Below are 144,179 nucleotides of genomic sequence, written 5' to 3'. Positions count from 1 at the left end.
CATTAATAGCAGCCAAATGGAGTTCTTGCTGAGTTTGGGTGAATGAATAAATAAAACTAATTTTAATTAGCATATTCCTTGTATACAAATATATTCTATTAATATACTTTTGAAAGCTTGTTGTTTGAAGGTTAAACATTCATTCATACATCCAACAGGCAGCGTGGAGTATCATCACAGAGAATCTACGATGTGCTACTGTGTGCTCTCTGCTAGAAGCTGAAGATAAGGAGTCAACAAGATTCAGACAATATCCTGGAAGAATCTGCCGACTAAGAAAAGATATATACACAAATAAATAATGACACAATATGCCAGGATTTATTAGGAATATATAGACAACGTACTGAGTGACTACAGTTATGGAACAATTGACTCTCTCAGAGGAGGTAAAGGAAGGATTCACTGGGAAGGTAATCTTTGAGCTGGGTTTTGAAGGATGAATAAGAGTCTACCAGGAAGAGAAAAAGAGGAAATCAAGGGTGGCCACAAGACAAGGGCCAGAGTAATTCAGGGGTCCAGTGATAATGCTCCGAGGTGGCTAATCGTCATTCGTAGGAGCTATGGCTCAAGTGTCACAAATTGTGACTTGTTGAATAGAAGCTTTTAATTTGATAATATAATGCAGAAAGCATTTTAAGTACAGGAACATTTTTAATACAGAAAAGTGCAAAAGGTAATAGATGCTCATATACTTGCCACCAGAATGAACAAATGTTATTCTCATGTCATTAGCTACGAATTTTTTTTTTTTTTTTAATAAAACTTTGTGGCCAAGCGCAGTGGCTCATGCCTGTAATCCCAGCACTTTGGGAGGCTGAGGTGGGAGGATTGCTTGAGGCCAGCAGGTTGAGGCTGCACGAGCCAAGATCGTGCCATTGCACTCCAGCCTAGGTGACAGAACAAGACCTTATCTTTAAACAAAAACTAAAACAAAAGCTTTGCATCATTAAAACACTGACATGCACCTCTGGTGTTCTGTCACCTTCTCTAGAGCCCCTCCCTGACTGCACTCTCCAGAGCAGACCCCTCTCTTTTCCCCTCTGGCGGGGCCTCTGTTTTTTCCTTATGGCATCTCCCACTGTGTGAGGTCACCTTGTGGTTTGCTGATGTGTCCTGTACTGTCCGGTCATCTCCATAGAAGAGATGCCTGTAAGGTCTTAGTCACTGTGGGGCTCCTCCATGCTGCTGCATATTTGGTGCTGATTTAATATGTGTAGAAGAAAGGAAGGAGGCCAGGCGCAGTGTCTCATGCCTGTAATCCCAGTACTTTGGGAGGCCGAGGCAGGTGGATCACCTGAGGTCAGGAGTTCAAGACCAGCCTGGCCAATGTGGTGAAACCCCGTCTCTACTAAAAATACAAAAATTAGCCAGGTGTGGTGGTGGGCGCCTGCAATCCCAGCTACTTGGGAGGCTGAGGCCAGAGAATCGCTTGAACCCAGGAGGTGGAGGTTGCAGTGAGCTGAGATAGCGCCATTGCATTTCAGCCTGGGCAATAAGAGCAAAACTCTGTCTCAGGAAAAAAAAAAAAAAAAAAGGAAGGAAAGTAGGGAGGGAAAAAGGGAAGAAGGGAGAGCTTGTAGGTTAGTGTGAACTCTTCTAGGAGGCAGAAATAGAATCTTCAAACGAAGGAACTGTAGCAAAGAAGGGACAATAATTCCACTGAATTCCACAAATACGTGTTGAGCCTCTCCAAGGTGCAGGGCTCTGTGGGAGGCACAGGGCAGACTCATGCCCTCCAGGATCTTACCCTCCAGGAGTAACTGAGGCTCCTAAGAGCTCAACCACTAGCCAGCCCTGGGACAGGGGTGATTCGGAGAGTGTCTGGCAGATTTGGGGAGTCTGGGTCAGTCTCCTGGGGCCAGAGACCATGGTGTCAAAGCCTTTGTCAGTCACTATGGATCCAGAGGTGGGTAGGCTGGTGGCAGGTCTGGCCTGGGCCTGGAACTTCACATTGTAACCAAGGAGACCAACCAAGGTGAAAATGTTACAGGCAAATAGAAGAAATTGACATTCAGGGAAGGTGACAAGTTACACATTAAACCACAGAGCAGGAAAGGGCAGAACCTCCGCCATAGCATAGCCCACAAGCGCTGCCTTTGTGCTCAGCATGGTGAAGGAAGTCTCTTCACCTCAGATGTTAGCGGTTCCCTTCCTTGTATTTCTGGGAGGAGGCTTTGGGCTGGGAGTGTGACGATTTGGTATTAATAGGTGATTCAGGAAGAAGAGTGAGCCCTGGCCCGTTCTCCTGATAACTCCCCTTCCTTGACCACCTCACAGATACCATTCATTGAATAAGTGTTTATTGAGCATCTGCTGTGAGCCAGGCATTGAGCTAAGGACCAGGGATTCAGAGATGAATAAACCACTCTCACTGTTCTTAAGAAGGCAAATACATAAAAGGCAAAATATGTACAGTACAGTAAGTGCTAAGGCAGAGGTAGGTCCAAATTCCTTGGGCGATGCGGGATTTGACTGGAGTTGTTGGAGGAGAATGTATGAGGGGGTGAGGTATTTGAGCTGGGTTTTGAGGGCTGTAGAGGAGATTGCCAGGCATAGAGATGGGTAAGAGCATTTTCCAGGTAGATATTTTAAAAGCATAAAAGGCCCTGGGGATGGGCAGAGAAGGAGTGGGAGGGGGAGGAAGTGGCAGGAACTAGTCATTGGGCCTCAGATGCTCCACCTTGCCTGGACCTTGCCTGGCAGGTTACTTCTCATTCAGAGCTCAACTTTGTGGTCCCCTCAGAGCAGCCTTACTTAACAGCCCACCTGTTTATGTGTCTTTAATTTACCTCAACACACCTCAGCATGTAAGCATGATGTTCTGTGTGTGCCATTCAGGTTAAGCTGTAACCCCGTGGCTGCTGGGACTCCCATCAGGAATGCATAGTGCAGGGCCAAGGTTGGTAATTAGTGGGGAGGCCCGTGGTCGGGGCATCTCCTATTTGTGTCTAGATCCATGAACAACACATGGTTAAGCAGCATGGTGAAAGTTAGAGACTGATTTTGATTGGTAAATTAAAGGTTTGTGAACTATCATTGAGGGGAGTTCTCATGTGAGCTTTTCTTTCTTTAAATTTTTTTGAGACAGGGTCTCACTCTGTCACCCAGACTGGAGTGCAGTGGCATCGTCACAGCTCACTGCAGCCTCAACTTCCCGGGCTCAGGCGATTCTCCCACCTCAGCCTCCCAGGTAGTTGGGACTATAGGCTCGAGCCACCACGCCTGGCTAATTTTTTATATATTTATGTAGAGACTGGGTTTTGCCATGTTGGCCAGGGTGGTGCGACAGCCTAACCATGTCCCCCCAAACACCAGTGTCTCTTCTTTTTTCTGCATGTTTTCTCTGCTGCTACTGGAACTTGCTCTGCCCAAAGCAGGTACCACCAGGAGGGTTAATGTCCCCGGAGGAATCCTCAGCCAATGGGCATGTGAGTCATTAGTAGAATGCCCCAGGCTCCCGGTCCTTTGGTGAAAAGACTGAAGTTTGCTGTACCCTCAGGCCCAGCTGCCCTTAGCGGTAACATGCTCCTTAGCACACCTTTTGCTGTCTTTTCTCTCTCCCCTGTTTTACTTTTCCTACTTCCTTACTGTGCTTCCTGAAATCATTTCCCAAATAGAACATCTGTACCGAAGGGTTTGTCTTAGGGTCTGCTTATGGGGAAACGAAACTAAGACAATACCTGGGCTAGCTAAAATGTTTTGAAACTACTCTCCCTTGCATGCTCAGAGTGTAAGAATCCAGTGGGATCTGTGGGCTTTACTCACTGGGGTGAGGCTCGAAGCCAGAACCCCACACGGTTCAATAACCAGCCAGCAGCGAATTCTGGAAAATTCTGGTGGCCAGTGGGCTATGCGATACTAAGAATTCCACCTCTGGAATCTTGGTGTTTGCCTGAATGGACCCTCCAAGCAAAGTACACTTGGAGTACCTAAAAGGACAGAAAGGTGGGACTTCCCTGAGCCTCTAAAACAGGTTGTGTGACTGTTTTCTGCTTGCCTGCCAGTAGAAGGTTAGTTCATAAATTTCTCTACAAGGACACAGTTTGGTCTGTGACTTGCTCCTTTTATAACATGATTGTAGGAGGTTGTAGGGAAGTAGCTAATCCTCATTCTTTTCAAACTCCTCGAACACCTCGGCTGTGAGATTTCAGGCCTGGGACTCTGATGGATAATAACACCCTCAACCAAGGCAAAGATGGGGTTTCCCTCCCTGCAGTGAACTCAAGCGCCAGCCTGACCTTCAGGGCTGAGTCATACCCACAGACCTTTGTCTCCCCTCAAGCCACCTTGTATTATAGTTCCTAGGAAACAGCCTGGACCAAATGCAAGGGCAGGAGAGAAACACCTTCTGTTTCTGAAGGTGCCCCCTTCTTTTGGCACGTTTTTCCCCCTTTGGCTGAGTTTTTGTTAGAGGAGCCAACTCTGTAACTGTGAAGTACAGGAAAAATATAAAATCATAAGATGGACAGGTCAGAAACCTTAGCCTCTTCTTGGAAATGTGTGGTCTAAAGCTGCCTTTGGCTCACACCATGTGGCTACTGTTGAACTGTTTATGTGCCCGACTGAGACAACCCCCATGTGTGCACTGGATCCCCCGGTACCCCTTGCCCAACCAAAGTCATTCTCAAGTAATTCTCCCCTTCTCTCTGCATCACTGATTTCTCCCTTCTTATACCATCTCAATCATCATAGCAAACGTGCTGTTATTCCCTCAGTATTTTTTTATTGTTTATTTGTTTTTGTTTTGCAAGGGGTGGTGGGAGGGGACAGGGTCTCACTCTGTTGCCCAGGCTGGAGTGCAGTGGTGTTATCATGGCTCAGTGCAGCCTTGAACACCTGGGGTCAAGCAATCCTCCCACCCACATAACTTGCTCGCTGACCTCCCGAGTAACTGGAATTACAGGTGTGCACTACCACACTTGGCTAATTTTTAGATTTTTTTGTAGAGATGGCATCTCACTATGCTGCCCAACTAGTCTCAAACTCCTGGCCTCAAGTCATCCTCCAACCTCAACCTCCCAAAACGTTGAGATTGCAGGCATGAGCCACTATGCCTGGCCTATTTCTCCAGTTTTATAAAGTTCTGACCTCTCTTTCCAATGCAGTTTCCACCCCCTCTTCTTTGTCTACTCTATTGCAAAACTTCTTGGAAGAGTTGACCATACTCACTGCCTCCAATTTCTCTTCTGACAATCTCCTGTACATAACAGGCCTTCCTTCCGACCATGACACCAAACAGCTGTTATCAGAACACCCATGGCCTCCACATCACTAAATCCAGTGGTCAGTTGCCCATCCTAACCTAATCGGGCCTCTCTGCAACACATTTGCCATAGCTGATCACTCCCTACTGGATACCACGCTCTTCTCATTCTCCTGCTCCAGCTCAGGAGGCTCCTTCCTAATCTCCTTTGCTGGTTTCTCCTCATCTCCTGAATCTCTAAGAGCTGGAGAAGCCTGGAGATTAGTCCTGAGCCTTACCTCTTCTCTACCTACATGTATTCCTCTGGCCATCTCCTCAGGGGTTGTAGCTTTAAATCCTTGCTATTGGCTGAGGCTCCTAAATTTACATTCCCAGCCCAGTTCTCTTCCTCAAATTTCATATTTTTATATCCAGTCATCTGATTCCATTTGAATGTCTAATAAACATTTCAAATTATGTCCAAGTTTGAGCTTCTGCTATCCCCATTCGTGCCTCTTAGAAACCTGCTGTTCTCATCTTAGTCAACGGTTTTTCAGTCTTCCAGTTGCTCAGGCCAAAACCCTTGGAGTATCTTTAACTCTCCTCATTCTCATCCCATATCCAATCCTAGCACTTCCTCTTTTACACCCTGGTACAAACTCTTTCCTACCTAGATTACTGCCTTCTAACGAGGCCCCTTGCTTCCGCCATTGTCCTCCCTCTTTCTAGTCACCATATAGAGACCAGAACGAACCTGCTAAATTGGAAGTTGGTCATGTCACTGCTGTGCTTCAAACCCTCCAAGGGCTTCCCAGCTCATGTAGACTAAAAGCTAATGTCCTTTCAGGAAGCTCCAAGGTCCTCCATATATTGTCCCCATTTCCTCTCTGACTTATCATTTTTTTTTTTTTTTTTTTTTTTGAGACAGGAAGATAGAGTCTCACTCCGTCACCCAGGCTGGAGTGCAGTGGCACGATCACTGCTCATTGCAACCTCTGCCTCCTAGGTCCAAGTGATTCTTGTGCCTCAGCCTCCCGAGTAGCTGTGATTACAGGTATGCAACACCACACATGGCTAATTTTTTTTTTTTTTTTGTAATTTTAGTAGAGATGGGATTTTGTCATGTTGGTCAGGCTGCTCTCAAACTCCTGACCTCAAGTGATCCTGATCTCAAGCCTCAGCCTCCCAAACTGCTGGGGTTACAGGTGTGAGCCATCATGTCTGGCACTCTCTGACCGATCTTCTACCATGCTGTCATCATGCACCTGCTGCAGCCACACTAGCCTCATTGTTCTTCCTTCAACACACCGGCTGTGCCCCTGCCTCATGGCTTTTGCATTTACTGTTCCCTATGCCTAGAATGTTCTTCCCCGGATACCCACGTAACTTGTTCACTCACCTCCATCAGGCCTTCATGCATATGAGACCTTCCCAGTGAGACCTTACCTGCAGATCCTATGCAGAATTATAACTCATTCCCCTAAACATTTCTATTTCTCTTTCTTATTTTCCCTAACACTTTTCATTTTGTAACACACTATATATTTTACTTAATTATTTTGCTAATTGTCTGTCTCTCCCACTGCAATATAAACACCACATTTTTGCTTTCTATTTATTACTATATCCCTGGCCCCTAAACAATGTCTGAAGCATAGTAGAAATTCAATAAATATTGCTTGGAAAATGTATGAATTCTAATCCTGGCTCAGAACCTAAATGACAGTTCTAGAGATTCTAAAAAAGAATATTGGGCCAGGTGTGCTGGCTCATGCATGTAATCACAGCACTTTGGGAGGCTGAGGCAGGAGGATTGCTTGAGCCCAGGAATTTGAGACCAGCCTGGGCAGCAAGGCAAGACCCTGTCTCTACAAAAAAAAAAAAAAAAAAAAAAAAAGTCAAAAAAAGTCAAACATTAGCTGGGCGTAAGGTGGCCCCATTCCTGTAGTCCCACTTACCTGGGAGGCTGAGGCAGGAGAATCACTTGAGCCCAAGAAGCTGAGGTTGCAGTGAGCCATGATCACATTACTGCATTCCAGCCTGGGCAACAGAGTGAGACCCGGTCTCAAAAATATATATATATCGGTTATATTATGCTTCTCATTATAATAGAGTAGCTTGTATTCGACCAATGTTTCCACCAAGAATAAACAGAAAAGCTGGATAAAACACAAAACTGTTGGAGGGTATCAAAGAGCTTTCAAAACAGTGGAATACTGAGCTTGAAAACATCTCAAGCTCCCTGTTAGAAACTTTGGAAGACTACACGCTGAGAGGAAGGGACATCAAGGGTAGGACAATCCTTAAAAAGTCTAAACCTACTTTGAATCATCTTAATCCTTGATCGCACTGAGGTGGTCTGCCCTGCTCTATCTGCCTTCCAGAGGAAAGAGTGAACCCTTTCTGGAGGGAGATAACATTTGATCACTCCCTCTATGACTGTCGTTATGCAAATCTGGCGTTCCATAAGCTCTTCTGGCATACAAAAGAGGACAAAGTCAATAGAAACAGAGCTGCTGATGACAGAGATATTTGCATTAATAGGCATGAACTTTTAAATAAATATAATGAAAATCTTCCAGAAAATAATTGAAAAGGTGGGGAAGTTCATCTCAGAATTGGAATTTATTAATTCTACCATTGAATAATACAATAATGAATTAAGAGCTCAATACCTGGATTTAACAGCATAATAGACAAAAATGAAGAAAAGATTATTTTACTGGTAGATAGATCAGTTGGAAAAAATCAGACTAAAACACAAAGAAAAAAACATGCAAAATACAAAAAGAGAGCAAAGTTTTAGGAGAAATGGTGAAAAGTTCTCAAATATGTGTCTCTAGAGTCCTAGAAGTGGAGAAGATACATGCTTCGTGGAAGCAATAAAGAAATAAAGACCTGGGATTTTCAAAATTGATGAATGACATCAAACCAAATATTCAAGAAGCACTGCAAACCCTGAGAAGGATAAATACAGAAGAAATCATATCCAAGCACATCCTAGTAAAACGTCTGAAAATTGAAGACAAAGGAATCTTAAAAGAAGCCATAGTAAAAATAATAAAAAAAAAAATGCATCTCCCTAAAAAGAGCAACAAGAAGTCTGACAGCTGACTTCAGAACGTAAATGATGGAAACCAGAAGGCAAGAAATGGCATCTTTAAAGTGCTTAAAGAAAAGAAAGCCAACCTGGAATACTCAGTGAAAACATACTTCAAAAGTAAAAGTAACGTAACGACATTTTCAGAGAAACAAAAATAAATATTCCATTGTGGCTGGACCCACATTAAAAGGAATACTAAAGATAGCTCTTCTCAGGGATCAAAAATGATCCCATATGTGAACATAAAAATACAGGAAATCATTATGAAAAATGAAAAGGACATATGTATGGATAAGTCTAAAAGAATATTGAATAGAATATAATCTTCAATATTATATTGAATAGGACATACTCTTCAATTATATTGAATATATATTCAATATATTGAAGGGGAAGGGAAGGAAATAATGGATATTAGAGTAGAAATCATTTAAATAGAAAATAAATGTATATAAGAGGAAAACAACAAGCTGAAAATACGTTCTCAGAAAAGACTAATACACGGGAATGAAAAGAGAAACACAGTTGCAGAGCCTGCAAACTTAAAAAGAAGATAGGAGACCATCATAACTTTGTGTGGGTATAGTTAAAAAATATTACTGAACAAATTTCTTTAAAAATCTTGGACATATGAAAAAACAGAAAATCTGAATCGTTCTCTTTATATATTAAAATATTTAAATCTATAGTTTACATCTCAGACGGTTTCATTGGTGAATGCTTCCAAACATTTAGGGGAAAAAATGGCACCAATTGTACTCAAACTTCCGGAGAATAGAAGAGAGAATATTTCCCAACTTATTATTTGTGGGGAGTATAATCTGGCCAGTGTAATCAGATATAAAATATGATAAGGAAATTACAGAAAAGGAAAAAATATAGGTCCATATCCCTCACAAATATAAATGCTAGCCAATCAAACCTAGAGTTATATAAAAATGAAATACTAGCCAATCAAACCCAGAGTTGTTATATAAAAAGAAAAATATGTCACAACTACTTAGGGTTATTATAGGAAACCAAGGTTTTTTTTAATCATTCAAAAATCAATATAATTCACTATATTTGCAGAAAAGACAGGAACGTGATTATTTTAACAGATGCAGAAAAAATGTTGATAAAATTTGTTACCCATGATTTTAAAACAACTCTTAGCAAACTAAGAATAAATTAGAACTTCATTATTTTAAAAAAGGCTATTTATGAAAAACTCACAATAAACCTCACTTTCACAATAGTTGTAAATTATTAAAAGTCTTCTTTTCCCCCATTTCCCCTTTCCTTATGAAATTGAGAATGAGACACAAATGTTCACAAATATCACTTCTGTTGAACATTGTGCTGAGATGCTAGCCAGAGAAGTTAGGCAAAGAAAAGAAATTAAAAGTTTAAGAATTAGAAATGAGGAAATAAAATAGTCACTATTTGCAGGCAGCATAATTATCTATGTGGAAAATTTGTAAAAAAATAAATAAATGATTAGAATTAATAAGTGAACTTAGTAAAAGCCCTAGATATAAGTTAAAACACAAAAACCAATTATACCCCTACATACCAGAACCAAACAATTAGAAAATATAATTTTAAAAAAGATACAATTTACAATAGCATTTTAGGAACCTCACACCTAAAAATATATATATAACAAAAGATGCACAAAAATTCTTACATAAAAATTATGAAAAATTACCGAGAGAAAATGAATCCCAAATAAGTGAGAGGATATACAATGTTCATGAATTATAAGACTCAATATTGTAAAGAGGTAAATTGTTCATGAATTGATCTATATATTTAATGTAATCCCAATCAGATCCCCAGCAGTTTTTTAGAGAAATTAACAATCTGATTCTAAAATTTGTATGGAAATCTAAAGGCTCAATATAAAACAGGTAATCTTGAAGCAGAAAAACAAAACTCGAGAACTTTACAGCAGATGGTAAGAATGTATAAAGTTCTAATTCAAACAGTATGTTGTTGGTGCAAAGACAGAGAACTAGACCAATGGAGCAGAATAGAGAAACAGAACCACACACATAGGGTTATTTGACTTATCATAATTGTGTCCCTGCAGTGAAGTGGGAAACAGTTGCCTTTTCAATATATGGAAATGGGTCAATTGGATATTCATTCACAGAACTCATTTCCAGATTGAAAAACTAAATGTGAAAGGTAAAAAGCAAAGCTCTTTCAAGTAAACATAGAGAAATATTTCAATTATCTTTGGGTAAGCAAAGATGTCTTAAATGGGTCATGGAAGCACTCACGTAAAGAAAAATATTGATAAATTGGCATTAAAAATAGTGCTTCTGTTCATCAAAAGACACCCATAAGAGAGTAAAAAAGCAATCACAGATTGGAAGAATATATTGGCAAAACTCATCTCTGACAGAGACTTATATCCAGAGTAGATGAAGAATTCATACAAATCAGTAAGGAAAAAATATAACCAACCAAATTTTAAAACAAGAAAAAGACTTAAATAGGCATTTCACACACCAAAAAAAATTCAGATGGCCAATAAGCACAGAAAAAGATGCTCAATGTGAGTTGTCATCAGCGAAATACAAATTGACCACAATGAGATACTATTCCACATCTACCAGAATGCTAAAATTAAAATTCATCAAGCTATGTACATGTGCTTTGTACATTTTCTGTATGCAGATTTCCAAAAAATTAACTTCAAAAATAGCTACGTATTACTTTTGATTTTTTGTTATTTTTGTCAACTGTATTAAGGTATAATTTACATATAGTAAAATGCATCCATTCTAAGAGTACGGCTTGATGGATCCAGACCAGGGATCAGCCCGTGAGACAAATCCAGCTATACCCATTTGTTTGCATATTGTTTATGGCTGCTTTCATGCTACAGTGACAAAATTAAGTAGTTGCAACAGAGATCATGTGGTCCTCTAAAATATTAACACCTAGCTTATCACACAATCAAGATATGGAATGCTCCCTTCACCCCCAAAAAGCTCCTTCCTGCCCCTTTGCCCAGATCTCCTCCTGGCCCCAGACAACCACTTTGTGATATTCTAGTTTTGCCTTTCCTGGAATTTTATATAACTATAATCATAGAGTATATACTTTTCTGGTCCAACTTAATTCGTTTAGTGTCATGCCTTTGAGATTCATTTATGCTGTTGTGTGTCTGTAGTTCAGTCCTTTTTATTGTGGAGTGTTATTCCAAGATATTGTCATATCATAATAACAATTACCACTAGTTGGTGGACATTTGGGATTGTTTCTGGTTTTCAGCTATCACAAGTAAAGTTGCTATAAACACTTTTGTACAAATCTTTGCACGGACATATGTGCTGATTTATCTGGAGTAAATAAAAGTGGAATTGTCGGTTGTATAGTAAATGTATGTTTAACTTTATAAGAAACTAGTTAACAATTTTCCAAAGTGGTTGACCATTTTGCATTCCCACCAGTGATGTATGCGAGTTTTAATTGTTCTAAATCCTCATCAGTACTTGGCATTAGCAATCTTTTCCATTTTAGCTGTTCTAATGTGTATGTGGTAGGATCTTGTGGTTTTAACCTGCATTTTCGTAACAATTAATGATAGGCTTTATTGTGTGCCTATCAGCCATTTGTATATCCTTTTTGTCTGTTCATATATTTTGTCCATTTTTAAATCAAGTTGTTTTTCTTATTGAACTGTAAGACTTCTTTATGTATTCTTCGTAAAAGTCAGGATGTGTGTGTATGTGTGTGTGAGAGTGTGTGTGTGAGAGTGTGTGTGTGAATGTGTGTGTAGTGTGTTGAGTGTGTGAGAGTGTGTGTGAGTGTGTGAATGTGTGTGTAGTGTGTTGAGTGTGTGAGAGTGTGTGTGAGTGTGTGAATGTGTGTAGTGTGTTGAGTGTGTGAATGTGTGTGTGAGTGTGTATGTGAGTGTGTGAGTGCGTGTGTGAGTGTGTGTGTGCGCGCATGTGTGTGTAGAGAGAGTACATTTTCTTGCAAGACATGGCTTGAGTTTTCATTTTCTTAATAGCATCTGTATTTGTTTCCTATTGATGCTGTGACAAATCGCCACAAATTTACGGACTAAAAGCAACACAAATTTACTATTTCATAGTTCTGGAGGTCAGAAGTCAATTTCATGGAGCTAAAATTAGGTGTTGGCAGGACAATGTTCCTTCTGGAGACTCAAGGGGAAAATTCATTTCCTTGCCTTTTCTAGCTTCTAGAGGCTTTCTGCATTTTTTTGGCTGGTGACCCTGCATCATTCCAACCTCTGCTTCTGTCATCACATCTACTCTGACCTTCTCCCACCCCCCTTAAAAGGACCCTTGTAATTACACTGGGCCCACTTGGGTAATCCAGGAAAATCTCCCTATCTCAAGATCCTTAATTTGATCACATCTGAAGAGTGTGTTACCATGTAAGGTTATATACGCACAGGTCCCAGGATTAGGATATGGACATCTGTGGGAGGCCATTGTTCAGCCTGCTACAGTGTCCTTCAATGAACAAAAGTTTAAGGGTTTTTTTATTAGTCAGAGTTCTCCAGAGAAACAGATTCATCAGGAGATATGTAGAGATACGAAAAGATATTTATTATAATGAATTGGCTCACATGATGATGGAGACTGACAAGTCACAAGATCTGCAGGGTGAGTCGGCAAGCTGGAGAACCAGGAGAGCTGACAGTATAGTTCCAGCCAAGTCCAAAGGCCTGAGAATCAGGAAGACTGATGGTATAGTTCCAATGCAGGCTCAAGACCCAGGAAGAGCCAATGTTTTAGTTCAAGTCCAAAGGCAGGAAAAAGTTGATGGCCCAGCTCAAATGCCATCAGGCAGGAGGAATCCTCTCTTACTCAAAGGAGTGTCAGCCTTTTTGCTCTAGTCAGTCCTTCAGCTGATTAGATGAGACCCACCCACATTAGGGAGAGCACTTGGCTTTTTCCAGCCTACCAAGTTAAATATTAATTCCATCCAAAAACACCCACACAGAAACACCCAGAACGATGTTTCACCAAATGTATGGGCACCTGTGACCCAGTCAAGTTGACACATGGTATTACTTGTCCCAAGGTCTATGATCCATTTTGAGTTGAATTCTGTGTGTGGTGTGAAGTAAGAAGAATTAAGCCTTTTTGGTTTTTTTGGGTCTTTGGGGTTTCTTCCAAATGGATAGCCAACTGTTTCAGCATCATTTGTTGAAAAGACTATCCTTTCCTCATGGTAAACCTCAGTAGTTTTGTAGAAAAGCAACTGACCATACATGTCTATGGATCTACATTTGAACTCTCCATTCTATTCCATTCATTAATATGCCTATCCCTATGCCAATACTTTATTGCTGTAGCTTTATAGTATCTCCTGAAGTCTGGTAGTATAAATCTTCCAACTCTGTATTTTTTCAAAATTGTTTTGGCTATTAGGAGGTCTTTGCATTTCAATATAAATTTTAGAATATGTTTGTCAATTTCAGTTTTTAAAAAACCTACTGATATTTTCATTGGGATTGCATTAAATCTATGGATCAATTGGGGGAAAATCGGTATCTTTGATTTTAGTGCTTTTCCAATTTTTTTTTGTTGTGATAAAATGTATGTAAAGTTCACCATCTTAATCCTTTTTAAACTACACATCAGTGGTATTAAGTACATTCACAATATTGTACAAACATCACCACCATCCATCTTCATAATTCTTTTTATTTTATAAAACTGAAACTCTGTACCCATTAAACAAAAACGCCCCATTTTCCTCTCCCTGCATTCCCTGGAGCATCATTCTGTTTTCTGCTCAATAAGTTTGACTACTTTAAGTACTTCATATAAATAGAATCATACAATATTTGTCTTTTTGTGACTTATTTCACCAAAAATAACATCCTTGAGATTTATCCATATCGTTATGTATGTTAGAATTTCATTTTAAAAGGCTGAATAATATTCCATTGTGCGTGTGTGTATATATATATATACACACACCATATTTTGCATATCCATTCATCTATCAATGGACAATGGGCAATGGGTAAGTTGCTTCCTCATTTTGGCTATTGTGAAGAATGAACATGGGTATACAAAGATCTCTTTGAGACTCTGCTTTCAATTATTTTGGGTACATACCCAGAAGTAGAGTTGCTGGATCATATGGTAATTATATTTTTAATGTTTTGAGGAATTGCCATACTATTTTCCAGAGTGACTATATCATTTACATCCCCATTGACAATGGTAGTAGCCATCCTAATACCGACAGGTATGAGTGGTATCTCATTGTCGTTTTGATTTGCATTTCCCTAATGATTAGTGTTGTTGAACACCTTTTCATGTGTTTGTTGGCCATTTATATCTCCTTTGGAGAAATGCCTATTCAAGTCTTTTGCCCATTTTTTAATTGAATGCCTTGTTTTGTTATTGTTGAGTTTTCTGAGTTATCTCTATATTCTGGATATTAATCCCTTATCAGATTAGATATATGACTTGCAAGTATTTCCAACTTGGATTCTTTTTTTTTTCTTTTTAGAGATGGGATCTCGCTATGTTGCCCAGGTTGGTCTCGAACTCCTGGCCTCAAGCAATCCACCCACCTCGGCCTCCCAAACTGCTTGGATTACAGGCATGAGCCACCATGCCCAGCCTAATTTGGGCTCTTTTTTTAAAGTAAGATTCTAGCTGTTAATAAACTGAGGAACCTCATTGTCCATGATATTCATAATAAATGATGATAAAAAGAAAAATGGCTGCAATTTATTGAACCCTGGGCTTGTACAGATACTCTAAATATATTATTTTACTTAATGATCCCAGTAACACTATGAGATATCACACCATTCTCAAAATTTATAGGTGAAGACTCTGATACTCTGCGAGGTTAAGTAACTTGCCTGAGGTTACCATATTAGCAAGTGATGGAGCTGGGATTTGAACCTAGGCTTTCCTGACTCCAAAATCCATACCTTTTCATCAAAAATACTCTGGCTACTTTACATTATGTTCCTCTATCCCTGCCTCCTCCTGCCCTGACCTCAACTTCCACCTACTTGACTCCCTAATGAACATTTACTAAGCACCTATTGTGTGTACCTTGTGCTGGGTTAGGTGATTTATGCATCTCATCTCTTCCCTCAGAGAGCTAGACGTTCATATATGTCTACGTACCCTCACATGTACACACAGGTCTGCCTCCCCTGCAAAAGTCCCCATGATGAGCATGAGGTTCAGCCCACTGTCAACTCTGCCGCGAAGGCAGGGCAAGCTGCAGGGAGCTCCTAAGCATGCCCACCCCACTCTCCTGGCCAGCCCTAGGCCTCTGAGACTTCAGGGACTTCTCACTCAGCTCACCTGTCTGGCTGATCATTGTAGAAGAGGTTGCGGATTTCCATCTTTGGATGAATGGTTTGATCCTTTTCTCTCACTCTCAATAAATAAGCAAACTTGCACAAAGCAATTGAGATGAATGGCAGAGGACCCATCTCTAACTGTGGGAAACCAGCACTGCTATTTTTAGGTAACCCACTTGCTCTGCGATCTCACCCCTCTGTGGATAGATTTCTTCTGCTCACACAGGATCGGCTCTGAGGAAGCAGGTTTTCCGGGACGCTCTTTCACTCCCAGCCACTCTGGTGTATCTCACCATCCCATCCCTTGGCATCCCCATCCCTAAGACCTCAGGCTTGGGTCTGGCTTTCAAAGGTCTGAGCAGCAGTACCTTAATTCTGACCTCTATCTGTAGTAGTAGCGACACCTTCCGTGTAAAGTCTCTGCTCATTTAACGATCGGAGGGAACTTTGATACACAAGGGTAAAAGAGCATCTTGGTCAAACTGTCCTCTTTCGCCCATACTTAGCGTGGAATAGTTAGACACCCTAGTCCTTCAGTGGGGTGTCTAGTGTCAGCATTAGAAATTAGGGAAACATTTAGGGGCAGGCTGGATGCAAGCCATGAAACGTCTTTCAGACATTCACTCCCTCATTCAGCAAACATGCATGGGACACTCACCACTAGGTTCCTGGTACAATATGCAGTATAGGGGACAGGAAGGAGCAGAGGACACAGTCCTTGGCCCCAAGAACACACAGGCTGGTGCATAGGCTACAAATAGCTACTGTAACAACAGGATGAGCACTGCAAGAGGGGACATGAGGAAAGCAAAAATAAATGTCACTGAAGAACAGGACTCACCAAGAGAGAGGTTCATCCCAGAGAGCCATGGGCACCATTGGTTCAACTCCGATACAAGGAAAGGGTGGAAGGAAGGGGATGGATTCCCCAGGAGAGGACATGGCTGAAGGCCACTTCACACCCAGCTGATTCACCTGCCTGGTCTCCAGTGAAGACAGAATGTAAGGAAAAAGGCCAGCTCCACCTGGGCACAATGGAGATGACCTGGTCAGGGTGTCAGTGGAATAGGCTGTACAACTCTCCTTTGAGGGGTGTCTACAAATACGATGGATACTCATCAGTTTGACATGGTTCAAATTCAGTTCTGGCTAAAGACAGGGAACAAGATGATGCCCTCTCAAGGTCACTACCAGATCTCAAAATCTCAGACCTCAGGGAAAATGATGGTGCCCCTCGTGCCATACAGTTAGACTCCTGCATGTGACTTAGTAAAGAATATGCCTTGAGAACTTCAGGGTAGAACTAGGAAACAGGCAAAGTAATAAGAAAGAAGAGAATGCGTATGGTCGAATGTGCATTATCCATGGAGTAGTGGTGAACGGTAGCGAGGCTGGAGTCAAGCAGACCTTGGTTCAAAACTCAGTTCCACCACTTCTTACCTGCTGTGTGACCATGGGTAAGTTCCGAAACCTCTCTGAGCCCCAAGTTATTTATCTATAAAAAAGCCTCCATGGCCTTCCCCACAGTTGTGAGAATAAATGATGCAAATGTGTGTGAATCACCTAACCTCCTGTCCCATGCTTGTTGAGCGAATGGATCAATGAAGTGCTTAGGAAGAGCCTGGCAGAAAGTAAACACTCAATAAACACCCACCATCATCATTAGCATCATCCAGATGCCTACCCCATCTGCACCCGTCCCACCACTGCTCATGTTTTCCTATCATTTGTAGAAAACAATAAAATACAAGCACAAATACAGGTCTCGGCCCTGGGCTGTCTGCCAACCAGCACATTGTTTCTCTTCTGTTGTCTTCCCGTTTGGATCCAGTTCTTCTTCCCCAATCCCAGCCAACAATTTTCTAAAATGAAAAGAGAGGATCCTGGTCTATTCCTCTATCTCTGCCTCTGTTCTTTTCCCCTCCTCCCCCTTTTATTTTGGCCCAGGAACATGTCCCCAGCATGTCAACAGCAGTGGGAAGTAACCTAATTAGTAGTTATTTGATAGACTGCCCACCCTCCTGTCCCACTGGCAATCCAGCAGCCTTGTTCTGCAGACAGGAAAATATTTCCTTGCTAATTAATCTGAGCACAGGGATTTGAGTTTGGACCAAGGCAGGGAAATCCATCTCCAGGAGTCTTGCTCAATTGCATCTGTTTCTCCTGCAATCATTTCCTTCCTTCTGACTCCCCCCTGCTCCCACCCACCCCTCTCCAATCTCATCTTCTACCTTTATTAAGGCTGGTTACCCTGATGACTTTCTGCATGCCCCCTACGGCTGCTCTTATGAAGAGGTTGCTCTCCCAGGACGCACTTCGAGTTGGCTCCTCCAGCACCAGGCACTGCCTGAGGCTAGGCAAGTTCACACTCCTCAGCTTGTAGCACGTGAGGCACCAATGGCCTGGTCTGTTCCACTCCCAGGCCCCATCAGAATAGCACACACCTCACCGCAGTGCCCCCTGCCCCGGCACGTCACACTCCCAAACAAATACAGACATCTCACTGTCGCTTTTAAATAAAGTTCAGCTGCTGTCCCTGGGCCCTGCCCTGGTCCTCTGTAGAATCATCTATTTGCATCCAGGGAAGCTCCTAAGAAAGGGGCAAGTGTACACACAATTCCGCGTGCTCCTCCTCCCTGGCAGCTTCTCCCGGGGTGCTGCTTATGTCTCCAGGACACACACTGGACACTGGCAGTTGGAATGGGGTCTTGGGTGCTGATGGGAGACTGAGAAGGAAAAGAGGCTTATCCACAATGAAGGAATGATGGCCTCATTTCTGTCGGATGAGCTTAGGATCAATGGAAAGAAAGCTGTCTTTGCCTGATATTAACTTTTTAGACAAATGTGAAGATTTCGGTGAGACAGAGAGAGAGAGATTGGTTGTAGTTGGTAGATATTCTATTGTTATTGTTTGTCCAGCATACCCTTTGTCTGATAACTTCTCTCCAGTTTTGCTCTGGTGAGCGGTCCAACACCCATTACTTGCAACCTTGGAGGTACCACTAATCACATGACTCATCCTGGGCCAATCTCTCCTTAGGTGGTGAGTGTAAAGTTGGATACCCAAAGGCTGAAAACAGCCAAGCATCCACACATCTTCAGCTGCCTTGACTCCTTTATGAGGCTTGAGGCTTGGCCCTTTCTGTGAGCTCTGCCACCCTTCCAATACATTCCAGTTTTGCTTAAGTCAGCTCAGTCAGTTTCTGTTGCTTGCAACCAGACAACAATGGAGCTGGTGATACAATGCCTTGGACAGTCTAACCCTTGCCTTACCAGCTTCTCCTTTCTATCTCCTAAGTCCAGGTCTGGGAAATTGTGTTCAGTCAAGGGTCAGGTAATTTTTAAATGAAATTGCAGTATAAGGGGCTGAAAGTGAATGTTCTTCCCTTTGAAGTCCCTGGGTCTCTTCCTTCTCAGACTATTTCTCAGAAATGTTCTCCACCTCACTTGGGAAACACCTCCAACACAGTAAGAGTTCTTTCTCTCTGGCTGTATCCTTCCTGTGCCCAGGCAATGCCCCCAGTCTGAGCCAATCATTACAGAGCAAAAGATCAGGCCCTGACCAGATGGTCAGTGATACTCAAATCCACCCAACTTCCTTGAATGCGGTGGTGCATGTCTGTAGTCCCAGCTACTCCGCAGGCTAAGGCAGGAGGATCACTTGAGCCCAGGAATTTGAGACCAACCTAGGCAACATAGTGAGACCCTACCTCTAGAAAAAAAATTTTTTAATTAGCTGGGCATGGTGGTGTGCACCTGTAGATCCAGCTACTTAGGAGGCTAAAGCCCAGGAACTGGAGGCTATGGTGAGCTATGATTATACCACTGAACTCCAACCTGGGCAACAGAGTAAGACCCTGTCTCAAAAAAAAAAAAAAAAAAAAAATTCACCCAACTTTTAAAGGACAGCTGGGAGGTAAAAGAGACTGGGCCCTGTGGTAGATGTGGATCCTTTCAGATCTAGCTACCCTTCAGTAGCTAAATCTGCATAAGCCACAGGGAGGCCAGCTATTTCATCTACTGGCCTTTTAAAGGAGGCACAGAGCTCCCCCAAAGATATTAATTGTAGGAGGCAGATAACGCAGTCTACACCCAGCTTGAGAGTGGTAATATTTTCTCAAGTATCAAGGCATCTTACCCTTCTACCCAGATGGTGCTTTCTATGATTTGAACATAACATTTGTCTTCTTTGTTGCCCCACGTGGGTCCTGCCCTTATAACAAATGCACTACATTGGCCTGAATGTTGATTTCCCTCATTATTCAAGGATGGGCCCTGAACTCCACTGAATTCTAAGGGTTCCACAGTCTTTCTCTGAGAGAGTTGGCCAATTCTTGAGAAACTAAAGAAAGTTATTTATTAAAAAGGAGGAATAATGTCCTAATGACAAATTTATGATGTCCCCATTTCCTGGAGAGCCATAGCAGAATTCCACTGTTTAAAGAGCACATGAATAAATCCAGATTGGTCCCATTTGTTTCCAATGTTAGTGATAGCACGAAGATTATGACCCTGTTGGAGATGAAGTCCTTCCAGCCCCTGAGGCAGGGCCACGTTAGGTACCACGTGGGGCTGCCTTGACCTGGAAGCATTTCTTGAGAACACTATTGGGGATTACTGTTATCTATTCTGGGCCCAAGACTCCCCTGATGACACCACATTTCCTACTAAAGAAGAGCTCTCTCTCCACCTACCAGCCACCTACAGAATAAAGCTCCTCTAGACCCAAAGAACATACTCATGTTTCTCTTGGACAGGGCTAAGTTAATCTCAAAGGAGAAGTGACATTTTCCAAATGGTATTTACTAATCTCTATTGACCAAGGCCTGTAATCCCAGCACTTTGGGAGGCCAAGGTGGGTGGATCACTTGGATCCCTGGAGGTTAGGAGTTTGAGACCAGCCTGGCCAACATGGTGAAACCTCATCTCTACTTAAATGAATAAATAAATAATCCAGGTATGGTGGTGGGCACTTATAATCCCAGTTACTCGGGAGGCTGAGGCAGAAGAACTGCTTGAACCTGGGAGGCGGAGGTTGCAGTGAGCCAAGATTGCACCACTGCACTCCAGCCTGGGCAACAGAGGGAGACTCCACCTCAAAAAAAACAAACAAACAAATAACAACAACAAAAACTCTCTTGACCAAGACACTACTTTCTTTAATCTCAGCTTGAATCTGTCTGAAAAAGCCATGCAAGCTCACTTGTCCCTCTCAAATATGACCTGGGAACCTGAGTGGTTCAATCCCAAAGGACCCCCATCCACCATACAGCAACATGACCAAGAGCACCAGCACTGGAGTCCAACTGCCTAGGTCTAAATCCTGGCAGGGCTATTACCTGTTGCACTGATTATCTATTGCTGCATAAGAAATTATCCCAAACCCAGCGGCTTAAGACAAGACTCCTTGTTGGAGTGTGCACAGTCTGTGTATTGAGGGTAGCGATAGCACCTACTTTACAAGGATGTGTGTGGATTAAATGAGATCGTGCGAGTAGGATGCTTTGTGCAGTTCCCTCTACATAGGAGGGTCTCAATATACGTAGATGCTGCAGATGAGATCAACCCAAACCCTGGGGCCCTGTGGCTCCGGGAATCTGGGACTAGCTGAGCTAGGACCTCTGGCTTAGCATCTCTCACAAGGCTACAGTCAAGGTATGGCCCAGGGTTGCAGTCATCTCAGACTTCCAAACTCACTCACACGGTTGGTGGCAGGATTCAGTTCCTCATGGGCTGTTGATGGCAGGCTGCCTTCAGTTTCTTGAGGCCTCTCCGGAGGACAACTGATATGGCAGGTCCCTTCATCGGAGCAAACAACCTAAAGGAGCTAGGGAGAGAGAGTATGAGCGAGACAAATGTCGCGGGCTTTTGCCCTAATCTCAGAAGTGACATGCCGCACTTTGATCTATTCTATCCATTAGAAGCAAGTCACTGAGCACAGCCCACACACAGGAAGCAGGAACTGTATGTGGATGTGAATACCAGAGGCAAGAATCTTAAGGGCAGCTTAGAGGCTGACAACCACACCAATTGTGTGACTTTGGCAAGTTATCTCACCTCCCAGTGCCTCAGTTTCCCCAGCTGTAAAATGGGAATGTTAATACTTAATAGCAATTAGCCTCCAGAGATAGTGTGTGGGTTAAATACACGAATTCAGGTAAAGAACTTGGAACATGCCAGGGAAGAGGATGTGTTCAATACATCCTCAATTACGAGTCTTTACAGGAGGGGAGAATTAACAAAGATGATTTTGAGATCCTGGCACGCACCCACTAAACTAAGTCCCAGACTGGTTTGCTACTGCAGAAAATATTCCAGTACCACAAAGAGAGAGGGGGAAGGGGAACTGGAAGCGGGAGGAGAGGCAGGCAGACAGGTCATGAGGATGTGTGATGCAAAAGGTGGGGAAAGGAATCTGGCAGGCCAGGGCTGTTCCAGGAGTCCAGGCCTTTGTCTCCTAAAGGGCCCAGGGTTTAGGCTGATCTCATCTGTAGCATCTATGTATATTGAGTCCCTCCTATGTAGAGGGAGCTGCACAAAGTACCCTACTCATACGATCTCATTTAATCCACACACATCCTTGTAAAGTAGGTACTATTGCCACCCTCAATACAGACTGTGCACACTCCAACAAGGAGAATTATAAATTGCAATTTACTGACAAAAAAAAAAGGAAGCTCAGAGAGGTTAAGAAACTTGCCGCCTGGGGTCACACAGCTTTGGAGTGGCAGAACGGGGAGTCAATTGAGGTCTGTCTGACTCAGAGCCCAACCTTGAATCCACCGGGCTAACAGGCAGGGACGAGGCAGAGAACAGAAAACAGAGCATGTACTCCTAGAATCTCCATTCATTCTCACTCTGACCCTCACCCTCCAGCCTCCCTGGTGTGAGAAACAGGCTCTCAGGCTTCTCCAGAGCGGCCCACGCTGTTGCTCAGCCTCCCCTCCCCATCATTACAACCCACATGTGAGCCTTAATGGGGTCCAGCCTCCAACCTGTCTGACTCACCCTCTCCAGCTTTTCGCATCATTATGTCTGCGATAGACTACATGTTTGTCCCCCCAGAATTCTTGTGTTGGACCCCTAAGCACCAGAAGGATGATATTTGGAGATGGTGTCTTTGGAAGGTCACTAAGTCATGAGGGTGGAGCCTTCCCGATGGGATTAGTGCCCTTAGAAGAAGAGATACAAGATCTCTCTGTCTGTCTCTCTCTCTCTGTGCATGTGTGTGGGTGTGTGTCCCTTCTCTCTCTCTTTCTGTCTGTCTCACTCCCTCTCTATCTCCCTCTCTCTGTCTGTCTCTTTCTCTTACCCTCTCTCTGTCTCTTTCCCTCTCCTTATCTCTCTCTCCCTCTCTGCCTTTCTCTTTCTCTCTCTGTCCACTTCTTCTCTCTGTCTCTCTCTCTCTGTCTCCCTCCCTCTCTGTGTCTCTCTGTCTCTCTCTCTTCCTCTCTCTCTCTGTCCCTCTCTCTCTCTCCACTCCCCCCCTCTGCCTCTCTCTGTGTGTCTCTCTCTGTCTCTCTGTGTGTGTCTCTCTATCTCTCTTTCTCTGACTGTGTCTGTCTCTCTGTCTCTATTTCTCTCTGTCTGTCTCTCTCCCTCTCTCTTTCTCTCTCTCTGTCTCACTCCCTCTCTCTCTCCCTCTCTCTCTGTGTCTCTCTGACTCTCTCTCTTCCTCTCTCTCTGCCTCTCTCTTTCTGTCCCCCCCTCTCTCTCTACCCCCCTCTCCCTCTGCCTTTCTCTCTCTGTGTCTCTCTCTGTGTGTCTCTCTGTCTCTCTCTCTCTGTCTCTCAGGTGAGGACATGAGAGAGCAGCCATGTGCAAGCCAGGAGGAGGAGGCCCTCCCCAGAACCCAACCATGCTAGCACTCTGATCTCCGACTCCCAGCCTCCAGCACTGTACAGAAATGTATTTAAGCCCCCTAGTCTACAGTATTTGTTATGGCAGCCTGAGCTTAACAGAAATAGAGCAACCTCAACACCATCATTGGAATCCCATCCTGCTCCTTTAGATTTCTTACAGTTGTCACAGTCTGACACCAAGTGCTTTCCAAAGTCACCTTTCTTCTCCACCTTTGTATTAAACCCTTTTCTTCAGATCATATTCATCTATCTTGAGCCCAGAAGCTGGCCTCGCTGACCCCTAATTCTTATGACACCACTAAGATTCTCCTTTCCACAAACCACTATTTCTAGATCCATATCATGGACTCCCAGGCCACCCTAAAGAGATGCCCACTGTCCTGAGTGACCAGTGGTCCCCTCCAGGAGGAAAAGATTTTTCTCTGCCCATCACCAGGATGGAAGAGAAAGCCAGAGGCCCAGAGGAGAGACAAGAGAAAGATGGAGACCGAGGTGTAGACTCAAGGGGAGAGAGCGTGCTCTAGGGGGGCTATAAATTCCCTTCTAATTCCAAATAATTCCGATTACACGGATGAGTAGTTTTCAATCAGGAAGATAATCTCAGAGATAGATGGCAGGATAATTGTTCGTAGCGCCGACGTAAATATTGTGTCGTTTCTATTAATCTCCGTGAATCGGCTGTCAGAGGTGTCACTCATTCATCACAACAAATTAAAAATAAAATTTTAAGAGAGAAAGTCACGCCTGGGGGTGGGGTGGGAGAGGCTGGGCTCCCTTCGGGAACTGTGAATAAGAGGGGGAGGTGTCGCCTGGAAGCTGTTGCCAGAAATAAATCTGGCTTCCCAATTTAATATATTTATTTATGAAAGCAAATGGAAACGAGGGCTGTAGATCTCTATTAACTTCCCTGTGAGCGTGTGCACACATGTGAGCATGTGCGTGCACATGCCTTAACGCAGAATGCCGTACTGAAGCCAAGGCGTGGGCTGCCATCCTGCTAACATTGCCCTGGGATGAAGCATCCTCAGCCCCATCTGGACCATGGAGCATGGACCTCCCAGGGGCAGGTCACCTGTATTCTGCACACCCCAGCCTCTCCCAGCCAGCAAGGGGTGATGGTGGGCAGATCTAGGCATTGACACCCCCCTTCATATTAGAGATCTGAGATCATTTTAAAGATCAGAGATGGGCTCGCTTCAGCAGCACATATACTAAAGATCAGAGAGAAGCACTAACTGGACTCACACTGGTGTTTCTGAAACTGCTGGTGATTTTCTGTAATGCCGTGGCCTTGCAGGGTGACTCAGGCACCGAGGAGCATAATCCAGAGTAAAGATGCTTTAGAGCGACATCTGAGAGACAAGAGTAGGAGCTCATTTCTTTGTCTCTCTCTTATTTCAATTCCTTGAGGGCTGAGGTCCCTCCAGGAGAAGGCACAATTTCCCAGGATCCTCCCCCACTCAGTCCCCCCTCCATGCCTAACCACCCATGGTGGCAGATGCAATAGACAACACTGGGGTTTTACCACTGGTTTGGAGACGCTAGCATGCACCCATTAAACTAAGTCCCTCCTTTGCTGCTGCAGAAAACATTTCAGTGCCTCTGTTCTAGGTATATTAGATCAGCTCTAGTCTTTGTATATGTAGTTATTTATGACAATCGTCACCCACACATGCTTCCAAAATGGATTTCTCAAGGAAATTGCAATTTCTCAATACAATTTGTATTGAGAAAATTTGTATTGCCTACAGTGGCAGTGTGTTTAAGGTCCATGAGCATTAGTCCCTGGTCCCCAACACTGAGCCTATTGTCTGGCACCATACTCAATCCACTCATATTTGTTGAATGAGTGAGTGAGTGAGTGAGTGAGTGAGTGGGTGGATCAATGGATGGGAATCAGGGCGAAACTAAAATGAGGTAGCATAGGAAAGTCAGGAATACATTGAGTGCCCAGAAATACATAACTGAATTCCCATATAACTGCTAGAGGTGGGCAGAGAATTTGGAGTTATGTTTCCCAGAAACAAAGCAAAGAAGGAAATTCCCTTCCTTACAAGATTCACAATGTTCCTAAGCTCAACTGTTCCACAGAAGCCCAACTGAGGTCAGAAATTTCTCCCGAGGTCTCATCAAGTGGGCACCATAGATAAGGCAAGTCCCAAGTTCTTGTAGGTCTTTTGGTTTCACCGGTTTCCTCAGGGAGGAGTCTTCATTCTCCAACTTGACTTACGTAAATCTAACTGCTAGAGTTCCAGGAGCCAAGTGGGGAAAGGAATAAAGGAACTGATTTTCAGTGTAGAAACTCACTTAATGCTCCTATTTTCAACATGGAATCCCTTCCTTCAGCCGTGTCTAGAATCAAGAGTCCAGAGCCTTTCTGGCTCAGTTTCCCCAGAAAATAAACCTCTTTCCTTTCTCTGTGGTAGAGGAGGGGAAATCAGTAGCCCACATTGTGGAGAGGGAGGAATGAGGGTATAGGGCTTCTAACAGCTACTTTTCTGAATTTAAACCTGTCCTTTTAATTTTAGTCCTGTCTAGCTTGTTTCTCTTCTCTTCTCTTCGCTTCGCTTATTCTCTTTTCTTCTCTTCTTTGAGACAAGGTCTCGCTGGAGTACAGTGGCACTATCTCAGCTCACTGCAACCTATGCTTTCCAGACACAAGCGATCCTTCTCCCTCAACTCCCTGAGTAGCTGGGACTACAGGCATAGTGCCTCCATATCCAGCTAATTTTTGTATTTTTGTAGAGATGGGGTTTTGTCATGTTGCCCAGGCTGGTCTCAAACTCCTGGGCTCAAATGATCTGCCCACCTCAGTCTCCCAAAGTATTGGGATTACAGGCGTGAGCCACTGTGCCTATCCTCTCATTTTCAAGGGACCTGGTGCCTCTAATATCTCAGCCTTGCTGGGGTCCCAGAACCTCCTGTAACCTGCTTTGGGGTTCCTCTATCACTCCCTCACACCCCTACCTCCACCCCACTCCAGATTTCAGTTTTAGCTTTCCTTGGTTGACCAGGTCAGGAACACTTGTTTATTTGGTTTCCAACTTCCAATATTTAATTGCTATCATTTCCTTTTCACTTCTAATACTTAATTGCTATCATCTTCTTTTCATTTTCTTTATCCTTATGGGCCTGTGTCTTTTGAAAATCCATTTATCATACTTTAGCTGCTGTGGGGAAGGGATGACAATAAATGCGTGTATTTCAGTTTGCCACAGTTGATCCTGCGTCTCAACAGGCTTCAGATAATAAACATGCTTGTGTATTTCCTGCAACCAATGTGGCAGAGCCAACACTGTGAGTCTGCCATCCTGTTCTCTCTTCTTAGGCACTCAGGAGAACACAATTCTCAGACTCCCTTATAGACAGGTTGGGATCATGTCGCTGAATTCCCATGAATGGGGTGTACCAAGGAATTTTGTTCATTTGCCCTCAAATCCCTGTCATCCTCAGGAATGAAGGAAAAACACTCCGAGACAGCTGTGTGCCAGCAGGGAGCAGACTGGGTCTCTGGGTCTCTTGCGGAGGAGACCCCCCACCGACTCACATTGCACTGTGAGGTGAACACGAAGTCAACCTGTGTTCAACCCTTTTGTTTAACTTAAACCTCTGTGTTTAAGCCAACTGTGTTTAACCCCTGAGATTGAAGGTTTATTTGTTGTCGCATCATGGCCTGGAATATTCTAACCAATACAACTACTTTGTATAGCATATCTCCATAAAAGCCAAGGATATTTTCCCAAAATAGTTGTCTAGGGGAGCAAAGTTGTATAGTGAGAGTACAGGGCTTTCGGTGGTTCCGGCTTGGCCTCGGGTCACGCTGGAATATCCAGGGGAACTATCCGGGTGTAAACGCTCTGTACAGTCCTCCATGGGAATTACTTTTTGAAATAAAAATTCTTATGAGTTGGCCAGTTATATCTTTGGGGTTATATTCCCTAGCAAGAATTTGTAATACTGATATTGTGTTTTCATTAAGTGTGGAAACATGGCTTTGAAAACGAGCCAGAGGAGAAACGGAATTAACATTCTCTTAGGAAAATGAAGCTGCTGGGCCGTACTCCGCATGAACAGAAGGACCGCTGTGGGACCTCTAGAAAACAGAGGTGTTCCTCCAACAACAGTTCCAGAATTCCTCAAAGGCGAGCACAGGAAGGTGGAGGTTCCAAGGTGGACGGTTAGAGTGGACATCTGGGATTTATCTGCCAGATGGTTATTCTCTCTTCCTCTGGTAAGAAGCTCTAGTTTTCCTTGAGAGATCTCCTCTTTTCTATCAATGTTGGTAAAGTGGGGCTGACCCCCCAAGTCTGTCCCCCAACATCCTCCCCACATCCCCCCTCCCCCGCCTGCCGGGACATGTGACCAGGTCTGGCCAGTCAGCTTGCTGTGTTCTCTAGGCCACAAGGAGCAGTGCAGGAGGAGTGTGAGGTCTCAGGAACTTAAAGAGAATGAACCCTGCGGATTTTGTTGAAACTATTTGTAAAGACCGCCAACTGCTACCATTTACGTTTTACCTGGGGTTGTTAGGCTGAATGGACGCGGACCTGGGCCTGCTGAAAACCCTGTTGTCTCCAGGAGGGGAGCAGTTTCCTGGGAATGAAGCTCCACCAGAGGAACGCAGAGCCCGGAGGTAAACCGGGCCCTTTCAGCCCCCGCTGGCTCATAGTAAATCCCAACTACGTTTCAGGATTGGGGAATAAAAATGAAGAGCTGGAATAAGAAGAAAGAAAGTAGGGGCACTGGGCACCACGTGGACCATAAGTTTTCCCTCATTTTCTCTTCAGCATAATTCAACTCCTCTTGGCTATAAATATCTGTAGAAGCCCCACGTCTCCATTCTGCCTCTGGCTGGCGGGAAGTTTTGTTTGTTTTAACCAGAATCCTTGGCATTCAGAGAGAACATTCAGGAACGTATTGTGGAGGCAGACCATTAAAAACATGAACCTGGGCCAGACGTGGTGGCTCACACCTGTAATCTCAGCACTTTGGGAGGCCAAGGCGGGAGGATGGCTTGAGTCAGGAGTTTGAGACCAACCTGAGCAACGTAGTGAGACCTCCATCTCTATTTAAAAATACAAAAATTAGCCCGCCATGGTGGTGCGTGCCTATGGTCCCAGCTACTCGGGAGGCTGAGGCACCAGAATTGCTTGAATCCAGGAGGTGGAGGTTGCAGTGAGCCAAGATTGTGCCACTGCACTCCCACCTGCGCAACAGGGCAAGACTGTCTCAAAAAAACAAACAACAGAATAAAACCATGCAACTGGTACAAGGAGTGAAGTTAATGTCTCAAAAACCCTCAAGCCCTGTAATTTTCCTGCTGGCTAAGATGCTCCATATCTCTTGGTATCTCTCTCTCCCTCTCTTTTTCTTCCTTCCTTCCTTCCTTTCTTTCCTTCTTTCTTTCTTTCCTGACTGAGTCTTGCTTTTGTAGAGTGCAATGGCACGATCTCGGCTCACTGCAACCTCAGCCTCCCAGGTTCAAGTGATTCTTCTGCCTCAGCCTCTCGAGTAACTGGGATTACAGTTACTCACCACCACACCCAGCTAATTTTTGTATTTTTAGTAGAGACGAGGTTTCACCATGTTAGCCAGGCCGATTTCAAACTCCTGACCTTAGGTGATCCACCCGCCTCAGCCTCCCAAAGTGCTGGGATTACAGGCTTGCGCCACCGCGCCCAGCCCTCTCCTCTCTTTCTAAATCAAGACACGTCTACTACCACAAAAACAAAAACAAACAAAAAGACAGGAGTAGCAGTAACGACTGCCAGCTGCTACCATTTACATTTCTTGAGTGCTGACTGTGAATCAGGCCCCTAATTCTCACAGTGAGCCTGTGAAGTAGGTGTCATCCTCCCCATTTTATAGATGAAGAAACAGACTCGATAGTTAAGTGACTTCCCAAAGCCTGCCAGCCAGCGGGTGGTATAATTGAGATTTTTAAAATAGCTTTATTGAGGTATAATTTACACATCATAAAATGTAGCCATTGTAAATGTATTCCAGTGATTTTTAGTGAGTTTACAAAGCTGTGCAACCCTTGCCACCATCCAGTTCTAGAACATTCCCATCCTCTTAAAAAGATCATCTTCTGTCCAATTGTAGTCTCTCCTTGTCCTCCTTCTCTAGCCCCAGGCAGCCACTAATCTACTTTCTGTATTGATATGGTTTGGATCTGTGTCCTGTCGAAATTTCATGTTGAATTGTAATCCCCAGCGTTGGAAGTGGGGTCTGATGGGAGGTGATTGGATCATGGGGGTGAATTTCCCTTGGGTGCTGTTCTCTTGATAGCGAGTGAGTTGTTATGAGATCTGGTCATTTAAAACTTTGTGGCACCTGCCCCTTCTCTGTCTCTTCCTCCTGCTTTGCCTTTGCCTTCAACCATGACTGAAAGTTTCCTGAGGCCTCCCCAGAAGTCACTACACTTCCTATACAGCCTGCAGAGCCGTGAACCAATTAAATCTCTTTTCTTTATAAATTACACAGTCTCGGATATTTCTTTATAGCGATTTAAGAATGGACTAATAAATGTATCTACAGATTTGCCTTTTTGGATATCTCATATAAATGGAAGCCTGCAACATGTATCTGCATGGTTTGCATCTGACTCCTTTCACTTAGTTCATAAAGTTTTGAAGTTCATCCACGTTGTAGCAGGTATCCGTACTTCGTGCCTGTTTATGGGTACATAGTAGTCCATTGTATGGACATACCACATTGTATTTATGCATTCATCAGCTGATGGACATTTGGGTTATTTCCACTTTTTGGCTATTATGAATAATGCTGCCATGAACATTTGCATACATTTGTGTGGACAGAAGTTTTCATTTCTCTTTGGTATACACCTAGCAGTTAATTGCTGGGTCATAGTTAGGATTTCAGCCTTGGTCTGACCCCAGAGCCTCAACTCACTACCTTTTGTTCACTCCCTTCCTCATCCCTTAAAGTCAGTCTCCAGCAGTTCAAACCCTTAGCTAGGACATTCTCTTCCACTCCTCACTCTACCCCTACCTAGGGAAATATTATGGTTTCCACCAAGTAAGACACTGAGAAGTTGAACGCCAATGATGGGTCCATGGAAGAAAACTACCCTCTTTAAAGGCACAGGCAGGGAGAAGAGGGACTGCAGCAGAGGCACCTGGGGTCCCAGCTGCTTTCAGCAGCAGCTTCAGGCTCCTAGGATGTCCCAGCACAGATGCCACTTGTCCTCTGGCCCCCACCCTGGTCAACAAGCAGAGTGATGACAGGTTCCTTTCACCACCTAGCTTCCTCTGTGCCTTCCAAATGAAAGTGACACTTTGAGGCTGGCAGAAAACGTTGGGGTAGTTGGAGGGGATAGAATGGGGAAGATGACAGACATCTGCAGTCAAGGGCTGTCAAAACAGAACTGACAGCAGCCATGCCTCCTCAGGTCAGGTTCAGGGCCAACACTGCTGCTTTCCCCACACAGCGACCAACTCTCAATGGAGTCTTTGATGAGCAGCCCACATTTGGCATCATAGTGTCTGGCCTGCAGGGAGGACCTGGGGGATGTAAGCTCTGGGAGAGACCAGCATGGGTGCTGGGGCAGGGGCAGAGAGGGTGCTGCAGAAGAGAACTGTCTGTCTTTCCACCAGACTGTAAGCTTCTTGAGGGCAGGGACTGTGTCTGCCTACCATACTACAGGAGCAGCACAGTGTCTGGCACACAGCATAGCAGCTGCTTAGTAAATACTGGTGGAGCAAAAGAATGGGTGAAGAAATGAACGATTATTGGAGCAGCTTCATCAGAGGCAAGTTGCAGAAGTTCAGTGGTGGAGGTGGCTATTAACCAAATAATTATGGCCATCTTCTAGATAGTTGGAGATATTCTAGCCTCTGGGTAGGATGTTTCTTCAGGGCACATGTAAAATGGGAAGAGTGAGAAGGAAGGATCTTCTCTGCTCACAGCCCCTAACGTGAAAATACGAGTGCAGTCTGGGGCACCACCGAAATGCAGGCCTCTCTGCTGCTCCTGCTGCCACTGTTTGGCCTGGGTGGCTAGAGCACCTACCAGCCCTCACCTTTCCTCCATCCTCCCTCCTCTGCCTGTCCTTAGCCAGCAGCAGCCGGACCACCTGTACAGGAGCAGCCAGCATGTGGTGGAGGAGGCTTCATGCCACCTCTTGCCATCAGGGAAGATCTGCCTTGAGAACCTACTCGTTGAGGGCCCTGGGAGATGCTAATGACCATAAAGAGTCATCTAGATGCAGAGGTGATGAGAGTCTCTTGTCCTCTGTCTGCCACTGCATTTTAGCATAACCTTCCCTTCCTCCAAATCCAGATCTAAAAGGTGTGGCAGTGTTTCAAGGCTTCCTTTAGAACTTCTAGCCATAAACCCCACATCTGAATCAGACCACAATGCAATTACAGGGCCTCTCTGAACCTCAGTTTCTTCATATGTGTGTAATGGAAACAACAATACCTACTACGCCCAGTTGTTGTGAAGGTTAAATGGGTTGACATAAGTGTTATGCCAGGCGTAATGCCCAACCACATGAGCACCTGCCTCTCCATGCCACGCAAGGCTGACCCTTCTCCAGGATCTGATACAATGATACTCACTCACCCAGCACTCATACTTCCACCCCACCATAGCCTCACCCCGACATAAAACCCACAGCCCATTCTCCTTGGCATTTATGGCTCTCCCAAAACTCAGTCACTATGCATCCATTGCCTGGTGTTTTTGCTTTATTTCTGGAACGCCATCCCTTTCCCACATTTAGTATCAGGTGCCAGTGCGGCTGTCAACACCAGTGCTTGCAACTCCTCCATGCTGATGCTGTAAATCCAAACTTCATCTCTTCCCAGGAGCATCTTCCAGTGTTGGCTGCCACATGGTCATTACTATTTCTGCAGTTTCTCAGGAGCGTTGCATGATGCTACGCTAACAGTCGTTAATGAGAGGAATATGTCTTAGTGAAGCCGGCAGGCAGCTCTCCCAGAACTCAAATGGTATCCCTTTGGGTGATTCTGCATTTTTTTTTTAAATAACAGTGAATGGCTATTTTTCCAAATATCAAAGTGGAAGAGGCTGAAGCATTGTGCCCTGCTCTGAGAGTCTTTGTCCCTCTATCACCTTGAGAGAAGACTTGGCTTAATAGGCTCCTGCATTTTTGAGGCTAGGTTTACAAAGTGATGAGGTCTCCTGTCAATAAGTCAGACATCTTTTATTCCTCAAAACTGACTTAAGTAGTGGGACTGTCACTTTGTTGACTCTCCAACATATTCCTGTTACCATCCCAATATGGGAAATCCCACTGATGCCTTCTTGGGGGTAGAGAGTGTCTGCCCACCATCATGGGGAATCCCCCATGGGGTGACATCTTAGGGAAAGGGAGTACTTGGTCATCATTAAGGAAATTAAAGAGTCCATTTTTGACCCTTTCTGCTCATTCCAAAAGTAGGCAGGAATATGACTCCAAATCGGCCCATCAGACACCACTGGATGCCACTGAGGCTTATCATATAAGACAGCAAAGTCATGCTCAGATGAGGCTCTATCTCTCTGCTGCTCCTCTTTCTGATATAAGTTAGAATGAAGGCACATAAAACACAACTTCTCTACTTCTCTATGACCAACAATTCCGCTCCTAGGTATTTCCCAAGATAAATGGAAAACACATGTCTATGAAGGACTCTGATACAAATGTTCATAGCAGCCTCAAACCAGAAACTACCCAAATGTTCACCAACTAAAACTGGATAAGGAAATGGTGGTATATCCATACAATGGAATTCCATTCAACAATAAAAAGAACAAACTACTGGACACATGCAACAAATTGGATGACTCCCATAAACATTAGGTGAGTAATAGAAGCCAGACCCAAAACGTAAATAGTGTACGATTCCATTTACGTAAAATCTAAGACCAGACAAAGCTAACCTAGGATGGTAGAAGTCAGAACACAGTAAGCATTGTCTCAGTGCAGTGGAGGCAGGGGAATGATTAGAAACGGGAACAAAAAGAACTTTCTGGAGCTATGAAAGTGTCCTGTGTCTTGTTGGGTGGCAATTTCATAGGTGTATACATTGCTACAATCCATTGCACTGAACCTAAGATCTGTGCATTTGACTGTACATAATTACACCTGAACTTTTTCTTTAATGTCGGTTAAAAAGAAAAACTGAATAAAGGCTGGAAGCTGCTCTTCTCTGGGGTTTAGAATGCCACCCATCTCTCCATGTCCCTCCTACCCCCGATCCCCGCCAAGGTGTGGCAGCCCTACAGGTGACACCTGGCACTCCTCAGACCTGCTCTCTGCCCCCAGCAAATCCAGTTATCCTCAGCTTCCAGCTTTGTCACCCATCCCCACCTGGGGATAGAATTGATAGAGTTATCTCTGCAGGCTTCTAGCTGAGAAGAAAGGGACTAAAGAAACCACAGGAACTCCCGGGCTTTGGTTACAGTTGTTCCATTTCAACTGTCTATCTGTCAGGACCACGCACCACAGAGGCAGCCCCAAAGGGTGAAAAAACTAACTCAGGTCTTCTGGTCCAGCGCATCCCTCCAGGAAAGAGAAAGACCTATTTGTTTTGGCCTAAACTGAAGAAGGCAGCTGAAATTCCAACTGCCTGTAGAGAAGCACTCGATGAAGCCCTTGGAATGTAAGTGCGGTTGCTGGGGTTGGGGGGAGGAGAGCTCTTTTCTAAGAGGCCTTGTAGTGTAGGATAAGAGAAAAAACACAAGCATTGAGGCAGAGACCTTCAGATCCCAGCTGTGCTACTTAACCAGGTGTGTGACCAGGACCAAGGGACAGCCTCTCTGTGGCTTCCTCATCTACCAGTTCAGGGGGTGGGCGGGATGTTGGGGAGAGGGCATACAAAGTAAGTGCCAAAAGTCCCTACATTCAACCCCCTAACCTGAGCAAGCCACATGGTATGATAAAGATTCTTGCAAACTGTGTGCTGTTTGCACAAAGTGACAGACATATGTAAAGTGACGTGGAAGTGCCTATGCATTACCTTTGTGTAAAAGTGAATAGGTAAAGTCCTCACCTTTCTTTGTATCTCAGGCTTAATGTCAGTTCCTTGAAGAGGCCTCCCCAGACCCTTAAATGTCCCCTCCCATATTCTCTCTCAAGTAGTTATCCCAAGTGATTTTTTTTTTTTTTTTTGAGACAGGGTCTCGCTCTGTTGCCCAGGCTGGAGTGCAGTGAGGCAATTGCAGCTCACTGCAGCTTGACTTCTAGGGTACAGGTGATCCTCAGCCTCCCAAGTAGCTGGGACTACAGGTGCATGCCACCAGGCCAGGCTAATTTTGGGAGGTTTTTTTTGTAGAGACAAGGTCTCACTATGTTGCCCAGGCTGGTTTTGAACTACTGGGTTCAAGTGATCCTCTTGCCTCAGCTTCCTAAAGTGTTGGGATTATAGGCGTGAGCTCCCAGCCCAAGTGATTTTTTTTTTTTTTTTTTTTTTTTTTTTGGCGACAGAGTCTCACTCTGTCACCAGGGTGGAGTGCAGTGGCGCAATCTTGGCTCACTACAACCTCTACCTCCCGGGTTCAAGCGATTCTCCTGCCTCAGCCTCCCGAGTAGCTGGGACTACAGGCGTCCGCCACCACGCCCAGATAATTTTTGTATTTTTAGTAGAGATGGGGTTTCACCATGTTGGCCAGGCGGGTCTCGATCTCCTGACCTCATGATCTGCCCACCTCACCCTCCCAAAGTGCTGGAATTACAGGCATGAGCCTCTGGGCCTGACCTCAGGTGATTACTATATATCCACTTGGGGTCATTTATTTTGTGTCTCTCTCACTCACTAGGCTACTAACTAACTACAAAGGCAGGGACTGCTCTCTTAACCCACTATTTTCATTAAACACCTAATGCCATGCATGGCACAGAGTGGCTATGCAACAATTATTTGTGAGTGAACAAATTCATATCCATAGTAAAAATGGTTTGAAGCTTATTATGTGATGCTTCCCCACATCCCTAAATCTGGAACGTGAGAAAACCTGGTAGGTAGAACTCTCTTGCTAAAGGTATGAAATGTTTCTGCATAAAGACATGTGTTCATAGAGATTATCATTACAGTGAAACCCACAGAACTTTATTCCCAGTTGGGATCCAGCAGTAAGCTAGCATCTGACAAAAGCATTATTTTTATTCAAATAACCTGTATCTATAAGTGGCACCTGCCCATAACAGAGCCTATGCTTTTTTTCTTTTAAAAACTCAATAAATCATTCCTGATATTTTAATGGAGATGAAATTAAATTAATACTATCAGCTTCTTTTTAATGCAGTTCACATTTTCAAAGTTTATTTTAAACTAGGTTGAGGTCTGTAAACTCCAGTGCTTTGAAATGATCTGGGGTTTCAGGGTTAATTTCCATATTAATTTAAGCTATAAACATGGTTAGGAAGTAAATCTACTGCCAAAAAATATATATAAATGCATTCTGAAATCAAAGGTGCATTTGGGGTTATCAATGGATGTAGGTTTCTATGCCAAAGAAGCCCTCAATTAATATAAGGGGATGTAAAACTACTCCATTTTTACTAGTTAAATTTTTATGGAGGTCAGCTTTTGAAGTTTCATGCCACCCTATTAATCAGCAATTTCCCTTTCTTAAAATCATTCCTATGACTCACTTCTTCTGAGAAGCCTTTTCTAAGCCCGCTTCAAGGAAAGCAAACTCAGAAGTAACCCTTGACCTACCGGCCCCAGAAACTCGCCCTCAGAATACCATCTCTCGGAATCGAGCATATGGAACATCCCCAAACAAAAAGTGAGCTCACCTCTGTTCACCAGTGTCTTTGCTCTGAGCTGGGCAGCCCTTGTCCAGCCAGGCTCTTCAGCCTTGAGTCAATCAATAATGCCTGACATTTTTAATTTTTGAGCATATACAGTGTGTAGGGCACTGTCCTGACACCTTTTGGTAGATTATCTCAGTTCTATGAGGTCAATCTCTGTTTAGCTCCATCTTACACATAAAGAAAACGAAGACCAGAGAGGTTAAATAACTACCCAAGGCCACACAGCAGCTAAGTGGACAGCTAGGCAGACCACCTCCAGGCTGTTCTCTTAGTCACTCCATTCTACTACAATGAGCTGAGCAATCTCTGAATTTAATGTTTTTAGTGTTTAGAAGTCTGGAAAGATATCTGCAAAGAAGAGGAACAAAGAGAAGATTGGAAGGAGCCAAGTGGACCTGCCTTCACTCATACAGTGAAACTCCAGTCTTGGAAGGGAGAAATGGGAGATAGCAAGAGAGTCCCCCAGGAGAGCCACATACACCCAGGCTATGCAGTGGGAAGTGAACTGCACCTGCTACATCTACTGAACTGCCATCTCTACATCCATCTCCATTTCTTCCTCCCGTGCCCTTTGCTGCCTCCTCCCAGAATCCCTGTTGACACAGCCTCTGCCCTCAAGCCTGAGCCTTACCTGCCTCCCTAGCCTCAGCCCCCGAAGCTTAACATACCCTGCAGCATGTCCTAGGCACAATCAACTATAATCAGCCTCTAGCCCTATAACAGATGGAGCTCTTGTGATTTCCTGCAGCTGTGCCAGTTGTTGAGGATGCCAGCAGCTGAATCCCTTCATGGAAGACGCTGAGAGAGACAGTATAGTGGCGGAAAGGATGTGAGTTTTGCAGTCAGATCAGTACTCAAATTGAGATCTCAACTTACTAGCTACTTGACTTGACATGCCCTCCTTGAGACACCATTTCTTTATTGCCCGCTTCAAGGAAATAATAAAATGAAAATAATAAAACCTACCTCTTGGGGCTAAGTGTGGATCAGCATGATGCACTTGGAAAGTAGCTGGAATGAATATTTCTTGTTTTCCTTGTCCTGTATCCTGTCCTCTTTCTACGACAATGCCTTGGCTTTTCCGTGGGGGACCACTGCCCCCCTCTTGGTCAATGTGGTCTGATTAGGTAACTCTACTTTTCCTCTGAGGTGGAAGGATGGCTTAGCCAAATCAGGCCCAGTAGAATCTCAGTGATTGGTTCAGTGATGAGCACTTGACCAAGTCTGTGCCAATGAGAATTGGCCTTAGAACTTTTCCTGGTACCATTGGGATAGAAGCCTCCTGTTCCCTGGAGCAGCCCTGTGGCTGAAATATGAGCCAAGAGCTGTGGCAGCTATCTTGCCACAACAATGGAAGGGGAGCTTTCTTAGAATGATTTCAACATTGAAGAAAATGGGGCTGAGGGAGGGAGAGAGCAAGGCCCTAGACAACTTGGGTTACCTGGAATCAGCTGTAACAATTTGATCAACTCCCACTTTTCAGATGCCAGAGGTGATACATTTTCTCATTGGCTTTTCTCACTGTGAGATGGCTACTGTTATGGGCTAAAATGTGTGCCCCTCTTCCTCAACAAATTCACGTGTTAAAGCCCTAATGTCCAGTACGCGGAACGTGACTGTATTTGGAGATAGGTCCTTTAAGGAGGGGATGAGGTTGTTGACATAGGCTATTAGGGTGTGCCCTAATCCAATCTGACTGGTGTCCTTATAAGGAGAGGAAATTAGATACACACACAGCAGACAGTTGCACAACTATACAATGCGAGGACGCAGTGAGAAGGCAGCCATACGCAAGCTAAGGAGGCCTCAGAAGAAACCAAACCCACCAATGCCTTGATCTTGGACTTTTAGCCTCCAGTACTGTGACAAAATAAATTTCTGTTGCTTAAACCACCCAGTCTGTGGTAATTTGCTATGGCAGCTAGTAACTAACACAGCTACCAAAGGACACTTGACTAATACGCTTTCTTTTCCTGCAATCTATGGGAGAACCATAAATGGCCACTTTTCAATGTTGGATAGGAATACACCAAGGGTTTCGGAGGTGGGAGAGAATAGAGTGCTGAAGTAGTCAGACAGGGTTTCGTGGCAGGTGAGTGGGGGTAAAACCCAGGCTGGGCTTTAACGAATCAGTAGAGAAGATAAAGGCATCTAAGTAGAAGGAATGACCCAGGTGGGAAATAGGATAACTAAGCCAACTGACCCAGCCAGAGAGTGGCTGAGAGAGAAAAGGAATACTGGATAAATGTTGAAGGGCCAAATTATGGAAAGTCTTCTCAAGTCCACACTGGGGAGTTTGAAATGTATATTGTAAAGGACAAGAATTCATTGTTGGTCTTGGGGCAAGGGAGTCACAACTTGAAGGTGGTGTTTAAGGAAGCTTAGCTGCCTCCAGAGATGGGGAGAGAGCAAAGTCAGGGAAACCATCTCTGAAACATTGGATTCCTATCAGGTTCCCACTGGGAGATGGGGAGGAGATGACCCACCAGTCTACTTGAGACAAGGTCCTCCTTCCGAGCAAAGGAGCAGTCTCAGTGGGTGTTGGGGAGGCTGATGGGAGGCTTTGAGGTTAGATTTGGTGACAGCTTTAGTTTATTAATGTTCTCTGCCCCTCCCCCAAGGAACACAGCTGGATCACAGCTGGATGCCATCATCATTGTGAAGGGGATCCAGCTGACCCACTCCACCACTGTTGTCCCACCTCTAACATCCATCTCTGTCACAGCTTCCCAGCTCCACTAACCCCCATGGCCTTTTGCCTTATGCAGACATTCAGATCTTACGATCCCAGCAAAACACTGGTAGGTCCAAAGCACCCTCCAAGCCCAGCCTCCATCCTGGGAGAGGAGTAAAGTCACCTTCTTTCTACCCTCTCAGAGCCTTCCACGATGGCAAATCCACAGAAACCAGTACTAGAGGCCCTTTCATCCAATAAGTATTTGCATATATTATGTGCCAAGCACTGTGGTAGGCATGGAGGATACAATTAAGAAATTAAAGTAAGACTCAAGTGGATTTCCACAGCAATTAAGATATTATGGAATTGTCACAAGGACAAGCAAATAGACCAATGGAACAACAGAGTCCAGAAACAGACCCACACATATATGGCCTATTAATTTACAACAAAAGTGACATTGTAGAGCAGTGGGGTAAGGATGGTCTTCTGAATAAATGGTGCAGGGTCAACTCAATATCAATAAGAAAGGTAAAAAGAAAATAAGATGATCCCTACTTATGCCATATACAAAAATCAATTCCTAGTGGACTATAGATCTATAAAGAAAAACAGAACAATAAAGCTTCTAGAAGATAAGGCAAAAGCACTGCCCGTAAAGGAAGAGATAGATAAATTTAACTTCATTAAAATTAAGAATTTCAGTCCATCAAAAGACACTATCAAGAGAATCAAAAGCAAGCAACATAATAAGAGAAGATTGTTTGACAAACACATAACCACCATAGGATTTGTGTTCGGAATACATAACTCCCAAAGATTAGTTGTTTTTTTTTTTTTTTAAGGCAAACACACACATAAAAATGGGCAAGAGATTTGAATTGGCACTTCAAAAACGAGATTCCAAAGAGCCAGTAGACATATGAAAATGTTGACCTCATTACTAATTGGGGAGATGCAAATCAAGGTCAGAATGAATTACCTTAAAAATCTGTCAATCCCCAGTGTCAGTGAGCTGTGAAGAAACAGTTACTGTCAGACGCTTCTTGTGGGAAGGTAAATTATAAAACATAGAAATAATCTTTGACCCAGAAAGACCACTCCTAGGTTTCTCTCCAAGAGAAAGAACTATGTGTACAGGAAGACCAAGAGACATGGAAAACAATGTTGATAGTAGTATTCTTCATAATAAACAAAAGCGAAAGATTACCCGAATGTCCGTCAACAATAGATTGCATAAATACATTTGGTATGCTCCCACGATGGAGAGCTATACTGGATTAGGCCATTCTTGCATTACTATAAAGAAACACCTGAGACTGGGTAATTTATAAAGAAAAGAGGTTTAATTGGCTCATGGTTCCACAGGCTGTACAGAAAGCATGATACTGGCCATCTGCTTGGCTTCTGGGGGAGGCCTCAGGAACCTTACAGTCATGGCGGAAGGTGAAGGGGGAGCATGCATGTCACATGGCAAAAGCAGGAGCAAGAGAGTGAGTGGGAAGGTGCTACAAACTTTTAAACGACCAGATCTTACAAGAACTTACACACTATCATGAGATCAGTGCCAAAGAGGTGGTGCCAAACCATTCATGAGAAACACCCTCATGATCCAACCACCTCCCACCAGGCTCCACCTCCAATATTGTGGATTACATTTCAATATGAGATTTGAATCATTCATTGCTCAGTTAAACTCCTTTAAATTTAATCCAGCCCAGATGAAGTTTTTCTTTTAATAATGTATATGTGCTATACTTTATAATATTGTTAAAATATTATACACAAATCCAAACTATATCATATACCAAAATGAAAATACACAAATTACAGCTACATGTCACACATGGATAAATCTCACAAATCTAAGCAATAGATAGAACTAACTGTAGGGCTAGAGTTCATGGGAGCTGTTCCTGGAAGGGAAGAAGAGGGATAAGAATTGACAGGGGATCTGGGAGAATTTTCTGGAATGCTGGCAATGTCTGGGTAATGAATACACAGGTGTTTTGTTGTATAATAATCCACTGCACTTTATACTGTATGTGCAGTTTTATGTTGTTAAAGTAAACTAAAAATGGCCTGAGAAGGACTCCGTACTTTGAGTCCTTGTGGATGAACTGCAACCTAACTTAATAGGTAGACAGGATTGAAAACCTAATTTAGGAGTATGCACCTGTAACAACAGCTGAGTCTTGGCCAATCCCAGCAGCCATACTTCAACCACTCATACACTGCTGAGTGTTCAAACTGTCCAAATAAGGCAAATGCCAACCTGTAACCAATCCAGCTGTTTCTGTACCTCACATCTGATTGCTATACGTCACTTCCCTTATTTTGATCTATAAATTTGTTCTGACCAGGAGGCATCCCTGGAGTCTCTCTGAATCTGCTGTGATTCTGGGGGCTACCCGAATCACAAATCATTCACTGCTCAATTAAACTCCTTTAAATTTAGTCCAGCCCAGATGAAGTTTTTCTTTTAATAATGTATATGTGCTATACTTTATAATATTTTTTAAATCAACAAAAATTATGGTGTATGCCATCGACCAGTTAAGAGCTTTTTGGGGAAAAAAGAGAAAAGAAAACAGGCACTCATGACACAATGAAATCAATGCCATGATGAGCCTGTCCCAGCTCTGCCCCAATCTAGTCATGTGGTAGCAAGTGACTTAAACTGTCTCAGCCTTCTTTTCTTCTTGCATAAAATGGGAATGATAACCATACCTGCCTCATGGGGTTGTGAGAATTAAATGAGGTAACAGAAGTAATACAGCTAGAATATACATTGTATATGGTAATCAATCAATATTTTTGTTAGCTATTACTAGTACCACCACTACTAGTACTATCACTAAGAGTACAATCATTACTAGTATCACCTCCATTAGTACTACCACCACCAGTAGTACCACTTTCACCACAACTACCACAAGAACTCAAGGAGGAGAGAGTGGAGTTCCCTGCATCTCTTACATCTGCTCTTTACCACTCTCCAGCCAGCTGGTGTCTGGGAAGATGGAAGACGGAAGAGGAAACCATTGAGTTACTTTCCCCTCTTTTCCCCCAGGGTCCTCAAATCAGCCATAGCAATCAATTCTCAATTCTCAATCACTTCTCACATTTTGCTCAAAACCTGGCAAAGGAAACACTAGAGCCACTACTAATGCCCAGGTTCTCTTACCATGCCAGTGCCCTATATACAGCAGGTGCTCACTATATGCTTATTGAATGCATGTAGACTAAGGGGATAAGGATAAGTGAGAAAGTGGGTGAGTGAGCAGAGCCAACTGAGTAGCACGAAGGAACCCTGTGTGTTATCAACAACCATCAACAGAAACAGAGGCACCGGCTGTCCTTGAGCCTTCTCCTTTTCTATCCTCGTGGCCAGATTCCTGGCTCTTCTCTGCTTCTCATCCTGCTCAAACCTCCTGGCCACCCAGACTAGAGGCCACGCAGTGATCTGCTGAGCCACCTACTGCTCAGATGGCAATGTAACAGAGTCACTATTTATCTTTGTTACTGCTGCGAGTGTCCAAGAAAAAACAGCCTCAAAGATCACGTCTGTTAGGATAACCTATTGATTTGTGTCACGTTTCTCCCAATCCCCATTTTATTGTTGTTCAAGACGGGGTCAGGGTAGGTCAAAAATAACTCTTTCCAGTGAAGGCAACAGACTGAGAAATTATAACAGGAATTTAAAATTCTCTAAAAGACATGGGCCAGGGAGGCAATGGAAGAGTGAAGTGTCCCAACCCCAAATTAGAGACTGTGGGAGGGAGGGTCCGAATGAGGTCTGCAACAGACAAGCTTAGGGAAAAAAAGGAAAAATTAGGAAGATAGAATGGATTTGCATCTTAGGATCAACACCTAGTACAAGCTTTTAGAAGATGTTTAAAACTTAGTTTTTCATACTGGCCAAACCAGTTTGCTGAATATAGTCTAAGTGTTAGCCAGTGATCCTATGATCAAGGAAGAGGTAGGTACTTCATTAAAATTAAGAACTTCAGTCCATTAAAGTTGTAGCTCTCTATGTTTAGAGCTAGGAAAGTCCACTCATTTGCCAAATACTTCATCTATAGTAGGGGTCAGCTGTATCCAACTGCAACGAAATCCAACCACTGGCTGTTTTGTAAATAAAGTTTTATTGGAACTCAGTCATGCCCATTTATTTACGCATTTATCTATGGCTGTTTTGCTACAATGGTAGAGCTGAGTTGTGGTGACAAGGGAAAATATGATCAGCGAAGCCTTAAATATTTACTATCTGGCTGTTACAGAAAAGTTTGCTGATCCATGGTCTATAGGATCTTAGTAAATTCTCACAACCTCATTTTACATAAGGAAGGTTTAACTCATAAGGGTTAAATAAACTTGGTCAAGATCAGGTTCAAGGATGGTATTGAGATTGGAATACATGTCTGCCTGATGCAAAAATTTTCCCTGAGATATGTGCTACTTTCCATAGGAAAAGATATTATGATCACTCTTAATAATATTACCTACAAAAGTCAAACACCTATACAAATCAAGTCTATACCAGTCAAATTTGGCCCACAGGCTGTCCAAACCCTACTGTTTAGCCAAAAAGTCATTCTCTTGAGAAGTTTTTGAGGTGAAGATACCATCTTAGGTTTAGAACTAATTTGGTTCTACTAAGATTTCAGGGCAATGCCATTCATCATAAAGTTAACTTACCATCCATTTCATCTTGAGAACTCCTACTTGCTCCTTAGCTTTGACCAACAATGACCAGTTGGATGAGAAACAAATACAAACTTTCTTATTGGAAGCTAAGACAAGGCCTGAAAAAGCAATGCCAAGGCACAATCTATAGCAATTTGAGATAAAACCCAAGGATTCTATGACTTTATCTTTCATCTTTGCTCCCTTTCCTGTCAATAGAGTCATTCCCCAAGACACTGGGCAAAGCTGATACAATACTCAGGGTGAGGGAGGTGGGAAGTTGTAGAAATATTCGGAATGCAGTACTCTCCAAAGTGTCTCTGATTCTTGTGTCACTCACGGGAAAAACTCACTGTTATCAGAATGAAAAGAGGAAATACGCTAATGCTTGATTTCAGGAGAAAATAGTCACTACATAAGATAGGGTGAAGAGACAAATACAGAGGGACTTGGAAAGGACATGATATCAGCATCTCTAGCGGGATTGTTTAAGGACAATTAGAGGGACACTTCATAGAAATGTGATTTTCAAGCAGCTACTAGTTCCCTGGGACTCCAATGTAAGACCTTGGCCCCAGGTGCCTTGTAGATCTGTACTTTTGGAGTGATATTGTACCGCATTGTGAGAAGCCTGACAGCAGCATGGTCATGAAGCTTGAAAAGAATGATGCCTGGGAATTGCAGAAGGATCTCAAAAGGTAAAGAGTAAAACAACCATGAGGGCATTTCATTGGATGATGTGGAATAAAGTCCACAAAGCAAATGACGGTCAGCTCCCCATCACTGGCAACCCTAATTCTGAAGCAAAATAGCTTTAGGAATGTGACTCTTCCAGAGCTAACCTGGGGACCCCAGTAGATACCAATCTTACCTAACTTTGAAGTAGAATGCCCCAGGTTAAACCAGCCTTTTTTCAGCTGACCCAAACTTCTTGGCTGTCTTCCTACAACTCAATTCTTCCCTCAGATGATCCTGGAGCCAGGCTTCTCTTCCCACCTCCTATTGAGCTTGACTGTGTGCACACCCCATCTTCCCCATGCAGCTGCCCCAACACAGGATCACTTGTTGGAGAGCAGCACTGGCTGCAGACACAAGATCAGTTCCCAGGTTTACCTCTGCCCCTATTGCAACCCCAGAGAAAGTTTAGTTACAGCAGTGGGAAAGCCAGGGAGACCCAGACATGGGCAAAGGCATGACACTGATTAAAAACACACAAGGAAAGATACAGGGATGAGATACTGAAAACACCATTGAAAACAGTCTCAATTTACTTTGTTTCTTCAAACTTCCAACCTTACTACCAAAAGGGAAATGAGAAAAACAAACCAAACACACATTCAAGATAGAAAATGATACGCATCTTTCATCTCAAACCTAAGCCTGTTTTTGCTCCCCCTCGAGACATCTCTTTCTAATGGAAGAAATTAAACCCCTTGAGTCTTTAAATGCTGTTAGGGGTGAGCACATTCAGGTCAGAAGCAGCACTGGTGCCAGGCAGAGGCATCTCAGGAGTTAACCAGGGGTATTTATTTACAGGTTAAAGAGGCAAGCTCCAGAGTGAACGGCTGGGTTGAGGCGATGCTGAGCGTGGGCTAACAAGACGCTCTCTCTAGTGGCATTCTGGGCGATTACTCCCGAGCACCCAGCCATACCAAAATCAATAAACAATTTCAGCGCAGCCCAGGGAACTTTGCCACACTTAATAAAAGTCTCCAGCTGCAGTTATGGCTTCATTTCACCTTAACGTCTTCTTTAACTGTCCCTTCTTTTCAAGATCAATTAGAGGTACATGCAAAGAGAATAAAGAAATACACATGCAGGTGCACACACACAAACACACACACCAGAAGCAAACAAGGTCAAAACTAGCTATGTGCACCAGTGGGCTCTCCCCTCTCCACTCATAATTTCTACTTTAAGATGACCCACAGTAAGTCAGTCTGTAGGGTGCAGTTGGGTTTGCAGAGAAAGGAGGGAGGTGAGGGATTCGTCCACATCGCCCAAGTACAGATGACTACTCCCAATATGAAAGGCACCCTTACTAGATTTCCAAGGATCTCTCCCTCTCCGTAAAGCACCCCTGATTTTTTGCTTTTGGCTATTTCCTTACTCCCTAGAATATCCACTTAAGAATAGATCAAAATAGGGAGAGAAACGAGGCCAAAATGTGTTAATGTTATTGTTAATGCCCTCAGTTAAAGGGTTGAGAAGCATTGCTTGGGGTAGGCAGGCTGGAGGGAAAAGAAGAGACACAATTCAACCTGTTAGCTAAAGCGATGTGTAGTTCTGGGTTGTTTGTGTATTTCGTTGTCTCAGATTCCTTAGAAACCCACCAAAACATTGGGTCTGGAACTGGGACTAGCACTTGCCTAACTGACCAGTCATCAGCCATTTTCCAGCCTTGATTGAATATGTGACAAATATAAATGAAAATCTATTTGATTTTTAAATAAATGGTCCCAGTGTGTGTTACAGCCTCTACATTTGAAAGTTCATTCTATATGCACATATGTGCACAAACCCTGCCCTCTCACTTTAGAAAATTACCAAACTCTGGAAGATGAACTGCTCACCCTTTTAGGAAGTCAATAACACTAATTAATTCATCAACTTTCTTGGATTCTTTGCCAGTAAATAGTGTGGTCAGAAACAAGTAGAAAGCTCCATCTGCAAGAAGCACAAAGGTGGCTGGGCACGGTGGCTCATGCCTGTAATCCCAGCACTTTGGGAGGCCGACGGGGGCAGATTACCTGAGATCAGGAGTTCAAGACCAGCCTGGCCAACATGGTGAAACCCCATCTCTACTGAAAATACAAAATTTAGCCACGCGTGGTGGTGGGCGCCTTGTAGTCCCAGCTACTCGGGAGGCTGAGGCAGGAGAATTGCTTGAACCCAGGAGATGGAGGTTGCAGTGAGCCAAGATTGTGCCATTGCATTCCAGTCTGGGTGACAGAGCAAGACTCCATCTCAAAAAAAATTTTTTTAAAAAGCACAAAGGTAAAGACCTTCTGTGAACAAACACACTTTACCAAAACAGGAGTCACTCAGATGACAGGAAGAGATATTATATTAGGATATTTGAGTGAAAATGGAAATGGTGATGTCCGCCGCCTTTCCTTCCCCCTTTTCCAAGTGTCACCAGCTCTAGAACAGTGAGCTCCAAAAGCAGGTCTTGGGAGCTGCCTTCCTTCCGGTGGAAAAGGCCTTCAGGAGGAGACACTGGCTCTGATTGCATAATTGTGGCTCCTCCCTTTCCCTGCATTCTAAAGGCACCCTTCCCATTGGACAGACGAAATGAGCATGCGGAGAGTAAGGGGAAGCCTTTTACCAGGGGCCTTAGTCTGAGAGTCCTCTCTGCTTCCAGGCCCGTCAGTTCCTTGGCCCTGACTCTCTGAGCTGCAATTGTTCTCCAGTTTTCCAAGGACTTGACTCCAGTCACCGTGGCAGCTGCATCCTCTACTTAATTCTCCACCTTCTTTCTCCAACTCTAAACATTCTCATTCCCATCTGCCTTTCCCAGCAGACTCTTCAATCTTACCAAGTATATTTTCCATCAAGCTTTGGAACATCCCAGGGCATTTGGGAGGACAGAAGTCCTTAGAGAAGTAATTACAGCAAAGTTCCCAAGTCCTCTTGCCAGCCAAGAAAGTGGCTCTGTTTAAAAGATCCATTTATATGGGGTAGAATGAATAATTGTGAGGTATTTGGCAACTTTGAATGCCATTATAAGAGGTTGGAATGCTAAAAATCAGAGTTTGGTAGAACACCACAGAAATAAAGCCGCTGTTCTAAATTTGTTCATTTTTATTTCAAGACCAAACTAGACATGTCAACAAGTCAATCGTAGAGTTTCCCATGCACTAGGCATCTCCTCAGGTTCCGATGCTTTTATTGCTCACTCGGCATTGACAGGTCCATGACCAAGTTAACACATTAGGCAGGAAATCCTAAAGCTACCAGTAGCTAACATAGAACAAGCCACAGGTACACCTACCTTTCTAAAACTCAGTCAATAAACACATTTGTAAAAATATTCCACAAAACGAAGACTGACTGCAGCTTCCAGTAGAAAAACACAACTACAAAGGTGTGTGTTCTTATGCCTTCCTCATGCCTCTATCCTATTTAATATTTTCATGGTGAGCATTCTGTCCTTTGATATCCTACAGGAGCTCAGGATGTGTAACGATCTTTAGACGCAACCTTCACAAGCAGAGAAACACTCGTTTAAAAAATAATCAACTGAGAATCTGGTTAGAGTAAGGCTTAGCTATTGAGGACTAAGAAAGGCAAAGTGCAGATTAGTACAAAATACATTAGCTGGCTGAAAATGGGAGGTAGTTGGACACCTGTTGTCTGAAGACCTCCTTTATTTTGAGAAATACATAAGACTTGCAGGACAGCAAACCTTCAAGTGGTGATTCAAATGGTCTAATTCACCAAATTCACAAATGACAAGATATATTCTTTGTATGTTTTCTGATCTCTCTATGGTTCTGTATATCACACAGAGCTTTGAAATATATATTTGGAACCACACAACATACATAGAAACTGACTTCAGCTACAAATCAATTCCTGGCTTACTCATTACTTTTTTAAAGGAAATTATCTGAAAAATAAATGGAAATCAGTCACAAGATATGATTGAAAATCATTTTGTGATAAAAGAAAAGACTAGAAATAATCAGACAATGGGCTGACCTGGACTTGCCCAACCCAGGCTACCTCCAACACCCACCATCATCCCCCACCATAACATATGTCATATACCACATAGCAATTGATCACTGCACACCCTCCTCTCAACTAAACCCCCTCAGTGGCTATTACTTGGGGCTCTGTATTGCCAAGACTAGTACTTCATTCTGTGGTTACTCCTCCAGGGCATGCCCTATTAACTCATCCCATCCACCCCAAGACCTGCAGGAAGATTGAAACATTTGCACTGAAGGCATTAGGAGCTTGACTCATGACATTCTATTAGTGAGGGACTCTATTTCTCAGTGTCCTACTGTTGAGCTGTGTTGACTGTCTGTTTGGGCCAAGAAGTAGCATGAGTCCTTTCTTGGTTCTTCAGGGCAAATGATGAGCAACGACAAGGACTTTTTTTTCTTCCATATGACTAAGAGATTCATGCTAGTAACCTCCTGGGAAGGTTAAGGATTACTGAAATCTATATTCATAAGCTTGCATTAGCACATTCCCAGAGTTCACTAAACTTCTACTCTGGGGTCTCCAAAGCCATCTGGCACCTGTGCAGTCCTTGGTCAAAAGGCACAGCCACTCCTGAACATGCTTGCTCAGAGGCAGGTTTCCCCCAGCTTTCCAAAAGGACAGTGTCCTACCAAGTGCACCAGTGTCTGAGAGTCAGTCAGGTCTTCAATCGTTGTCATTTTTCCCTTTGAATTGTGAGTTACTGTTGGTTTGGCTTCAAAAATACCAACTTAGTTTGCTATGAATCCTGTAATGTCTTCTGATGCCTACTTGCAGATCTGCGTGGTAGGATTTCTAAGCATTTCTCCAATTACTTGACTTAAAGACCTGTATTTTTGCTATTCAAATGGTAATCATTCATACCCCTCATGGTAAAAGATATATTCATGACCCTCTCATCACCATCACCCTCACACACACAGACACACACACACAATTTCCTTATACAGAGACCCTGGATTGCAATCACTGAGCTCCTTTTTTCCATTAGAAAGTGTGAACAGTAGGTGATTAGCCAAAGTCATGGATTCTAGACCTTTCCACAAACACACGGGGTTCTGGGACATCAACATTTAATGGCAGAGATATAACATCTGTGGGAAATTATATATTTCTTGGTGGCATCAAATTTTCCCATGAAGTCAATCAAGATTAAGGAAAATTGCAGTACACATTTTAGAGTCCTCCTGTGATTAAAAAAAAAATCCCCAATACTGTAATGTTTTCTTTTATAGAAATTCTGAAAGTTGTTCCAGTCTTGTGAGACAGTTCACAGAAGAGCTGCGCCCATATCATGTGCAGCCCAAGTCCCTTCTAAAGGTTGAATGAGGAAAAAGTGTGCAGGAAAAGGTAGTTTGTTGAAAAGTAAATGATCTAAGAAAATCAATACTGAATCTAAGAGCCTTAGCCTGGCAGTTGTACTGGACAATCCTCTCTCCAAAAGTCTTGTTCTCTGCACCAAGCATTCTAACAGGCTCATCTCTCCCCCATTCTCCATGAAGAAGGATGACCTCTTTCTTCAGTAACACCCTTTCCTTACAAAGGCCTGCTTCTATTTTGTCAACTACCACAAGAAAGACGTTAAGTTGGAGCAACTTCCAGAATTCAGACCAAAGGCAACTGAAATTCACCTGTAGATGAGCCAAATCTCAGATGGAAATGGAGGTCCCCAGCCATTCCCCTACCAACTTCACACCTTTAAACCCAAGCATAGCCTGTTTGATTGTTGACTAAGGTTGTTGTTATATTTGAGCTATTATACACAACACGGGGATTTATTTATATATGTGCATACATACATGCATGCATTTACAAACACACATACATGTGTATATATGTACACTCTTTGTTATATCCTTTGTCAAGTACTCACTATGTGCAAAGTATTTTCTTAGGGTAAAAAGAGACAAGAGGGTAAGAAATGTGAGTGTGTGTGTGTAGAAATACAAAGATGAATAAAAAGGCAACACCTGAAAAATCATTTGGCAATATGCATACCAAAACTGAACAAATGCCTAGCCTATGACCCATCAATCCAGCCCCTTGCTCTGTGTACATAAACTCACCAAAAGAATGCACAAGAGCATTCCTAGCAACACTATTTGTAATAGCCCCAAACTGGAAACAAACAGTTCATCAACGGTAGACAGAACATCTAATTGTGGTGTATTTATGCAATAGAAGAGTGTGTCTCAATGAGAATGAGCAAATTACAGACACATATAACAGACTGGGCGAATCTCACAGACATGATAATGAGCGAAAGAAGCCAGACCAAAAGAGTACACGCCGTGGTGGTTCCATTAGCATGAAGTTTAAAAACAGGCAAACCTGATCTATGTCTTTATAAGTACTGAGAATGGTTACCCTTGGAAGGGGATAGTGACTAAAAGCAGGGCAGGTAGAAGAATGGCTTTTGTGTGCTGGTAATGTTCTATTTCTTGATCTGGGTGCTATTTATATATTTGTGCTGCTTTGTGAACATTCACCAAACCAAAACTCGAAGGTTACGTATTTTTCAGTATGTACAACTTACTTCAATCAAAATACAATCACTATCCTTCAGATTATAACTGGATACAAAGAAAAATGAGCACAAGGATAACTTTAATGAATCTAAAAACTATCACTAGGGTTTTTAGCTAATTAGAAGCCTTTCAGCTTCAAGTAACAGCAAAATCAACTTAACTGGCTTAATCTAGAACAGCTAAGAAAGGGCTTCACGGCCGGGCTCGGTGGCTCAAGCCTGTAATCCCAGCACTTTGGGAGGCCGAGACGGGCGGATCACGAGGTCAAGAGATCGAGACCATCCTGGATAATACGGTGAAACCCCGTCTCTACTAAAAAATACAAAAAAAACCTAGCCGGGCAAGGTGGCGGGCGCCTGTGGTCCCAGCTACTTGGGAGGCTGAGGCTGGAGAATGGCGTAAGCCCGGGAGTCGGAGCTTGCAGTGAGCTGAGATCCGGCCACCGCACTCCAGCCTGGGCTACAGAGCGAGACTCCGTCTCAAAAAAAAAAAAAAAAAAAAAAAAAAAAGAAAGGGCTTCACATACTGTGAAGTCCAGGGCAATAACAGGATTGACTAATTCATGGTCCAACAAAATCACAAAGAACTCTGGTTCTTTTTTTTGAGATGGAGTCTCACTCTATCGCCCAGGCTGGAGTACAGTGGTGCAGTCTCAGCTCACTGCAACCTCCTTCTCCCGAGTTCAAGTGATTCTCCTGCCTCAGCCTCCTGAGTAGCTGGGATTACAGGCATGTGCCACCACGCCCAGCTAATTTTTGTATTTTTTTTTTTTTTAAAGTAGAGATGGGGTTTCACCATGTTGGCCAGGCTGGTCTCAAACTCCTGACCTCATGATCCACTCACCTCGGTCTCCAAAGTGCTGAGATTACAGGTGTGAGCCACAGCACCTGGCCAAGAACTCTGGTTCTTTCTATCTTCTGCTCATTCATCCACCCATCCTTGGGCTCCCTTTGATTTATAAGGTGGCTGCCATGATTCTAAAAATCATATCTATGCAGATAACATTCAGCAGTACTCTTTCTTCCATAATATCTTTCTAAAAGCCTTTCCCAGAATGCTATGCTCTTGTCTAGCAGACATCTCATAAGTCATTGGCCAGAAATATATCACATGACCACTCCTGCACCAGTCATTGCGAAGGGAATTGGGGCCACTATGAATGACTTGAACTAAACAGGATTTGACCTGACTCAAACTAAACCAGAGCTCTGCCATAAAGAAGCAAAAGGGGAAGGGCGATTGGGTGAGCAACAAGCAGGCACACAAAGTATAATGTGGGTTTGGATGAAGAGGGGAGCATCTGACTGAGAGACTCAAAAATGATGTCACGGAGAAGGTGGCTTTGGGGACAGGACCTGGAGGATGCAAGGATTTTATAAGGTGGAGATGGGACTTGGGGTATAATTTTAGGCTGGCTGGCCAAGGTGTGGAAGTCTGACTGGGGTTCAGGGCACAGCAAATACTAGTCCAGTTGGGTCTGTTCAGGGTTATATGTAGGAGCATCCTGGGGACTTAACTGTAGAGTGAGCACTTAATTTGAGGTACTAAAATGACTGAAAGCTTCTTAGAAGGAATGTCGTATGAACAGAGACTTAGCAGTGGTGGTATAAAGGTTTGTTTTATTGTAATGTATTAGTTATCAATTACCGTGTAACAAATTATCCCAACTTAGTGGCTTAAAATAACAAACTTTTATTATCTCAAAGTTTCTATGGGTCAAGAATTCTGGAGTCACTTACTTGGGCCATTCTGTCTTATGGTCTTTCATGAGATTGTAGTGAAGGTGTTTTCCAGTTTTGCAGATATGACTGGGACTGAATGATCCGATTCCGAGGTGGCTCACTCTAGGGCTGCCGGAAGGAGGCTTTAGATCCTTGCCACATGAGTCTCACCATAGGGTTGCTTGATCTTTTTTTTTTTCATTTTCTTTTCTGAGACGAAGTTTTGCTCTTGTTGTCTGGGCTAGAGTGCACAGTCTCAGCTCACTGCAACCTCTGCCTCCTGGGTTCAAGCAATTCTCCTGCCTCAGCCTCCTGAGTAGCTGGGATTACAGGCACCTGCCACCATGCCCAGCTAATTTTTGTATTTTTAGTAGAGATGGGGTTTCACCAGGCTGGGCAGGCTGGTCTCAAACTCCTGACCTCAGATGATCTACTTGCCTCAGCCTCCCAAAGTGCCAGGATTACAGGCATGAGCCACTGCGCCCTGCCTTGGCTGCTTGATCTTCCTCGCAACATGGCAAATGTTTCCTCCGGAGTAAGTGATACCAGGAAGTGGAAAAAGAGGAAACTACAATGCCTTTTATGACTTCCCTTCAGAAGTGATCAAGTTTTGGGTAAAATATGACTTCTGCCATATTCTGTTCATTATAAGAGAGACTCAGTAGAACCTACATCACGGGATAGGAAACTAAGTACCACCTTTCAAAAGGAGTAATATCAAATAATTTGTGAACATACCTTTTTTCTTCCTCAACTCCCACCAGCCCACAACCACCCCAGCCCCTGGTAACCACCATTCTACTCCATATTTTCATGAAAGCAATCCACCTAGATTCTACAGATGAATAAGTTTGTGTGGTATTTGTCTTTCTGTGCCTGGCTTATTTCACCTAACATAATATCCTCCAAGTTCATCCATGTTGTTGCAAGTGACAAGATTTCTTTCTTTTGTATGACTGAATGGTATTTCATTGTGTATATATGCCACATTTTCTTCATCCATTAATCCTTTGATAGACACTTAGGTTAAGTCCGTACCTTGGCTATTATGAATAGTACTGTGGTAAACATGAGAGTGCAGATATCTCTTCAACATACTGACTCCATTTCCTGTGAATATATACCCAGTAGAGAGACTGCTGGATCATATGGTAATTCTATTTTTAAGTGTTTGAGAAACTTTCATACTGTTTTCCATAATGGCTGTACTAATTTACATTCCCACCAGCAGTGTGCAGGGGTTCATATCGATAATTATCATTTTAGTAATAGCCATCCTAACAGGTGTGAGGTGATATCTCATGGTTTTAATTTGTATAGACTTTGGTTACATGGTCTAGATAGCCATGGTTAGTGGTTAGTGGTGATTTCTGAGATTTTAGTGCACCTGTCACCAGAGCAGTGTACACTATACCCAATATGTAGTCTTTTATCCCTCACCCCATTCCAACCTCCCCCCTCAAGTCCCCAAAGTTCATTATATCATTCTTATGCCTTTGCATTCTCATAGTTTAGCTCTCACTTATAAGTGAGAACACACAATATTTGGTTTTCCATTCCTGAGTTAATTCACTTAGAATAATGGCCTCCAGCTCCATCCAAGTTGCTGCAAAAGACATCATTTCATTCCTTTTTATGTCTGAGTAGTATTCCACAGTGTATGTATACTGCATTTTCTTTATCCACTCCTTGGTTGATGGGCACTTAGGCTGGTTCCTTACCTTTGAAATTGCAAATTTTGCTTGCTATAAACACGCCTGTGCATGTGTCTTTTTCATATAATGACTTCTTTTCCTTTGGGTATATACTCAGTAGTGGGATGGCTGAATTGAATGCTAGATCTACTTTTAGTTCTTTAAGGAAGCTCCACACTATTTTCGATAGTAGTTGTACTAATTTACATTCCCACCAGCAGTTTAAAAGTATTCCCTTTTTGCCACATCCATGCCAACATCTATTGTTTTTTGACTTTTTAATTATGGTCATTCTTGTAGGAGTAAGGTGGTATCTCATTGTGGTTTTAATTCTCATCTCCCTAGTGAAGAGTGATGTTGAACATTTTTTCATATAGTTGTTGGCTGTTTGTATATCTTCTTTTGAGAAATGTATTCATGTCCTTTGCCCACTTATTGATGGGATGATTTGGGAGGGGTTTTGGTGATTTGTTTGAGTTCCTTGTAGATTTCAGATACTAGTCCTTTTTCGGATTAATAGTTTGTGAATATTTTCTCCCACTCTGTGTGTTGTTCATTTACACTGCTAATTATTTCTTTTGCTGTGCACAAGCTTTTTAGCTTAGTTTGGTCCCATTTATTTATTTTTAATTTTTGTTGCACTTGCTTTTGGAGGGTTAGCCATGAATTTTTTGCCTAAGCCAATGTCCAAAAGAGTTTTTCTGATGTTATAACCTAGAATTTTTATGGTCTCGGGTCTTAGATTTAAGTCTTTGATCCATCCTGAGTTGATTTTTCTATAAGGTGAGAGATGGGAATCCAGTTTCATTCTTCTACATGTGACTTGCCAGTTTTCCCAGCACCATTTATTGAATAGGGTGTCCTTTTCCCAATGTATGTTTTTGTACGCTTTGTCAAAGATCCGTTGGATATAAGTATTTGGCTTTATTTCTGGGCTGTCTATTCTGTTCCATTTGTCTATATGCCTATTTTTATGCCAGTACCATGCTGTTTTGGTAACTATAGCCTTGTAGTATAATTTGACATCAGGTAGTATGATGCCTCCAGATTTGTTCTTTTTCCTTAGTATCACTTTGGCTATGCAGGCTCTTTTTTTGTTCCATGTGAATTTTAGAATTGTTTTATCTAGTTCTGTGAAGAATGATGATATTATTTTGATGGGAATTGTATCGAATCCATAGATTGCTTTGGACAGTGTAGTCATTTTCACAATATTGATTCTTCTCATCCATGAGCATGGGATGTATTTCCATTTGTTAATATCATCTATGATTTCAGTGTGTCATAGTTTTCCTTGTAGAGATCTTTCACTTCCTTGGTTAAGCATATTCCTAAATCAGGGGCTGGGTGTGGTGGCTCACGCCTGTAATCCCAACACTTTGGGAGACTGAGGCAGGCAGATCACTTGAGGTCACGAGTTTGAGACCAGCCGGGGCAACATGGTGAAACCTAGTCTTTACTAAAAATACAAAAATTAGCCAGGTGTGGTGGCGCATGCCTGTAGTCCAGCTACTCAGGAGGCTGAGGCATGAGAATCACTTGAATCCAGGAGGTGGAGGTTGCAGTGAGCTGAGATCCACTGCACTGAGCAGTGTCTCAACAGAGTCTCAACTCTGTCTCAGCAGAGTCTCGTTCTCTTGCCCAGGCTGGAGTGCAGTGGCACAATACATATTAAAAATTAAAAATATATATATAAGTTCCTAAGTATTTTAATTTTTTGCAGCTGTCATAAAAAGAGATTGCATTCTTAACTTGGTTCTCAGCTTGGTCATTGTTGGTGTATAGCAGTGCTACTGATTTGTATACATTGATTTTGTATCCTGGGACTTTACTGAATTCATTTATCAGATCTAAGAGCTTTTTGGATGAGTCTTTAGGGTTTTTTAGGTATATGATCATATCATTGGCGGACAGCAACAGTTTGACTTCCTGTGTTCCAATTTGGATGCCCTTTATTTCTTTCTCTTGTCTGATTGCTCTGGCTAGGACTTCCAGCACTATGTTGAATAGAAAGTGGGCATCCTTCTCTTGTTCCAGTTCTCAGGGGGAATGCTTTCAACTTTTTATGTGAACATATTTTAAAACCACAACAGGTGGATACTGATTTTCTGCTCTCAACTTACCTGGCACGTGCAGAGCCACAGAAGACATACCAGCAAAGGTGGCAAAACACTTCTGGGAATGCCTGGTATTACGCAGCTATGAGATCTTGTTCCCTGTCCTCCCTAAACACTTTTGGGTTGGTGATGTAGCCACACTCTGGCCAAAATGGATGCTCACTAGCAAGAACTTTTAGTTTCAGGTGAAAGAGTTGGGAAAGGAGCTTTCGCCCAGCAAATCAGATCTTCAGCCAGCCTGTACTGACATACCTGTATTTGTCACACAAGGATAATGTTTATCTCTCTAATTTTCAGAACATTATCAGGCATCTGAGAGGTACCACCTGGTTGACTGTAACACAAAGTATTTTGCCCAAATGAAAATCGTGGAAAAATTCAACACTGGTCAGTATAGAATGCGCATGCTCGTAAAGTCTAAATATTTGCTTCCTCTTGACTCCCATGTGAGTTGCTTAGGTAGATTTCTGGCTTGGGTTCAGAATGAAACTAAAAGTACAAAGAGCATCTTTGCCTGGCTCAGGATGTTCTCAGTTTTTAATGAGATGGGAACTCCCAAATGGACTACAATTGGTTGTCCAACCTAGGATGGTTTAAGGGAAAGGAAAGGAAGTTTCTTTAGAACAGTGGTTCTCAATGATACCGAGACCAACAGCGACAGCACCACCTAGAACCCTGTTAGAAATGTAAATTCTCAGTCCCACCTGGAACTACGAAATCAGCAGCTCCAGGGTGAGGCCCAGCAATCTGTGTTTTAACAAACTTTTCTAAAATATGCTTGAGTTTGAGAAACACTGCTTCAAAAAAAAAGTCCTACACACAGCTCATTGCATGTAATTTAATAATAACTCAGTAAAGTAGCTGGGCTGGATACTTTCACTTATTATTGTTCATGCATAAACACACCAGCACAGAAACTGCACAGAGAGATCAGGACACAGGACACACATAGCACAATGAATGGCATAGACAACCATTCATAGATTAAGTACCAAAGCCCAAACCCCCTGACCCCTGAGAGTGGAAAATGTCTAGTGTCCTTTCAAGAAGGGTAAGGGCTGGGCACAGTGGCTCATGCCTGTAATCCCAGCCCTTTGGGAGGCCAAGGCAGGCAGATCCGTTGAGCCCATGAGTTCAAGACCAGCCTGGGCAACATGGTGAAACCCCATCTCTACAAAAAATACAAAAATTAGCCGGGCATGGTGGCACACTCCTACAGTCCCAGCTACTTGGGAGGCTGAGATGGATCACTTGAACCTGGGAGGTAGAGGCTGCAGTGAGCACCACTGCATTCCAGCCTGGGTGACACAGTGAGTCCCTGTCTCAGAAAAAAAGAAAGAAGGGTAAGGAAGAGAATGGGAAAGGGGACAGACAGAGTAGAGAAATAGGAGAAGGAGGAGGAAGAAAAAGGATAAAATACAGTGTATTTTCAAACACGATTTCATGAGACACAAAGTCTTTCTAAAGACAATCAGAATTCAAATGCCAGTGATCTTCACAGGAATCTTAATAAGAAAGTTAAAAATTTTTAATAATTGTATGGCTCATGAAACTCTTCATGACTGAGGGTGCTGCTCACATCCTTAAAAGGATAAACATCCCACTAGAGATGCATCTGGCACTTCAGAACTTTCTCCCAAACAGCTCGTTTGCTTTTATCTCGTGGACACTGTGAAGGGAATTGTTGATTATGTTTCCTTCTTCCAGAAAACGCAGACTCAAATTAGCAAGTGAACATCAATCAGCCTTTGGTATGAGAGCCTCACGTGGCTTTGCCTCATGTTTCCTGCCTTTATTTCCCCTGCCTGGGTGTCCTCCTTTGCTGCACTGTTTTTGTTTTTGTCAGATATTTCAAATCCTTTTAGGAATGAGGCTGACAATAAGGAAATACATTTAAAAGTGGGGGAGAAAAGAGAAAGGCTCTCTCCCCAAGCAAACTTGAAACCTGGGAGGAAGGGCAGTCAAGGCGTGACAGCCATGGGTCCAGTCAGGTGGAGAAGCCCAAGGGGGCTGGCCGATGCTTTGGGCAGTGGGCGCGAGGCAGCTTCTTTGCCTCTGGTGGAAGGTGGATGGGCGAGCCTGAAGGCAGGAGCAGAAAGGGGAAGGACAGCTATTAGTGGCTGAAAAGCTCTTTGCTCAAGTTGTTTCCTGGGGTTAGGAAAAGGGAGTATGGAGAAGGAATTTGTGTCTTTTTTCTATTTTTTTTCGAGACGGAGTTTCGCTCTGTCGCCCAGGCTGGAGTGCAGCAGTACAATCTCAGCTCACTGCAATCTCCACCTCTCGGGTTCAAGAGATTCCCCTGCTTCAGCCTCCCGAGTAACTGGAATTACAGGTGCCCACCACCACAGCTGTCTAATTTTTGTATTTTTAGTAAAGACAGGATTTCACCACATTGGCCAGGCGGGTCTCAAACTCCTGACCTCAGGTGATCCACCTACCTCGGCCTCCCAAAGTGCTAGGATTACAGACGTGAGCCACAGCACCCAGTAGAATCTGTATCTTATAGATGGGCTGATCTCTGTCTTCCTTAGCCTTCTCCCTTTGAGACTAAGTCAATATCCATACAGGATTGGTCAGCCTGATGCAGGCACTGCGGATCCAAGCATTCCTCCCTGTTGGTGTAATGCACCAGGTACAGATCCAGACCACCCTGGTTCCACTCTGCTCAGAGTTCCCAGGGAGATGGGCCAGTGGCATCAGAGCAGATGATTAGAGCACCTGTTCAGGTCTGGTGCAAAATTTGAGAAAATACTTGGTTTGATTTCCTATCTGGTTTGGAATGGGTAGAAGGGTATTTTCCTTGGATAGCTATGTTGGAGGGACTTATTTCAGCTCTAAAGTGGTCTGATTGGACAGAACCTGGGAATCAACCACAAGCAGGGGCTGTTTGGAGCTGCCCTTTCCACCAGCCAGCAGTGCCTCCCAGGAAAACTTCCATAAGCAGCTCCATCAGGACTGCAGTGCCAACCTTGACCAGTCACTTCTGAGTCCAGTTACATCCATAATGACATTTCTCCACTGCCCCCTTTGTCCCCGGAGCATGACAGATGAGGGGCTTCAAGGAACAAGTCCCCGAGCTGTGATGGGAATCTGTCTTGCTCCGCTGCAGAAAGAATATATATTCCTGAACAGCTGTGAGGAATTCTTTTATTAGTCATCTGCATCTTACTGCTAGTCTTCGCTTCCTCTTTTTAGAATAAAAAATGAAAACAGATTAAATGTCATATTCTGACAATGATTGTTTTCAAACACCCAGGCTAGGAAAGGAGAGGTGACAGAGAGAACACTAGAGAGAGAGAACAGAGCCATGGGCCATGGAGACAAAAAGGGAAAACTGTCCCTGCATGGGGGCGGGGCACAAGGGAGGGTCCCAGGGTGGACGGATCTGCACAGTGACCACATAGGCTCAGCTCAAGGCTGAATGCTTATGTTCTAAAGCTTTTCGTCGGGAGCAATTTACAACCATTCAGAAATCAGACTGGAGAAGCTATGTGGAGAGGAGAAAGTAAATTACACCATAAACAGAAATATTCACAGGGCAAAGAAAGTGCAGATAGACACCCAAAGATCATATACTCAGTGTTGTCCACATTGGAGAAGAAACTGCAGGGTCTGTTGAGAAGGTATACACCCTTTGGCGGGTCTCACATGAAGATGCTTGCCTCTCCAGAAAATCACCCTAAGGCTAATGTGGGCAGGCTGCAAGGAGATCATGGGGGAAGGTGAGAGGAGGTGAAGCAATTGTCAGAGAATGCCACAATCAGCCTGGCTGGAAGGAGGGCCTGATGTGGCCCTCCCTCAACTAGTGCACCTCAACTAGTGCTGACGTGGGTCACAAAACCACCTCAGAAGCAAAGGATAGTGAAGTTCAACCATCTGGTCAATGACCAGAGGACTCATTCAGCTAAAAGCACAGTGTCTGATCCGGTCTTAACTAGCCTTCACGTTTGGTCATTATATTAGTTCATTTTTACACTGTTAATAAAAACATACCCAAGACTGGGTAATTATAAAGAAAAAGAGATTTAATGGATTCACAGTTCCACATGGCTGGGGAAGACTCACAATCATGGCAGAAAGCAAAGGAGAAGCAAAGGCATGTCTTACATGGCAGCAGGCAAGAGAGCTTGTCCAGGTGAACTCCCATTTATAAAACCATCAGGTCTCATGAGACTTATTCGAGTTACGTCTACCACAAAAACAGTATGGGGAAAACCATCCCCATGATTCAATTATCTCCACCTGGCCCCACCCTTAACACATGGAAATTATTACAATTCAAGGTGAGATTTGGGTGGGGACACAGCCAAACCGTATCAGTCATTCAGTTCAATATAGTTTAGTGAATGTCTACTGCATTCATTTTTTTTTCTTTTCTTTTTCTTTTTTTTTTTCTTTTTTGAGATGGAGTTTCACTCTTGTTGCCCAGGCTGGAGTGCAATGGTGCGATCTTGGCTCACCGTAACCTCCACCTCCTGGGGTTCAAGCAATTCTCCTGCCTCAGCCTCCCAAGTAGCTGGGATTACAGGCATGCACCACCATACCCTGCTAATTTTGTATTTTCAGTAGAGATGCAGTTTCTCCATGTTGGACAGGCTGGTCTCGAACTCCCGACCTCAGGTAATCTGCCAGCCTCGGCCTCCCAAAGTGCTGGGATTACAGGCGTGAGCCATCACTTCCTGCCTACTTTATTCATCTTCTGTGCTGCTTAACTACCCACCACAAACTTAGCAGTTCTAAATAACACTCATTAGCTATAGTTTCTGCAGGTCAGAAGTTTACACACAGCTTGGCTGGCTCCTCTGCTGAAGGGTTTTGCCAGCTGCTATCCAGGTGACAGCTGGGGCTGCAATGTCATCAGAAGCTCAACTGATGAAAGATCTGCTCCAAGTTTCTTCAGGCTGTTGGCAGAATTTATTTCCTTGTGGCCGTCAGACTGAGGGTTTCAGTTTCTTGCTGAAGTCTACCCTCAGCTCTTAGAGACTGCTGACAGTTCCTTGCCACGTGGGCTTCTCCAACATGGTCATTTATTTCATGGAAGCTTGTTCCTTCAAAGTCAGCAACAGGGAGAGGGAGAAAGGGAGAGTGATAACAAGACAGACTCCTCTGTAACATAACCATGGGCATGACATCTCATCACCTTTGCCACATCCTATTGGCTAGAAGCAAGCCACAGCCAAGGGGAGGGGATTACACAAAGCTGTAGACTCCAAGAGGCAGCAATCATGGGACATCTTGAAGTCTGTCTGCCACACCTGCTGTTTTAGGCACCAGAGGTACAACAGTGAACATTAAGCCATGTCTTAGACGAAAGCAGCTGGAGAGAAAGAGACAGAGAAAGAAACCATAGATTAAAGAATTAAAGGACATCTATTACATTAAAAGACATATCTATGAATCTCCACGAATCTCAATATCTGGTCCTCATTTGGATCCTAATTTATTTTTTATTTTTTAGAGACAGGTTCTTGCTCTGTTGCCCAGGTTGGAGTGCAGTGGCACAATCAGAGCTCACTGCAGCCTCAAACTCCTGGGCTCAAGTGATCCTCCTGCCTCAGCCTCCTAAGTACCTAGGACCGCAGGTGTGTCCACTGTGCCTGGCTAATTTTTCCTTTTTCTTATTTTTGTAGAGAGGAGGTCTTGCTATGTTGCCTAGACTAGTCTCAAACTCCTGTCCTCAAGTGATCCTCCTGCCTTGGCCTCCCGAAGTGGTGGGATTACAGACATGAGCCACAACACCTGGCCTGGACCCTAATTGTTTTTAATGTAAAAAAAAAAACAAACCCTGTTATTTATGAAACAATTGGAAATTTCAATACTAGCTGGGTCTATGATGACATTAAGGACTTATCATTAATTTTTAAAGTATGATCATTATTTTGTGAATGTTGAATGCAGAGTCCGCATCTTTCAGAAATTCATACTGAAATATTACAAATAAAATGATGTGTCCAGGAGATTTTCTTCAAAAACACTATGACAGTGGGAGGAGAAGGTGGGGCTACGGATGAGGCAGAATTCCCAGGAACTGATCGATGGTTGTGCAGCTGGGATGATGGGCATGTGGGAATTCATCAAACTATTCTATCAGCTTTTATGGGTGTTCAAGATTCTCCACAAGAACATCTTTAAAGATGGGCAAGTATTTGCCCTCATTTGTAATCAGAAATGCAAATGAAAATTATTTGAAACCACCCCTTTGTATCTATCAAATTGCTAGAATTTTTTTAAAAAAATGGCAATGCCCATTGCACGTGAGGGAGAGATAAAACAGAAGCTCTGATACCTGCTGGGTAGGGGTGGAGAGGAATGGAAGACAAATTGGTCTAGTCTTGGGAAGCATCTTGGCAATATGTATCAACGATCTTTAAAATATTTATGTCCTTTGCTCCAATAATTCCACTTCCGATGATACCCTAAAAATTAACCCTCAAAATGGAAAATGCTTCTGCACAAAGATATTTGTCACAGGCTGTGTAGTAAAGAATCCACCTTACCCAAAAAGCAGTCTGGCCTTTGTTCTCTGCGGCAGGAAGGTGAGCTTTGGGCCCTTGGCATGTCCTGTCTAAGAGTGCCTTTGTTTGCCTGGGGCCTTGGCCACTGGACAGTTTCACAGTGATTTATGATGGGGACATTGGGCCATGCAGTATCCATTTTACCTCTGGAGAGGCTGGAGACTAAAGATCAGCTGCACGGGCAGTCAACTGTGGAACCCCAACAAAATCTCAGGACGCCAAGACTCGAGTGAGCTTCCCTGGTTGCCAGTATTCCGTGTGCATTGTTACACATCAGTGCTGGAAAATGACACTGCCCAGGACTCCATGGGTAAAGGACAACTGGAAACTCCATGCCTGCAACCTTCCTGGACTCTGCCAATTGCATCTCTTTCCTTGGCTGATTTTAATGTGTGCCCTTTAGCTGTAGTAACCCATAACTGTGAGTATAACAGCTATCAGTGAGTTCTGTGAGTCTTTCTAGTGAATTATCAAAGCCCACAACGGTTTTTGGAACGCCCCCGGACTTGCAATTGGTGTCAGAAGTGAGGGTGGTCTTGTGCACTGTGCTCCCGCTAACTTCGAGCAGAGTTATTTATAAAAGAAAAAAGGGCCGGGAGCAGTGGCAGGCACCTGTAATCCAAACTACTCAGGAGGCTGAGGCAGAAGAATTGCTTGAACCTGAGAGGCAGAGGTTGCCGTGAGCCGAGATCGCACCATTGCACTCCAGCCTGGGCGGCAGAGTAAGACCCTGTCTCAAAAAAAAAAAAAAAAAGGCCTGGGAACAACTGCAATGTTCAATAAGAGGAACACTGTGTGTTTGATACAGCCATTAAATATAGCACTTATAAAAATATATACTAACATGAAAGCCTGGTGCGGTGGCTCATGCCTGTAATCTCAGCATTTTGGGAGGCTGAGGAAGGAGGATCACTTGAGCCCGAGAGTTCGAGACCAGCCTAGGCAACATGATGAGACCCCATTGCTACAAAAAATACAAAAATTAGCCTAGGGTGGTGGCGCACGCCTATAGTCCCAGCTACTTGGGGGGCTGAAGCAGGAAGACTGCTTGACCTGGGAGGTTGAGGCTGCAGTGAGATGTGTTTGCCCCACTGCACTCTATCCTGGGTGACAAAGTGAGACCCTGTTATATATATATTTATGTGGGAGGATGGCTACGTAACACATCAAACACAAAATGTTGGAGGCATAGTATCATTACTATACACATGTAGAATTCAAAACACATGTAGAATAACATCCACAGAAATTATAACAAAATGCAAATGAGTATCTGTTTGGGGGTGGTAATACATATGATTTTATTTTCGCATTTTCTACTTCTGTATATTTTTCAAATGGTCTACAATATGCTGATACACGTAGCTTAGTTTGATAACCAGAGGAGTGTGTGTGTGTGTGTCTGTGTGTGTGTGTGTATCTGTAGTTTCTAATTTTAGCCATACTAGGGGCAATTCCATAGCATAAAGAAAGATGGTTCATGACTAGGAACTCCTCAAAACCTCAAATCTGACTCTGTCACTAAAAATGTCACCAAAAGGAAAGAAAGGGAGATGGGATGTAAAGAAATCTAGGCAGCTGCAGAAGGAACTCTGATGGGCACCACTAAAAAGGGGGGAGGACAAATATAAAGGGTCAGAAGAAGAAACAGAAAGCGAGGACCTACACAGAAGGTCACATGAAGCCCTGAGCCGGGCACCAGGCAGCACTAGGAGAGAGAGGGTCATGATGACGGATGATGTGAGTCGATAATGAGGGGCTTCAGCCTGGCAAACCCTTTGAATCACTCCCCGGTCAGTACCAACAGTGAGGGCTTCATTCCTTGAATCAGGCAGGGGGGTCTTGAGTTGATACCATGCCCAAAACACTTTCCTAAATATTGCCTCTATTCTCATGGGCTTCTGTTATTGGCAGAGTGGAATGTGAATTAATAAATAAGCTGACTTTTGGTTAAAGAGTGTCAGAAGTCCGAAGCCAGCAATGAGTTGAGACTTGCAAAAAGAGCCCAGGGCATCACAAATGGCTCCTGCTTTTTAAAGTTAAGTTTAGGGCAAGTATAAAAAAAGATAACACAGGCCACTATTTAGGATCAGTAGTGATTATCAGAAAGAAGGCAGAAGCCCTCCACCCTTAATTTACTTGTCGTTTCTGTCAAATAAAGTCTTTTACCATGAAATGGGTAACACAAATGTTGGTAAGAGGGAATTAAAGCTCCAAGAGGAGAGGTGATAAAAAGTGCACCTGCTCTCTAGCCATGCTAATGAATTAAAGCTGCTTACCTCGATGAATTGCTTTCCAGATGCTGATAACCTTTGAAAATGGGACTGGTAAATTGTCAGTGATCTTGGAGGCAACTAAGAGAACAGAAGATTTTAGAAGATGAGGGTTGGTGCTCTTATAACAAACTACAGCCTAGACATAAAGCACTGCATTTTACTAAGTATTTTTACACAAATTCTCATTTGTTCTTCCCAACAAACAAGTATAGTTGGGCCAAAGTATAGAGGATCAATGTGACCACAAGTGGTAAGGCCCCACCCAGAGGCTTGCAGGTATGATCAGTGGGATCGATACAATTATTCCATCCATTTTACAGTTGAGGAAGTTGAGGCCCAAGTTAGACTCACCAAAGGTCCCACCGAGAATTCATTCTGCAAATACAGGAGCTACTCATGACTGCCAAGCAAGAATCTCAGATCCTAAATAACCTCTGAGCATCTAGAAAACAAAATGGTGATCACAGTGATGCTACACGGGTTCATTAACAACACACACACGCTACATCCAATTGACATCATTTCTGTCTTTGCCATATTAGACTCCTGGATGTGGTCCATCTGTATTTCAGCAAAGGGCTTCTTACTCCCCTTCTGTGTCAGGCACAAGGCTAGGCTGTCCCTTAATGGATGGTTGAAGCATGAGGTGCCCACCAGGAAACCAGGAGAGCTGTGTCAGTGAGGCTAACGTGAGTCAAGGCGGGCCGGCCTCAGAGCCTGGTTACTGTTGAAACCTGCACTTTGTTTTACACTGAGAGTTATATTGCTATAGGCAATAGACTATAACTCTCATACATTGAAGGGAAACTGGACTTACCTGGGAAAAGACTGGAGAATTCATGACACTGATGGGAAGGTGGAGGGTCCAGGCAAGGGTGGCCAGAACTGTCTTATCAGGGCACTCTCGCTGGAATACACGCCTCTGAGTGTTGTCTCAGGGCAGGGGGGCTGTCCTTCTACCACCTAATCAAGATTGAAAGTCCAGGACAGTGAGTCCCACTGCATAGCTTTAGAAATTGTGCCTACCCATTGAGCTTGGGGAAAGGAGGGAGAGAGATGTCATTAAACCTCATGACATGAGAGTGGAGGAAGGCAGATTCTCCAAAGAAAATCGGGGTTATTGCTGGAAATAAGGCAAGCGAGTCACCTTATTGACACTTACGCAGGGCCCATAGAGGGCAGCTTCTTGGGAGAACGCACCTCTGTTTCCAGGGCCCGTGTTAACATGTGGAGGGACTACTGCGAGAAAAACCCCAGAAAATAGATTTTGGTAAAGTATAAGAAAACACTTGCTAAGAGTGGAGCTTTCTGACAAACCGATGAGCAATTATAGGAGGCAGCAGTGATGTTCAGACAATCATTGGGTTTACCAGGAAAGTTGTAGTGAACTCATATATCAGATGGGGAATGGGGCTGGACCACAGAGCAAAGTCCCTGTCAATTCTGAATTTCTGATTCTATCATGAAACAGTGAATGCATGGCCTGGTTCGACAGCACGAGCAGCATCTAGCATAAGAGGGAATATCAATCCTTTACAAAACTCAGAAATTAAAGTTCACTCACACCACTCCTAAGCTGCCATATTTCATAGTCAGCCAAGCTCCTGACACAGGGGTTCAAAGAAATTAAAGTCTTGTTTTTCTTGATGCCCGCGGAGAGTTTGCAGTCACCTGGCTGTGGGCTGCAGCCCTGTGGACGGAAAGCATGTCTGAGTCAGTGCCTGTGTCAGGAGACAGATGGAAGCGGCCACATGACCCCTGGTCCCACATCCATTCCACCAAATGGAGAGACATGACAAGCCTTTTATTTTCAGGACAGGGCGTCATTGATTATTCCCTGTTAATGCTTCCCTGTCGATGGCGGGCAGGGACTAGAGGGAAATGGAAGGATGTGATATCCGGGCCCCCCAAAGGGAAAATCAATGTGATATGGTTTGATATTTCATCCTAGGATAACCTCTTTCTCTGAGCTCCAACCCACAGGCCACTGTTTCTCTCTCCACCAACTCCACCAGACACCGTCACCTCCTTTCACAGTCACCAAAGGACACAGAGGGAGGAGACAGATGAGGAGTGGGCACCAAAAATGATTAAACTCTGCTTTTGTTTTCTTTTAGGAACGTATAGCAACAAAACACTCTACGGGCTGTGCTGAGACTTCCTCAACAGTATCAGATCAGAAGGGAAGAGCCTACTAAGTCAGCTGAAGAAACCCTTGTCTGACTTATTACAGATGCAACCCACAGAACACTAATCTCAAAGGACGACCTTGGAAAACCGACAACCTAGAAACTGCCTGCCCCCTGGCACAATGCGGAAAGTTACAAGTTCAGAGCAAGAGGCAAAGACTTGTAATGCAGGGAAGTGAGAGGGAGAAAGCAACCTCTTTCTTTGTGTACACACACACACACACACACACGTGCGCGCGCGCACACACACACATCAAACACCAAGTATTTATGTTCCCCCTCCCCCAAAGGAATCCAACATTCAAAACAAAACTCTTATGAATCTTGTATGTAACAGAAAGGGGAATTTTTGTTCCTTCTGGGGTTTCAGGGTAAAGAGGAAACACCACCACTTTATTATCTTTTAAATGGGGATGCAAAACAATAATATCCAGATACTTAAAGGTATGCTCACCCTTTGGTTCCAGACAAGGCATCTTGTTAGCATTTAACCTCATCAGCGCTGTAGCCACACAGATCCAGAAACTGTGTTAGTTTATTTTGTGCTGCTTAGTTTATTTTGCAGTGTTGCTTCTGGAAAGCTCCAGGTTGTTCACTGCTTTTTCCTTTTCACATAGGAGTTGCGCTGGGAGAAGTGAATAGATGGTTTTCCCTGCTTTCCTTGCTCCCTGGGGACAGGAATCAGGGACTGAGCCCTCTGCCTGGGAAAGGCTGAACCAGGTGAACTGCAACAGGCTTTTCCAACTCTGATTCTATGTAGGGTTCCTGTGGTACAGACTCATGGGGCTGAGCCAAGGAGTCTGTTTTCTGCCTGTTGGGGGAATTGGGCAACTCATGTTTTACATACCGATGCAGTGTGGATATCAATTCTACTGGAGTTCTTGTAAGTACTACTTTATCCAATGCATTCGTAAATGTATAGGATTATATCTGTGTTACTCACAGGAGCTACTGTTTAATATCTTAAACTAAAAGCATGTGTCTTCACAGGAGCATGATTCATTTCGGTTATGCAATTCACAAATGACCTGCAAGGATGCTGCCACTGAAGCTGTGGGTTGCAAACATCCTACACAGTGTTGCTGCACACCCCTGGATTCGTCTCTCCACAGGGAATCAACTTCACACTTTGGGTTCTACCCCATCGACTGGTCACAGTCATTCCTGCCTGAGTCACTCTCCCCTGGACTCTGGTACACCATTGGTCTCATTTCCCTGCGGCCTGGGGTCTTTCCTCCACCCCACACTGGCCAGTCAGGGGCTCAGGTCTTTTGAGGTTAGGAGAAGAGGGAGAAACAAACACTGGCAAGCACTTAGTCCCACACCAGTGATATGGTGTAGGAGGGTGAGTATCCTAATCAGAACAGATGCTGGCCAAAAGACTCAGGGTCAGAATCCCAATGTGTCTGATGCTGTGGAAGTTTCTTTTCAAACAATGTGGAGAATATACACGGCCTGACAGCCTATTTGAAAAGAAAATGCCATGGGCCCTCAAGGATCCCCAAACTGCAGGAGGGTTGGAGCTCGCGGACACTCCAGGAGGGAGGGACTCTGTATAATACTTCCTGCTGAGGGTCTGGGCTTAAAGGGGAGCTGGGACTGCACATGCCCTCCCCTCAGCTCTCAGATATCCGCTTACATTCAAAAACACCTTTCCATGCTCATACACTTTTTTGGGCTTTCATTTGCCTTGTTTCATTGAATAAAATACGCTTCCAGAAAAATGCACAATCATAAGTGTACAGGTCCATGTACACTCTCTTTTACAAAGAGAACTGTCTTAGTTTATTTCGTACTGCTGTAACAGAACACCTGAGACTGGATAATTTACAAATAAGAGAAGTTTACTTTTCACAGTTCTGGGGGCTGGGAAGTCCAAGATCAAGGCATCAAAATCTGATGAGAACCTTCTTGCTGCATCCTCACACAGCAGATGGTGGAAGGAGGTGAACTCACACCCACGAGCCCTTTTTATAGCATCATTAATTCATTCACGAGCCTTCAGTGAACTTTAATTTCTGAGGTTTGTAGGGGATTGGTATTCCCTCATACGCTAGATGTTACGCTTGCTGTCAAAACCAGGCCATGCATTCACTCTTTCATGATATACTCGGGATACAGCAAGAACACATCCTCTAAACAAAGACAGAACATGACCACAATTTCCACAGGCCCTTCTTCTCCCTCCAGTGACTACTCACATCTACAGCAAGCACAATCCTGATTTGTAACAGCAAAGTTCAGGTTTGCATCTTCTCAACCCTGTATAAATGGAATCATATAATGCGTTCTCATCTTTGACTTCTTTTGCTCAACACTGTAATTCTGAGATTCATACATGTTGCTGCGTACAGTTTGTTAATCCTCATTTCTGTATAGTGTTCTGTTCTATGAATATACCACCACTTAGGAATTCATTACCCTATTGATGGGTACTGGTATCATTTCCAGTTTTCACTGTTATATGTAGCACTATTGTGTACATATGTTTTGATGCATATATGGATGTATATGTATGTTTCTATGGGGTTTGTGCTTCAGAGTGGAATTTCTGGTAGACTGGGTTTGTGTATGTTCAGCTTTAATGAACATTGTCAAATAACTTTCCAAAGTGGTTGTACAAATTTACACCCTGACAGTAGTTTATGAGGGTGTTCACTGTTCCATATCCTTGAATGTATAGTAATATTGCATTGGGTTTTCATTTGCATTTCATGGATGACTAATGACATTTAAGCACCTTTTGATGTGTCTATTGGCCATTCGGATATTCTCTTTTGTGATGTTTTCTTCAAGTCATTTGCCCATAATTTCACTGGATCATCTGTTTGTTTTAATTGATTTGTAGTACTTTTAAAAATAGATTCTGAATGCAAGTCTTTGTCAAATATTTGTGTTACAGGTATAATCTCCTTTTTTATGGCTTGCTTTTTTACTAATGGGGTCTTTTGATATATAGAACATTTCAACTTTAATATAATTCAATAATTATAGTAATCATTTTCTTTCTCTTCCTAGATAGTGCTTTTGGTATTTTATTTTTTAAATCTTTACCTACTTCAAGTAAATGAAGATACTTTCCTTTTTTTAACCATAATCTTTACTTTTTTATACTTTGATCTTTATTATGCAATCTATATGGACTTGGTTTTTTTCAAGCTGTGAAAACAGGGATCAAGATGTATATTACCTGTGAACATCCAACTGAGTCAGCACCATATATCGAACAGCTCACCCATTCCTTGCTGCACTACATCATTACCTTTGTCCTTAGTTAAGTGACTACGTGTTTGGATCAGCTTCTAGACTCTGTTCTGTTTCACTGTTTTATTTGTTTATTCTTGCACTAATACCACATGGTATTAATTACTGTAACTTTATAAGAAGTCTTGATAGCTAGCAGTGTGTCTTCCAGCTGTGTTCTTTAAACACTCTCTTCTCTATTCTTGGTCTCTAATGTTTCCATATGTTTCAGAATCAGCTTAATTTCCCCCAAGAAATCTGCTGTGATTTGGACTGGAATTGCATTAACTCTGTAGACCAGTTTGAAAATAACTGACATCTTTACAATACTGAGGCTTTCAATTCATGAACACAGCAGATCTCTCCATTTATTTAGGCCTTATTTATTTTTCCTCTGTAATGCTTTCCATATAAAGATTTTTTTCTCTTTCATTAGATTTATTATCAGTTTATGTCTTTGATGCTATTGTAAAATTTTTAAATTTCATTTTTGAACTGAATATTGCAGATATATAAAAATATCCTTGATTCTTGTAAACTTGAACCCAGTAGCCTTGCTAAATTTACTTATTTCTAATAAATTTGTTGACCATAGATTCTTTTGAATGTTCTACATAAACAATCATATGCTTTGCAGTCTGTAACTTTTTTTCCTTGCCTTATTGCAATGGTTAAGATCTCTAGTACAATGTTTAATAGAAATAGTATTCGGAAATATTCCTAATCTCAGGGTGAAAGCTTTTAATATTTCACTATTAACTATGATATTTCCTGTAAGATTTTTACTGATGATCTTTACCAATTTAAAGATGTTTCCTTCCAGTCCTAGTGTGTTAAGTGTTAACTATGAACACGTATTTGATCAAATGCTTTTTCTGCATCATTCTATTGAGATATGTTTTCTGCCTTATGATGCTAATGTAGTGAAATACACTAATATTTAAATGGAAACATAATTCATATATCTTAAAAATCATAATTTTAAAGAGTACAATTCGGTGGTTTTTAGTATACTCACAAAGTTGTGAACTATTACCATCACATAACTCCAGAACATTTTCATCACTCCAGAAAGAAACCTCATACCTACTAGTCCTTCCCCATTTCCCTTTTCCCCTTGGCAGCTACGAACCTACTGTCTGTCTCCAATATCTATCTCTATGGATTTGCCTATTCTGAACATTTCATGTGAGTGGAATATGGCCTTTTGTGTCTGGCGGTTTTCAACTAGCATAATCTTCTCAAAGTTAATCCATGTTGCCACATGAATCAGTACTTCAGTTCTTTTCATGGCAGAATGATGTTTTATTGTACAGATATACTACATTTTGTTTACCATTCATCAGTTGATAGGTACTTGGGTGGTTTTCACTTTTAGTCTATTGTAAATAAAGCTATAATGAACATTTGTGTACAAGCTTTTGGGGGTACCTAAGTTTTTAACTATCTAGGAGTGGGCGTAAAGTGGCATCTTGTAGTTTTAGTATTTCTTCAGTGACTAATGACATTGAGCATCTTTTCATGTGCTTGTTGGCCATGCATACATCTTCTTTGGAGAAATGCTTACTCAAGTCTTTTTGCCTATTTTTAAATTGGATTGTTTACCTTTTGGTTGTTGAGTCATAAGAGTTCTTTATATATTCTTGATATCAGACCCTTATCTGATATATGATTTGCAAATATTTTCTCCCATTCTGTGGTCATCATTTCATCTTCTTGACAGTGTCTTTCTGAAGGACAAAATTTTAAATTTTGACAAAGTCTTATTTATCTATTTTTTTTTCAATTGCCTGTGTGTGTGGTGTCATATCTAATAAACCATTACCTCATCCAAGGTCATGAAGATTTATGCGTTTGTTTTCTTCTCAATGTTTTCTAGTTTTAGCCCTTACATGTAAGTCTTTGATATGTTTTGAGTTAATTATGCATATTGTATAAAGAGAGATCCAACTTCATTATTTTGCATGTGGATATCCAGTTGTCCCAGGTGGTTTGTCGAAAATAAATCCAGTTGAATGGGTTGAAAACACTGATTTTGTGATGTTAAGCCAAAATCTTGCATTTCTAAAATAAATAATTCACTTTACTTTCTAATATTTTCTTTAAAATATTTATAAGTATGTTCATTAGATATAGTGACCTATAATTTTCCTTTCTTGTAATGAACCTGCCACCCTTTGGTATTAAAATTATGGTAGCCTCAAAGTGAATTGGGAATTATGTTTCTTTTTCTATTATTTCAAACAGTTTATATAAGACTAGTGTCAATTCTTTAAATGTTTAAAAGAATTTGCTGGTGAAGCAAAAATCTGGACTGGGGATTCGTTTACGGGAAAGTTATAGTTACAGATTCAACTTTTTTTTTTTTTTTTTTCTGAAACACAGTCTCACTCTGTCATCCAGGCTGGAGTGCAGTGGTGTGATCTCGGCTCACTTCAATCTTCACCTCCCAGGTTCAAGCGATTCTCATGCCTCAGCCTCCTGAGTAGCTAGGATTACAGGAGCATGCCACCACGACCAGCTAATTTTAGTATCTGGTCTCAAGCTCCTGACCTTAAGTGATCCACCTGCCTCAGCCTCCCAAAGTGCTGGGATTACAAGTGTGGGCCACTGCGCCCGGCCCAGATTCAACTTCTTAAATAGATATAGACAATTCAGATTTTCTATTTATTCTTTTGGGTTGTTGTTGTTGTTGTTTTTGTTACAGGGTCTCACTCTGGTTGCCCAGGCTGGAGTGCAGTGGCAGCATCTCAGCTCATTGCAGCCTCGACCTCCCGGGCTCAGGTGATTCTCCCACCTCAGCCTCCTGAGTAGCTGGGATCACAGGTGCATGCCACCACGCTCAGCTAATTATTTGTATTTTTAGTAGAGACGGGTTTTCACATGTTGGCCAGGCTGGTCTTGAACTCCTGGACTTAAATGAGCCACTCACTTTGGCCTCCCAAAGAACTGGGATTACAGGCATGAGCCACCACGCCCAGCCTTCTATTTACTCATGAGCTGGTAAATTGTATTTTCCCAGAAATTCCATTTCATGTGGATTTTCTGATTTGCTGACATAAAGTTCTTCATATTATATTCTTAGAATACGAAGATTTGGGGTTTTTAAAAACCCCGGGCTTTTTCTAGGGTTTTATATTGGTAATTTGTGCCTTTTTTCTATTTTTAAAATAGAGTTTAGAGTAGTTTTAGATTCATAGCTAAAGTGAGCAGAAGGTACAGAGAGTTCCCATATACCTTCTTCCCCCACACATGCACAGCCTTCCTCACCAGAGTGATACCTTTGTTCAATCAATACATTATCATAACACAGTGACACATCTTTATCATCCAAAGTCCATAGTTGATACACTAACTTTCACTATTAGTGTTGTACATTCTATGGGTTTTGATAAATGTATAATGGCATTTAGCCATTATTGTAGTATCATACAAAGTATTTTCACTGCCCTAAAAATCTTCTGTGCTCTGGTTATTCATCTCTCCTTCCCCTCTAACCCTTGGCAACAATTCATCTTTTTACCGTCCTCGTAATTTTGCCTTTTCATATAGATGAAATCATACTGTATGTCTCCTTTTCAGATTGGCTTCTTTCACTTAGCAATATGCATGTAAATTTCCTCTATGTCTTTTCATGACTTGATAGATCATTTCTTTTCAGAGTTAAAAATAATATTCCATTGTCTGTATGTACCAGATTGTTTATCCATTTACCTGCTGAAAGACATCGTGGGCAATTACAAATAAGTCTGCTACAAACATCTGTCTGCAGTCTTTCTGTGGACATAAGTGTTCAGCTCATTTGGATAAATACCAGGAAGCATGGTTGCTAGATTGTCTGGTAAGAGTATGCTTAGTTTTGCAAGAAACTGCCAAACTGTCTTTCGTCATAGCTGTGCCATTTTTCATACCCATTAGCTAATTCCCATTAGCGTTCCTGTTGCTCCACATGCTCACCAGCATTCAGTGTTGTCAGTGTTTTGGAAAATCACCATTGTAATAGGTATGTCATGGTATCTCGTTATTATTTTATTCTGCAGTTCCCTAATGACATATGATGAGCATCTTTTCATATGCTTATTTTCCATCTGTATATCTTCTTTGGTGAGGTGTCTGTTCAGATCTTTTGTCCACTTTTTAATTGGGTGCTTTTTTTTTTTTTTCTTATTGAGTTTTAAGAGTTCTTTTTACAGTTTGGATAACAGTCCTTTGTCAGATGTGTCTTTTATAAACATTTTATCCCAGCCTGGGGCTTATGTTCTCTTTTTTTTTTTAGATCAGTCTTGCTAGGGGTTTATCAATATTATTAGTCTTTTCAGAGAACCAATATCTGGGTTTGTTGCTATCCTTTTTATACTTTTTGAGATGCGTACTTAGACTGCCTTCAGACTTTTTAATGCAAGTTTTGATGTCATTTAAAAATTGCCCTAGTTCAAAATACTGTCTAACATCTATTGTAATTTATTTTTGAACTGTCAGTTATTTAGAAGTATAATGCTTAATTTCTAAATATTTCAGGCTTTTCTGGGGTTTTTAAAAAATTGATTTTTAGAGTAATTTTACTTCGGTCAGAGAACACATTTTAGATGATTTACCCTTTGGAATTCGTTGGGACTTAAAGACCAGCATATGATAAATTTTGGTAAAAATTCAGTGGGTACTTGGAAAGAATACCTCTTCTGATACTGCTGGTTATAGTATTCTACAGACATCAGTTAGGTTAAATTTATTATTCATTTTGTTGTAATCGTCCATATTATTAATGACTACTTGTACTATCAGGTACTTCTAGGTCTGTAATTTTGTTTTCTATATTTTGAAGCTATATTATTAGTTGCATTAAAATACAAACTACATCTTTCTGGTAAATTTATCTTTTTATCTCTATGAAATGTTCCTCTGTGTCCTTAGTAATGCTTCTTGACTTACATTTATCTCAACTGATATTTGTATAGCTATATCAGCCTTTTTTGGTTGGTGTGTTTTTATTGTCCTTTTACTTTCAATCTTTCTCTTAACACTTAAAGTATGCCTCTTGAAAGTCAGATATAGTTAGGTTTTTAAAATATTTACCCAGGTGTTAGGCAGCCTCTAACCTCTAATAATAAGGTCATTAAGATGACCTGAAATGACCAACCTCTTGGTATTAAAGCCTTTTGTAATTGCCTTCCTTGTGTGAGGACTGAACCTGACTAACCTCTACTGAATTCTAATGGTTAGTTTTGCTCATGCAAAATGGAGTCACTTGTGTCAAACCCTGACAAAATGGAGCCAGGGAAGGCTATGAAAGGAGGGATTTTGTGCACAATTTCCTGATAACAGAAGCGAATCAAAGCTTACCATTTAAGTCACACAAAGACAGCAGGACAGCTAATCACTTTTGTAAGAACACTTGCCCGACACACTGACTCGTATGCAAGGCCAATCAAACAAAATATAATTTTAAGATTACAAATTTCAGCCAACTGTGGCCACTGACAAATCACCACTTGCCAGCTCCCAAAAGACACTATCCCCAATGACTTCCTTTCAAAACGACTTGTATAACCTCCTCTTTCCCCAATAAAACCCTAACATTTTCCTTTCCTCTGGACATACTGGAGGACACCTTGGTCTGTATCTATGACCTGGTTTGCAATCCCACATCTTGTGTATTATTCCCCAATAAAACCTTTTACTTAAGAGATTCATCTTTCTATAAATTTTTATGTTGACACACATTATTTTGCATGTATAGATACAATTCTCTCTGTAGGACAAATTCCTAGGATTGATGGGTTTAAAAATGTAATGTACCTTTGTAATTTTAATAAGATAGTGTCAACCCTTTATAGTTTGCACTAGTTTATACAATGTATGAGACAATCTAACTACACACTTGCAATTATAGTGTGTTAACAAACTTTAGTATTTTTGGTAGGTGAAAAGCTTCTATTATTAAGCATTTTCATATGCTTTAAAGTCATTTGTATTTTCTCCTCTATTAAACGTCTCTGTTAATCTCCTTTGCCCATTTTTATACTGGATTGCTAATCTGTTTTCTTTTTTATTGATAGGGACTCTTTCTGTTTTAGATAACTTAGTCCCTCATCTTGGCAGAGTTACCCATTTCTTGCCCAGGTTCTCATTTGCATTTGCTTATGGTGCTACTGTCTCGATGAAATTTTTTATGTCTATGAAGTCTAATCTAGCAGTCTTGTCTTTTATGGCTTCTGGGTTTTGTGTCATACTTAGAAAGGCCTTCCCCACTCTTAGGTTATAAAATAACTTTCTTTTTTTTTTCTACTTTTAGAAAAAGTATTTTTTTAATGTTTAAATCTTCAGACTGTCTGTAATTTGTCCTGGTATAAGAGGTGAAGTATAGATCCAACTTAATTTTTTTCAACAGAGCCCTACCTAGTAGTTCCCACCCCATTTGCTGACTAATCTTTTTTCCACTGATTGAAAAGCCACCTTTATCATCTTCTCAATTCTCGTATTTAGATCTATTTCTGAACTGTTCTGTTCCACTCATCTGTATGACTACTCACAAATTACTACCACTGTTTTAATTGCTGTAGATGTAAACATTTTAATATCTAGTAGTCTCCCTCTATCACTATTGGTTTTGAATATGAACTTTAGAATCAATTTATGTGATTTTTTTCAATTCTATCGGTATTTTTATTGAAGATCATATTAGATTTGTAAATTGAGAGAAGTGATATCTTTATGATGCTGCGTATTTCTATGTGAGAACGTAGTATATCTTCCCATTTGTTTGGGTCTTGTTTCATCTCCCATTAGCATTTTAACCTTTTCTACAAATAATATGTCTTGTGTTTATTCCTAAGTATGTTATCATTTATGTTTTGTGTTGTTATAAAATGGGTCTTTTCTTCCCTTAGAGCTTGACATTAGACATTGTATCTATAAAAGCTATTGATTTCTGAAAATTAATTTATTCTTATTTTGTAAGGTCTGGTTAGTCTTTAGTTTCTAAGTAAAAAACTCAGTATCATCTGAAAATTACAATTTTCTCTTCCAATTTCTGTATCTTTCTTTCACTTGTCTAATTGTTTCGCCTACGTCCTACAGAACATTTTTAAATAATAGTGCTAATTAGTGGACATCTTTTTCTTGTTCCTGACTTTAATGAAATTGCTTCTGGTATTCTCAATTAAGCACAACGCAGGCTTTGGATCGAGATAAATATATTCTATCATATTAAGGAAACATCCAGCTATTCCTAATATTAAATGATCCTTGAATTCCTGAAATAAGCCTTATTCAGTCATGGTGAATTAGTCTTTCATCTAGAGCCAGCCTGACTGGGTTCAAATCCCAGCACCATTAGTTTTTGGCTTTTTGTGTTAGAGCATAATACTTCACAACTTTATGACTCAGTTTCTTTGTCTCTTAAATGGGATGATAAGAATATCTACTAATTAGGTTGCTGTGAAAATCAATTGACTATATGGAAGTTGAGCATCTTTTCATATGTTTGAGAGACATTTGCATTTTTTTCAGTGAACCGTCTGCTCATATCTCTTCCACAGTGGTCTACAGGAAATTCTCTATTTTTATGTTATTTATAAATTAGAAGTATTAGCCTTTAATCTGTGATGTAAGTTGCAACCATGTTTCTGGGTTATCACTTGTATTTTAGTTTGCTTACTGTGTATATGCATACAAGATTTTTTTAAAACAGTCAAATATATCTCTTATTGCATCTAAATTTTTAGTAGTATTTAGTGTGGAAGAGTATATTATTGGTTCCAAAATTTTTCAGTTCCCTATATCCTTTGCCATGTGGATTTACATTCCCTTCTACCAAAGGAGTGGAGTATATTTTTGTACTGGTCCAAGGAGATGAGAGACACTTAGAGCAGATATACCCCAGCTGAGTTCAGTGGCATTATTATGCAATAGCTAACCCAGGTTACAAAGCAAGGGTCCATAGTCTTTTTTAAATAAAAGTTTGGATAGTGAATATTTTAGAGTTTGCGGCCACATAAAGTCTCTGTTCCAAAGTCTCCTCTTTTTGTTATTGAACACTTTAAAGGTGGAAGAAAAAACAAAGCAAAACACCATTCTTAGCTTGCAGCAGCCCAAAACTAGGCCTTGGGTCAGTCAGATTTGGCCTACAGGCTATGTAGCTTGCTGACCCCTGTCACAGAGGAATTCATCTTTTTTTTCCTTTCTAGTAGTTGTATAGTTTAAATTGTACAATTAAATCTCTCTTCAATTTGAAAATTATCCTGGCATAGTGTGAGAAACAGATCCACTTTTTCCTGTATGGTTATATATTTATATGTAGCCATATAACTATATCCAGTTATCTCAACACCATTCATTTTTATAATCCATCTTTCCCCCCCACTGACTTAGGGCACCACCTTTGTTGTATCCTGAATTGTCATATGCAATTGGGCCTGTTTCAGAATTTTCTATATTGTTCCATTGACCTATGCATGCACCTCTACCACACTTTCAGAGTTGAGGCTTTATGTTTTAATACGTAGTGGGACTAGCCCTCCTCCTACCAAGTGCTCTCTTAAAAGGGTTTCCTTGGGCTGCTCTTGTGCATTGTTCTTCTAAATGAACTTTACAATCAATGTGTCAAACTCCAGAAAAAAAACCGATGGCATTTTGGGGGTCCCATAACATCTTTCTGCAGAGTACACAGGCCCAGATTTTAAACTACTTACTAAATTTGTTTAATGTTACAGAACTAATCAAGTTTTCTATTTCCCCTGAATGAGTTTTGAGAAATTATTTTCTCTAGGAATTTTGTCTAAGCTTTCAAATTTATTGGCTTAAGTTGTACATATTCATAACTTTATCTGTGAGAGTTCTTTGATAACTGGGTTGAAAGTTCATTCCTCCAGAGAGAATTTGTGGTTGCTTCTAGTAGTTACCTGGGGTTACAATTGGCTTGGGTCTACGGTAAATTAAATTTCCTCATGCAGTATTCTGCACCATACAAGTAGTATAAATTTGAGCCCCAACCCTCTATATAGGGGACAACTTGTTCAACATTTTTAGGTTGGTAGGAGAGGAACACCTTTTCCTTCACCCAGGGCCAAAGTCAGGAAAGTTTTGTCTTACTTGCTCTCCTAGGTTTAAGCTTTCATGTAATTTTTTACTTCTATAGATTTTTTTCATTTCTCATCATTCTTCTGGGTATTTAGAAACAATTTTTGATTTTTGTGCTTGTTTGTTTTTCTAGAGGAGCAATGATAAAACTAACTTCAAAAGTAAAAGAATTCTGTAAGGATGCTCAGTACCTGGGTGACAGGTCATTCATGCCCCAAACCTCAGCATCACGCAATATACCCAGGTAACAAACCTGCACGTATACCCCTCAAATCTAAAATAAAAGTTAGAAAAAGAAAACAAACCTTTTCCATGCATTTCATGGCTTTAGGGCTTAGATTATACTAAGCTAAGAAGATAAAACTTGACTGACCTTTGGCTGCAAAACAAAAAGAGTTTGCTACTGACTGCTATGGCATAAATGTTTGTCCCCCCCGAAAACAGGTGGAAATCCTAATCCCCAAAGTGTTGGTATTGGAGACAGGGCCTTTGGGAGGTCATTAGATTAGGAGAGTGGAGCCCTACTGATTGGGATTTATGCCCTTACACAAGAGACCCCAGAGAGTTAACTAGTCCCCTTCACCATGTGAGGACACAACTAGAAGGTGACATCTATGAACCAGAAGGCAAGCTCTCACCAGACATTGAATCGGCCAGCACCTTGATCTTGGACTTCCCAGACTGTGAAACCGTAAGAAATAAATTTCTGTTGTTTATTAAAAAAAAAAAAATAAGGCAGCAAGATATATTAGCATACAAAATCAGTAGCTTTTATATAGAGAGCAATAACCAGTTAGAAGACATAATGGCAGAGGAAATCTCACTTACTAGCAAATAAATTAAATACTTAGGGATAAGCTTAGCCAGAAATGCACAAAACCTACACAAGGATAATTTTAAAACACTGCTGAAAAGGCACAAAATAGACTTGAATAAATGGAAATACATCCTCTGTTCTTGGATAGGATGACTCCACATTTTAAAGATGTTAGTTCTCCCTAAATCAGTTAATATCATATAATATCAATAAAATACCAATGTACCTTAAAAAATGAATTTAGACAAGTTGATACTAAAGTTCATATGGGAAAAAAAAATGTTTGAATAGCTAGAAGCACAACAAATAGGAAAAATTATAAGAGGGACTAGCCTTGCCAGTCATTAAAACATTCTATAAAGTCTCTATAATTAAAAGTGTGGTACCATGCACAAGTAGACCAGTGGAACAGAATAGAAAACCCAGAAAGACCCAAGTACATATGGATCCTGGATTGAATACCAAACCAGAAAAACAACATTACTGGGAAAACTGCTATAATTCAAATAAAGTATGTAGTTAATAGGATTGTACCAATGTTAATTTTCTAGTTTCAATAATTGTACCATTGGTATATAAGTTAACATTAGAAGAAGCTGAGAGAAGGGCACACAGGAAATCTACTTTTGCAGCTTTTCTGTTAAGTCTAATTTTTTTTTTTTTTTAAGGTTTTGGATCAAGAGCCCCTGAGAATGTGGAAAAGGAGCTCTGTGTCAGGCTAACATGGAACACCAGAGGGAATAAATCACCACTGCTCACATTCCCTGAGTTGGTCTCACTTTATCTCTGGCTGGTCAGCTTTTGCTTGGATTCTATAAAATACATGTCTTTTCAATAAATTCCATGTCATGCTTTAAAATGTAAAATAAAAAACTGGTGTTATAAAAAGTTTTTGTTAATCCTCCAAATGCATTTCTTTGTTTTCATTGGTAGGGTCTTTAAAAATACTTAGTCATGCTAATTGAAATACTTCTTCTATGACAATTGCTATATTAGATTTCTTTTGATGTCATTTTTTGGCAAATAATACCTTTCTAGAAAATTATCCATTTAATCCAAGTTTTTAAATTGTTTGCGTACAGTTGAGCAAAGTATATTTTATGGCTCTTATATATTATCTGGTAATTTTTATTTTGTGTTTGTCTTCTCTTGTAATGGTAGCTAAAATGTTACATATTTTACTACGTATTTTAAAAATTAGCTCTTTAATTCTGTTTCCCCATTTTTCTAATTAATTTTTCTGGATTCTTTTAGTCTGCTTTTAAAAGATTCCTTTTCCTAATATTTTGAGTTATACAACATTTATCTTAGTTTTTAATACACAAATCTTAGGGCAATGAATTTTCCTCTGGGCACTGTTTTATGTGTATCTCAGAGGAACAAGTTTATAGTCTAGATATGAAATGCTTTTTTAATGCTTTGCATTTCCTAATCAACCCAAGAATAGTTGAAGAGCTTAAAAACATTTTAGATTGCAGATGAGCAGTGTTTTCTAGCTTTAATTTATTGCATTCTTTTTTTTCTGACCACTTATCCTCAAATTCTAAGTTTATTGCATTTTTATCAGCAAATGGCATCTGTTGTTCCTTTTCTCTGTTCTGAAACTTATGTTTTCTGTATGCTCTAATACACAGTCAAATGGGGAAATGTTTTAGGGGTAAAGTGTAGTTACCATTTTTAGGGTAAAGTCTAATATGTATCAACTAGATCTTCTGTATCTTATTTAAATCATTCCATGTCCTAGGTTTTATCCATTGATTTGTCATGAACTGACAGAATTGAATTAAAATATCCAACTAACACTGTATTTCTGTTTCTTCCAGTGTCTCCCATGGCTTCCAATACATAAATGGTTTTCCATTATTTAGTACAGAATTCGAGAAACATCACATCTCGTGAGTCACACCCTTTAGCATTATGTAGTGTTTTTCTTTTTCTTTCAATTCTTTTTCCCTAAGTTCAACCTTGCCTGATATGCAGACTACAACTCATTTTCTTGTTTGTGTTTGCTTGGTTTACTTTTGCGCAACCTTTCTGAATCTTATAACATGAAATTAGTGTTTGCTGACATTTTTGCCTTTTATCTACAGCTAAGTTTACTTTTATTAATATGACAGGTACATTTGTTCCTATTCTATTGTTTTAGAAATCTTTAATTTTTGTGATTTGTTTGGTTGTGCATACATGTTTTTTCTCATAATTAGCAGTCTGAATTTTTCCTCTAGTGATAATCTCTTTAATCATATTTTCATATGGTCCCCATAATCCTCTATTTCATTAGTCAATATACCTTAATTCTCTAGTATGAGCAATGAAAAATTAGTATATTTACCTGTCCTCCCTATACTATTTTAATAATGGAACATAAAAGTCACTTTCTTATTTCTATGTACAAAAGCTAGACTACATCACCTAATTTAAAATGCTGGTCAGTCAGAAGCTGTTCAGGAAAAATGTTGGCCCAAAACTCACAATTATTTCACTTTTATGCAGTTTCAAAACGTTTAGCTAACTTTATTTATAGCACGGTATTAATGAGACCAAAATCATGGGATCAGAACTTAGTGTGAGCCAGCAGATTGGTTTTATCCCATGGGCACTTTCTGTAGGCTTAAAATATCAAAGATTGCTAAGGTGTTCAGTCCAAAAGGTGTAAACAGATCAACACAAATTTACTGTGACTACTGAGAAACAAAGCCCAAAAAACTTAACTGGCACTTGAACAACTTTGTCGCTGAAGAACAGTACAAGGAACTAAGACCATCACATTGTGCATTAAACTCTACTAAGCTGGTGGTTCAAGGGGCATAACCTCAGACTGGTATCATGCTAGAACATGTAATGAAATCAGTCAGCCAGGATTCCAAATAAAACATTACTTCCAATTCAGTTTAACCTAGTTTTAACATGTCAGTAGCTCCTACCAATAAGTGGGCCTAGCTATATTTCCCACGGAAGGTGACCAAGGCAATGCAAACCTGTTCACATCTCAGTTCCAGCTTTGTATGCACAATGGGCCAGTTGCAGTAGGGTTTCCATGAATGGCACCCTGAGCTTAGCAGAGGAATACTGCAATAGTTCTCCAACTGCCTTCACTTCCTGTCTCCTGCCTTCCTCTCTCTGTTCCTCTATAAGCTTTACATGTGGGCCATATGAAAACACTTGCAGTGGTCTGAACAAACCATGCTCTTACCCTTGGAGGGCTTGATCCACTCTTCTTAACTCCTGCTCATCCTTTAGGATTTCATTTCGTGTTTTTTTTTTTTACTTCTTCCACTGCCCAGTTTGAGTTAAAGTGCCCTCTTCCTTGCTGCCAAAATACCCTGCCATTCTTATCTCACTCTACATCGTAATACTTGCTTTTCTTGTCTCTTCCTCAGAAGACCATGAACATCATGAGAGCAGGAATGCCTTTCTTCTCTGTATACCCAGCTCCTAGCAGAGTGCCTGGCATAAAATGTGTTCTATACACATCTACTGAATGAAGGGACATTTCTAAAAGCCAAGACTGTTAAGGCAGCTTTTGCTAACAGTCAAAGAAATGTTTACCAAGGTGTTGAAAAGTCTATCACTAACATTACGATCTCATAACACATATCTTCCTCGTTTAGGAATCAGTTGTGCCTTGGTACACAAAGGACAATACCTTTTTATTGCCATAGGTTTGCAAGATCTGCAAGATTTAATTGACTTTTCTCTCGCTCTGGTCACTCTCAAGAACAAAACTAGGTTGTTATAAGAGGATGTCACAGAAACCGGCTATCTCCATTCAATGATGTACGCACAGAGAAGGGATGAGCCCATTCAGTTGCCTGGTAGAGAAACAGCCCAAGAGAAACAAGTCAATAAAGAGGTCTCATCAGACACTGGCCCAGGGCCCAGTGGCCCACAGCTTATGCATACGTACATGCCCTCTGACAGTTCAGTCTGTCAAAAGAGGCAGCAGAGGTATTGGTTAGGGACAGACACTCTTTAACATCAAACAGACTTGAATCTGAATCTTCACTGATGCTTAATAGATATGTGACTTCAGCAAGTTTGTCTATAACTGTAAGTGTAGTTCATTGTTTTAAAATGGAGACAAAAGTACCTACCCTTAGAGTTGCTGAGTGAGATGTTGTTTCCAAATGGCAGACCACTAAGTACACATTTGCCATTATTATTATTAGGTATTCTGGACAGGGGCCTAATAGTCTCAAGGATAGTATATCTAAGGGGCCCAGGGGCATCCAGCTTTAGGGCAGTTATCCTCTTCCCTAAGAGGTCCCTGAGGAGCACTTGGCTTAATCAGTGTTCAGTAAATGTTTGTTGAATCAGTGACTGGGGCAATGGCTCTGGTGGACCTTTGTTATTCTTATTGGCTGTCCAGCATCTGAAGTACCTTCCCACATGTGAGGAAGCTCAACTTTCCAGATAACCTCATTCTGACTTCCTAGCCAGGACACAGGCATATGACTACTAATCAGATCCACCTACCCCATATTTTGAATCAGAAACTAGTGATTCAAAGACATCAGGAACACACAGCATCACTTCTGATGAAAGTGGAATCTATATATCCAGTTCCAGGGGCAGCATGCAATGGTAACAGTAGACTGGGAAATCAAATTTCACTGTATTCATAGGGCTAGTGGTGATGCCCCAATAAAAAGTTCCTTGATAAAGATCAACATGAAGCTCAAGGTCAAAAAGGGATGAGGCAGCCCAATTAAAATCTTAACCAGCAGCAGAAAGCCACAGATTGAAGACAGCATTAGGTGGAGGAGCCTCTTTTGGGCACGGGCCCCCTTACCAGGCCAAGACCCCGAAGAGGAGAAAGCAGAAGAGGGACCACAGTCCAGGTCATCTTTTCACAAACAGCAACTCATAAGTAAACAGGAGTGATCCACCTTAGAATCTCACTAATCTTATCAGCAATTCCTCCTGCCTCACTGGGCTTGGAGGAGGAACAAGGGAGGTAAGAGAAGGACCAGAGTCCTTTAGTATGCTTTCCTAGAAGCCTGCAGTGATTAGTGAATGTGAACGCTTCCCTCTAATCTGTGCTTTTAAGTTGGTGCATTAAGGTGGTATGGCAAAGGAACTCACTGGCACACAGGTGTTCACTTCAGTAACGGAGGTGGTGGCAGAGACCGGCATCCCGTCTGTGCTAGACTGACCTACCAAACCACCCAGAGAAATTGAGAAAGAGCAAAGAAGTGGGAGAAAAATCAGGAAAGCAGGGTCAGGAAAGGGTGCATTCCAAAGAAGGAAGTGGTTATACAGCATCAGTATCATAAAAATCAACCTATGGGCTACATTTTGACAGTAGAAGTCACTGGTGAATCCAGCAAGAACAGTTTTCATGGTAGCAAGGGTAGCAGCCAGGTTTTAGAGTGGTGGTTCTCAGCCTCAGCTACACTTCTTTTTAAAGACTGAAACCCGTCCCACCTCCCCATGCTGACTTAATGGGTCTGTGGTCCAGTACAGAATTAGGACGTTTTAAAGCTTCCCAGGTGATGCTAACATGCAGCCAGGGTTAAAAACCACTGCCTCAGTGGACTGCAGAATGGACAGAGTGCAGATAAGGGCAGTATACTTTAGTGGTAGTTAGGCTTTCAAAGGGTTGAGGAAAGGTATTTTTGTTTGAAGCAGGAGTATCTGAACATGTTTAAATGCAAAGCTGTATGTGCCAGGAGTGTGAGGCTATATCTAGATCAAGTCATTTATCAAGGGAGAGGGCTTAGGGCACAGGAAAAGGGATTCGTCTTGGGCAGGACAGGCACTGGCAAGAAGGTAAGGAAGGGTGTGTGTGAGGGTGTCTAAGTGGGAAGTTCTGCCCGAGGCTGTTACGTGGTGGGGGAGGGCTGAGATTAACTGCTGAGATTGAGAGAAGGTGGGGGTAGAAAGGGTTTATAATAGCCAGTTTGCAGTAGCTGCTGACAACAGGAGGGAGTTTGAGATCAATATTGAGAGCAATTCAAATCGTTACCATAGTTTTGGGGTGGCATCAGTCTGCATGGTCATGAGATTTTTTTTCATGGCCTGCTTGAGGAAGCAAGGTGTAGGACCTATACATAATGAAACGTGTTGATTTTGAGTCAAAGTTACGAAGGCCATCTTTAAGTTCTCTGATATTTTCTTACCCCTTTCAATTAAAAACATTTGAATGAGGGGTCAGCAAGGGTCAGAACTTTCAGAGAAAGAAAACATTAACTTATATAATTTACATCTTAAAGTCTTCTAACTTTTTAGTCTCACACCTTGATAATATCTAGTAACACTAACATTTGTGGCCAGAGGTAGTTTTAACTGGTCTTTAAGATGGAAAAGAAAAATTGTGTGGTGTTTTAAAAGACTGCAAAAATTGAAATGAGAACTTAACAGTCTACACACATAAGCATCTGAGGAAATGAGAACTCCTAGTGTACCTTTGCAAACACAATGAACTCTTTAGCTATGCATATTCCCTGAAAAGACAGAACCTGGATTTCCAGGCTCTGGCAACCAGTTAGGACCTAGCCCAATTAACACAAGTAAAATATAAAGAAAAATGGCCACGGTTTTTTTTTTTTCAAAGCCTTAAGATTAGAGTACCATATTCTGAAATGCTGAATCCACGAGTCAGACAATAACATCAACAACAAAGCATGAGATTGCTATTGGTCTCCGACCCCTGCAGAATCGCTAGCTGAAATCTAAAAAAAAGACAACACGGTGTGATTAAGTGGGATCACAGAAAATTGATTTTTACATGCTCTGAAGTACTGAGATTCAATCCTAGCGAGAGATTATCAATAACTCAACAGCTATTTATTACACACCTATGTACCCAAGTTGGCTTTTTCTTCCAATATTTTTTTTTCATTTTTATGAGCCATACTTTAAATGATTCATCATTATCATGCTGGAAAATACATGATACTTTCCCTTGAAACTAAGATCTTATGAACAAATGTGGTAAACTCATACATTACACAAATCATAATTTTACTGCCAATTGTGAAAAATGACTATCATTCATAGACTAATAATTCATTGTTACATTTTTATCCATTTTTATTTGATTATTCATTTTTTGATACAGGGTCTCGCTCTGTCACCCAGGCTGGAGTGCAGTGGCCAGATCATGGCTCACGGCACCCTCAACCTCCTGGGCTAGAGTGATCCTCTTGCCTCTGCCTCCCAAGCAGCTGGGACCACAGGCATGCACCACCACAGCCAGCTAATTTTTAAAAGTTTTTGTAGAGACAAGGTCTCACTATGCTGCATAGGCTGGTCTTCAGATCCTGCGATAAAGCAATCCTGCTGCCCTGGCCTCCCAAAGTGTTGGGATTATGGGCGTGAGTCACCACACCCAGGCTTTATCCATTTTCAAGGTTATTTCCATCCATTTAAACATAGCCCTTGATAGCATCCTTTGTCAATTTTTCAAAAAGATCTTTCAGGAGCTTGTAGGGGAAAAAAAAATATGAGAAATAAAGACATTAACAGTTTCTGCAAAGAATTATAAAAAAAAAAAAAAAAACTCTTTACTTATGGAGGGAATATGAGAGCATCTCAGAGCTTAGAAGGAGACCAGTCCATGAAAACATCTTTTTAACTGTGTCAAAGTCTATGGTTCTCAAACTTGAGCATGCACCAGAGCCCCCTGGAGGGCTTACTGGAAGACTGCTGGACCTTGCGCTGGCAGTTTCTGATTCAGCAGGTCTAGTGTGGGCAAGGTGTGCTGGTGTTGTTGGCCTAGGGACCACACGCTAACAATTCCTGCTGGGCAGCTCCTTTTCTCTCCACGTTGCTTCCCATTTCTCCACCTTGCCAAGATTGCTTCTTTGCTGAATGTCTTCAGGATGTGCCCCCATTCTTCAATACTGTACTTGAAAAATTTTTTATTCCCTAAATCTGGCAATTTTACCAAGCATTTATGATGTCTACTTGCAGTGATAGAAAAATGTCTTCTTTTAGCCATAAGTTTGTCTTGCTGGACTTGTTAAAAACCCTATAGTCCATACTCTTCAACAATACTTCTCATCTTCCTTCTTTTTGATGTTGCTGTTTCTGGGCATTTGATGTTCATCTTTTGGAGACGTTAACACAGGAGAAAGCATCTCTGTGCCACTTGCATTTAGTTCTGAGTGATGGAATTCACCATTTTCCTCACCCTTTCCCTCTGTACCAGATTTCTTCTAAGGGGAGAAATTGTTGCCAGTGACAGTAACTCTGTGACCTTTCACAACAGGAGTGGAAGATAAGGAAACACTGACAAATAAAATTGGCAGCTCAAGCACTAGCAGAGGGAAGCAGCTGACAAGAGCTAACTTTACCATCCCTCCAACCATTGCATGAACCATGACATCCTCCAAGCCATGCCTCCAACTAGACTGCATCCACAGCTGCAAGAGTGAGCCACTCTGCTCTCAGTCCAGCTCAGATAAGCTTCACAAGACATACAGGGCACTGAACACAGCTGCTAACGCTGAGGTTTTTACAGTCTTCTCCTCAGGGGGAGAAACCTGTGTGGCTCAGAACCACAGTAATGAAGCCAAAATGAAACAAAGACTGGAAATGAATCATGCATCACCACCAGGAGCCTACGCCTGGAGCCAAAGTGGAGAACCCATCGCATCAGCAATGACTGTGCCAGCCTAGTTCCTTTGTCTCAACACTCCATATCTTCTTCAATTCCAAGTGACTTGAATGATAACTCTGCAGCAACAGAACTTTCCAGGCTATATTACAGGTCTATAGATACAGCTACAGTGTCTCTAACTCCAAAATGCAAGGCTCTATCAATCTATTTGGAAGTCATAACTAGTTTAGTTACTTGTCCTAGGTGTTGTGCTTTACTTAACAAAGGATGCTCTGCAAGCATCACAGACTAAGAAGATTTATTTCAGCTTTTGGCCATTTTGCTACAAAAATAGCCTTGTTAGTAGCCTATTTCATAGCCCAGCAATGTCCTCTAAAATTTCGAATCTCATTTGATTTCAAACAATTCAAGGCTAATGTGGCCTATTTTCCAATCACATACCACTCAGTAAAAACTATACTCAGCCCCCTCCAAATCCGGTACCAGGTAAACAAGCTACTAATTTCCTTTTATTAGTTCTTACCAAGAGGCAACACAAGGCCGGACATGGTGGCTCACACCTATTACTACAACACTTAGGGAGGCCGAGGCAGGAAGATTGCTTGAGGTTAGAAGTTCAAGACCAGCATAGGCAACAGAGCAAGACCCTATCTCTACAAAAACTTAAAAAACTAGCCAGGCGTGGTGGCACACTTCTGTAGTTCTCACAACTCAGGAGGCTGAGGCAGAAGGATGGCTTGAGCTTATGAGGTCAAGGTTACAGTGAACTATGAACACATCACTGCGCTCTAGCCTGAGTGACAGATCAAGAACCTGTCTCTAGGAAACAACAACAACAACAACAACAACAAAAGGCAACACGAGAGTTTTGTTCCTTTCAAATACTCCATCTGAAAAATAAACTAAAATTCCCTTAAACTCGTAATTAAAACCAACTTTTTATTAATGATCCTCACAGAAGCAGATAATGTTTTGACTTCTGCCCATCATCGAAAACACACAAAATTAGGATTCAGATAGGCCATCTGTGTAGCCAGCTGGGAAAAATCAGAACCCTGAAATAAATAAAAACTGTTTAACTCAGCTTTAGTTACTACTTTTGAGCAGATCAAATACATGAGCTCAAGGATCATCCTCAAAGTAAGTCGTGTTTCAGAGTTTTTCAACACTGATTACAAAACCTGATTTTTGAAACTAGGTAATTTCTTTGAAAGATAATAGATTTTTCTTAATTTATGACATTATACACTGCGTTGCATATAAAGAAACTTTAAGTTTTAAGATTCAAAATACACTCATTTCTAAGTCTATCCTCTGGAACTGGTTAATACAGAAAGCAAGCAGAATACATTGATTAATAATCCTTAAACATGCAGATACAGCACCTTAAAATGAGGAGCACAATTTACAACCCTGTGTTGGAAAGTATTTGTGTGCTTAATATTCTATTCTCTCAGGCAACTAACTTTCTCCCCATTTATTACAGGTAGACGTTGCATTCTTGGGTAATCCCTGTTGAAAGTATTCAAAATGGGTAGAAAAGCATGCCCAAGAAGATAATAAATATTCACGGCATACTGTTTCATAAATAAGCATCTCAGACTGACTCAGGTCTATCACTGAAAAACAAGAGATTATAACCCAGGGCAGAGAAAATCTGAAAGTCTGGGATTCTAGTCCTGGCTTAGTTCTGTGATTTGGAGCAAGTCACTTAACTCTGTGACTGTTTTCGTCTCCTTAAAATGGCATGACTTTGTAGAGATGTTTGAAATGTAAATAATGTTGTATATAAAAATTTTTAATCATAGGTAGAAAGGTGGACTATCAGGCAACAAGTTATATAGAAAAAATGAGGGAACACCTTGGCCACCTGACCTTTGGAGGTTTTCACTAATAGGCCATGATCATGGGACCAATCACTGCATGAGTCATACAGCTTGACACAAACAAAAAATTATATCCACAGATTTCTCTCAAACCCAACCAAGTATGTTAAAAATATATGCCATGGGTCACTATGGTGACAATGCACATGACAACAAAATCTAACCTCATCACTAAAACAATTCAGTGGTACCAATTTATATTCAACAGACATATTTTCTATACTTCTGTGGGTGCAGCCCACAGGGAAGGGAAGTGCAGCCTGGGAAATCCCTGTAAGCACACACACTGCTGCATGAGAGCCACGGGTGACTCAGAGGTCTGCTGGGCCAGTTTCAGCATTCTCCCGTCCCATCATCTCCACTCCTGTTAAGCACACATACTGCTGCATGAGAACCAGAGGCAACTCAGAGGCATGCTGGGCCGGCTTCACCACTCTCCCACACTGCTGCATGACATGAGAACCAAGGGTGGAACACCCCTGTCAGCACACACACTGCTGCATGAGAACCAAGGGCAACTCAGAGGCATGCTGGGCCGGTTTCTGCACTTTCCCGTCCCATCATCTCCACCTGCTCTCCCTCTACCATATTCCTGATTATGAACAATTGACATGTTCTCAGTCTTAAAGTGCCACATAAACTTAGCTTCAAATCCCCTTTTCCAACTAGATTCATGCCCACCCACCTCCCCACTTCATCGATAAAGAAATCTGGAGTTTCCATTGATAAGGACTATAATTGTAAAAGGGAGTATGATAAAGCAACCCATCATTACACTTTGTATGGGAAACAGGGGCAATCGCACTTTGGGGGAAGGAGGTGCTGCCCCATCCAGCACCTATTTAAGACAGAAAATAAGCAGGTGCATGAGTCGGAGTCCCTCTACAATGTGACCAGAGCAGGGAGCAATTCACCAAGAGCTTCTGTGTATTTCAGAGTAAATGCACTCATTGGTATTAAAAAAAGCCCTTCTGTCAGCCAGGCCCCTGAATGAATGACAGACACTCTTGATAATACTTTTTAGAAAGTGTGGCTTCTCTCCAGCAGCTCCAGGCCTTCACTTATTTCTCATTTTGACAAAGTAGCATCCAACTTCAGGCACGACTGTATATATAACTCCACATGCAGCTGAGCCATCATAAACACACCAAATATAAAGGCATGTCAAAAAGACATTTTACCTCCCCAAAGCATGGCCCCAAGAAGCCATTATTATAATAGAGTATGAATTTCTGCTGCAGGTTATTAACCTATAATACTAACAATAAAGTTCTGCTTAGGACATAAAGGCTTACACTGGGACATGAAGTAGTAAGACACAATTCACTGACTATTTTAAATTTGCTGTACACCTAAACCATCTTCTCCATTACACCAAGCTGTGTGTGTGCGTGTGCATGTATACACACGTCCTCTTTCAGTAGAACATAAACTCTGAAGATGAGGTAAAATACAATACAGCTGCTGCTGCTGATGAGCTGTCTGAGTTTCTGCAGACAATCTGCAAAAAAATGGAAGTTCTCAAGGCCCAGTTGCTGGTGTCTCTTTTGAGGCTCCAAAATGAGAACCTCGTTGATTTATCTTATTGGCACTCTGAGTGAATCAAGAGTAGGCTCAAAGGCAAGCCTTATCTCCTGCAAACAATTCCATACAGGCCTCAACTCAGTATTTAAATTTGTTTGGAACTGGCTACAAATTTGGAACTTCCTCAAATGATATTAAAAGCTCTACACAAAACGTATGCAGAAGCAGTTACTGGTTTTTCAAGAACAAAGACAACTGCAAAAAAGCAACAGCTCTGTAAATGGAGCTGTAGTAAATGTTGAGACAGCAATAACAAGGTAACAAATAGAGCAGAGGATGACCTTTTTGTAAAAAATTGCTGCCTCAATATTTTACTATTAAAAAAAAAAAAAAAAGACTCGCACAACATGATCTTCTGAGAGAAAGAGTCCACTGCTGTGTTTGAAAGAGGAGTTGGTTCTGGTGGTGAAAGGACTGGGAATGTCGATTAAGATATGCAAGACTATCTAACACAAAGTCCAACATTTGCTTCAGCAACACCCAGTCAGCTCCTGAAGGGTGAAGTCTTGCTCTCTAGCTGTATCCAGGGCTCTTTTCTTGTGGCATTTTAAAAAATGTAGCAGTAGTTGCATCTGTGGTTTTCTCTGTTGCAGAGGTCCTGACCAACCACTCAGAGCTGGGTGATTTGGGGGCTTGTGATGCTGGTGTGGTTGGCTCCACTGCATCCATGTGAACTAGTAAGGTTACAATAGAGAGGAGCAAAAACATCAAGGGGAGATAAATTAGAATAAGACAAATTAGAATGAGAGACACTTAGAAACAAAATTTTCTTAATCCTTATACTTCATGTCCTAGTAACCTAAGTGGCCACATAAGGTACCTCTTTTTTCTCTACAAAAAAGTAAAGACAAGATTTAAGTAAGATAGTATTTCCTACTCTGAGAAAATGGGTTCAACTGAACAAATAAATAAATTCAGGAGCACGCATTCATAATGTAGTAAAAATCACTTATAAAGTACTTACGTGCCTATTGCTTAAACAATGACTACTCATGATCTTAATTGTTAATACAAACCCTTACTCATAGATACTCATAGAGATGACTCATAGTGATCTCCACTTTCTAGATCAGGGAACTGAGGTATAGAGAGATCAGATAAATTGTTCAGGGATAAAACAGAGCTGGTTAAATATCAAGATTCAAACACAGATACTGGACACTAAACCCCACGCTCTTCCTGCCACAACCCATGCCTCCGACAGGGCAGTGTTACCAATAAATATATACCATACAACAAGGAAAATGGCAGAAAAAGAGCACAATCAGGCCCAATATTTTTCCATAAGATCACTAAAGACATTCTGGACAGGAGACATGGCTTGTGCAGAGCTGTCCTGTATACTTCAGAACACTCACCGATCTGGATCCTATCTGCTGAATGCCAGGAACATTCCCCAGTCATTGTGACAAACAAACATTTACTTCACATTTCCATATGCCCCTGAGCAGAGTGGCACAAACCATCATCTCCACCCACTCTGCTAAGAACAAATATATACTAAAATATGGCAAAACCTAGGAAAGTTTGGATTTTACCCTGTCACCCAATAATTCCACTCCCAGAAATGTAACCTAGAACAGTAATTTTCAAATTGCAGGTCACAAAATCAATTTAGTGGGTCATGACCATTACTTTTTTTTCTCAATGAAAAAAATAGAAAGTATCAGCACGCACCCAGGATAAATTTCAGATTTACACGTGCAACCAACACACATATTCAAACATGAATTTCTTATTGTGGGCTAATGTAAAAATATCTTGAAAGCTGTTACTCTAGATACAAGAGTTTCTTGAGGGCAAAAGCTTTCAAACATTCTGGAACTTCACCAGAGCAGCAGGAAATACATTTGACAACTCAAATCTCTCTCTTTTTTTCTCTCATACACACATGCACTCACAACAAACTCAGGCACACATACTCACTCATATTTAACTGGTAATAAATTTCAAAAAACTATACCTACATGGTCACCAAACTGCAGTGAAAAAAGCACTACCCTAGAAAAACTTTTTTTTTTTTTTTGCTATTTTTTACTACAGTAAAATACACATAAAATTTGCTATCTTACCCATTTTTAAGTGTACAGTTCAGTCGCATTAAGTACATTCACACTGCTGTGTAACTATCACAACTATTTATCACCAGGACTTTTTCTTCATCTCAAATGGAAACTCCGTACCCATTAAACAATAACTCTCCCCATTTCCCTCTTCCCTTGGCCCCTGGCAACCACTATTTGTCTTTCTGTTTCTATGAATTTGACTACTCTAGGCAGCTTATAAAAGTGGAATCATACAATATTTCTCCTTTTATGTCTCACTTATTTCACTTAGCAAATGTCTTCATCCAATTTGTAGCACGTAGCAGTTTCATTCTGAATAAGAAAGACTTTCAAGCTACATAATATTCTGTTGTATGTATACAGCACATTTTGTTCATCCAGCAATGGACATGTGAGTTGTTTCCATCTTGACAATTGCAAATAATGTTGCTGTAAACAGAGGTGTGCAAAAATCTATTTTGAGTCTCTGCTTTTCATTCTTTTGGGTATATGCACAGAAACAGAATTGCTGGATCATATGCTAGTTTTATGTTTAATTTTTTGAGGAATTTTTTTTACATACTGTTTTCCACAGCAATGAGCAATTTTACGTTCCCACAAGTACTGCACAAGGGTTCCAATTTCTCCACATCCTCACCAAGATGCTCTCTGTTTTTGATACAGCCATCCTAATGAGCGGGAAGTGGCCTCAAAGAATGTTTGCACTTGTTCTCTCAGAGAACAGTGCAGTATTTTCCATAATAGCATAAAACAGGAATACGGTCCAAATGTCCATCAAGAACATTTAATTATAGTATATTAATCATATTCATACAATGGAATACCATATACATGGCAGCTGAAAAATAGATTTTGGCAGGACAAAGCATGACTGAATCTCAAAAACAGAACCGGGTGAAAGCTGCAACATAAAATATGACATACTTTGATTCCATATACAAGGCTTCAAAAACACAAAACTAGACAATATATTGCTTGAAGATACATGTCTGCTAAAACTACTTGAAAAAAAACAAAAGAATGACAAACGATAAAAAACAATCAGAATAACTTTTACCTCTGAGGAGAACAGGGAGGAGATTTTTAAAGAAGATTTTAACTTTTGAAAAAAGAAAATTTTAACTTTTTCTTAAAGTGAACGGTAGGTACATGGATATTTGCTGTATCTTCTTTACTCCTTACATATCTGCTATAAACGTTCTTTTATACCCATTCAATATTTACTAAGAAACATGTTTAATTTTTAAAAACATTTAAACTTTAAAAAGACACAGTGGGCAGTAAGAATTTGCCCTATGACTCCCGAGAAAAGGGACATCCTAAAATAGAACTACTGAATCCAACCATGTGGTTAGAGTACATCAGGAATCACTCTGTTTCACCTTTAAGATTCTAATAATTTATTCTTACAACAAATAACTAGTGGGTTTGTTCCACGGGCTAGGTATTCATTTAGATGCTAGGGGTACAGTAGTGAGCAAAACAGATACGCAGTCCTGCTCTTGTGAACGCATCTGACAATCCATTTGGCAATTCAAATCTCTCTCTCTCTCTTTCTCTCTCTTATGTCACTGACCTAGTATTTGAAACCTGATGTAACTAATTAGCAGATTAACTATTCGGTATCCTTCTGAATGATACTCTAAGCACACATATCCTATCCCAGAAAGAGAAAGGTCAGAAAAAGTTTTGGGGATAGCTAAAATATACTCACACAAATAGCTGGGTTCTCAACAGAATTTCTGATCACCTCAATTCCGCTTTATCAAAAGCCATGTGTTTACTTTTTGAAGGATTGGAATCTGCATGCCGATGGCTCTGATCTACCATTCTGATGAAGAAAATCATTTCAAGAAAACGAAGTCTGGTTTTCATCTGGGTTTATTATGTTTTTTACAGCTACTTAATCTCAAATTTTGGAGAAGATAATTCTTTTTTTTTCTTTTCTGAGTACATTCTTTAAGAGCATATTCAGCTAGTTCACTTCAGCATGAGGGAGACACTTGCGGGAAAGTCCCTGTTCTGGTGCATCAAGTCTCAGAAGCAGGCTAGCATGCTTGCTCACTAAGATCCAGGATGTAGTTCTGTGCAGTAGACACTTGCAGGCTAGAAAGCCATAAGGAGGGGAGAATGAAGATACAAAGAAAATAAAGGTGCTACACTTTCAAAATGGGTCTATTTAACAACCCTATGGTCATTTATGGCTTTTTCCTTGGCCTTTTGTTACTATTAGTACAAAAAGACAAGGAAGACATACTGTTTCTTCCTGCTCTTTACCTCTCTACCCTTATTAATATCTTTAAATTCAGTCAATTTCAACTCAAAACTTTCTACTAGTGGGGGAAGGGAAAAAAGGGAAAAGATTTGTGGCTGCATGTTTAAGAAAGAAGCTGAATTCATCACAGTGACAGGGGAGAGTGTTGGCAGAGATCTGAGCTATTTATTCTTTTAGGAAAATCCTATAAAGAATGACACAAGGAAGCCTCTATCTGCAGTCTTGTTCATCACACTGGTGAAGAGTCCGATAACAGATGTATGCAGTAGCGTGATTTAGTGCCAGGAGCTGGCCCCTGATGTGTATTAATACAGCGGCAAAGCGGAACGCACCTCTCTTCATCACTCATTCCCATAAAAGAGGTGGAATCCGAGATGGCCCGATGTTAGGCAGAGCAAGCCCATTTGTTCTACTGACTGATGGCACAGACTCAGGCTATGTCCTTCACCTCCATGGGGCACTCAGGTTGTGGGTAGAAAAAAAAGAAAATGCTCAGTGAAGCAGGGCTTAGTCAACAAGTGAGAGAAGAGGAGCTGGGCTCAGGAGGCGAAATGTTTAATGCTCAAGTCTTGTTTAATACCCACCCCCACACACGTACATTTCCCAACCTGAATATGGAATGAGGATTTTAAACTCTTCCCAATGGTTCGTTCCTCTCTTATAAACAATTAAAAGCTAAAACCAGAAGCTAGATATTAAGGAGAAAAAAAAAGAACAAAAAGATAAAAGAGGGGTGGTTTTCTTTTAATGCTTCCAATACCATAGACTGAATGAGGATCTGAGTTTTGATGCAGGGTCATAGTCTGGACTTGATCCTACTGTATATAAAAAGAAGAACACCTGCAGTGCTCGAGAGGACAGCTCTAGAGTCACAGGGAAACTGGTCTGATCTTGGCTCTGCAATTTATCAACCATGTGGCCTCAGGGAAGTGATTTAAGCCTTGGTTTTCTCATGTGTAAATTGGGAATAAGAACAGCGTCTACCTTACAAGGCTGTTGCAAAGATTAGGTGAAATAATGTTTACAAAGTGTTCAGCTCAGGGCCTGGCCATGTGGAAAGCACTTAAAAAAAAAAAAAAAAAAAAAAAGGTACTATAATCATCAGACCTGTGATGAAGACTGTCCAGTATGAACCACCATCAAGCAGACATCACAAACAGAAGCTCAAAGAGGACAATTTCACAGTTCACCAAAACTTACTAAGTCAAGGTAGAGGATAGGGCTCCCTCCCCATCTGTCTGAGGTTTACTCTCTATTCAGCTATCAACTGCTCTGATCTATATAATAGGTAGCATTTTCTAAAGAAAATAAAATATTCAATGACATATTCAATATCCAGTTTTCTCACAGAAATATTAATAAATACATAACTCTCCCCTTTTTTTCATTGAAGGATAACATACACACAGTGAAGGACATCAATCCTAAGTGCACAGCTCCAGATTCTACCTATGCAAGCAGCCATACACCCCACCAAATTCATCGCATGGAGCACTGCCAACAACCCAGAAGGTTTCCTTGTGCCCTCTCTTGGTCACTGCCCGCCCCGCCCCCCACCAAAGATAAGCACTATTTTGGCTTCTACCAATTAGTGTTAGTTTTGTTAAAAAAAAAAAAAAAAAAAAAAAAAAAAACCTGAAAAGTTTTAGCCTAAAAAAGTTTTTAATTAGGAATGTCATGACCAATAAAATATTAACATTCCACTTATAAAAGCAGTGAGAATGTACTGTACTATATGCAAAATAAGAAAGTAAATAACCCCATGTGACTGCCTGACTGCTGATTGAACTGCCACCTCACCTGGACTTTCATTAACATGGACCTAATTTCCTGTCTGTGCTAAAACAAAAGCTCAGATGACTGGAGATTGCTGATAGTGGAATATAGGGTTTCAAACTCTAGATAGTCATGTAACAGAGAAAAAGCATAGACTTCAGAGTCAGCGAGAACTAGGCTAATTATTTCTTGTAGTCTCAGTTTTCCCATGTAAAGTGGGAATAAAATGATCTACACTATCACAAACATTACATGAAAAGGTATACGAAACACATAATTTAGTGCCTGACACACGGTACATGCTCAATGAATGATAACTGCATGTAATCACCTGCACTGGGGCTAGACAAAGATGCCGTGGCCACTGGTTTCCGCTTCCTCTTGATGTCACGTGAACACGGTGGTCCCCAATGTACATTTGCCTGTCTGCAGATGTAAGAAGAGGAAAAAGGTTTGAACTTTTTAATTCTTATTGTAAGACATTACAGCCCAGTTTAAATCCTTAACCCATTACAGACATAAATAAAATGGGCACCGTCTTTTGCCATTAAGCATTGGGACAACATTATTCAGAATTAATAATAACTCACTCTTTATCCACAATACACACCCATTCTAAACTTTTTACCTGATTTCAGTGTAGGAGACATTCAAGATTAAGTTCAATAAATATGTGTTGCATTACTGCTTATTTTTATACAATTATTTTTCATAAAAACTATAACCACAATTGTTCTAAACTCACTAATGAAATACTTACTCCCAAGAGGTAATATATTGAAAAGTTTAATGCTGCAAGAACACAGATATTTGCACAGAATTTTAATAGGAAGTTTAACCTCCTGCCATGTAAATCTGAATTTTTAATACTGTCTACATCACAAGTTAAGTAAGTTTGGCTTCTGTGACTTTTAAAAATACTAATTATGTTTTTTATTTTACAGGCACAAAAAGAAAATAAAAATATTAATTATGTGACAATATGTTCCTTCATCTGAATATTCAGCTTATTTTAAAAGCAAATGATTCTGTGAAAGACAATGGGCTTAACACTGAACTAGCTGGTATGCTATTTTAGTTCACCACTGTTCCCCAAGAATGTATTGTACTGTATGCAAATTAAGAAGTAAAATAAAAATCTTTACGTATGTTACAAAGTATTCAGCTCAGGGCCTGGCCATGTGGAAAGCACTAAAAAAAATCTTTATGTATGTAAAGATTTTGTCCCTCTCAAACTAGACAGATCCTGCCCCTGATTAAAGACCAAAATGAGTCTCATCTTTACACAAAGTGTTCCCTTGAACATTTGGGGCCTCATCTACCATGAAGCAATGTATAACTGGTGTGCATATATCTTGCTTCTCTGATGAAACAAGAAGGCTTAATCTCTTTGAGATTAAGAACAGGGATCTTGAGAACAAACTTTATTTACACTTCTTTGATAATTTTCCAATGATCTACCAACCTTGGCTCAAGGCACACAGGCGATCCTCATTAGCTGTTGATTAAAACTGCTATGAATGAATAAAAGTTCTAAAAATCAAATGGCCAACTGAATGAACACTTAAAAGTGGTTAAAATAGTAAATTTTATATTATGTACATTTTACAATTTAAAAAAACTAGCCAAAGTAAATAACATACAAAATTATACCAGATAAACTCCTAATCAGTAGTCCCAGCTGAGGATCAAGACCCTTAGTAGTTTTAAAACTGGAACCTCAGACAAACCTAAGAAAACCTGGTTAGCAAAGGCAACAAGACAGCTGGTGAATGGACAAATTTTTTGACTCAGAAAACCCCCAAAATAACTTGCACAGTTGAAAGGGGTGCATGCATGTATGTGCGCGCAGGCACACACGCGCGCGCGCACACACACACACACACACTTTCAATTATCTAAATAGCAAAAGCTTAAGAGTCAATTCAATTTATAAATAGGAAAACATAAGAATTTGATTAAAATCCTAAGAAACTAGGAATGTGAAGAATGTTATAGGCTGAGATTTATAATACAAAGCCAGTGGTTTGGAAAATTCCATCCAAAGCACCTTTTATTGATCACTCTGTCGTGTACAGAAAATTAAGTCAAATACCTCATGAATAATTAATTCTGAAAGCCCAAATAGTTAATTCTAAATAGCTAATTATAAATGTGTAAAGTAGAGAAAACACTTCCTTTTTCATACCTTGCAAAAATCCTGGGAATAAGTCTAGGGAGCATGCTGATTTAATAACAAATTAACATAGAGGACAACATCAAAGGTAGACAGGATTTCAGTCTGAATGGAGTGGTGGTAATTCCCTTTGAAGTCCAGACACAAGCAGAAAATAAAGTTGACATGACAAAATTGTGTTTCTCCTCAAAACAGAGAAATGTGGAACACATACAGCATCCATCTTTTCCACAAACATGGGACTTGAGTACAGACCCAAACTGAGACTATCCAAGCACTCTGATCTTATTCAATCATCCTTATCCTCAGGCATGATTCAGAAGGAGAAACAAAGTCAAACAAAGGCTAACATAGTCATGTATAGTCATGCTTCTTTCCTCTTTATCTGAAGCTCATTAAAGGAACCTCCAAAGCTTTTCAGAAAAAATGTTGACACCATTGCTTCAAGCTAAACCATGTTACTGTTAGACATCAGGATGGTGGCGCTCTACAGCAGTGGCGAGGGGGAAGACAGGCAGAGAAAGAGGCACAGGGAGCTTCTGGGGTTCTTTCTGATAATGCTCTTTTTCTTCACCTGGATGCTTGTTACTTGACTGTAACTTTGTGACTGTTCATTGAGTGTATATTTCTTTGTACTCTTCCCTGTATGTTTATCCTTCAATAAAAAGTTAATTAAAAACACTGCTTCTTCAAGATCACAGTTTACAATATGCTGAGTTTCATGAGACAGACGCAAAATGAGAAGCATAAGTACTCAAGAAGTATATTAAGATATTAATTCTTGGTGTATCAACTTGAGCTACACAAATACTGCCTTTTATTTGCCCCCATCCATCATTTTCACCATTTTGCATACTTGACAAATGTCAGTAACATGGGAAAAGGCCCATATTATCAACTCTTTTATGGGTCTAGTCAGTACTACTTATCTCACACTTTCAAGGAATGATAGTGTCATTTTGGAAGTAAAAAAAAAATTTATGCACTACAATGTTTAAGTTTTTAACAACTTTTAATGGAAATGCTTATTTACTTTAGCAAACTGCGAATAAGTATTACTTACCTATTATTACGCACACAGGTTATTACACTGCAACATCTTAGGGTGTTATTGGGGGTTCAATGGCTCAGGTGGTCCTTCCACCACCCTGCTCCTCTAGGCGATATTGTTTAGCCTTCAGGTCAATTGTCTCTACATTAATTGACCCTTGACTTGTTATGCCTCCAGCATATTACTTCTCTCTGTGGTAAATGGTCTACTTCTACCACCCCATTCCCACCTCTAACTGTTGTCTTGAATATCCTAAATCCTTCAGATTTTGTAAATTCCTCTGCTTACAACAGGAAAGAACTGAAGACTTTCTAAGAAATCAAGTAATGAAGTTTGTTAAGTGAATTATTTTATTGTAAAAGTAATGTACTTTTGTGGACTATTTCCTTTCTACTAAGCAGTTTTGTTGCTTCTTTCATTGTTCACTAAATTTTTACTGAGCACCTACTCTTGCCAAGCACTGTACTAAACACTAGGAATATAGTGATAAACAAGTGACAATCTCTGCCTTGATGGATCTTATAGTCAAGTTCTACCTGCAGCTGTGCAGCTTTTCAGATTACAGAATATGAATAACAAAGAAACAAGGGTATCAATAAAGAGAAGGTACGTTCATTTTTAAAACTCAATTTAAATGATCCTTCCCTCTTAAAACATTTCTCTTAAGACACATTTCGAGGTTGGAGAGCTATTTCATAGGAGGTAGAATAACATCATATCTTAGCAGTCAGTATACGAGGACATTTTTCTCTATGTCCCTTCCTAGACAAGATTTGGGGAGGGAAGAAGAGAAACGGTCAAACTGTTATAATAGGACAGTAAGACATTTTGCTTCTGTCTTGATTTTAAGTGAACATTAGTACTGCTAGAGTTTGCAGCTTGGGAAAATCTATTTTTCTATGTGAAAGCCCCATCTACTTGGAAAGAACCCTAGAGGACAAAGAAGGAAGAGGACCCAGAACAAGCCTGCTATACAATGGAATACTATTCAGGCATTGAAAAAAAAAAAAAAGAGTAAATCCTGTCATTCACAGCCACATGGATGGAACCAGAGGACATTAGGTTAAGTGAAAACAAGCCAGGAACAGAAAGTTAAACACCATCAGTTCTCACTCATAAGTGGAAGCTTAAAAAAGTTGATCTCATAGAAGTAAAAAGTAGAACAGAGGATACCTCCGGTTGGGGTATGGGAAGGGAGGGATAAAAAAGGATTTATTAAAAGATATAAACTTAGAGCTAGATAGGAGGAAAAAATTCTAGCATTCTACAGTACTGTAGGGTGACTATAGTTAACAATTATATATTACACAGTTTCAAATAGCTAGGAGGATATTGAATGCTTCTAACAAAAAGAAATGATAAATGTTTTGAGTAGATGTATATGCTAATGACCCTGATTTAATCACTACATATTGTATGTATTGAAATGCCACTGTATACCCCATAAATACGTACAACCATTATGTGTCAGTTTTTTAAAATAAAATAAAATTTTAAAAAGAAGAACTAAAAAAAAAGAACAAGCCTGGGGAAAAGAAGAAGGAAGCTGGGTGCTTAGAGCAAGAGGATTCAGAGGCAGGAAACAGAAGCTGTCATGCAGCATGGCACGTCCAGAATATTAGCACAGCCCTGCTCAGGAGTAAAGAATACTACTACGTGTGGGGCTGGTAGGGCCGCCTGTATTATTTTGGGGAACCTTAGCATGTGGGTAAGGCAACTGCTACAGCTTTGGCTTCCTATCGAAGAGGTAGTTCCAGTTTTTTGTTTATCCCCAAATAATTCCAGATCATCAAGGGTTGCAGACATAAAAAATTAAAGAAGGGAAGGAAAAATAAAGAGGTTGACCACCTCTCCAACCCCATTTTCATTTAGGGGTACTTAACAACCACTTGGCTCCTTTTCTTTTTAACGTGTTATTTATTTAATGTGTGTTATTTTACTTCGAAAGCATCACTGTTTACTCTCAAAATGGAAACTAAAAGAGGGACAAAAGCACAAATGCGGTAACAAAAAGGATAAAAAGAGTCTAAGCTTCTCTTTCTCACCAACACAGAGACCCTTCCTGCAAGTAGAAAGGGTAAAAGATTAACAAGATATTTCAAAACTATTTTTCAAGAGTAGTATATGGTTGTTCTTGGGTTGCAAACCATGTAACATGTTAGGGGAAGTGATCTTTCAATTAGGCATAGTGTATAAAAGGGCAGGAGTGGGAGGAGAATCAGTAACATACTTATTTTTAAATTTTTCCCTGGGTAATTCTGATAAGCACCTACCTACTTTGAAAATTACTGAGTTGAAAAATCTACCAAATTCCCAGAGTCAACCTAGTCAATAATGCAGATCTAACTATTCAACCTAAAGAATAATAGAATGATTAAATTAATATACACTTAGATAAAAATACTATTCCCCAGTATATACGCAATTAGAGAAAAGACAGGCTATGCCTTTTCTGTTTCATCTGATCAGGGCCTCAGGGACAATCTTCACTCAGGCCAGTAAAACCTGGGGCATATGCTTCTTTCACAGTGTAAGTGTGGGATCAGTACTTCCCCTAAGAGTGTGATAGTTTCCCCACTGTGGTGGCATTTGCCAGGGCAGAGTTGGAAGAAAGAGCACTAAAAGCAAAAAGTACACTCTTTTTAAAAAAATTCTTATCCCAGAAAAAGTCACTAAATTCTTATTGTGTGAAGGTGAATGCTGAAGATTAACAATTAATGGAAAGAGGATTCTTTCTATCCGAGCATAAACACAACATTTGTTTTCTTTTTTACTGCAGGTAACTGAAAGATCAGGTGAGTTGTTAAAACTGCAGTGTTACTTAGGAAACTGGGCAGATCACTATGTCCTTGGGGCAGGAATGTACTTTTAGGGAAAAAAAAATACTTTGAGAAATACATGCATGTTTAATAGAACCAATGTTGGCAAAAAAATAACTGAAGTGACTGCTTTAGATTTGGAACAAAGATGTTTAGAGTCACTCCTATGGAGAGAAAACAGTCTGTCTGCCAATGGCAAGCTAGTTTAAGGAATAGTTCACCTTCAAAAATCACTCATTTTTAAAGTTAATGAAAAGTTCATTTTTTTATATAGAATAAAAATCCTCAAAAAACTGGGTATGGAAGGAACATACCTCAACATAATAAAAGTCATACATGACAGGCCCACAGCTAGTATCATACTGAATGGGGAAAAACTGAAAGCCTCTCTTCTAAGATTAGGAACATGGTAAGGATGGCCGCCTTCACCACTGTTACTCAATTTAGGACTGAAAGTCCTAGCTAGAGTAATCAGACAAGAGAAAGAACTAAAGGGCATCCAAACTGAAAAGGAAGAAGTCAAAGTATCCTTGTTTGTAGATGATATGAATTTATATTTGGAAAAAACCTAAAGACTGTACCACAAAACTATTAGTAGTGATAAACAAGTTCAGTAAAGTTGCAAGATACAAAATCAACACAAAAAAACAGTAGCATTTCTATATGCCAAGAGTGAACAATCTGAAAAAGAAATTTAAAAATTAACCCCATTTATAGCAGCCACAAATAAAATTAAATACCTAGGAATTAACTTAAAGAAGTAAAAGATCTCTATAATGAACATATAAAACATGGATAAAAAAATTGAAGACACCAAAAAAATGGAAAGATACTCCATGTTCATGGATTGAAAGAATCAATACTATTAAAATGTCCATACTACCCAAACCAATCTACAGATTCAATGTAATTCCTATCAAAATACCAATGACATTCTTCACAGAAACAGAAAAAGGAATCCTAAAATTTATATGGAACCACAAGAGACCCAGAAGAGCCAAAGCTATCCTAAACAAAAAGAACAAAACTGAAGGAACCACATTACCTGGCTTCAAATTATACTGCAGAGCTATAGTAACTGAAATAGCATTGTACTGGCATAAAAACAGACACACAGACCAACGGAACAGAACAGAGAACCCAGAAACAAATCCACACATGCAGAGTGAACTCATTTTCAACAAAGGTGCCAAGAACATACACTGGGGAAAAGACAGTCTCTTCAATAAATGGTGCAGGGAAAACTGGATATCCATATGCAGAAGAATGAAACTAGATCCCCTATCTCTCAGCATATACAAAATCAAATCAAGTAGATTAAAGACTTAAATCTGAAATCTCAAACTATGAAACTACTATAAGAAAACACTGGGAAAAATCTCCAGGACATTGGTCTGGGCAAAAATTTTTTTAGTAATATCCCACAATCACAGCAACCAAGGCAAAAATGGACAAATGGGATCACATTAAGTTAAAAACCTTCTGCACAGCAAAGGAAACAATCAACAAAGTGAATAGACAACCCACAGAATGGGAGAAAATACCTGCAAACTACCCATCTGACAAAGTGTTAATGAGAATATATAAGCAGCTCAAACAACTCTATAGAAAAAAAATCTAATAATCCAATCAAAAAATGAGCAAAAGATTTGAACAGATATTTCTCAAAAGACATACAAGTGGCAAACAGGCATATAAAAAGGTGCTCAATATCGCTGATCATCAGAGAAATGCAAATCAAAACTACAATGAGATATCATCTCACCCCAGTTAAATTGGCTTACATCCAAAATACAACTAATAATGCTGGTGAGGATGTGGTGAAAAGGTAACCTTCGTACACTGTTGGTGGGAATGTAAATTAGTACAACCACTATGGAGAACAGTTTGGAGGTTCCTCAAAAAAACTAAAAATAGAGTCTTTTTTGACTATTTTATGATCCAGCAATCCCATTACTGGGTAAATACCCAAAAGAAAGGAAATCAGTATATCAAAGAGATATCTGTACCCACAAGTTTGCTGCAGCCCTGTTCACAATAGCCAATATTTGGAAGCAACCTAAGTGTCCATCAACTGATGAACGGATAAAGAAAATGTGGTGCATATACACAATGCAGCACTATTCAGCCATAAAAAAGAATGAGATCCTGTTATTTGCAACAACATGGATGAAAATGGAGATAATTATAATAAGTAAAATAGACCAGGCACAGAAAGTCAAAAATTACATGTTCTCACTTATTTGTGGGATCTAAAAATCAAAACAATTGAACTAATGGAGATAGAGAGTAGAAGGATGGTTACCAGAGGCTGGGAAGGGTAACGAGGGTGGTGGGGAATGCGGATGGTTAATATGTACAAAAAAAACTGAAAGAATGAATAAGATCTACTATTTGATAGCACAACAGGGTGGCTATAGTCAATAATAATCTAACTGTACGTTTTAAAATAAAAGAGTAAAATTGGTTTGTTTGTAACACAAAGGATAAATGCTTAAGGGGATGGATATCCCATTCTCCATGATGTAATTATCATGCATTACATGCCTATATCAAACCGTCTCTTGTACCCCATAAGTATATATACCTACTATGTACCCATAAAAATTAAAAATTAGAAAGTTAATAAATTTCAATGTAAAAAGTGTATTTGTTTTCTATACTTTTTCTTTAACACAAACAAGTAACACCAGGAAAAAATTTGATGTTTCTAGGGACCAAAGGTCATATATATCATATATTCCAATTATTCTCCTTAATTATTAATCTGTTCACCTCAATTATTTTTAACAAAAATTTATGGAGCCCTACCCAATGTAACACACTATGCTGGATGTGCAGAGGGAGATAAAAGATGACTGAGCTGAAGTCCTGTCCCCAGGAGCTCACAACATAGTAGGAAGGCCAATTTCTAAAGAAAGAATTAATACTCCGAGACACTGAGTTGTAATCAGAGAACAAGTAAGTGCTAGGGTAAAAGGAGAAAAAGGAGGATTAAATCTAGGGATTTAATCCCTAGATCAAATGTGAGACTCCTTTCTCACATGCGATTTTACCTTTAGGGTTTACTGACATTTATTAAGCAGTCAGAACGGGAAATATTTTCACAGACTTGCACCTGGGAAAAGATCTAGGCCTATGGCACTAGGAGCAGCTAGGAAGGAAAAAAAAAAAAAAAAAAAAAAAAACCACTTCACAATTATCATAGGAAACAGAGGAGGCTTATCTAACAGGAAGCGATCCTAGCAATTCCACTAATGGTTTTCACTTAAATCTAACCCTCAGTAGTCTGTGACAAACTGCTCACCGGCACCTGAAAATTCTCCCTAATCTAATTCCCTTAGCGGGGCTAAAGTAGGCATATCATGAAGCTATTTCATGCCACCCATAAGAGTCGAATCATTTCACATCAGTTGGAAAGATGGGTATGTTACAATGGAAAAACAGAGAGAGAGAGAAAATGCTTTTATCATTCCACTTAGGCAGTAAGATGCCAGCCAGCTGACAGCCACTGTCAATGAGACCCTCCAATAGAGGACAAAAGATTCAAGAACTGTGTACTATACAATGGGCAGTTCCAATAGGCTTGGGCAGCCTTATAGACAATACCACAGCAGAAACATTGCTTCACACATGACCCAAACTAAGGCACTAAAGAGGTGAGAAAGCAACACTGTACTTCCCAGCATCAATAGATACAGGACTAATAAAAGGTTCCTTCCCCCAAGCCCTGAGGTAAAACCTCAGGCTGTTTATTATGGCTCCAAAGGTCAAAATTAATAGCATGAAGTGAGTCTTCTTCTTACTCTTTGAAACTCCTTGTCAAGTGGCACAGCCAGCTGGGCACACAACTCTGATATGTAGATCATAACGTTTGTGAACACATAAAATGAATTACAAATGAGCTCAGCCTATCCTATTTCAACTCTCTAAATGGGCAGGAAGGTCTCTCTGTCTCTCTTTTTTTTTTAACCCCAACTCTGTCCAAATGCCTCCTCTTATAGACCATTTGAGGCCATTTAAGCACCTCAAGAATCTGTATTGCATCTAATTAGCAAATGACTCTGGAAGCCAACTCAAAGTTTTAAAAATTGCAGTTATCCTAAGGACGGGGTAGGGCAGTAACTACATAACAAAAATTTACCAGGATGCTAAATATTTACATATATTATTTCATTTTGATCCCCACTCAACCAATTTAAAAAGTATTGATATTTCCATTTTAAAGATGTAGAAATTGAGGTATGGGAAGATTAAGCCATTTGCCTGGGTGAAGCCAGGATTCTCACCCAGGTCTGCCTGACACTAATATCCACACTCTTAATCTCCTACCACCTATGCCAGTGGTCTATGAAGAAAGTAGAAGCTACGAAACTTTTCATCCATTCATTAAGAAACATGTATAATATTTGCATACCAGGCTGATATCTGCCATCCTTACTGCAACTAAAATAAGATTTCCCAAAGAAAAAATACTTTATTTACAAAGGAAGCTGACCTATATGAAAAGAAGATATCAGTACTTTGCTATTTCAGAGCTTAAAGAAAGAAAAATTAAAATGGTAATGCATGACCAAATTATCTTCCAAAATAAAGGAAAGGTCACACTACAAGTTGACCTTTCCTTTGAGTTGGAGAAAACTAAAACACTGCCATGAAAAGTTTTTGCACTCAAAAACTGCAACTGGTGACTTATGCATCACACAGATGCAACTGACCTGTATGTAGCAATTGATAAATCCTACTTATCATTTTCTTTGGTAATAACAGTAAGAAAAACTATCCTTCACAATCAACAAATCTCTCATTTTGGGAAAAACTGCTTGCAGCACTAGTCTCCTTATTACAAGTTTGTGACTGTGCCTTTAACAATACCACTGCCTCTACCAGAACGCCAATCACACCATCTGCTGTTTGAGCAGCAGCAATTCTTAACACCACTACCAAGTATTACACCTTTAACAGCAAATCCCAATACTAGCAACCAAAACAACCAAACCAAAACAGTTGGTTTATGGATTTCACCCACACGGCCAGCCAACAATCCAACTATCCATACAGCCACCTGACAAAACTCTGCCCCCCCCATTTATTAAGAACTATGTGCTGGGCACTGTGCAGATACTAACACTCCTCTTTACCTGCAGTAGGTTCTCCAAAACTAAAAGAAGTCCAGGGGTCTACCTCCCATAAGGAATGGTGCATACCATACCAAAGCACAGAGTTCGTGCCAATTATGAAATAGGAGCCCCTATTAAGCAAATTACAAAGCACCAATCACAAACCCATATGCATTTAGGACAACAGTTCTTAACCCTGGCTGCACATTAATCACCTAGGGAGCTTTAAAATAATGCCAATGTCTAGGCCTCATTCCAGACCAATTAAATCAGAATCTCTGGAAGTAGGGCCCAGCATGGATATATTTTCTTAAAGCTTCTTAAGTGATTCCAACTTGCAGCCAGGGTTGAAAACCACCAAGTTAACTATTTCCAGAGTGGTATTCCTGAAATCCATAAATCTATTAGATGGTACAAAGACCACAAACCCTCCCATCCACTGCACCTGTCATCTGGGCTGTATTAAAACGATACATCAATAAAATGTTATTTTAAGATTATGGTCCAATTATTTATTTGTTTATAGCAATGAAATACTAAACAAGAGAGGATTTTAGGTCATGTGCCATCCTCCCAATGCCCCCCGCCCCCACCTATTCTGAGAACCAGAAAGGCATACGGTTCTAGCAGGGAGGAAACTGTTGAAAAGCCCTTCCTCTTGCTTGGGAGAATGGAATTGGCAGTGTCCAGGCAAGAAGCAGCCTCAGCTCAGTAACCTGACAGGAGGGAACCTTCATAGTTCAGGCATGATTATCGAACTCTTTGTGCTCTTAAAGGAGAGTAATTATAGGCATGTGAAAAAAGGGAAGCACTCCCTGAGGAACTCTTCCTCACATGCTTCCCAAGAGGCAACAGGGCCATTAAAAATTCCATGATGAAGAGGAAAAACAGCCTGGGAACAGCCAGGAGGCAATACAGCAAATTAATACACCAGCCCTCCTCGGGGAAAGCTGTGATAAAACAGGAAACACTTCTCTTTGCAAAATAAAATTATACCACTAATGATAACATAGTCGCCACACACACACACACACACACACACACACCCCGTGCTAATGATGCATGTGAAATTTCCAATGCTGTCCAGATGCTTTGAAATAAATGTTTCCCCACTACAAATAAAATGGGACAAGAAAAAGATACAATTTCCATTCGAAACAGTTTTTAGTACAGTCTTTCACCTGCTTCTTCCGCCACTTACTCCTTCACACTCCTCCTTGGTGCCAGGCTTTTGCTAAATGATCCACTCTTTGCAAAGCCTACTGCCCCGTTCTGAATCCAGTCTCATCAGTCTGCCACACTGGACCTAAACGGTTCCATCCTCACTAACCCCCTGCTAGGGAGGAACTATTACAAAGGAGTGACCAGTTGCCCTGAGAGCTCAGTATGTCATCATTCACATTTTCTAAACATTGCATAGAAGTCACTTGCGCTGATCATTTCCTATGGAGCAGTGGTTGCCAAGTTTTATTGATGTGCACCTTCATGAGTAAAAAATCTGAAAAAAGATGATATGTGTAGTACATACACATAAAATATAAATACATGCTACTAGACACAAATGTACAATTTAAAACAAAAAAAATTTGAAGGATCAGCTATCAATAAATGTAAGTTTAAAAATGTACCTCCCCTGTCCCAAAAAACCTTCATGTATGCAACCCACTTGGTATCTATTGCCCTGGGTATGATGTCTAGAAGTAAGGACAAAGAGGATGTATGATTATCCACATTCTCTCTCCTTTGCTTTCAGCAATGGTCCAAAACAATAAGCAATATTACCCTAGGGCTGAGTACATAGAAGCACAGTAGCGACTTCCTTAGGTTTCCAAGTTCAGCCACAAACACTGCCAGGCAAGAGAGTGAAGACAGTGATACAGATAATGAGATACACAAAGAAACAAGAAGCTAATGCCTAGTCCAGCCCCAGGATAAGGCTTTTAAAAGAAACAGGAAGCCTAACAAAAGTACGAATACTGATCTCAGCACAGCACAGCTCTAGGTAGCACAGGTAAAGTGAGGAGGGAAAGTAAACCACTTTCAGCATTCTGACATGGTATCATGCTACTCAAATCATTTTCCCAAACAGTATACACAGACATCATTTTATTTGGTATTAAGACAAACAGCTGAAGGACTGTTTTCCTATGGATTAAAATCTTGTCTTCTCTGACAGCTTGAGCACAACCTCTAAAAAGATCTCCCTGAGCCTCGAAGTTAGGGGCCCCTTCTCTGTGCTTTTTCAAACCTTTATTGTAATTGTCAACTTCCATACCTGACTTTCCCATGAGAACATAAGCTCCTTGAGGGTGGTATCTAAACAAAGAGGCTGGCTCACAGCAGGATCCCAGCAAACGCTGAATGAATTAATGATGAATAAACATCATGCTACTGAAGGAAACGCCTTACTACTAATAGTTTATATCACTCCACAATTTTCCACATTCTTTTTTTTTTTTTTTTTTGAGACAGGGTCTCACTCTGTCATCCAGGCTAGAGTGCAGTGGCATCATCACAGCTCACTAAAACCTTGACCTCCTGAGCTCAAGCGATCCCACCTCAGCCTCCCAAGTAGCTGAGACTACAGGTGTACGTCACCAGACACAACTGATTTTTAAAAAAATTTTCTGTAGAAACAAGGTCTCACAATGTTATAGCCTAGGCTGGTTCCACATTCTTAATAACACCATTTGTGATGGTCTCTCTTTTCAAAAGACATTCTGTACAGAAATACCAATATTTCAGTAGAAAGATCTCGCAGTAGGTTATGGTGCAAAATTTATTATTATAGCCCACAGTAGAAGTGCTAACTGTATCCACGAAAGAGTAACTTCTTTGTGCAGCCTGCATCTCAAAAACTATGAACATAACCATTTAAGAACTTATTAGGGAAAAAAAGAGTTATCAGAACCTTGGAAAGAAATCCTTTGTGCCACCACAAACAATAAAACTTCTAGGGTCCAGCCTATTAGCTACTCTTTTCTACATAACAGCCCTGTAGGGGCTGCTACAATTAAAACCATATTTACTTCCCACGTTACCTAAAAGAATTTATATTTGTAAGGAGTCATTCATTTGACTAATATATATTAATGCTTAACAAGTCCCAGATACTGTGTTAGGGAGTTATCAGGAACAAGACAACATCCCAGTACTCTGAAGCTTATATTCTAGTGGGAAAGACTGAAGGATAAAGTGAAAAAGAAAAAAAAAGAAAAAGAAAAACCAAACCCACTAAAATAAACTAATAAGCAAATTCATTTCAGACTGTGATAGAGCAATAAAGGAAACAAACAGATAATGAGCAGGAAGTGCTGGAGGTGGCCCCTTAGACGGGATGGTCTGAGTGGTCCCCCTTGACGAGGTGGCACCTGAGCTGAGACAAGCAGCAGCTCAAAGACAGTTTTCCAGTCAATGGGAAAAAGAGCAAACGTTCAGAGGCAGGAAAGGACTGCTGCAATTTTTGAAGAACAAAACAGAGCTCCCTGGTACTGCTGGATCTCTCCCCGACAGAGGGAGAAAATTACACGAAAGGAGGCTGTACATGCAGGAAGAAGTCAGATCATGCAGGGTTTTACAGGGTCATGGCAAGGAACATTAATAATGTTCTTTGAAGATGGGGCTTTTAGCAGCGGAAATAAAATGAAATATGAGCCAGAAGACCTAGGTCAAAGTTGAGACTTAATCACATACTAGCCTTGGACCACAGGAAAGACACTTCACTGCTCTGCCTCAGTTTCTATATCTGTAAAACATCTATCCACCTCAAAAGATTCCTATGGATTAGGAGGATTGTCAGGATCAAATTGGATACTGTACACAAACATATTTTATAATTTCAGGAGTAACAGAAAGGAATATAGTATTGTCCAGAAGCAAATAACAGCTACTAAAAGACAATTACCTGGCAGAGCAGTGTGCTGGTGAACACCTTCGGTGAGAAGCATCGGCAAGAACGTCCAGTGAGTAAAGGGGAGACAGGGGATTGAACTGCAGGAATGAATAAGACTATTTCAGTAAGGCTTACATGAAACGGACCTGATCCTAAAGGGTAACCTACACTTTGATTACTTTTCCCCTTTGACTGTCCAACTCTTTTGTCAAACACAGGCACTGTTCAGTAAAGTCACGCATATTTAATAGTGTGCCTGTGAATGTACCCAACCTGATCTAGCACGTGTCAAAAAAAAAAAAAACCCTAATCCTTATTAAACAACACTTTTTCAAAAACTTCTGATATACAATAGTCACTTAAATGGCAGAAGAAGTTTTTTTCCACATGATGTAACAGGAACTTGTGCCTGCTGATTATCAACTATGTATCAGCCCTTGTTCCCAAGATTAGCATGAAATTACTTTTTCATTTCCTTATCCTGGCAAATGTTTCCAAGAATAACTGACTGGTTGGCACATAACAGCAGCATCACATTGTGGAAAGAGAACTAGACTAAGAATTAGAACACCTTTTAGTTCCAATCTACCACTGATGTACTGGGTGTCAAAAATTACATAACCTCTGAGCTTTACTATCCTCATCTGTTAAATGAATATATCACTATCTGTCTTACCTAATTTTTTTTTTTTTTTTGAGACAGACAGTCGTCGCTCTATCACCCAGGCTGGAGTGCAGTGGTATGAACTCAGCTCACAGCAGCCTCCACCTCCCGAGTTCAAGCAATTCTCCTGTCTTAGTTGCCCAAGTAGGTGACATTACAGGCACCCACCACCACGCCTTGCTAATTTTTGTTGTTGTTGTTATTGTATTTTTAGCAGAGACAGGGTTTCGCCATGTTGGCCAGGCTGGTCTCGAACCCCTCACCTCAGGTGATCCACCTGCCTCAGCCTCCCAAAGTGCTGGGCTTACAGGCGTGAGCTACTGCGCCAGGCCTGCCCTACCTATTTTACTTTCATTGCTATCATATTGCTTTTAGAGTATAATTTCAGTTTCTCATCTGCAAAAACATCTATTTGACTTCAAAATGTGGCTGTGAGGATCAAATGAGATCCCTCACTTTATGTTTGCTAGCTTTCTTTGGACTTTTTCCACAACCAATAGTCCTCTCCAAAAAGTTTAGAACTTAATACCTTGTAACATACAAAGACTGGAAGACCCTGGAATGATAACTTCAAACGTGTTTTATGAGAATACAAACTAAGCAACTGTTCTATCTGCCACAGAGGTTCCAATCTTGGTTCTACTAGCTGTATGACTTTGGGCAAATAGTATGAATCTTATAGATCTCCGGTTCATCATTTGCAAATAACAGATCTGGACCAGGTGACTGCCATAGGTCCTCTTCTGCCTTTAGATCCTCTGATGCAAACATGATTAGTGCTCTAGCTTAGTGTTCCCCAAACTGCAGTCTCTCACATACCACCTTCATGATTTTCCTTAGCTGCCTAAAACCTGTACTACTGTTTACTTATTATTTTTCCTCATATCAATTATTTTTGCTCGGCTTTGTCCTTACTACATTTCTGTGAAATAACAAGCTTGATATAATAATTACATCTTTTCCAATGTAAACTATAATACATAACTTAAAAATTGTGCGTCCACACGCCATCTAAAATCATCTCATACACATACACCAGTTAAGTCTTCTACCACTCTAGTTCATTTTGAAACAGCAGATTCATAATGAAGATTCCAAGTCTAAAATGTGGATCATGTGTATCAACTCAATAAGCTACTAAGTCGTTAAAAAAAAAACACGACAAACAGAAAGACTACAACTTTTCACCTGTGAGTGTTCATCTATTTTACAACTAATCACCAAGATAAAGCAATCCTCCAAAAAAAAAATCACAAAGCTTCACACATAAAGAAACATATTGATAACTACTATGAATTAATTTTTAAATTGTGAGCCCTCCACATGGGCCTAAATATGCCAAGGGCCCCCCTCAGGGGGTTGCTAGGGAAAAGACTAAGAAGGAGAGGCTCTATGGCAGGGGTCCCCAACCCCAGGGCCGCACAGCAGGAGGTGAGCTGTCAGCAAGCAGCTGCTTCCCATCGCTGGCATTACCGCCTGAGCTCTACCTCCTGTCAGATCAACAGCCACATTAGATTCTTATAGGAGTACAGACCCTACTGTGAACTGAGCAAGTGAGGGACCTAGGTTGTGGACTCCTTATGAAAACCTAATGCCTGATGATCTGTCATTGTTTCCCATCACCCCCAGATGGGACTGTCTAGTTGCAGGAACACAAGCTAAGGGTTCCCATTGATTCTACATTATGGTCAGTTGTATAATTATTTCATTATATATTATAATGTAATAATAATAGAAATATAGTGCACAATAAATGTAATGCACTTGAATCATCCCGAAACCACCCTCCTCACCATGCCCCCAACCCGGGTCCATAGAAAAACTGTCTTCCACAAAACTTGTCCCTGGTGCCATAAGGTTGGGGACCACTGCTCTAAGGCTTTGACCCCACTTCACCCAGAGCAGCTCTACCTTCTGCTTCATACGTTTAGGCTTCAACATAGTACTTCTCAACGCAGGATTCTCATGTTGAACTAAACCATATGCAAATGAGATTCATTCCGCTTTCTTACTGCAAAGTTCAAAACTAAAATAAAAACAGGATTCCTATGAAATATATGCTACAAGAAACTAATGATCACAGTTGAACCTACAAAGAGGAAACAGCTGCAGTTTTTACCAGTAAGTATTGGTTACTCTTAGAAAACAGTTCTCCAAGAAAATCAAAATAACAAGAAAGAGGAAACCTTACCTCATGTGCACAAGCAGAAATGTGAGGAAAATCAGAAGCCAACGCTTTATTCTTTCTAAAGAAAAGGAAACCAAATGATAAAATAAAGATGACAAAGAAAAACGATCTTACCTGATTTCGTTCTCTTTTCCCAGCTGATGGTAACCAGAAACTAAAGGGAGGGAGAGAATAACAGGAAATAAAACAATAAAAGAAGTGATAGGAAAATTACAGAAGGGAGAAGAAGATAAGATGTTGGAATCATGAAGTAAAGACAAAGCAGGGAATAGAGAAAAGATGCAATCATAGGAGAAGACATTAAATGCATGTGAAGGTTCTGGAAAAAAACAAAACAAAACCTCTTCAAAGGAAAAAGGCTTGTAATGTAATATAAAAGACTGGACAATAGAAATAAACCCAAGATTACAGTGTGACACCAATACTCTCTCAGTTGTGCAGTGACAACAGAAGCCTCAACTCAACAAGGGCATAAACCATACCCACATCTTTATTTTCTATGTTAAAATTAGCCCGGGTTGGATGTGTACAGGATCATAACTGGGTACTGACCATGATGCATACAAGATATATGAAAGAACCAACCATTTTAGGGGACAAGGCTGTCACGAGAATTTGCAGAATTATTTTCCTGTAGCTACATACAGGCTTCCTACAGCACTCACCACAGTAATTAGAACAAGATATTTCACAGGTTGGGCGCAGTGGCTCACATCTGTAATCCCAACACTTTGGGAGGCCAAGGTGTGCAAATCACTTGAGCCCAGGAGTTCAAGACCAGCCTGAACAACACGGCAAAACCCTGTCTCTACAAAAAATACAAAAATTAGATAGGCGCAGTGGCACATGCCTGTAGTCCCAACTATTCAGGAAGCCCAAGTGGGAGGATTGCTTGAGCCTAGGAGGCATAGGTTGCAGTGAGCCATGACTCCACCACTGCACTCCAACCTGGGTGACAGAGCCAGACCCTGTCTCAAAAAAAAAAAGACATTTCCCTATGAAAAGGTCTAAAAATGGGAAGAGAATATAGGAGGATAGAGGCAATCATCCATTTTGGAAAAAAAATTTAGAGACAGAAAAATTAGTTTAAAATAAACATCTTTACTGGAGGCTACTAATGCAGCATCTGCAGGTATAAAAAAAACAATACAATGAAACTAGTCTAGAAAGGAAAAGAAAATCACTATCACAGGTTTAGGATGTTGCCATCTTTAACTGTTATAAAGTACAAATCTTTAAGATCTCTTTGAGCTCTGAAGCCTGATTTCTAAGTTGCTCCATAAAACTCCCCTCTGCCTCCTCCTCCAAGGAGCAGACTAGCACAGCCAGTAAATATGTAAGCACTTACTCTTTCTGCCGAGGGTCACTAATGATATGGCTTATCCTCTCAGTCCCCAAAGTGTTTATGCTGGTCTCCTAAAAAGACAAGGCAGACAAGAGTATCATCCAACCACAGAAACAAACATATAAAGTACAATATCAACCTTTCCCATAATTGTGCCAGCTAAGGCAACCTCAAAAGGCACATGTTAAAAATCAATCTTAAAATAAAACAGCACCTATATTTCTTTTTATTGGAATTCATCTTAAAGTATTACATGTTACCCTACATTTATTATTCTCCAGTGATCCAAAAGTCTTTATCAACACTTTATAGACACTATTCACCATATATGGTATTTTAATAAGTACTATACCTCCTGGAACTACTGCAGTATATAGGAGTAAAAATCCTTTTTTAGAAAATTCAACAGTAGCCAATTTTTAACAGGGCAGCACACCAAGCTCCCTAGAGCTATGTGATTATAGTCCCAACAGCCTTCATCCTAGGACGTTACTAAATCCTCACTGGTAAAAGTCTCTGCTGACTAAATATAAATACATTAAAAGAGTTTTGTGACTTGCAAAAATTGTTACTCTGTACTTTGTCCCTCAAACATCATCTCAAGAAATAAAAATAGAAATTTGTATAAAATTGATTCCTAAATTCAGGGTTCTCAACATCATTAGTATAAAAGCTTACCCCATAACACCACAAATAGTTCAGAAATCAACCATTTCCAAAAAATTGGAAAACGGCAATTCACTCTTCATTTGAGTACATTCCCAATGCTTACCTACCATGGCACCTGGGAAAGCATACCAACACACATCTGAGTAACTGTTGTGTTGAGATAACACAAGTCACGGGCGTGACTGTCAAGAATGTCAAGGCTGTTCTTTAAACACATTTGTGTCTGGACAAATGTTATTATCTGTATTCATCTATATGTGTGGACTGTCCTAAACATCAGGCTACACATTTCAGCTGAACTGGCTATAGAAAAATTACCCTGAGGTCAGAGTCCGGGCAGTAGTGGAGTTAAATGAGAAGTTTTCATATACTATATTCTTCACATTCTGCATTTCTTATAGCTATGCCTCCTGGTCACAGACACAGACATGGTAGGGGGGCCAAGGGAAAAGATGGTTGAAAAATGAGCTATTTGTTACAGCAGAAAAATTATTAACTTAAAGTGCCGTAATGTTTAAATTTACAGTTTATTACTGTGTAAATTACAAGCAGTACTTTGTGTAATTAGCAGCTCACTGGCAGGGAGCTGTGAATGAAACTCATTATTTACGATGACAATTTAGAAAACCAGAAGCGAGATGGGGGAGGGAAGAAGGGGGCAGAGCAGTGACCTCTGCTAGAAATGATAAATATCGCTGTGAGGTGATGAAGATGAATTAAACAAGTAAATATTATCCTACTCATTTGACATCATTAAAGGCACATCCAACAGGCCCTCATTCCCTTCCAGGCAAGCTAAAGGGAAACCTTCAAGACAAAGTGACTTGCCTCCATGGACGTGGATGGCTCTCATTTTATAAGAGCTGAAAGAAAGTAACATAGGTGGCAGGGGGAACATTATCTGTCAAGCCTAAACAATAAAAGTAAAATCCTCTCCTTCCTCCACCCCATGTGCTACTATTCTGCTAGCTATTCCTGTTAACAATAAGCTCCCGGAGCAGCAAAAGCAGTGCTTTGTCTGTAAAATGAGTAATTCGAAAGGTATCAGTCTTCCAATAATCAAATGTCTTCTAATTCAAGATTTGAACTTGAGGCCGGGCACGGTGGCTCATGCCTGTAATCCCAGCACTTTGGGAGGCCAAGGCAGGTGGATCACCTGAGGTCAGGGGTTCGAGACCAGCCTGGCCAACATGGTAAAATGCTGTCTGTACTAATATTACGAAAAAATCAGCCAGGCAAGGTGGTGGGTGCCTGTAATCCCAGCTACTGGGGAGGCTGAGGCAGGAGAATCGCTTGAACCTGGGAGGTGGGAAGTTACAGTGAGCCGAGATAACACCACCGCATTCCAGCCTAGGTCACAGAGCGAGATGTCGTCTCAAGAAAAGAAAAAAGATTTGAACTCAAATTGAAAGATAAAAAGAAATAAGTATCCTGGGCTCGTCTGGAAATAAACAGCCTCATTTTTTTTGCATGCCTAAAACTTCAGAAAACTGTTCCCTAGTCAGGCTATAAAACAGTATCCCCTTAAGGGAAGCCAGACTGTGGCACACATTGTGCCACCTAACAGGCATTCTAAATGCTTACCAAGTTACAATTTGTAACTTACCAAGTTACAACTTGTAACTTACCAAGTTTGTTCTTACCAAGAACAAACAAATTAATGCTTCAATGCCGCTCCTTTCCTTATTCTTTGCCCACTACCATCTTCTCTGAATGAGGATGAGCCCCTGTCTTAATTTATTTCTCAATCTCAAAGTAGAGTAAAAAATAAAATTCAATAAAAATGTAAAAAGACAAAAGTAGACCTGGGTTCAAATCTCTATTCCACCATTCCTATCTGGGTAACATCAGACATTCCTTAACTTCTTCGAACCTAAGTTTTCCTCATCTGCTAAAGGGGCTTGCCCTTTTTCTACAAGGTTGCTGGAAGGATTAAATGAGTTGAGTCCCTGGCATCATCCCTCGCAAAGGCAGAACTGAATAAACAGCAGATAGTTCTCCCTCATGGCTGAGGGGCTCTTGAAACTCAATAACAGTTTTTTTTTTTTCTTTTTTATGAATTCTAGGATGAAAGACCAAAGTTAGGAAAGAACAAAGATGCATTCATGAATTCAAGAGGAGTCATAAAGAAGCCAAGAATATTTTAACTTACACAATAACATAACATTAATCAAAAGTTACAGAAGGCACAGCTCAGGCTTGTAGGTTTACAGGCAACAGACACTGTAATGACAGTGTTTGCTTTGTCAGAACTTCTGTATGAATTACGTTTCATCTTTTATTTGTATATCCATTCACATTCTACATAATGTTCACTCTTGTAAACTCCCAACACATTCCAGTTGGCTCCATTAACTTCAGGGAGTTCTGTAGCACCTCTGATTGTTAACAGGGTACACAACTCCCGTAGGGAATATTATCTCCCCACTGAGCCCAGCAAACTGTGAGAGGTATCACCTTCCCAACCAGCCTTCTTCGCCCCTTTCTGAGGCACCGAGCTGCAGCTCCAGGCAGACGATTCAAGCGAGCATGATACCCTAAAAAAAGAAGGAAGGCCTCAGATACCGAATGCAGAAAATCCAAATGCAATCCTGTGTTTCTAGAACACTGAAGGCTTTACCCCCAGGATCTTACTAGATTGACCTTTAAACTAGTATCACAGAGTTATCTGCCGAGGATTTATTATTCCCAGGTCTTTGTCACTAGCAGTATGATCACAGGCATGCCATTTACCTTTGACCTAGGCATCCTCCATCTATAAAAGAGGGATAATCACTCAGTCCTACCTTACTGGGCTGTTTTGAAGACCCAATGAAATAGCAAATAGAAGGGACTTTATAAACTGAAAACACCACACAAACATAAGGTACTATTAACAATTTTTAACTTAAAATTAAATGTTAGTTTCTATGTCAAAAACATTCTAATTCATGACATAACAGGGAAAATAGCACGCATCAGATAACCCAATTTTTCTCACTGCTGCATGTGTTCTACACAAGGAAAGAACAACTAGAGGAAACCACACCAAAATGTTATTAATGAGATTGTCTCTGGATATGAGATTATAGGCCATTTTAAGTTTCTTCTTACTATTCTTGCTTATTTGTATATATTTTAAATGGTCCATTAGAAACTTTTAGAAATGTTCATCAAAATGTTCAATACAGCAATGTGTGCCTCAGCCAGTCCTTACCAAGAACCAACCACTGGTTCACCATGACAAAAAAAATTCACCATGACAAAATCCTACATAATACGAGTTTACATCTCGTAGTGTGATTATGATCACCAACAGATGTTCAACAAATTCTTGACAACTGATTAACTGGTTGATTATGGGTTACTGGGAACCCCAAAATCATAAATTTGTAGCGCTAAAATAAATGGTTTTGTCCAATGTCACATATCTTAAGTGATGACCCTGTCATCCCAAGAAAATGAAGCGACTATCACAGAGCTTGGTAGACAGTACCAGAGTAATAACACCACATTTCCATCTCTCTGTCCTAGGTTCTTTCCACCCACTTTGCTACATCATAATTGAAGAAAAAGCAAAGGGAAAAGGAAACATATTTGTGTTAAAGTCCCCAATAATAGGGTCATTAAAATAGAACTACTTATTTTAAAAGCATCCATTTTTAAAACACCATTATATGTGAATACTCTTACTGAAAATAAGAATGTGTAGATGAATGTTCTTATTGAAATCTGTTCTCTTCCAAAATCCGATACTCAATAACCTATCAGTTTCACATCAGGGTAAGCAGCTGTCACTAAATCTGGCACAAACGGCAATGGCAAGCTGAAGGAATACCCTGCTAATATATATGTCCCAAGAGATTCCATGGATTAGTTTAGGAAGGAATGGAGAGAACCTTAAGCTTTGAGACTTACTTTGAATCCTCTAGAAAATCCCTGAGCTAGCTCCAAAATTCAGATAGTTAAATGTGTGATTGAAGACATGAGTATGCTTGCTAGGAGATGATTGCTCTGCCCAAGGAGAACCATAAAAGCATTAAGTTCTTGGTCTCCTCAGAACTCACCTCTTTGAGCTGGCCGAGAAGGTAAAAGGAATGTGGAATCTGAAAATTTATCCAATCCAGAATCCATTCTTTCTACTTCAGAACAATGATCAGGAGCCCACTTGGGCAGAAGATTAGCAACAGTGAATCCTGGGACACATTCTCCTTCATAGAACCAATCACTCTGCTCATCGTCACCTAAAGTAAAGAGATCATATCATAAGCTAGAATTTTAAACTAGGTCTGAGAAAAACAAATGAGAAGGATGATTTCTTAGTGCTATAGTTTTGATCATCTTTTTTTTTTCCTTTTTGAGACAGAGTCTTGCTCTGTCACCCAGGCTGGAATGCAGTGGCATAATCACATGTTCAGGCAATCCTACCACCTCAGCCTCCCGAGTGGCTGGAACCACAGGCTCATGCCACTATGCCTGGTTATTATTATTATTTTTTTTTAAGATGAATTCTTGCTCTGTTGCCTAGGCTGGAGTGCAGTGGCATGATCTCAGCTCACTGCTCCCTTCAGCTCTGCCTCCCTTCCCGAGTTCAAGCACTTCTCCCTGACTCAGCCTCCTGAGTAGCTGGCATTACAGGCGCCGCCACCACGCCCGGCTAATTTTTTTATTTTTTAGTAGAGATAGGGTTTTTGCCATGTTGGCCAGGCTGGTCTTGGACTCCTGACCTCAACTGATCCGCCTGACTCAGCCTCCCAAAGTGCTGGGATTACAGGCATGAGCCACCGCACCCAGCCTTTTTTTTTTTTTTTTTTTTTTTTTAATTCTTTGTAGAAACTGGGTCTCCTTATGTTGCCCAGGCTGGTCTTGAACTCCTGGGCTCAAGCAATCCTCCCACCTCAGCCTCCCAAAGTGCTGGAATTACAGGCTGATTATACTTTTAAATAAATCAAGGCACACAAAAAAGAAACTGTTCTGGTTCTTCTCGATTCATATTGCAATGAAAACTGAAACGTGAACCTGATTTCACATAAATGTCATACTGTGTTAAACTGGACTGCTTTAACAGTTAAAAATAAATAAATAAAGCTATCACTTACTAGGCCCTTACAACCTACCAGGATCCATGCTAAAAATCTGTAAATATGTCATCTCTTTCAAGCCCTACACTAACTCCAACTTACAAACAAGGCAACTAATGCCTAGAGAAGTCAAGGTCAATTTAGTAAACAACGAAGCCAGGATCTGAACCCAAAGCCTGACTAACTCAAAAGCCTGAGATCTTTATTACAAAAACAAACTGCCTCCCCTATACCATTCTCAGTGGTATAAACTTGGGGGTTCAAAGCCCATAAATGTTTCTCAATTCAAAGCTAGCTATTCCTGAGGGATTTCTTGCTATATTTGCCTCTCTCATAAAAGGTGAATAAAGAATATACGTCTATACTTCATTTTATCCTTGGTATCTCATTAATGGGACAGAAATCATCTTGACACTAGCAATCCAAGCTACTGGGGGAAAAAAAAAACACACAGCAACAAGTAACATAATTCCCTAAGACTTTTCAATAAGTTATACCATTTTCCCAAGACCATATTGTTAATTAACAGCAAAGTCACAACCAGATCCATATATCCAGACTGTTGGTACAAACTTCTCTCTACTGGCTGCAATGATAGTATCTCAGTTTCCACTAGAGTTTATTCCTGCCAACAAAGAATAGATAATTTTATGTCTGCCACACCATACTCCTTTCAAAATAGCAAAGTTGAAGGAAACTATTACAAGAATATCTAAAAGAGTTCACAATGTAGTCATTCTCTAATGTACACTGGATTCCAGAGAAGTTGCTCAGAACATGTCAATCCCATGAAGTATGAGATTCATGGGTCATTAACACCCAGGATAGTAACTCTTAAATCACTGTGGAGATCTCCAAAATGGGCAATGAAAACTGCATTCTGGTAAAAAGCAGCAGATATTACAACTAAGAAAGTTACTCAAAGTGTTCCCTTATGAAAACACACCACAAACAGCTGTCTCTCTGATACAGTAGTTCTCAACTTTGAGCATGCATCAGAAGCATCAGAAGGGCTTGTTAAAACATGGACCGCTGAGACCTAACTCCAGAGTTTCTGATTCTAGCCTAGGCAAGACCAAAATTGTGTATTTCTAACAAGTTCCTTCATGATGCTAAGCTGGCCTGGGGACCACGTTTTGAGAACCACTACTCTAAAAGCATCTCACAAAATCAGATACACAGATGAACTGAAGACAGGCATTAGTGCATAATAATTAGTTTCTCTGTACTTCAATATATTAATTCTTTTCTTATTCATAAGCATTCCTCAAGACATTTATTGAAATAGTATATTTAATTAGGCCATGTTTTCTGAAGACAAATGGCAAACTATAATGGATATTTTTTTGGTTCTCAAGCATTCATTCAAGATTTTTAATAACACAAAAAGGGACTCTCTGAACTAGAAGGAACATTGTGAGATCATGTAGACCAGTAGTCTTCAATCAGGGTTCACTAAGATGCCTGACAGAGGAGCTCCTTAAAAGAGTACTGCCAGGGAATAAGCAAGAAGCTGGATGGATCAGGTTCCTGACCTCTGGCTCCTCTAGAATTTTGCTTTAAACCAAATAGACTTAGTTGTTTTACAGTCTGAGAATCTATGTATGATTTTGTTTGGGGGAAAAAAAGGAGAGTTTTCCCCTTAATTGGATTATCAATAATTATTTATTAAGCATTTACTATATGCCAGGAACGTGCTAGGTACTGCAGTTGCACATAGTAACTCCTGCCTTGAAAAGCTTCAAAGGAAAAGACGTGTACCTACAAACAATAACATAATCTAGTGAGTACTAAAAGAAACAGTAAGTATAATACAAGGAGCCACAGAGAACAAAGGAGAAAGGGCTATTGGCCAGAAACCCCTCAGCAAACACATGGCACATTTAAATGTGGTCATTGCAGAGATGTAATGAAGTGACTATTCACAAAGGTATAGACAGTACTAACAAGGAACCCCACAAGGGATGGTGAAGCACATCAGGTAGAGCCAGCACAGCAGGAGGCCCTTACCATTCCTAGACCTGGAGTGGCAAGGGAAAGAATGGTTATCAGAGTCCAAAGAACTGCAGTTATAAAAGAAGGCTGCCAAACAAGAGTGGTGGCCCTCAGCAGAGGAACATAACCACTGCCAACCAGCAATCCAACAGAAAGGGTGTCAGGGAAAGCAATAATCTAATGTGGTAGACTGCATTAGCGTTTCTAAGTCCTCTCTATAATAGAATCATTCATCCATGCCTTTTGCTCTTTGCCATTGGATTCCACAGTACCTTCCCTTTTAGGAAGAGCACACTTCCTCATCCTACTGACACTGGGCTTGGTCATACGACTTGCTTTACATAGTAGAAAATTAACAGACATGATTCAAGCAAAGGTTTTAAATATGTACACATGGTTTAGCCTGGTCACCTGGCATTTACATCCTCTGCCACAGGAAGTCCATGCTGCCTATCACCATTGCTCCTCCACCCTAGGTCCCAAAATACAATACACTGAGCAGATGTAAACCTAACTTGAAGCCTGGAGACCAGTGGAGCCCAGACGAGATCAGTGGAACCATAGGCAACTCACAACCCCATAGCAAAAAATGAGTGTGGTGAACTGTGATAAGCCACTAAAATTTGGGGGCTGTTAAGCAGCATTACCACAATAAATACTTGACTAATATATCCAATATCATTCACCTCCCTCCCTTCGGTCATCTGTTGATGCCTCCTATAGGCCAACTCCAACAAGAAATTGAAACCAAGAAGACCCACTGATATAGTTCATAAATATGCCCTTGCAGGGGCAAAAGGAAAACTGTGTCTTGGTAGACGATCAGTCATTCAAGGAAGATGAGGATGAGATTTCAGGCAGAAAGACCAGCATAAACAAAGGCACAGAGGCAAGAAATTCCATAGCTTTACACTGAGAACGCTAAGCATCAATGTCACCAGAATGTGTGAAGCTGAAGCAGAGAAAGAGAGGAAAGTTGGGTCTACAGAATATTCTATAATGTCTCATGATAAACTAAGGAATCCTCATCAGTGAAAAGGCTTTCCAAAGGCCCAAAAACTTAATCTGCTGTAACAGGTCCACACTTTCTTCCATCTCTATAATTATGCATCATAACCTTTAAGAGGTGCATTTTGATATTCCTAGAACTGTAGAAAAGCAAAGAAAAAGAGCAAATATTGTTAACTCTGAATAGTATATATAACTCATTCATGGAAAGACATCAGACTTTCCTGGTATGAGATAATAAAATCAAAAGAGCCTACCTGTACATACACACACATAATCTCTAGTGACACCTAATTCCCTCAGGATCTAAAAGAAATGTACTCACAACAACCTCCATTATAGTAGGAAGCTCAACAACTCCAGGAGGATAAACTGCCTCTATGCCTACAACTTTGAGGCATGAACAAGATGCTGTCCCCACAGTCCTTCTCCAAAAATCAGGACTTGGATGCTAAGTCTCACAGCCCCAGTATCCCTTCAGTTACTGGGGAAGCTACCTGGATCAACCTAGACATGTAGCCACTACGTCAGTCCTTTAATTGCTTAACCCATGGAGAAAAATTATTGGACTTTGGAGCTAGAAGGGACTTTAGAAATCCCTAAGTCCCCTATTTAGATTAAGAAAACCACAGTCCAAAAAGACTACATAAAATTTTTATTGGCATGTGGCCCCACACAAGTCTAGAGGACAAACATTTTCTAAAATACCCTGATACACAGGCAAAGTTTTAAATTAGTGTTTAGGTAGTAAAAATAATGGTAATTAACATACACCAGCCTTATTCACAGGACTCTATACTCCAGGAGTTTTACTTTGAGGAAGATAACGTTTTATACAATATATTCACCTAGAACACTATAATCATTATAAATAAGGCTATAACAGTGAAAAGATTTTCTCTATATGAAAATAATGTCTTAACACCTAAAAAAAGACAGTAACACATGAAGCTATTTCTTGATTCTAATAAAAAGAAACTTCCCAATGTCCCAGGCTCGACACACTGACCACCTAGACCAGCGATTCCCAATGTCTGATCTACCGGCATAAGAATCAGTTCAGGTGCTTGTGAAAAATGCAGATTCCAGGGGCCAACTCTAGACCTATTTATTTCTAGGAGTTCAGGACTGTGCGGTTTTAACAGTTCCCTAGGTGGCTCTCATATGCCTTAAAGTTTGAGAACCACTGCCATAGACAGTCACCATGTTCTCCAAGAGTCACTCCTATGATTGATTATTCAAACATTTCCATAAACACGGAACCAATGTCCCAAAGCTGGGATCAACATTACCTTGTCGCCCTTCATCATTAGTAAAGAGCCCAGTGTCACTGCTGCTACACACACTGCTGGTTTCACTGTAAAAAGAGTAAAACACAAGAGAACTCATCAGCTCCAGTCGATAAGCACCGTACACTTATTATGGTTTTCAAGCTTCCCTAATTTCACTCCAACCTATTAGCCAATCAGATACGTAAATTTCATTGGGCAGGTACAAAATTTTATTTTCCTCCCCAAACAAAAGAAATATAAGAGGAGAATTCTAAAGTTTTCACTTATATTTTAAAGTACTAAAAAAAATCTAAAGTCACTTAGTTAAGGACTAGAAAGCTATTAAAGCTCAAAGACATAATCTCAACCTAGTTTGATATATTCAACAACACAAATTTACAAATTTACCAAACAATTTTATTCTTAAATATTGCCAACTATCAGTCTCCAATGAAGCTATGTAATTTTAAGACGTCTAGCATCTTTAAAGTTTTCCCCCATTTACAAAGTAAATAAAAATCCATGAACAAGAAAAAAAATACGGCAAAACTTGTTTTCTGAATTTACTGTCCTCCTTCATATTGAGCAGATACACAAAACTCATTCTGAAAAAAGGAACTAAAGTTAAAAACAAAAATATAAAAACAAACTTCATTTGAACTCACTGAAATACAGCTTTTGTCCCATGAAATTCTGCCCAATCTGTTTCATTTTCTGAGCTACTGCTCACAGTTGATTCTGTTTCTTCTGATGGTGCGCTTCTAAATTTTATTTCTCTGGTTCAAGAAAAACTTCTCAATCCTCTACAGTATTAGCTATTTCCTTGATTGGGAGTATTTCCTTCCAAGATAGTCAAAAAATTTTTTTCACCTACTCTAGAAGATGCAAGAAACCAAAGCGAAGAAGAAGCATTTTCACCATGCTACAGAAAACATAGGCTTGGCAAAATCCCAATCTATATTCCTGGATCAAAAATCTGAAAACATTTTGTATTTTGCAACATTTCCAAACATCCTTCCAACACTAAATCTTTAAAATGCCAATTAAATTAAGGAGCAATGCTTTCCTTACTCAAGCTTGTCCCTGAATATCAGACGCAAAAGATCTGTCACAGAAATAGTCAACAAACAAACCCTATTTTTTTTTTTTTTTTTAAAGTTCTGGGATACATGTGCAGAATGTGCAGGTTTGTTACATAGGTATACGTGTGCCATGGTGGAACAAACCCTGTTTCTTCTTCTTTTTTTTTTTTTTGGAGATGAAGTTTCGCTCTTGTTGCCCAGGCTGGAGTACAGTGGTATGATCTCGGCTCACTGCAACCTCCACCACGCAGGTTCAAGCAATTCTCCTGCCTCAGCCTCCTGAGTAGCTGGGATAACAGGAGCGCACAACCATACCCAGCTAATTTTTGTGTTTTTAGTAGAAACAGGGTTTCACCATGTTGGTCAGGCTGGTCTCAAACTCCTGACCTCGTGATCCGCCCGCCACGGCCTCCCAAAGTGCTGAGCCACTGCACCCGGCCCAAACCCTATTTCTTTATAGATCCTTTCATTTCATTTTCTTGTGTACTTAGTATAAGCTGGGCCTCCAACTGTATTACCTAACTATTATAACATTGCTAGAAAAGCAACTGAACCACATCCAAGTGAAATAACAGAGTTAGTGTAAAGAAAGTCATCTTAACGTGCAGCTCCAAAGGTTTTTGCTCTCAACGTTTTACTAGGAAATTTTTCATCACTTAGATTCTGCAAGTAACATTTTGCTTTCCTTGTTTTTTCACACATCTCTCTATCTAACCTTCCCACCAGAGAGTCTTTGAAAACAGAGGCACCCTAAGTAAGCCAGATGATTGGGCATGGCATCTACTTTCTGACAAGTATATTATCATAGGAATCGAGCCTAATAAAACACTATGGAGTCCTCTTGTCCACTGTTAACTAAACACTGTAAACTTGGTACTGACTTGAAAATGCTTTCATCTCAACTGCTTTTCTTTTCAAGTTCTGAAGATGAACTGTTTGCCTTTCAAGGTGCAATTAAACGGTATGGTTTTCAAACTAGCAAAAATTCTTAGTTTTAAAACTGTAGATCAATAGTTTTTTATTCTATATTTTTTATATTTTTACATTCTATCTATAGATCAGTGTTTTGGTTGTATTATGTTCTATAATTTGAAACTCATACTTATTGGTAAAAGCAGAGTCAATAAAGTAAAAACCCAATCTCAGTACCAGAAACATCAAGAACTATGGTTCTCAACTAGAGACAATTTTGCAGACCCTCTCCCAATTTGGCAATATGCAAAAACATTTTTGATACTCATGACTTGAAGCAGAGAAGGAGGAGTTGGTGAACTACTGACATTTAGTGGGCGGAGGCCAGGGATGCTGCTCAACATCCTGCAATGCACAGCACAGTCCCACAACAGAGAATTATCTGGCCCAAAATGCCAGTAGTGCGTAAGTTGCGAACCCTGATCCACGGTGATGAACAAAGCAGAGGGCTGGAAGAGGTAGGCCGTCCCATTTAGGGAAACTACTTGAGAAGAGAGGAGCCTGTGCACGTTAGCTGGATGCAGCAGTCAACATCCCATAGAAGCAACAATACCACTTCCTTGCCATGGCTGGGCCAGGGCCTCAAATGATCTGAAGCCTCCAGATCCAGAAACAATCAGAAGGCAGCCGGACCTTCAGACAAACTGGTAGAACTGAAAATACTCACGAGTCATACAGTTCACCCTTCCTTGCCTAACCGGGGCAGAAAGAAGATCCTGTAACCATAGAAGAGAATGATCCATGGATCCAGGGGAAAAAAATATCTTGCTCATCTCAATGTCCCCAATGCCTAGCATAGCGCCTGGCACATATTAGACATTCAGTAAATGTTACGTAAATGGAATGAACTTGTTCTAGACACCTCTGTTGCCTGCCCTTATACAGCCTTGTGGCATGCCACTTCAACTCTTTAGTCCTATTTCCCTACATGTAAAATGTGGATGGATTATTAAGGATGTGACAGTATGAGGTATGTGACCCTGCTTTGTGAACTCTAAAGCAATACACAAATGCAAAGGATGAAAGATTAGAAAGCTACTTCTAGGGCACCAAGTCTGTGTCTAAGTATTATTTTAGAGGTTAACAGTAGTAATTTCCTCACTGACAATCTTCTCATTAGAACAGTACTCTAAATTTTATAAGATGCAAACCTATTTTCATTTTAAATGGAAAAACAAAATATGGCCTATTATATGTATTATTTTTCCTGCACTGGGTTTCATCCAAAAGAGAGGGGGCACTACTCTCAGCCAAGATCTACAAGTGCCTCAGGAAGGGGTTTGGTACTTGAACTGAGTTTAAAAATTATTAATATAGAAGGCTACTATTAACGATACCAAAAATATCATTCACTGAGTTCGACTGCAGGCCAGGTAATATACTAATCACTTTATACTAATTATTATTCTTCTACCCCCAAACTCTACAAGGTAAATACATCAACCTCATGTTACATATGGAAAGGGGCTTAGAGAAAGTATGCAAGTTATCCAAGATCGCACAGCAAGTAAGCATCAGAGCCAGGGCAGTGTATGTCTAAAGCCCATGTGTTCACTGAATGGCCACTACAACACAGAAAGCACAGATATTCATCTCATTTACTAAAGTCAATCAAATGTTTCTCTATTCAGAAGATACCTCTGAATTTCAGGACTTTTCATTCTCCTGAAGATGCAAACAGATTAACTGAGCTAAGGAAGAAGTATTCGTTTGCTTTTAGCTACTTAAAACTTTCAGGCACAGCTGAAACTGCAGCTGCCTTGACTACTATCCCTTATCAGCAAATAATACATCATATATGCTGAACCCTAAGAAAACTAATTATAAACTCACTTTGGAAAGAAGCTCTCCTTCTTAATGCTGTATCTTGAATTCAATTAACACTCATTTTCGGCATGCTGACATAAAATACACCAAATATATTCTCAGGGACCCATACCTCACTTGCCTTTATAGTTTCTGAATGCTCTTCCTTTGAAATCAGAGTAAAAATATTCTCTTAATGAGTTCAGGGGAAATAGCAGAGTCTGAGAATACTATTCCTGACTTTAGCATCACACAAGGCTAGGAAAAAATGTTTCAGGCCAGTAGTCATCTGTGGTAACCAGACTCCCAAGATGACTCCCAATTACCCAACCTCCTATTAATGCACACCCTAGTGTAGTACTTCTCACACTGCACCAGGTCTGGTCTGTATAACTGATCACACACAGCAGAAGCAATAGGTTGCCACTTCTGAGATTAGGTTATACAAGACTGTGGCTTTCATCGTGGGCTCTCTTTCTGACTCTCCTCATCCCTCTCAGATCACTTACTCAAGGGGAAGCCAACTATCATGTCCTGAGGACGCTGATGGGCATGCGGAGGGGCCCATGTGAAAAGGGACTGAGACTCTAAGTCCAACAGCTTTATGAGGAAATGAGCTCTGCCGACAGCCATGTGAGTGAGCTTGGAAGCAAATCCTTCGGCCCTAGTAGAGCCTTGACAGAACTGAGGTCCCTGCCAACAGTTAGACTATAACTTCGTGAGAAGACTCAACCAGAACCATCCAGCTAAGTCACTCTCAGATTCCAAGTGATAAAATGTTCATTGTTTAGCGCTAGTAATTTTTTTTGTTGTTGTTATTTTTTTTGAGATGGAGTCTCCCTCTGTCGCCCAGGGTGGAGTGCAGTGGCGCGATCTTGGCTTACTGCAGCCTCCACCTCCCAGGTTCAGGCAATTCTCCTGTCTCAGTCTCCCGAGTAGCTAAGATTACAGGACTATGCTACCACGCCTGGCTAATTTTCATATTTTTAGTAGAAACAAGGTTTCATCATATTGGTCAGGCTGGTCTCAAACTCCTGATCTTAGGTGATTCACCCGCCTAAGCCTCCCAAAGTGCTGGGATTACAAGCATGAGCCACTGCGCCCAGCCTAGAGCTAGTAAGTTTTAGGGCAAATTTTTCTGCAGCAACAGATAATACAGAATCTTTATAAACTCTTTGTTGAAACTAATTCCCTTCTTCCTAAACAGTAGCTTCTAGTTTCAACAAAACAAACCCCCGCTCTGAATTCCCACTATTGCCGGGGGGAGCAGGGGGCAGAAAAAAGCAAGGCACACCCTCTGATCTGAGAGCTTGCTAATTCTTTCATACTCCTAACCACAGAAGACTATAAAGTGAGAACTGAAAGGGTAACTTATACCTGTTACAATTATAATAAGGAGCTACAGAATTAGTTTATCACCTATAAGCAAAAGTTGGTATTAATAAGTTACCATCTGGGTTTGTTTCTCCCCATTTAAGAGCTTATTAACCAAGTAGCTTAATAAGAGGTGTTTTTTGCATCTAATTAATAGACATCTTAAAATACAGTTTATGGCTTACATCATTTCTAAAAAACTTTTCTTAGTAAATAATAATGCGCTTAACAAAAATAAAAGTTGTTTCAGAATTTAGAAAAACGTGGGAAAAAGTCACTCTTAGATCTACTGCCCAAAGGTATTTTTGCTCTATTATTTTCCAGGGTAGAGGTGGCACATTGTAACCCTTTGTAATCAGACTTCTGAATCTAGTAGTACACAAGACTGAGGGAGAGGTTATTCAGAGAAATATCTCACATCAGTTCTGAAATTATTCCTGTAAGTAATGAGAATATATAATAGAAGAATTTGTTTTTCAGTTTCATTCAGACGGTGACATGAAAGGCAGCAACCTCCCCAGGCTGACAGGTTCGATACTGCGATCAGTACAATCAGGTACACTTTCCAGAGAAACAATTTTCCTCAGGACTCTGGTGTTGAGCTGGGGGCTGTGCCTCAAGACATCCCTTTTCTTAGAGCTAACAGTTATTCACCTTCAGGTAGATGAAACGTCTTCTCAGAGTAAATTTTTAAAGAGCATGGATTCTGGGGCCTGCATATCTAAGAATGTCTTTCTGCTGCCTTTCCATATAAAATATACCTTTACTGTATATAAAATGCAAGGTGAAGTGAGTCACTTTTTCCCTCTCAAAACTCTATGGGCAAATGTAGCCCTTAACACTTACTATTGTAGGGATGAATGTCAGTTTTATTTTCATGTACCACCCCCAACTTTTTTTTTAAGAGACGGTATCCCTCTCTGCCACCCAAGCTCTGGAGTGCAGTGTTGTAATCATAGCTCAGTGCAGTGTTGAACTCCTGGGCTCAAGGGATCCTCCTGCCTCAGCGTCCCAAAGTGTTAGGAATACAGGTCTGAGCCACTGCACCCAGGCTTCAATCCCTTTTAAGAGCTTTCTTTCCTTAGTCCTGAGCATATGTGAAAAAAAGAAAAACTAAAATAAAATACTTTTTAAAAAGATCCATTTCAGTAGAGGTATCTTCTCATTAATTTTCTCTTCTAAGCTTTAGACTTCATTTTTCAACTCGAGAACACTTTTTTCTCTTCAGTTGTATCTTCTTCTCCAGCACTTTGGTTTCTTCCTTGGGAATATTTACACACTCACAGATTTGGCCTCTTTAGAGCTACTAAGTTCTACGGCGATTTTTTTCTGTAGCAATAGAGAATACAGATGGCCTATTGCCAAGGTTTCCTCAAACTACAAGGCTGATAGAACTGCACTCGACAATGAAATGGAGGCCCCAACATGAGAAGTGCTGGGCCTGCCCTGAAGGTAGATAGCAAGCCTCTGCATCCTTTCTCTACAGTCACCTTGAGGTTCAGAAATGCAAGGCCAGTTTCAGTCAGAAAATCAGGCAGCTACAGTTTGAGGCAGGGTGTGGTTCCATCCCTCTCTTCCCATTGAGTATCTTTCAGTTTCTGGTTTTTTTTTTTTTTTTTGAGACGGAGTCTCACTCTGTCACCCAGGCTCCAGGGCAGTGGCGTGATCTTGGCTCATTGCAAGCTCCACCTCCCAGGTTCACACCATTCTCCTGCCTGAGCCTCTCGAGCAGCTGGGACTACAGGCGCCCACCACCACACCCGGGTAACTTTTTTGTATTTTTAGTAGAGTCGGAGTTTCACCATGTTAGCCAGGATGGTCTTGATCTTCTGACCTTGTGATTCACCCGCCTCGGCTTCCCAAAGTGCTGGGATTACAGGCGTGAGCCATCACACCTGGCCTGAGTATCTTTCAGTTTCTATTTGGTGGTTCTAACTCCCAGAATACAATTAGATAGGGAAGCTTAGTGTTTTCTGTGTGTATTTGTGTTTGAGGGTAAGGAGCAATTATAGGGTATTGAGTCCTAGAAAGCACAGTCTTCAAGAATAACGATTCCAGTTGACATGGGTAGAGAAGTGCATTCTGGAGATAGTACATTCTAGGGACTGTTGTGTTTTCTACACCTTCATTTATGGCACACTCCTGGAATGGGGTCAGAATCAGGCAGTGAGGGTTGGATGATCCTATCTCAGCCCAGCATAGCTGTATGAGATAAAAGCTTCCCAGTAGCGCTGGGAGCACTGGGCTAGGGGCTCTGCATATTCTCTTGGCCAGTTGTAGATCTGAGAATGGCATATTACCTATGTCCATGGGAGTAGAGAAGGGGACCAATGGTAATCTATGCACCCTTGCTGGCAAATACCAAGAGGCCTTTGAACAAATTCTGCAAAATAAGAGAAAAGGGAATATCATTCTAAAAGTTCAGAGAAAGAATGAATATTTGAAGATGACTGCCAGTGGAAACCACAAGAATTCAAGTGCGCAGTTGAGGCTACTTACCAGTTAAGATGTTACAATGGTGGGAGGTAGACTATGACTGAAAAGAATCACGGCATCTCAGTGTTACAAGGGATTTCAGAAGTCTTCCGTTCAACCCTCTCAACTCCACAGTAACTAAGTAAGCAGTCAGAAAGCCCATATTTGAATTCCCCCGACTTATCTAGAAGTCATTACGCATTACATGGTGAAACAATTCACTTCATTTTTACAGAGTCCTAATTTTTAGAATGCTATTTTTTATCCGCAGCAACATTTAACACTCTGTACTTTCTATTCCTGAGTTCTGTCCTGTGGAGCCACATGGAATAATCCCAATATTTCTTTTAAGAGGTAGACTCTTTCAAGAGATGGATGTTTCTTTCAAGATATAGACCTTCAAGTACAATAGTATCATATCTACCTCCCAAGGTGTGTTTTTCAGTTGTCCCTAAGGATACTAGCAGAACTGTGAATATATCCATATAAGCACACTATGCTAGATTCGAGAATCTCACATGCAATACTACCAACTGCAACAATAGTAAATACACTCTTGGTCAGCATCCCTACTTACAGAATAGAAATCAGAACACCCCCACCTACCATACATATTCTTTTACACAGCTCCAGGAACCCCTGATTAATGACCTCCACTTGCAAAGGAGGCTACTTACCTTAACCATGAAATAATGAATGCTATTGATCCAACAAGCTACTGCTATAGAGTGTTATTGATCACCCAATCTTTGGTTAAAACAGTCCTCATTTAGCAATTTCACTGTCACAAACACCTGGAGCAAAGCACACTCATAATTAAAGAGTTTGGGGGAGTTAAAGTGAGAGGTGATGGACAGAGATCTCAGCTTTCTCCCATTTATTCTTGCTTCTGAGCTATTGTTTGTGTCAGAAGGGATATTGATTTTCTATAAAAATAAGAAAACAAGAGGCACCAAGGGGCCGCAGAAGGTCAGCCTGGGCTGGAGAAGGAGGGGTAGGTTTAGCACTCTATCTCTGTCACTTGCCTTCCAAGAGAGGAGAATATTTTCTTTCCTGTGAGATCAGCCTCTAATACATCACCTTAGGAAGGCTCCTGAATGTGACTTCTGGCCATCACCCAAACAATTCACTTATGAAAAAAAAAGAAGCTAAACTATATTCAAGGGGAACAAACAAATGATGTGTTAGTAAAGAATAGAGCAAAATTAGGCTACAGTCACCTAATAGCTAATAGCTATTAATAGCTGCTATATAGACAATTTAAATTAAGATCAGTAGAAAATAATTTTACAGTAATTGTTCTACTTTAGAATACTCATAAACACACATACACAGAAAAATATTAAAATAAGTTTGATCTCTATGCAAGCAGGAAAAAACTATTATACTATAACCATTTTTAGTTCCTCAAAACTTGTGAGGGATTGGCTGGTGTAATATTAAAGGAAGACCAGAAACAGAAAAGCAAACAAATATTGATGAAGTCTATAACTACTCCATGTTTAGTTCACAAACAGTGAGTTTAAGGAAATTAGAAATAGGCTGACTGAGACATACATTTTCAAATCCAAAACACCTAAAACATGCTTTAAAAAAAAAACCAAAAACTCTACCATTGACCAGGCTAAGCTAAGCTTAACAATCAACTTCATCTTAATAATCTTACAACGTGGATCATTACTCTGACAACCCTCAATATCACTGCTAAAAAGTAAAATTCTACATTTTGATCTGTATGTGAACAGTGGCACATCCAAGTAGATTTATGAAAGGGTAACCAAGAAGATTCTTGAAAGTATTTCTTTTAAAAATGCAGGGGAAACAAAAAAGTAGAAAATTATTGACAGAATCAACTGACCAAGACAGTATAATATCCAAATCATAAACTATTATCTACTTACACTCTAATGCTAGCCCTTTTTAAAGGTGTGCCTAACAATTAAGGGAGATTTTAGTTCCACTCTCCTCTTGAAGAGAGGCTGAACACAACATGCGGTCAAAGAGTAAGAATCACCCCCTCTCCCACAGAATGGATTTAGGGGAAAAAAATACAAAGCACTTCTGTTTGTAACTACAGATGAATTGAGACAAGTCAAGGGGAATTTAGAACTCCTAAATAACTAGAAGATTTTAAAGAACTTTCCTCATGCCATGTGTGCCACCACTCCGCCCATTATTCCTTCACAGCTACAAGCCCTTTAGCATCTACATATTGAAAGAACTCTCAAGTGAGGGGCCAGGGTAATAGCCCAAATGGGTGAATGAGGTCTCCTCAATTTGAAAAGAGGAAGAATTTCACAAGAATTCCCATCCACTTAATTTTATCCAGACTCTCAGGTAACGAGAATTTATATTATTACATCCTGACTAGAATGTGCAATAGATGTGTCTGGAGTAAGAAGGAACAGAAATGAGTGAAGCATCTCATGCTAGATTATAGGCTCTGCATCTGGAGCCACACTTGAGCTGTTATCTCAGAGCAGACAGAGTTAACAGTCTCTCTTTCACATACAGTTATGTCGTAGTTTAATAAGAAATTATGGGGAAGAAACATACACAAAGCTATTATCCCAAAAGGCTACTTTTAAAATCACCATTCTCAATACTAAGAAGAATTCTATTTGGTATATATGCTCAATATTAAAACAAACTTAAATATCTCAGTAGAGGGTTTCAATAGTGTGAAAGGCTACAAGTTGACTAAGCATTTCTTGTTTGATTAAAAATAGTCTGATGAGGAAAATAAATACCTTTATAATCCAAATATCTACATATAAATTCTGTAAATAGACCTTAGAAGGAAAGAGGCATTAGAGGAAAATTAGGAAAGTCAAAATATGAGCCTATCTCAATATAGTCTGCAGACTGGCAAATATAAAGTTAATAAGAAAAAGTTTAAAAGCTGGATTAAAAACCATCCATGAAAGGTACAGGTACACAGACCTAAGCAGCTTTTCCTGTTACTGACACAGCCTCACCTCAGAGTTCCTAAGATTAATGTCTTCGTTTTTAAGATAAACTTCAGAAAGGTCATCTGTTCTACAGCTAGGAAAGTTAAATTGAGACAGAACAACTCAAAGGGCAGCAGAACGTGGTGGTTACGAATGAGCTTTGGAATCAGGCTTGATTCCCCGTTTTGGCACTGGGTGACCTTAGGCAAATTATCTAAGCTCTTATAACCTCAGCTTCCCTTCTGTAAATACAAATAATGGTATCCACCATATAGTGGAATTGTGAGCATTAAATAAGAGTATATGTTAAGTCCATAGTACAGTGCCTGGCCCATAGTTAAGTGCTTAATAAATGTCAACTAATATTAACAATAATAGAATACACTGGTTCTCAACAGGGAGTACTCAATCCACCTAGGGATCACCCCTGGAGGTTTTTGGGTTGATACAATGAAAAGGGGGTGTGAACAATGCAGAGATGCTAAATATTCTGCAATGCACCATAAAGAACTGTCCCATCTAAAACACCAATGGCATCCTCACTATTAAGTAAAAGATAATCACAGATTAACATTAATAACATTAAAGTATCAAGCTGGGGGGTATCAATGTTCCTAGGACTATCTGAGATGTAAAAGCTAAAAAAATCAACAAAACTACACTTACATTTTTAAACACGTACCCAATAGAGACAAATTTTTCTGGCTTGATCACATCTGATGTAAGACTAATGGAACTCGGTACTGTTATTTTCAAAGCCCACCATGTGTTCAGACAATTTGAAAGTCAGCCATAAAAAAATAAATTCAATATAGTCAAACCACGAGTAGCAGAAAACAAAATTATAGCCAAAAAGTATCTAAAGCCATGATTCTTAATAAGGACAGGCAACTTAACGGAACATTTATAAACTCCATATGCCTGGTGCTAACATTTTCTCTTTCTCACACACACATGCACGCGCATACACACACCAGCCTCTGCTGAGACCTGAGTTCTAAACAATAATATTTATGTACAAACTACATGGCATAATAAGCAACAAATTGCTTTTTAAAATTATTAGTTGTGCATTTGAGGTACGCGTTTTAAACAGTTTTTAGAAACAACTGTGTTTCTATAGCCTTCCTGACAGAGGGAAATAGACACTTGAATGGTACCTTAAAAAGCTAAACTGCTGACTGATTCAAGGAAGTCTTCAAAGTCAATACCAGAGTGGCTGGTTTGAAAGAATGTAGAACCCACTAAGACTGCGGATGTGTACTTTGGGAAACATTAACCAGCAAAATCTTTGACTTAATAAGGGAGATCTCACCATTCTGACATGTTCTCATCAGAGCCCTGTTTTTGTTCATCTGTTTCACACTCCATCCTTTCTTTCCTTCCTGCTTTGCTTAGGAAAGTCCTGTTTTCTGCTGATTCACACAATCCGTGGCCTGATGAGGTCCAGGGAGTATTCTCCTTCCAGCGGGACAGACGCTGTTTCTTAGCAGATTTGAACCTGCAGCCTCTCTCATAGCTCCAATCTGATACCTTCAGTTTCTGCTGAAGGCTAGCAGCCACCTCTGATGTCACTCGCTTCACCTTCCGCCTGCGCCTGAGTGGTCGACAAGGTGCATTTTCAGTAAAGGAGTCAGATTCATGCCAAGAATGTTGCTTACTCTTAACAATGGCATTGAGAGCTGGGTGTCGTTTGGCCACCATTGTGTCATCAGAGTCACTAAAATTGGTCACGGGAGCCACTTCTCGACAGTCCTTAGTGGCCTCATCCAGACTTGACTCAGACGCCTCGCTGTAGCAGCAGGTATGCTCTGCCAGGTGAGTGAAGTCAGAACGACGCTTCCGACCTCGGCGTTTCCGAAGCTGCCTCCTCTGCTGCCGGGGGCTCAGGGCCATCTCCTCCCACAGCTCACCAAGCTTATTCTGCTCAGATGTTTGCTCCAAGGCTGAGGCTAAGTCGTGTACCAGCTCATCCATGAGGCCACATCTGCCAAAAGGAAGTTTGGCGGGGGGTGGGGGGGAGAAATAAAAGAAAAAGAAAAAGAAAAAGAAAGCCTGAAAAGGATCTGTTGTTTTGGAATAATTTGATGAAACAGATCGTGGTAGTCCACGGTTCTGCCTGTCTAAATGAAATAAGTCACCCTTCATCTGGCTACACTTAGATTCTGTTCCTACCACTTCCTAAAGCCACTAAAAATAGATGTTTTGTCCCTTGTTAAACGCCTGAAGTCAACATATTCTTAAGCACAAAAACCTACTAACCAGATGACAACTGGGACAGGACCCAAAACAAATTCGGGGGACTAGATCCTTCTCACTTTTCCCCAATTAAACTTGTCACTGAATTACCTAATGATGAGATCCAGAAAGATTAGAGACTGTCTCACTAGACAGGAGTAGAAAAACATACAACTTCAAAATCACACTACAGTTGCAGAAACACAGAGCAGGACACGGTCTCATCGAGGTATTGAGAATGAATGAAAAAATGTTTTTTGGCCTGGGGTCACTGCTGACGATGACCATGGCAGAAAGAAACAGAAAGACAACTTAGTGATACCCTTTAAGGAAGAATGCAGTTTTCATGATCCAAGAAATTGTAGTGACCCAGGTTTGAAGTCAGAATGGAGAAGAGACTAAGTTTGCACCCATTCTGGTACCAGCTACCACCTGGAACCTACCAGGTATAGAACCTTATACAGTAGGTCATATATTTTTGAATAATTAACAATTTTTAAGCCCCTCTCCTACTCTTCAGAAAATAAACGTCCGAATGTCCGTCCCAGTTATGTGCTTCAGTGCCACACAATCACACAAAAATAGGATACAACAGCAGCTGAAATGACAGGGATAGGGTGAAGTTTCTAAGATTTCTGGCTGAACTGCTTTCCAAAATTTCTTATTTTTCTGTTTATCCTCAAACCAAACATCACACTTCAGGAGTCACTTCAGAGGTAAACATTTCAAGAAATGAGAGTAGTAGGAACAATCTTCAAAATTACCTCTTAAGAGGAAATGTTTAATTTGTATAGCAGCTAATTAAATACACATTAAACTTTTAGCACTTTTCCCCTGCTTCTATGCCCAAAGTATTTCAAGATCAGCTTAAAATTCTATGTGGTGCCACTCTCTCACCATATTCCCATTCATTCAGTTTTCACTTTGCAAAGGGCTTTCTAAAACCTGTTTTCATGCTGTGCCTATGCCAATGAATTTAAAGACAGGAAAACAGTCCTCCGGCTTATCTGCCACACCTGTAGGAGCAATGGTGACACCTACTTCCAAAACTACCATACAAACGAAGCTTCTCAAAGTGTCCAAAGGCACATACATTTAAACAAGACCAAGTTCTTTTAAGCATTAAGAAGTGATTTATTAACACCTGTGAAAAGAAGGGGAAAAATGGAAAAAAAAAAAAAAAAAAAGTGGATTAAAATTCCAGGATTGAGGTTTGGGAGACAAGTGTCCCTAAGACCAAAATAAAGAAACAAGTGGGAACAGCATGCCTAAATCTACTTCTCTAATAAAGAATTACTGCTTTAAAAACTCAGGCAACTAAAATACAAAAAAACAAAAACAAAATAACAAATAAAAACCTCAGGCAGAATAGCACAAACTTGAACACGGAACAAAGTCACCAAACAACTCGTAGTCGAATGCTTGTGCAGAATCCTTTCCTGCCTCAAAGCCTGTAATTCGAATAGTGGGTGACAGAAGAACCCTAGGACTCCCCATCTCCAGTCGCGGGTGCACGCTCTCGAGAGGACCCGGCGTCCAGGCACGCACCCGGGTAGAGATGAGGCTGAGTCACGCACAGGAAGGAACGGGTAGGGCAGCTGGTGGACAGCAAGTAAGAAGAGAAACAGGAGCAGGGTGGAAGTGAGGGGCGGAGTAGGAGGTGGGAGAGGCAGGAGGCAACTTCTCATTTGGGCTCACCAGGGGCGGGGGTCGGCTCTTCTAGGGCAGAAACTGAAAAAATGCAAGTCGTGGCGACTGAGCTCCCTCCGGGATCGGGGGTCGCAACACGGCCACATATGTGAGAAAAACTGTGTTTCGAAGGACTCTCCACCTCGCCCTGGCCCGTCCCTGAGGGCTGGGGCGACCATGGCTCGGGATACCAAGCCCTCACGCTGCCACCAGCCCCAGAGAGGCAGAAAGAAAGAAAGAGGAAGAGGGGGCTGTGGCCCCGAAGACGGCCAGGCCCACATCCCCAGGGATGGGGACAAGGGCCCTGAAAAGCAAGGCCCCACCACCCTCACCCTCCGGCCAGCTGCCGCAGCCCCAAGACGCCCTTAGCCGCTCAGCCGCAGCTTGGCGCTCCGATCCCCTCAGGTACTAACCCCCAGGATCCCAACACTCTCAACCCACTCCTCCCCCTCACCAGCTGCCGCAGCCACCTCCGACGGCCGCCGCTTTTTGGGCCGACTCTCACCGCCAGGGCTTCCCTCTCTGACCTCATTTCCGGTCTGGGCCGGAGGGGTGGGGCGGCGGCGAGTGGGAGGGGCTGGCTGCAAGATTGGGCCCCTGACCCATTGCTTCCGCCCGTGGCCACACCCACTTCCGCCCCACGGTGGGCGGAGCCACAGGAAGCCAGAAGATGGGGCAGGGGACAAGGAGGGGTGCTGAGTAAGGTCTGGCCGGGAAAGGGCGTTTCACGGGTTGAGGTGCCCATGTGGGGAAAGACCCCTGCATGCTGGCCTCATCTTCCTTAGGGGCGTCCAGAAATTGGGCGCTAGGCAGGGGTGTCAGCTTCCCCCTTGCTTTCTGACCTTTTTAATGGGTCTGTGAAGTTGAGGAGAAAAGGATCTTAATGACGTCTACCCTGTGAGCTGGTACAAACTTTGGGAGGGGTGGTTCTTCACTGAGTTACTCAGAACATTTCAAATTGCCTTGAGCAATAAAACAAGTGATATTGGATTATAACTCAAAGTATAAAAGAAATATTCATGAGCCCATACCGATATAAATAAGTGATTGAATAAATTAACGAATGAGGAAGAATAGATAAATCCCCCACAGAAGAATCTCAAATAACTTATGTAGACAGCCATCCTGGAGCATAACTTCCACCTCCTTAAATGTGGGCTGTGCATAGTGACTTCCTTCCCAAAAGTACAGCATCTGTAAAGGGGAAAATGAGTGATTTTACAGTGGGGAAACCTGGCAAACAGTAATTCAGCCAGGTGATCAAGACTATGTGCTAAATCATGTTGATAGTGTGTGGACTGATATATGATGAGAATGGCACTTTATGCTACTTTCCTTCCAAATCTCATAACCCAGTCTAATTATAAGAAACAAATCTGACAAACCCGAATTGAGGGACATTCTGCAGAGTACATGACCGGTATTCTTCAAAATTGTTAAGATCAGCAAAGGCAAGGGAAGTATAAGAAACTCAGAGCCAGGAGAAGCCTGAGGAGGCATGACAATATAATACGGTATCCTGGGTGTGACACTGCAATTAAATAAAGAACATTAGGTAAAAACTAAGGAAATCTGGATAAAGTATCAACTTTAGTTAATAATAACGTATCGGGCCAGGCAAGGCAGCTCACGCCTGTAATCCCAGCAACTTTGGGAGACCGAGGTGGGC

General features: G+C 41.0%; 1 protein-coding gene across 6 annotated transcripts; it reads right to left on the bottom strand.

Annotated features, from left to right (window-relative positions):
• Window positions 1-80,441: 80,441 nt before the first annotated feature.
• On the bottom strand, window positions 80,442-143,069 carry GPATCH2L (G-patch domain containing 2 like). 6 transcript variants are annotated; one of them, XR_012091014.1, is made up of 11 exons: window positions 142,965-143,069; window positions 139,899-140,570; window positions 127,945-128,009; window positions 122,636-122,812; window positions 121,047-121,126; window positions 117,924-117,991; window positions 116,579-116,633; window positions 113,736-113,821; window positions 98,997-99,091; window positions 96,329-96,445; window positions 80,442-93,222 (listed from the first exon to the last, which is right to left on the bottom strand). XR_012091014.1 is itself a non-coding variant. In XM_007987355.3 (10 exons), exons 2-10 carry the CDS (start codon window positions 140,558-140,560, stop codon window positions 93,062-93,064), a joined length of 1,434 nt encoding a protein of 477 aa, XP_007985546.3. In that variant the 5' UTR covers window positions 140,561-140,570; window positions 142,965-143,069; the 3' UTR covers window positions 80,442-93,061. The 6 variants fall into 6 exon arrangements, 3 of the variants coding, with proteins under 3 accessions (XP_007985546.3, XP_007985545.1, XP_007985547.1); XM_007987355.3 differs by lacking the exons at window positions 96,329-96,445; window positions 116,579-116,633 and adding an exon at window positions 116,690-116,729; XM_007987354.3 differs by lacking the exon at window positions 96,329-96,445.
• Window positions 143,070-144,179: the final 1,110 nt, after the last annotated feature.

This window comes from Chlorocebus sabaeus, chromosome 24, assembly GCF_047675955.1.
Source record: "Chlorocebus sabaeus isolate Y175 chromosome 24, mChlSab1.0.hap1, whole genome shotgun sequence".
Lineage (NCBI taxonomy): Eukaryota > Metazoa > Chordata > Mammalia > Primates > Cercopithecidae > Chlorocebus > Chlorocebus sabaeus.
Note: the sequence above shows the minus strand (reverse complement) of the source record. Positions and strands in the feature narration are given on the sequence as shown.

What these genes read in the sequence shown, in the direction of transcription:
- GPATCH2L (XM_007987354.3), bottom strand. Translation starts at nt 140,560, where the DNA reads ATGGATGAGCTGGTACACGACTTAGCCTCAGCCTTGGAGCAAACATCT. An exon ending in TTTCTGCTTGTGCACATGAG is followed by an intron (nt 113,822 to 116,578) that starts GTAAGGTTTCCT and finishes TCATTCCTGCAG; the next exon opens with TTCAATCCCCTGTCTCCCCT. An exon ending in CCAGCACACTGCTCTGCCAG is followed by an intron (nt 99,092 to 113,735) that starts GTAATTGTCTTT and finishes TTACATCTGCAG; the next exon opens with ACAGGCAAATGTACATTGGG.